This window comes from Aedes albopictus, chromosome 2, assembly GCF_035046485.1.
Source record: "Aedes albopictus strain Foshan chromosome 2, AalbF5, whole genome shotgun sequence".
Taxonomy (NCBI): Eukaryota; Metazoa; Arthropoda; class Insecta; order Diptera; family Culicidae; genus Aedes; species Aedes albopictus.
Window position 1 is genome coordinate 216,189,678 of NC_085137.1, and position 144,179 is coordinate 216,333,856.

The 144,179-nt window shown below is 39.7% G+C and overlaps 5 protein-coding genes across 9 annotated transcripts; 4 read left to right on the forward strand and 1 right to left on the reverse strand.

Annotated features, from left to right (window-relative positions):
- The first annotated feature begins 2,428 nt into the window (after window positions 1–2,428).
- Window positions 2,429–5,101, forward strand: LOC109420215 (uncharacterized). Its single transcript, XM_062848728.1, has one exon. The coding sequence runs from the start codon at window positions 2,553–2,555 to the stop codon at window positions 4,389–4,391; it is 1,839 nt and encodes a 612-aa protein (XP_062704712.1). The 5' UTR covers window positions 2,429–2,552; the 3' UTR covers window positions 4,392–5,101.
- Window positions 5,102–26,406: 21,305 nt separating this feature from the next.
- LOC109433126 (adventurous-gliding motility protein Z) lies at window positions 26,407–63,267 on the reverse strand. Of its 3 annotated transcripts, none has more exons than XM_029855143.2 (6): window positions 63,085–63,267; window positions 47,196–47,302; window positions 38,040–38,259; window positions 37,041–37,268; window positions 26,941–27,804; window positions 26,407–26,871 (listed from the first exon to the last, which is right to left on the reverse strand). In XM_029855143.2, the coding sequence occupies exons 2-6, from the start codon at window positions 47,279–47,281 to the stop codon at window positions 26,638–26,640; spliced, it is 1,632 nt and encodes a 543-aa protein (XP_029711003.2). In that variant the 5' UTR covers window positions 47,282–47,302; window positions 63,085–63,267; the 3' UTR covers window positions 26,407–26,637. The 3 variants fall into 3 exon arrangements, with proteins under 3 accessions (XP_029711003.2, XP_019565064.3, XP_019565066.3); XM_019709519.3 differs by lacking the exon at window positions 63,085–63,267 and adding an exon at window positions 62,625–62,777; XM_019709521.3 differs by lacking the exon at window positions 63,085–63,267 and adding an exon at window positions 62,326–62,579.
- Window positions 63,268–91,753: 28,486 nt separating this feature from the next.
- Window positions 91,754–95,732, forward strand: LOC115264963 (uncharacterized). 3 transcript variants are annotated; one of them, XM_062851119.1, is made up of 3 exons: window positions 91,754–91,866; window positions 92,161–92,248; window positions 92,306–95,732. In XM_062851119.1, exon 3 carries the CDS (start codon window positions 92,551–92,553, stop codon window positions 95,335–95,337), a length of 2,787 nt encoding a protein of 928 aa, XP_062707103.1. In that variant the 5' UTR covers window positions 91,754–91,866; window positions 92,161–92,248; window positions 92,306–92,550; the 3' UTR covers window positions 95,338–95,732. The 3 variants fall into 3 exon arrangements, with proteins under 3 accessions (XP_062707103.1, XP_062707102.1, XP_062707101.1); XM_062851118.1 differs by having other exon boundaries at window positions 91,763–92,095; XM_062851117.1 differs by having other exon boundaries at window positions 91,763–92,095; window positions 92,161–95,732.
- Window positions 95,733–98,430: 2,698 nt separating this feature from the next.
- On the forward strand, window positions 98,431–100,135 carry LOC109397317 (uncharacterized). Its single transcript, XM_062847963.1, has 3 exons — window positions 98,431–99,479; window positions 99,537–99,872; window positions 99,936–100,135. Exons 1-3 carry the CDS (start codon window positions 99,470–99,472, stop codon window positions 100,133–100,135), a joined length of 546 nt encoding a protein of 181 aa, XP_062703947.1. The 5' UTR covers window positions 98,431–99,469.
- Window positions 100,136–101,918: 1,783 nt separating this feature from the next.
- Window positions 101,919–139,648, forward strand: LOC109420179 (DNA-directed RNA polymerase, mitochondrial). Its single transcript, XM_062851120.1, has 6 exons — window positions 101,919–102,336; window positions 104,182–104,310; window positions 104,378–105,555; window positions 132,292–134,532; window positions 139,121–139,212; window positions 139,281–139,648. Exons 1-6 carry the CDS (start codon window positions 102,147–102,149, stop codon window positions 139,408–139,410), a joined length of 3,960 nt encoding a protein of 1,319 aa, XP_062707104.1. The 5' UTR covers window positions 101,919–102,146; the 3' UTR covers window positions 139,411–139,648.
- The last annotated feature ends 4,531 nt before the right edge of the window (window positions 139,649–144,179 follow it).

Sequence of the window (144,179 nt, forward strand, 5' to 3'; positions counted from 1 at the left end):
TCACATCGCTTCAAAGAGCGTGTTCCGTGGCAATTCCCGGTTCGGAGAGGTATTTCGCCCTTATTTGGTGCGAGTTGACAATGACCGATAAATTAGCGCGGTGTCCGACGGCTGCTGAAGGGGTGGAAGCAAGCGGTATGATATGGGAACGCATGGATGGGAGTTTGTACCCTATACCTGAACCTGGATGATTTCATCACAGGGCCGGGAAGTACTGAAGCTGAGAAACAGACTTCATCCCGACCGTCTAAAACTTAGAAGATGTTGAAACATAATACAATTTTGCGCCATGATTGATACTTTTGCTTATTTTCTGGATATATGGTCCTCTTGACAACTGTACAAATATCTGCATATCGTTTTGATCCATGCAGCCTGCATTCTGAGCATCACGTTCTAGCACAGTGGTGCTCATCCTGCGGCCCGCGGGCCGCATGCGGCCCTCCAAGCCTTAAGCTGCGGCCCGCGGAGTACTTTAAGACGAATTAAAATTTTTGAACGATTATTTGAAATAAATCGTTAAACTTATTAAGAAATCAAACAAAAAAAAAATACTGATCAATTTTTACAGTGTTGAACACAAATTAAATGATAAATAAACAAAAGAAGAATCCGTTCTGGTAAGATTCGAAATCGCAACTCTGAAATATTTCGGCATTTCAGATAAGTCACGAAGCCAGCTTATATTTATTTATAAGTGGTACGAATCAAATGAAGGTTTGTTAAAAATGTGATCTTGAATCATTTAAAAATTAGTTGCAGTTTTTAAGTGCAGTCAATGCAACGCTGAGCAAATATTTCACATTTTGCCTTTCCGAAGAGCATAAAAACACAAAGCACGAAGTTTTTGACAAAGTTCTCAACAAATCTCAACTCGGTTGCCAATATTGTTTAATTTTCACTGTTTGTTTAAATTTCTATTATAAGACTCACACATTTTTCGAAACAAAACTTACTAATCCAGTTTGAATTATCCAAGCGAAACTCCTGAGAAACTTTTGGTTACATTTTTTTGGAGAAACTCCAGGAAACATTATTGGAGAAAAATTTTAAGCAACTCTAAGCGAAATATATGGAGAAACTCAAATCATCCTGGAGAAAATCAACCTGAAGAATCTCAATGAGAAAGTTGTGGCGATACTGCATGGAAATTATAAGAGCATCTCTTAGAAAAATGTTCTGGTGCCATTTTAACAGAATTTTCTTAAACAACTTTAAAATAAATTCCTCTTGTTGCTCGAGTTGGTTACTCGAGAGAATTTTCAAGAGTAACTGCAAACAAGATTCCAGGACCAACTGCATCAAGACACAAAAGATGCCTAGAACGCCTGTGGAAAATTTGAACAATAGATTTGAAGCAACTTATGCAGCAACTTTAGAAGATAATGTCGAAGAAACTTCCGGAAACAATTGTTAAAAATGTAATTTATGAGAAAATTTAATGATGAAGTATTTCATCAACTTTAGAAGAGACTTATGAAAAGAATTTACTAAAATCTTCAAGAAACTCCTGGAAAATTTTCGGAAAAATCCGGAAGCTATTCTAGAAGAAATTCTTGGAAACGATTAATGAGAAATTCCTGAAGTAACTTCAGAGCAGTTCCAAAGGCAAATCTAAGAGGAGTTCTTGGAGGTGTTACAAGAGAATTCTAGAAAAACTAAAAGAAACTTCAAGAAATTTCTCGAAAACCTTCTGGAGCAACTCCACAAGAAATTTCAGGAGAAAATCCAGCAAACCTTTTTGGTGCGATTCAAAAGAAATTCTTGTAAAAGCTGCTTGACAAGTTCTTGAAGTTACTTCAAGGCAATTCTAAGGGCAACTTCTAAATTGTTTGTTGGAATTTCAATTTGAAGCTCAAACGTTTTTCTCAACCAAACTTATAAATATAAATTGAACAGTTCAGATTTTTAATAAATATGCTTTACAATTGTTCTTTTTGTGCATCGATGTTTTATGCAGCCCGCAGGTCGATCCCGAATTTCAAATTTGTCCCGCGGTATCCTCCAGCCTGAGCACCACTGTTCTAGCACTTCATAGTCAGTCAGGGTGCTAATCCAAAATGGAATGTGATTTGTACCGTTCAATAAAGTCAATGAAATCTTGATTGCGAAATTTACAATCCAAGTTTACTAAATTGGCTTAGTTGAACGGTACATATCAATTCTTGGACTATTATCATGGATTAGCACCTTGAAACTGTTGGTATTCTCAGTCCCTCAGAGGTCTTCTTTCCTGTTTTAATCATCCGGCGATACTCTACAGCTATAGAAGACAGGAAGATTGTGGTTTGTAGATGTTATTCTACACTCAAAACTCCTGTGCTCAACAGTGACGCTTTTCCTACATATAAGCTACATATATAATAAGAACATAAACTTATGCCATTCGTTCAACACTTCACCACATTGCGATACAAAACTAACTTCTCCCCATTTCTCTATCGTTCCAGGGCATCGACGAGAGCAACCCGCTGACGGTGACGACGATCAAGTCCGAACCGCTCGGTGACATTCCACTGAAGAAACCAAAGCTACTGAACGATGCCGGCGGCATGGCAGCGTACCACACCAGCAGCAGCCGGCAGCAGCAAATCAGTTCCGCATTTCGGCCGTGGACCCAGCGGGCACAGATGTACGCCGCGCAGCACCAGCTTCTGATGCAGCAGGTCGCCATGGTGGGGTTCAACGTGGGCGCCAACGGGATGATTAATGGAGGTGGCAATGGGGTGATCGGGGGAGGTGGGTCACCCGGAGGAATCCTGGCACTCAGCCAGGAACCCCCGGAACTGCAGAATCCGGAGAGCGTGGTTCGGTTATCGGAGAGCGACAAGTTTGACCGGAGTTTACAGCCGAACGTGGCGCTGGCACCCCGCAAAACGATACTCTGTAAGGAACGGGAAAGGGAACGAGAGCGGGAGCGGGATCGGGAGAAGGAACGATCGGTTATTAAGTGTGATGTACAAATTAAGCAGGAGAGTCCACCGACGCCACCAGCGGATGTGATTCCAAGGTCGGTGATAAAAATCAAACAGGAACGACCCTCGACGCCACCAACGGAGATGTCCCCTGGCCTCAGGGTACCTTCTTCGCCGAGGTCACCTCCGTTGCCTTTGGTAGGGACTCCCCTGATCGGAAGTGGTCCAATCAAGTCCGTTCCATTGCCATATAGTCCGGGAGCGGACATGCACCACTCCGGATCAAACGAAATCACTTCATCCACCTCACCTGTACCTCCCGCGGTCAATATGACCATCATGAACGGTTGCATCTCAGAGAAACCAAAGCTACTGGTCAAAGAGCAGATAAGACCTCCGTCGCCTAGGAGGACGCCCACTCTTAGCGAAGATATGCTACACCACCATCGATCTCATCCACCTCCCGCTGTTATACTGAAAAATGGTGGTGGAATCTCAGTTGGTGGCCCGCCGGGTGCACCCATTGTGGGCAATCCGGAGTTCGAACTGTCTACGGATACCGATGATGACAGCTTAGCTGGGGAACCCGATAGCAGCAATATCTCAATGGCCCCACTGGAAATCATCGCAGATGTAATGAAAGACATCGCGCCTGAAACCCGGGAACAGCTCATGAGCATTTTCAAGCTGCTTATCCAAGAAACGGCACAAATCCGAAATCGATTACTGCAGGACAACAAGCAAAAGGATGACTTGATAGCGAGGTTGCATGGGGAAAAGGAAAGCTTGCAACATCAAGTGCACCACCTGCAGCAACAGCTGAACCGATCTCTCATCAAAATTGCCACCTCGGAGTCCTTGCAGATCCAGCACCAGCAGGACCTGGCCAGTGTGAATGCGGTACCTAGCGGATCCGCCCCTTCGTCAACACCACCCTCACCTCTCTCGTTAGCTTCCAACGGCAGCAGCAGCCAAATCGTGATCGAGAAGATCGAACGGCGGAACAGTTTTCCGCAGAAGTCCGACGTCATCATGAAGCCGCTGAAGAAATGCCTGCGCCGAAGTCCCGACGACGATTCGGTGCTACAAATGTTACAATCACCCCCTCCTCCACCGCCACCACCTCCATCGACGGCCATTCCAGGCGCCGCCAGTCTGTCAATTAGTGCAAACCCCAGTCTGAAGCGGGATCCATCGCTACCGGAAGACGAGGAAGATGATGATGTTGATGACAAATCGCCGGAAGATTCTCCGTCACTGGTCAACGGTGGCGCAGGAAGCTGCGGAGTGATAGCGTCGCCCTCGCCACCACGACCCCCATCCCGGCCAGCGTCTGCAGCTTCGACGGCATCGAATGGCTCCTCCACCAGCTCACCACCCCCGCCCCCGGTCAGCTTAGTGCCGGTGCTGGAAAACGGTTCTACCAGACCCGCGTCCGGCGCGAGCCAGGAGATCATCAAAAGTGCTAATAACTGATAGTTCATCATCTACCTTTGATAAGAAAAGGGCCAATTCAACAAACGTACAGGAGATTCGGAGAGCACCGAACTCGCTCTCTTGCGTTTCGCGACCCCTCGTCAGACGGCAGACCCGCCGTCTTCCCGGACACGCAGGCGGATGTTCCAGGAGAGACGCACTGGCGGCGCACTTGACGACGACGACGGTCCGGGAAACGCATCCCCAAACCAGTTCGATCCGTACTCAAAACCCCCAATTTTTGTTTGTAAGGTTTGATCGCCCCCTCCAAGGGGCTCCGCGATCGCACTCGTGCATTGTGTAAAGTAGAAATTTTTAAGCTTCATTGTCGATATTTTTCCCACCAAATAATTTCTGTTTTGTTTATTTTTTTAGGGGCGAAACAACAAAAGAAACCTTTATAAGCTATACGTAGATTGTAAGGCCATACCCGCGTACCGTGTAGTAAGCCAAGAAGCAAAGAAGAAAACAACAAAAACAAACAAAGCAAAACAAGCAAACAAAACTGATACAAATTTGAAAAAGCAAACGCAAAAAAGGAGTAAGAAAAAGAACAAAAAGTTTACAACTTTCTTATTCGCATGAATAACAACAAAATCGATTTACATTCATTAATTTAATGTAGTTGTTCGTTGAAAAGAGGTAACCAACTCAAAACAAATGAGCGTAAGGCAAACAAAACAAAGCTGATAAGCGCTCGCTTAGACTGGTCCATTTTAGGGATATTCAAAATCATACATCTAGTGACTGTTTGAAAACCATTGGTCGAATAGGTAGAGAAATGGATTGTTTGGTTTCGGTGGATCTCTCGTTAGTTATATACCAAACTTCTAGCAGAATCTTTCTACTAACAGCTACAAACTTTTCTGCGACTATGTCTTGTGCACGGGGCTGGTCTAAGCCCAACCTACAATTCGGCCCTGGCAGCCGAAGGAATTCGTTTTTCGTAGTCTTTCGATAACAATGGTTAAATATTTAAAAAATTGCACAGCAAAAGGTGCTAGACATTCTAGGTTGAAATTCCAGGTGAATTGTGGGAGTCATCGGCGGAGAAGACGTCGGAATCCTGGGGATTCCCTAAAAGAATCCTTGGGGAAATTTCCAGAAGAACTACGGGAGAAACGCCTACAGAAATTCCTGAAAGAATCCCGAAAGGAACTTCTACAGAAACCTGTGGAGAAATTCCTGGATGATTCCTTGAAGTGAACCCTGGAGAAACCCATATCTTAAGAGCTGAAGATATCCCTAGAAGTAACCCCAAATAAGGTTCTAGAGGAATTCCTAGGTTATTTAGATTACTAGGAGTTATTCCTGGACAGTAATCAAAGGAAACCTTATTATTTTTACTGGAGGAATCCCTATTGGAATCGAAGGACGAATTCCAAATTATGGGCCAATATCTGGAGAATTCCCTTGGAGAATCCCTGCAGACATTGTTTAAGGAATTCCAGATAAAATTTCTGCAATTGTCGCAAAAAAATTTCCGGAATCTTAAAATAATAGATGTAGGAATACCAAGAGCTTTTGATATTGGGAATTCTAGACAAATCCCCCATAAGGGAATTCATGAAGAAATCCTGAAAACTTCCCAAAATTTATCCCTGGGTAAATCGGTGATATAGATAAATTCCTGAGAAATGCCTAGAATATTCCCCTGTAAAAACTCTGGAGGAATTCAGTAGGCATCCCTGAATGAATCGTTAAGGGAGTAGTCCGTCATGATTCCTAATTCCTAAGAAAATGTCTCGAACATTGAACAGCCAAAGACACGTAACAGGCTGACACCCGGTTGCCGAACCTCCCAGAGCTCGACAGGTGTCACATTTGAATCTAGGGCACGGAATTCGAATTACTGAGAAAGCTGTAGTCTGACCCGCCTGACTCCAAAACCGCTTATCTATCTGCGAATCCTCCAGCGTAGACCTTGCCTTCTTCACTGCAGTTCGGTTCATCCGCTTTCGGACCCCATCCCGGTTAGTGGTGTACGGACACACCCATTCCACTTGGATAGCCTGCATAGATCTGCTCAAACTCCCTGCTCCTGTATTCATTGCCACAGTCGCAGCGGAGGCGACTCACCTTTTTCCCGTATTTCGCTGTGACGTGAGACTTGTGTTTGCCAAAGATTTTGTCATTGCTCTCGATCCGGAACGTCATGGTGCAATGGCTCCAGTCATCTATAAAAGTGACGAAGTACTTGAACGGTATAATCCTAAAGATTTTTTAAAGACTTCGTTCTTCGAAGGAAGTCCTTCACAGAAACAGGAATACATCAATGTATTCTTTATAAAAAATCTTAAAAATGTTACTCCAATAGTCTCCTCATGTGTTTCTTTCAGGATTGTCCTAAGGATTCCTTTAGAAATTTCAACAGGTGTTTTTCCTGCAAAAATCCTTCAGGAATTCTTTCAATTTTTTTATTCCGAAATTCTTCCATTGGCTCCGGAAATTTCCTGCAATTCTACTAAAGATTTCTTCGGTAATTCTTGAAAGGATGCTTCATATTTTTAAACAATATTTCACCCAGAAAACCTTCCAAATTTTTTTCCAACATTTCTTCTAAGAAACACTCTGGGAATTCTTCCAAGAACTTCGTTAGAAATTCTTCAAAATTTTTCGACCAACAATTCTTATAATTAAATGTATGATAATTCTTCCAAGGGCTGTCCTGAAATTCATCCAAGAGCTCCTCTGGGAATTTACAGGAAATCCTCCAAGATATTTTGAAGCATTTCCGATGAAATTCTTCTAAAGGTTTCTCGAGAAACTCTTCCGATGAAATGTTTGACCATTTTTTTCAAAGATTTTTTCCAGAAAGTTTTCTTGTGGAAATTCTTGTAAGGATTCGTCTGGAAATTTTTGAAAGAAGTCATCCGGGAATTCGGCTAATTCTGTAAATTTCTGCTTCCAGAATTGCTCCTGATAATTCTTCTCAAGGAATTTTTCAAGGTTGTCTACAACTCTTACAATGATACTTTAATTATTCCTCTGAGAAATATTCCAAGAATTTCATTCAAAGACTTTTTTTTTCAAAATTTTTTCAAAGTATTCCTCTAGAAGTTCTTCTAAAGGTTTCTCGTAGATGTTTTCCATTGTCTTTTGTCGCCATTTTTTTTCAGAGTCTTGCAGGAAATATTTCTAGCACTACCCGAGGAATGCTACCAAGAACTGGCCAAAAACTATTGGAAGAGCTCATCCAATCATTCCAATGATTCATGTAATGATTATTCAAATAATTCCTTCAGGGATGATTCTAAGAACTCCTCCAGGAATAACTTTGAAAACCACTTCAGGAGTTCTATCTAGAATATCTACGGAAATACTTTCAAAAATTCATTACAAGGATACTGCCAGTATATCTTCCAAACATTTCTAAGGGAATTTTTCAAAAAAAATCTCCCTATGGCTGTTTTTTTTTTAATTTTGAGGTTTTCTCCAGGAACTCTTCCAAGTACTCCAAGGCGTTTTTTAAGATGTTTATCTCAAATTCATCATTCCAGGAATGTTTCCAATGATATCTCTAGGATTTCTTTTGATTTTTGTTCTATGTATTCTTTCGAGAATTCCTTTGAAAATAACTGGAGAAATTCTTGGAAAGAATTCTAGTGATTGTTGAAAAAAATTTTGAACGTATTTTTTTAAAGAATCGACAGAGGATCTTCAGGATGAATCCTTGATAGTATTCATTGAAGTATTTCTGGATAAATGCCCGGGAGAATCCAAGAAGAAACTCCTGAAAAAATCCCCGAAGAAATTCTTTGAGAAATTCTTGAGGGAAATTTTGGAAGAATTATTCGAAGAGTCCTTGGATCCATTCCTGGAGAAAGCTTGGAGGGATTTGATTTACTGAAAGAATTTAAAACAAATTATGGAGGAATCTTGGTAATTATTATTTTAATCAAGATATTTTAAATCTTTCTGGAAGATTTTGTGGGAGATTTTCGTGAAATACCCGGATGAACATTTTGAAGAATTCCCGGAGAAATCCTTGGAAGACCAGGAATATCGAAATCCTAAATCAATTACAAAAAAATCTAAAGGTGTCTTGGATGGAAGTTTTTCTAGAGAAAACCAGGAAGAACTCCCGGATGAATTTCCGAAAGGAATCTTTAAAAGAATTTCTGAAAATTCGCAAATAAATTGTTTTTCTGAAAAAAAAATAAATTTCTGAAAAAAAATAACCCTTGAAGGATTCCTTATGGCATGTTTTGAAAACTTTCTAGGGATTCTTGAGAAATTTCTTGAAAACTCCATGTAGGAATTCCGGCAGGAATTCCAGATATAATCTTTGGAGATATTACCGTAGGATTTATTTAGATTAATAGATTACAAGTAATTTAGAATTAATATACTCAAGAAAATATCCAATTTCTCTGGGCTTTCTTCAAAGAATTCCTCTAGCAATATTTCTAGGGATTTATTTAGGAAAGTCTTCCGAAATTTTCTCTGGTAATTTCTCTAAAAAATTCTCTGATAATTTCTCTGGGAGCTTCTCTGGGAATTCTCCCAAAAATTCCTCTAGGAATACTCCTAGGAATTCCTCTAGGGAAGTTCACCTCGGAATTTCTCTGGGAATTCCACTGGAAATTCCTCTGTGAATTCCACTAGAACTTCCACCAGGAAATCCACTAGGAATTGTATTGGAAATTCCTCTGGTAATGCCACTGAGAATTCCTCTGGTAATCCCACTGAGAATTCTTGTGGGCATTTCACAGGGAATTTCTCTGGGAATTCCACCGAAATTTGCTCCGGGAATGCCTCCGGGAATTCCTCCGGGAATTCTCCGGAAATTTCTCCGGCAATTCCTTAAGGAATATTTACGAGAATGTCTCCATGAATTCCTTTGCGAATTCCTTTCAGAATTCCTCCTGGAATTATTCCGGGGACTCCTCCTGGCATTCCTCCGAGAATTCTTCCTGAAATTCCTCTGGGATTTGCTCCTGGATTTCCTCATGGAATTCCTTCGGCAACATCTGTGGGAATTCCTTCGGGAATTCCTCCAAGAATACCTGCGAGAATTTCTGGCGGATTTTTTTCTGGGATTTCCTTCGAAAATTTTTTAGAGAATTTCTGGTGGAACTTTCCTGGGATTTCCTTCATAAATTTTCCCGGGATTTGCCTCGGAAATTATTTCGAGAATTCCTTCGGGAATTCCTCTGGATATTCCTTTGGAAATTCCTCTAGGAATTCGTCCGGGAATTCCTCTGGAAATTTCTCTGGGAATTTCTCCGGGAAGCCTTCGGAAATTTCTGCTGAAATTTCTCCGGGAATTCCTCAAGGAATATCTCCGAGAATGTTTCCATGAATTCCTTTAAGAATTCCTTCTAGATTTATTCCGGGAACTCCTCCTGGCATTCCTCCGGGAATCCCTCCTGGAATTCCTCCTGAAATTCCTCCGTGATTTACTCCTGGAATTCCTCCAGGAATTCCTCGTGGAATTCCTTCGGTATCACCTGTGAGAATTCCTTCGGGAATTCCCCGAGAATACCTGCGAGAATTTCTGGTGGATTTGTTTTTCTGGATTCCCTTCAGATTTTTTTTCGAGAATTTCTGGTGGAATTTTTCCGGGATTTCTTCCAGAAACTTTCCCGGGTTTTCCCTCGGAAATTATTTCGAGAATTCCTTCGAGAATTCCTCTGGGTATTTCTTTGGAAATTCTTCTGGGAATTCATCCGGGAATTCATCTGGAAATTTTTCCGAGAATTCTTCTTGGAATTTCTCCGGGATTTCATCTGGTAATTTTTCCGGGAATTTCTTTGGGCTTTCTCTGAGAATTCCTCCTGGAATTACTCCGGGAATCCCTCGTGGCATTCTTCCGGGAATTCCGCATGGAATTCCTTCGGTTACACCTGTGGGACGATACAAATTGGCATAATGGCCATTATTTATTGAGCTTCCCAAGACTCTCCTCAATTTCCTGAAATATTGTTGAATGTTAGAAGACGTGAATACTTAGAAGAAAAAAATAGAATTTTGCGAGGGTAAAAGGCTTCTAGTCAGAGTTTCTTTGATAGGCATACTCGAAGTATACTTTCAAGGTGTGTATAACTTACGAGAAGTCCACCAGTTTATGAAACCAAAATGTAGTTATACTTGTTTGATAGGATGTTTCAAACAATCATGGATGTATTGACTTAAGGAAATTTCCATCAGAATTTGGATTGACCTGAGCGAGAACTAATTAGCCGAAAGTGAAAGACTAATGTGTTACAAACAAGAAAAAAAAACAAAAACAAAAACTACTTTAGTCAAGTCGAAACAAGCAAAGCGAAAAACAAATTAACACAAAGAGTCGAAACGAAAAAAAAAACACTTGCAAGAAATTATATGGATAGAAGAACCGATTAAGAAGTACTCAGAAATATTATTCTCAACCACTAAGTGGTTTTCAAAGTCTTGCGTAGTGTCTTGTATAAAGATTAAGTTTATTTTAAAACAAAATCGAACGTTCTACTAGTAGCGCAACGCCCTTACTCTAGTGTAAATAGTCAGCTGTGTAAAAAGATAAAAACAAGTTTTGTGTTCTTTCAAACGACGTTTTTTTAAGTTCTTTACTCTTAGCGGTCAGTCAAACTCACCTCTCATCTACACTCATGTAATTTCTACGATACCAAGTACACACTATCGTTTTCTTTAAGTTTTTCTACATAACTTATCCATACGAACGCATCATTTCCGCCATTTTTTGGCGGGAGAACCATCACTGTACATTGTTTAAATAGTTTTTTTTGTTTCCTTAATAAATTTGCCACGACAAACCAGGCGTTCAAAATGCCTCTTACTATGTTTAGGAACGAAACTCATTTACACGCAAACGTTTAAGTAATAACATACAAGAAGAGAGAGAATAGAAAGCAAAAAAGTAACGTAATCGCTTTTCAAAAAAGTGTTCACCTTTTAAAAGATGTTTGGTTTAAAAAATCGAACTACGTACTCCTTATTTTGAATAAAGAAAAACTGTCCTTAAGTAACAACTACTACAATCTAAAAGAAAAAACACAGCAACACACTACAAGCGAAAATTAAAAAACAAAACGTAACATCTCTGTCGATCGGCTTCCTCGTAGAAGGAGGCAAATGTTAAACTGTAGGAACGTACCAAGAAAACCAGAGAGAGAAGAGATCTACACAAACTAGCCATCGGGTTCTCTTTTCAAAAAAGATCAACCAAAACCACAGTACAGAGCATCCTTATAGGCAATACTACCGCATAAACGAACACACACACAGATAAATACACAAAACGTTCAAGTCTGTATTTTCGCGTTTCAATCAGGCCACGGTTATGATATTAAAAAAAGAAAGCAAAAATTATTTATTTATTTATCCTCCTACTTTTTAGAAACAAAAAACCGCAAAAATTCATCTCCTTACATATTTTTTTTTTCTTTTCGGTGTACAACTCCTACGTTCTTTAAGTTCAAGCAGCGCATCGAAAACGAAAAAAAAAAACAAACAAAAGTCAAGCAAAATGCATCAATCAACACCACTGCTACTTGTTTTGTGATCTTTTTTTTTATTTCATGTTTTTCGATCTAATAAAAACGGAATGCAATTTTATCGTACTATTAAAAAAAAGTCGCTTTGTTTTCTTTTATTTTCCGTTCAATTCCTTCTCATCCAAGTTCTCATCCGCCTCAGTTTGACTCATCATCGTGTTTGGTCCCATCTCATTGTTCTTCTTCTTCTTGTGTTCTTTCCACCGCATCGAAGTCTGGCTTGAGAAAACACACACAAACACACTCAATGGAAGCTTTAACTGACTTTTCAAACTTGGATATCGGCTTGGAGTTCAACTATTGCCATCGACGAATCGAGTTCAATGTTTTCAACAAAGTCTTTATTCTGGAAATGCCGTGAAATCAATTCGTTACACTACTAGGGTACGAGCACCGGTTTTGACCAGTCTAAGGAAAATATATTTTTCTAAAAAAAAACAATAACCCTACGAAAACTACCAATGTGTCAAATAAAAGGTTACAATCTTCCATCTACCCCCGTTGGTTTGAACAACACCTCATGCAAATCAACGGAGTTCACTTTTAATTTGAGCTTTTTATAACCCCGTGAGCAAAGAAAAACAACTAATGGTAGCCCATTTTGCTGTTTTGTTTTGATTCTGCGTCCCGTTTCACCCCGTTCCATGAGCAGAGTGACGTTTGAACCATTTGTACATTGAACTAGTAATCCTACATTATAGAGATATGTGGAGGTGGCCATAGTGAGTCAATCGTGCAGAGAGAACTGTCAAAGAGCGAGCCTAATGAACATGTTTTTCGTTTGTAGGAATGTCGTTCGATCGGTATTGTAATAAAAACTAAATAAACTATACATATTTATTATTAATATCGAAAAGCTGATGGCATATGTGCATTTAGTAAAAAAGTAATATTTCATTAATTCTGCTTTCAAAAGCTTATGCCCATGAATAAACTTTTGTAGCTGCTCTTCTCGAAAAAAAACTTCAATTGCTGCTGCTTGATTCACTTTTCTAATATAATTAGCGCTATTTTTTTGCAATGCAATTCAGATTTCTTCGATTGCGCTGTTATTTTTTTTTTAATTTAGGAAAAAAGTTCGACCATAATTAGCAAACGTAAATAAAACAACTTGCACCACAACAAAGTCACGCACAAAGTTTGGACATCTAGCGTTGTGGCAAGTGTTGGAGTTGTACACAAAACAAACAGCGTTGCCGAATCGATATATGTAACTTCCGCTCATCTCTATTTAGAGGATTTCTAGTTTGAAAGATGGGTAGATTAGAGGGGGTCAAAATAAAAAGTGTTCAGATTAGATGCGGTCAAACCAACGGGGGTGGACGGTATTTTGTTGGAAAAAATGCAGAAATCAAGCTTAAACTTGATTTTCGTATTAAAAGTGGTGTTCAGGCTCCGGGTTGCCTCAGGGGTTTGGATGAATTTGAGGACGGTCTTTCATAATGAAAGAAGACGGTTATTGGCTACACATTTATTACTAGACCCATAGCCAGGTCGGAAAAAAACTGTATGCTGCTCCACCAGACGTCCTGGATAGTCCTGGAAGGTTGTTTGGAACCTTCGAGAACTAATTGTAGCTATGGTGATTGCATATATAACTAATAGTACATAATAGCAAAACAAGTACATTAAAAATATGGAGGTTGCTTCGATTTTTGGTTCCGAAGCGTGCAATTTAGATATTTGCAATTTGCAATAGAAGCATTGCCGCAGTTTTGGCCATATTCTCAACTTTGGTTTCTATTTTGGTCTATCACAGGTAATTCTTATGGGAGTGGCCAAATTAGAAGCACCCTGGCCAAAATAAACATATGGGAGCTGGTTTTTAAGGAAAATAGTGTGTTTTTTTTTATTCCAGTTTTTAATCAAAATGTATTGTTTTCACAGCTGTAATCATCATATTATTTTAGGATCTACTAGTAAAAAATAAATGTCTGCCTAATTAGATCGCAACAGGCTGAATACCGCACTATGACCAAAACTCGCCAAAACAGAAGCTTCTACCAGTGATGGAAAACAGTGAGGAATGCAGCTGAGCAGACACAAACGCAAAGCTATCTTACTCGTAAACAACAGAAGCCTGAATATATTCGCACTTCTTTCACTCGCGAGCTAACGAAGCTGGTCGCACTCGTGATTAATTCGCGAAGCAGCTCTGAACATTTTTTTCAATTTTGTGAAAAAACGAATTTACACGGCCGATAGCTCTACTTTTCAGGAACAATGAAGCACAAAACACTACTATCTGATGGATAATTACTTGTTTTGCTATTAAAATCGCCCCAAAATACAATTCCCGCATCTCCGCTTGTTCTTCGCGAATAAAAGTTCATGAGTGTTTTTGTTTTTGTTTTGCTTCATACTCATGAAGCAAGCGGGTGCGAATAAACTCACACTAGGCTTACTCTCGGCGCCGTGAGTAAACCGTTTGTTGGTTTTTCTCTCGCGAGTTGATTCACGATGAGAGTGTTTCCATCTCTGGCTTCTACGATACGAGCTTTTTACGCTGGCTATAAACCGACAGGGGGTGATTCGATTTTGACGTATGATGCTTCCAGATTTTATAGTTAGATCTTGGTAGGCGGAAAAATATGTTTGTTTATCCAATTGTCAAAAATTTTCACAGTAGTTAGTATGATTGGTAATTTCGCATATCACATTATCGTATTTTTACTGAACCTAATTAATTACATTCAATTTATGTGTTTTAGGCACTCAAATGATGCGTTCCTGATGTTACTAGCAGAAAGACTTGATCGGATTAAAACAAAATAATGCTTAAACACTTATGGCGACTTAAATTCCTGGTATATTCTTGTTACACCGAGTCAGAAATGGGCCGTGATGTTGTCGGATTATGGTCTACAATTTCTGTTTTACGTGTTTTCACTACGTCCGGCCAGGGCCAAGCCAGGGCTTGCCTGGTGCACGGTCTGGTGTAGTTAGTAGTACTTCTTACAACACATACATTGAGCTCAAACATACCTTAGACGGGCTCGCTTTGTGCCCGTCCCAGTTTAGTGAATATTACTCAAAAATATCTGAGACGTGCATCGTTGCGAAAAGTACAATAGATAAAACATAGTTATAGTAAAACCTGGCTAACCATACACAGTACGATCGAGTTCTTTCTTCGGCTCAAAAGGCACGGGTTGTAATTACCATATGATAAAGACAGAACATATTGACGTTAAGAATCATCGTTTGTAAGCGTAGAATTTGGTCAGACTATTCTCTCCAAAATCTAGGGCAAGGTCTACGCGGTTCATTACTGACCTCTGACGGGATTTACTTTATATCCAATGACATAAAATAGTACAGTGGATAGGGCGGAAGCTCGATAAAGGCTGCCGCGTTACTTCTAGGCCTCGTCAAGAGTTTTACCAAGGGTTTTCCTGGGATATTAGCACTGTTCAGTTAGATTAGAGTTCCATTACAAGCTTAATCGAAAAAGACTACAAAAATTTGGCAGGGCACCGAAGCTGGTACGTTGATTGTGGTTTTTCCTTCCGCCAACGGTTCCCTTTGGACATGTCTATCTCCTTTAGTATTAATTATAAAGCCTTTGATTAGTTGCTGGAATCACTGGGGGCATTCCTTCTGAATAATGCTCATGCTTCGTCTCATAAAGATATCTCAACACCTGAAATTATGATATCGAATTAGAAAATTTCTTGGAAAGAAAACATTTTTGATTTCCTCAAAACAAAGAGAAAACTTGACGTTTGATTTACATCAGCAAAATTATTCAGTAGCTTACTTCGATCAAACCATAAGAAAATTATAGTGTCGGCAAGACATGTCATAAGGGGGTGATTCACAATTTATGGCAAGCTAGCGTAAAAAGCTGGATAGTCTTTCTACAACAAACTTTCTGAAAGATTGTAGCAATAGCATTCATGCTCATACTGACACAAAGATTACAAAACAGTAATCAAATTCAGTTCATGTATTTTCATACATATTTTTATTATTGAGGACAACCAATTCTGTTTTTTTTTTTCAACGGAATGTTTGTTTTTGTAACTGGGTCAGTTTTGAACTAGATTACATGAAAATTTGTACGCAGGGAGTCATGACCAGTACATTCTGTCTACATCAAGAAAAAAAAAACGGCCAGTACAATCAAAGTTACTGCAAGAAAACGACCAGTGAAAAAAAGAAACAATTCTTCTACCTATGTACTAAATAATCAGAAATGCTACATCTACCAGAGCAACCAAAAATTACGCAAGCTATGTTTCATCGGCTTATTGCTCAACAAGTCCTCGCCGTGGAAGGCATGTGCATGCATAGGCACTTTAAACATCACATCTGGTCCACTACACATGGAAATCGGACTGTATACTTATCTGGTATAGTTTTTGGCTGAATCTCACCATATTTTAAGAAGAGTATTTTTCAAATTTAGAGTGTGTTTTCGCATTTTTTAAAAAAATCAGAGATTTATGAATAAAATATCGAAAAAGCTCCTGAAAAAAAAAGTTGGCCGAAAAAAAAATATTCTTTTGAAGATATGTAACAATAACTTTGAGCGATTTCCAAAAATGTTTTTAGTGTATTTACCCTAGTAGAAGTTTACCCTAGTATGACCCAGACAGGCTTTTTGATGCGCTACGTCATCGTTGTGCGCCTAGCGTAATATCTTAGGAGGATTAATATGCACGTTGTTGCAGCATTTTATCATCATTTTTGATAACAAATTCATTAAAACTTAGGAATGAAATTTGACTTAGTTTCTTCTAATCTTCAGAAATCGTGATTCATTTCCTACTGAGTTCCGCATACATTTCTTTGACATTCTGATAATTTGTATAGAGTAAGGTGGGGCAAAAGTTCGACCTTAGTTGAAAATTCATGTTTTTCCAAAAAAAATCGAAGAAGATAAAAATAAATGAATACCGTGTGGTGATTCTACCATCCATGAGCTAAAATTTTGCTGAGCAAAGCTGCGCCAAATGTCTTTTCAATTTTGAGTTACAACACTTTTTGTAAGTGTGCGTTTTATTCGAACTCTTGCCCCACCATTATTGGGGCAAAAGTTCGAATCTAGTGTTTGGGGAATTTCGCTAACCGTAGCACACTATTTTGACACTTTGGTAATAGGAATATCTGAAACCCATTAATATTTGATGTTGGAACTGGAATACACTTTAAAGTGCGATCTGGATTTTACCCAAATCAGGGTTAAATTTATTACACCAAAAATTAGTAGTTTTCCGCCAAATTCAGATAAAACAACTTTTTTTTCAAACTTTGATCGAATTTTCTCACTAATTTCATCATTTTTAGAGATAATATGCACATTTTGCAGAATTTTAGGTTTTTACCTAAAGTTGTCACATGACTCGAACTCTTGCCCCACAATTCGAACTTTTGCCCCAGTATGTGTAGAGTATGATTTCTAAATCTTTTTTGCAAAAAGTTATACATGCTAAAGCATCTTCAAAATGTACCTAGTTACGCCACAAAATAAAAAAAAACCGAATTCGATTTCATTACAATTCCAATCCATGCGTTGGATGGACCAATGCATATTACAATTTTTTAATCAAAAACCAATATTTTGTCATAACTTTTCGAAATATTGATCAATTTTCATATTTTTTGGAGTGAAAGTCTCTTATTTAAAAAGGCTTCGAACAACTTTGACACCCGAAAGAAATAATTTAAGTTGTGCTCAAAAACTTCAAAAGAAACTCTTGCCCCACTCGAACTTTTGCCCCACTTTACTCTACACAGTTTTTCGTTTATTTTTCATTTTCCGACATAAAACAATGTCAGGGGGTAAGGGTCTATGGAAAACACATCGCATGCCGTCATCGGCCAGAAATTTATATAATTAAAAAAAATATTTGAATAAAGTTAACTGTACAGACTGTGCATTACTAATGCTAGAAAACGGACGACACACAGAACATCCATTTTTTCGTTTAAAGTTGAGCGCCTCCGAACTTGCGAAGATTTCTAAACCATACTCCGAGGCTTACGAATTGCATTAATGACTGATACCGCAAGCTAACTTGGTCACGAAGCCTATAGAATCTCCGGTAGAATTGCTAATATAACAAAAGTCTGAGTACACTTTTCTTCGTGAATCCAATATTGCTTCTCTTGCCTAAGCAGTCAAGTTTTAGATCGGATCAATAAAGAATCTTGAAATCAATTATTGCAAGAAATAAAAATGTCAACACGCGAAGTACCCATATGCAAGAAAAAAAAACCCAGGTTAATCCACCTAGTGGTGATAGTGCCTTTCTCGTCGAATATGTACTCAACATTTTTTCCGGCCATAAGCCGAAGTGTTCCTAAATCCTGAGAATACTATAGAACGGAATAAATCTCATTTTCTTCTTTTGTCACAGTGCTCGTTGACTCGTCAGTGAGGGGTGGAGTTGATAAATAATAAATGTATTTGATGAAAAAAATCTTTAAAAAAAATTAAGCAAAACCGGTTAAGGCGAAACTGGAAGCATTTCCTAATTTTTTTGGTTTTTGATTTTTTTTATAAAATAACGAAGCAATATTTTCAAAATCGGTTTTCGTGCACATGTTGAGTATGGATCAGGGTACATTCTGATTTTGTTACGCGGCATAAAATGTTTTTCGTTTTTGCAGAAACCATTTTTTGTGAAATTTTGTTCAAACATGGTTTCTGCAAAAACGAAAAACATTTTATACCGCGAAAAAAAAACAGAAGATACCCTGATCCATACTCAACATGTGCACGAAAACCGATTTTGAAAATGTTGCTTCGTTATATAATAGTACATCAAAAACCAAAAAATGAGGAAAGGCTTCCAGTTTCGCCTTAACTCATCGGTTTTTATAAAGAAAAAACTTCTGGAAGACTCTAATTTCACTTTAAAATTGATGAATCTATTGGTTTATTTATTTGTGCACTTCTTCAAGATGTTGAATTCCGACCAAAATTTCCAAGGGGGACCCCTTTGGACTTAAGAGAAAATCAAAATTTGTGTCAGCCTTATTCAGAAAAGCAAGAATTTTATCAAAGCCATAATTGATTTTGGAAACTTATTGATGGCTCATATTCCGACGCTATGTTAAACGTATAGGCCGAGTTGAAAAATATCAAATCTCTCAGTTGACTGCTTGACCACCTTCACTAGCACTGGATGCCGATCATTATCAAGACATTTCGGCAATTTTTTTTCTGTGCACTTTAGCCTATATTTTATTATCATTAGTTATAAGATTCATGTAAAATTTGACAAAAAAGTGCAAGCAATCGAAATTTCCCCTATTAAAGCCCATTCAAATTTCTACCGTGTTACAGAGCGCGAAGACTCAACCAGTTGCATCAAAATTGTTCGCAGTAATTTTAGACGCAGAAGGGGATTGGTGCTATAAAATTTAAATTTTTCCATACAACGTTGATCCATCCTACTGTAAAATGACGCCTCAGGAATCTAAAATGATGTAATTTGACAAGATCGCTTAAATTTTTATCAAGATTTTGTTATTTTACACATATTAATCGCTTGCATCGATTTTGTTCACCTGCGTAATTTCAGCAATGGATCCAACCCTGATTCTGCAACACTGCCGGTAATCTTAAGTGTGGTCAGAGACTATTTTCTTGCTGCCCGTGTAACTGGTTAACCTACATTTTTGATGATTTGATGTTTCGCATGCATGGGTATGGTTTTGTTTTTTTAATTGGTCACTTCCGACGGGACACCTGGAACCGGTTCCGGAACACAACCGGTTCAGATTTAGTCTGAAACTATTTTCCTGCTTACCGTTCATCTGGTTATCGAAAAAGCCGCTCTTTGATGTGTCGCATGCCTGGGTTTGGTTCATTTTTTTAATTGGCCACTTCCGGCAGGACACCCAGAACCGGTTCCGGAATACTACTGGTTCAAACATGGTCTGAAACTATTTTCCTGCTTACCGTTCATTTGGTTATCGAAAAAGCCGCTCTTTGATGTGTCACATGCCTGGGTTTGGTTCACTTTTTTAATTGGCCAATCCCGGCAGGACATCCGGAACCGGTTCCGGAACACTACCGGTTTAAACGAGGTTTGAAACTATTTTCCTGCTTACCGTTCATCTGGTTATCGAAAAAGCCGCTCTTTGATGTGTCGCATGCCTGGGTTTGGTTCACTTTTTTAATTGGCCACTTCCGGCAGGACATCCGGAACCGGTTCCGGAATACTACTGGTGGATCAAACATGGTCTGAAACTATTTTCCTGCTTACCGTTCATCTGGTTATCGAAAAAGCCGCTCTTTGATGTGTTACATGCCTGGGTTTGGTTCACTTTTTTAATTGGCCAATTCCGGCAGGACATCCGGAACCGGTTCCGGAACACTACCGGTTCAAACGAGGTTTGAAACTATTTTCCTGCTTACCGTTCATCTGGTTATCGAAAAAGCCGCTCTTTGATGTGTCGCATGCCTGGGTTTGGTACACATTTTTAATTGGCCACTTCCGGCAGGACATCCGGAACCGGTTCCGGAACACTACCGGTTCAAACATGGTCTGAAACTATTTTCCTGCTTACCATTCAATGATTATCGACAAATCCGCTATTTGACGTGTCGCATGCATGGGTTATGTTCACTTTCTTATTTGACCACTTCCGGCGGGACACCCGGAACCGGTTCCGGAACACTACCGGTTCAGATATAGTCAGATACTATTTTCCTTCATCCCGTTCATCAGATAATCGAAAATGCCGTGGTTTGATGGGTCGCATGCATGGGTTTGTTGCATTTTCATATCTGGTCCCTTCCTGGGGTACCGGTCCGGAACACCTAAATGGCCATAACTCCGGAACGGCTGGACCGATCTGAACCATTTTCAATAGGAAACAATGGGACAATGTACCCCGTCGAATGAACCATCGGTCGTTGAAATCGGTTCATATTTACTATCTAAAAATGAGGTGACCTTTTTGTACACATACACACATACACACGCACACACAAACATACACACACACATACATACACACAGACATCATCTCAACTCGTCGAGCTGAGTCGATTGGTATATAACACTTGACCCCTCCGGGGGCTCTATCAAATTTTCGTTTTTGGTGTGAACATATAGCCTTTCGGTACACCTTGGTGTACGAGAAAGGCAAAACTGTATTCCACGAAACTTTTTTGAAAATTTCGTTTCGTTCCGAGAAGTACCGAGAGAATTCGGATTTCGTATCGATCTCACGAAACATTTTTGAATTCCGTTTCGTTTCGTATCGCTTTTGCAAAAATCCCATACCGCATACCCTTATTAAAAATGCTGATTTTTCGGTTGTTTTTTTTTTTGTAAATAGCTCAGAAAGGAGTTGAGATATTGCAATTCTAACCAGATTTTTGGTCCATTAGGGTCCTAAAATCAACGATTTTATTAGGCGCCGTGCACAAATTACGTAACGCTCTAGGAGGATGGGGGGAGTATGACCGAGCCTTACGGTCCATACAAAATTATAAGGATTTTCATACAAATCAGCGTTACGGTGGGGGGAGGGGGGGGGGTCATAAAATGTCGATTTTAGCGTTACGTAATAAATGGATGCTGCCTTAGAATAGCGTATTTCTTTTTTGTCGAAAAAAAACTCATGTTTTTTTAGTCCCATACAATTTTTGGCAACTTTACTGCCGTTCTACGCTAAATTGTCCCATGTTATATGAGAATTCCATGGGACAACTATGCGTAGAACGGTAGTTTAGGCCCATTGAGGGACAACTTAGCCTTGAGATATGGACTTCAAATGCTGACACGATCATTTCTTAGCTAAATCGAACATTTTCCAACAATGAACTTATAAAATTTCGATTTTTTGCAAAATAAGGGACTGCACCGCCATGAGCCTCTGGGTCTGTCTCTGCTGCGATGTCCTGCTAGGCTTCAATTTAACACTTGCTTGCATATTTCGTTTCTGTCCCTGCGTAGAAAGTGGAGGACCCACTTCCACCTTTGCTCCCGAATTTCTGTCGCTATCGGCCTTGGATGAGATCGACATCGAATTATATAACGCAGACATCTATTGATGAAGAACTGCAGCCGTTGCGTGTTTTCCACTGATGCACACCAAGTTTCACTGGTGTACAGCAGCACAGATTTCACGTTTGAGCTGAAAATTTGGATTTTGGTGCGTTGATTGTTTCTGACTGCTTTCCACACATTTCTTAAACTCACAAGGGCAACCCTCGCCTTCTTGATCCTTGCAACTATGTTAATCTTGGCGCCGCCCTCGGCCATTTGGCTACCAAGATATTGGAAGCTTTCAACATTTTCCACTGATTGCCCAGCTATCGTAAAGCTGGAATGGTTGACTGTGTTTACATCTAGCGATTTGGTCTTTTTGACGTTGATGGTAAGACCTGCCACCGAGGACTGATTGGCAAGGTCATCGAGCTTGCTCTGCATATCAGAGCACCGTTGAGCTAGGCGAGCAACGTCATCAGCCAATTCGAAGTCATTTAGGTGCTCCATGGTAATGGGCTGCCACAGCAACCCACGATTTGGTTCACGATCGATCGCACTCACCAGGATCTCGTCGATAACGATGAGGGACGGTAGCAGTGATAATATACATACACCCTAGCCCCAAGCAACGTCATATAAAAGCTACGACAGCTTTGATTTTATAAAAGTAAATTTGACGTTATTTTAACACAATGCTAGCATAACGTCAAATCAACTTCTATACAATCAAAACTTATGCGCTAATAACTATTATATGTGTGTTGCTTAGGGCCTCACTCCAGCAACGACCCGGATGGGATCGGGCAAAACACCGTAGTGCAGTACTCTATACGAAGATGCCCTGTGCTGTGCTTCAATGAGGCGGATGATTTTCTCAGGGACACCCTTGCGCGTGAGGGCTTCTCAAAAGTTTTCGTGAATGAGACGGTCGACAGCTTTTTCGTTAACAATGGACACCAGGTAGAACGTCTCTTGGAATTCATTGGTTTGCTTCAGGATGCAAACCAGCAGTCCAGCACAGAATCTTCTCCTGTATCCGGTTAAGGATCACTTTGCAGAGGACTTTGAGAACGATACATAGAAGCATGATGGCCCACCAATTATAATAATATAATAATTATCGCATACAGTCAGGTCACCCTTTTTTGGGTACTTTTACTAAGACGCCTTGCATCCAGTCGGTCTGAAATGTCGCGGTTTCCCATATGTTGCAGAATAATTGATGCAGCAATTTTGCGGCTACTATGGGATCAGCTTTGAGCATCTCAACTGATAAGCGATCGACCCCCGGGGCCCTGTTTGATTTCATGCTGCGGATGGCTGTTTCTATCTTCTGCATTGATGGAGTTCGGTGTTAAAACGGCTCCTGTCAATGGATCCTAGCAAAGCGCAATCGGATCTCGGACGCATTGTTGGCGCTACGTTTGTTCCTCGAGAAGGCTTCGTCTCCATTTTCGGCTGATGCAGATGTGGTCGAATTGATTTTCCATGACGTCATCACGGGAAACTCATGTCACTTTCTGTACTGGTCGATAAGAAAAGAGCGATCTTTTAATCACCATATCATTGTTCAAACAAAAGGTTTTTGGATCTCGGGAACATCATGTTGTTGGCCTAAGGTCCCCTATCCACTGTGGTAAGATTGCCACCTTAGGTATAGCTTCCGGTGAAGGAGCATTTCATCTGAATAGTAACTATTGAGCACTTTGTATTTATATGCATACATCACAAGACGATACACAATCTTAAAGACTCCTGATGAGAATAAAGAAGTACAAATTAGAATACGCGATCCGACATTTTTCCGAACACAATTTATAATGTGACGATGTCTCAAACACGCTTAAGAGAATAGCAAAATGTAAGAAGTAAAAGCAAACAGTATACACACATTACATTGTATAGGTTACATGAACGTACACATGAGTAATATTATTTATATTATAAATGGTTTGAACAGCATATTGAATAAAAATGCTGTATTGAGTAATAGATTTAAAGCTATCCACATAATATTCGTTGTTATTTTATCACATGACGTTATGGCTAATAGTTGCAGTGGCATTTCAAAAATAATAATAACCAACAATAAAATTATTCTAGCATAATCACTTAACCTTGGTTCTACCTTCAAACTTATAGGACTTCTTCAGTCAAAGATGAAAGTTGAGCACCTTTTCATCGGGTCTACCGTTCAATCTTTTTAATTTAAGATTGTCTAATAGCTTACAGCAAGCTTAGAATTCACTTGTCTTTGGCAATAGTTCAAAATTAAGCGATAACCAACTCAAAGTCTATTTTCGGGTAAATTAGTAGAATTGTAATATGTGTCGCAAAAAAAAGAACACAAAAATAACGAACTGATTGCCGTTCCGCAACATTTTTAAACCAATTGTATAGAACTGAATTTTGAAGGCAATCTCACCTGAAAATTTAAAATAAAACAAAAAAGTTACTAGTCAAGTTTGAAAATCCGTTCGCTGTGTAAATAGACATTATGAATCGAATTTAATAGCCTATAGCGATTCTTTATCATTTATTATTCGAAAAACAAAAATCATTCGACCGTTCAAGTCACCAACGATCATCAACCATACACCATGTAAAATGCCCTTCCTGTCCGAAAAGAAACGTTAAAGGAAAATATAAACAAAACAAAATCAATTTGATAACTGTTTATCTACAATAACAAAGTATAAGTAATAAACGCAATGTGGAAACAAAACTTTCAAAATAAAGCATGAACATAAAATCAAAAGTCAGACAAAATCTACCAACTTCACGAAAGTACCAGTATATTTCTACAAATTTTAAAAACACACTACACGAATATAATTAGACAAATGATAACGACAAAGTTTACCTAGTTCAATATGGCGACCGTTTCGGCGGAGAAACCGCGCGCAAGCAGTGAAGCACTGCTGTCGTGTAAAAGCAAAATATATAAATATAGCAACCTTGTACCATGTATATATAGAGAGAGAGTTCTTCGTAAAAGAAACAACAACAGCAACAACGGAAACAGAAGTGAAATGGGTGTTGAACTTGATGCTTTTCTTTGAATTAATTTACACTTAGACACAAAAATTTTAATAGACGATCGGTTAAATTTTTCATTTCCAATTATGCACAGGAGCTACGGTAGTTGCTGCGTGTTGGCGGTTTATTTATGGCATTTTCAAGCTATTTTTTGTGGAACAATTGACAGTTAATGTTTTACAATACAAAATTTGACCCATGGTTCGTTTAGTAACACCGGTTCACTGGCTTGTCAGAAGATTGTCCAATAACTGCAAACTGCTGTATGTAAATACCGAACTTGCAGTTAAACTGAGTTATTGCGCATTTCCCACCCCTCTGGACCCCTATTCCAACTGGAATAAATGGGGGCTCGTGAATAAAGCTGCAGTTTTGCAAACGGGCCGGAATCTTATACATTGCTGAAAAAGTGCACAGAAGACACCGAAATGATTCAATGCAAAACCGCAGTTTTTTTCACGATCCCGCATCTACACTGCGAAAGAAGTATGTTTATTTTGTTTTCGCTTTTGAACGTCTACTTTAGTTAAAACCTTCATTCAGTACAACAAATAAAAGTGCAGAAAAATGTATTTGAAACATTGTACCGCCAATGTATAAGTACTTCGCTTATTATATTATATTATATAAAATATATTATATTATATTTTTCCTGTGTTTTTATTTGTTTTATTTTTTCTGTAACAAAATTCACTGCAATATTTCCTATTGTACATGTTTGAATTTTTGACAAAAGAGTTAAGAACGAAAATACCATTTCTCTCAAATAAAGCCTTGGTCATAATAACGTTACACTTTTATTTATTTTTATATTTAAATTTTCCATTTAAATGTTATCTAGTAGTTATTATGGAAGAGATACTACAAGTAAGTATGTAAATCTGAATACAAAAAACGCAAACAACTGTTTCAACTTCACTTTAAAATACAACTAACTAAGGGTTTAAGGACAAATGAAAGCAACCATACAATTCATACAAGTAGAGAACCGTATATTAGAGGAAAATGAAGAAAACGAGCAAAATGAAAATGTTACAAACAAAAATACAAAACACCCCATTGAAACAAGTGACGATTAGCGTAAAATAGTCACACAAACACCCATAGATCAATGCAGAATACCGAATACCAAATAAAAAAAAATCTTCATTAATGGCTCTAGACGAAATAGTAACAATCTAAAAGAAGAGTACGAGGAAACAAAACGTTAATGAAACTGTAGCAAAATAAACATAAAATGGCAGCAAAAAATGCGAAGCAAAAACAAATACACAACCAAATGGAACGTGGGAGATAAGCGAGGAGTGAAGAGACAAAAAAATAAAACAGAAGAAACCAAACGTAAACTGGAGAACAATGCTAAAATCATTATGGGAGAAGGTAAATGCAAAACCAGAAAATAAATGAATTATAAAATGATTATTGAAGTGACCTGTGTCGTTTTTTTGTTAATATCCGAAGCATGTAATGTGTTTCCGGGCTCGTGGACAATCTATAATTAAACAGTAATACTACATCTAAGTGAAATTAAAATACTTTATTGATCATTTTCAATACACAGAAAATCCGAGTTTATTCTATTGTGATAAGAGCAAACGATTTCAAATAATGTCGATCCACTGATTTCCAACCACACTACTGGTATCTGCTTACAATCTTATGCACAAATTCATCCATTTCTACCAGCTACGAAAACACAGAATTCTACAATCTACTCTAACATGTAGGTTAAGCTAATCTAAGTTAAGTTCACTTCGCCGGAGGAGCTTGGTTGAAGTCTTCCACCTCTTCCGAGGAAATTTTGTGCGGACCGGGCCCTTTCACGCGTTCCTGTACCTCCATGAAGCTGCTCTTGATTTCGTCCAGTGCTTGACCGAGACCTCGCTTAATCAGGTTGAACTCTTGGGTCACCAGCGAAAGACGTCCCAGCAAGTAGTTCAGGTTCGAGTCCACCTCCGACATGCGACCGGTGATTAGCGAAACCTGAAATTTCGGGGGAAAATGGTCACCTAGATTCTAAACAATACTCGATTTACAAGAAAAATCAATCACCTTTCCTTCCATGCTGTCCATCGTCATCAGCGTTCCGTTCACGTAAGCTTCGGTTTGCTGCTGCAGCCGGTCCAAGGCCTGTTTGCTAGACGAAATTTCCTGATACATGATACCAATCTGTCTCCAAACTTGGCTGATCTCGGTTTCGATCTTCGAACTAAGGTTACTCAACGCCCCATTGTGGTTGTCCAAAATGGTGGCGCCAATCTCATCGAAACGCTTGGTAACTGTGGCGTTCAATTCTTTCGAGTTAGCCTTCACAACTTCCGTGACTTCCCGTAAAATCTGATGAATGCCGTAGTCAATGCCACGCTTGGCATCCAGAACGTTCTCACCCGTCTGCAGCAAGAACTTCTCCAGCCGGCTCAACGCGGCAATTTCATCCTTCAGCGATCCGATGTCCTTCTTCGTTCCGGAAAAGAAAGCTTCCGTATCAACGATTTCCTCCGACAAGGTCTTCAGGATTTCATTCACCGAAGACTGCAGCACTTCGTTGTTCTCCTTGATGCGGGTCGCCGTCTTCGAGAAGCTCTTATCGGAAGCTGTCAGCACTTCCAAGCGCATATCTTCGATCGCCTCCAGCGTTTCATTGATCAGACCGTGGACGAACTCCTTATCAAGCGTAGACGCAGGTGCACTAACCGGCGCAGACAGCGATGAACGGCTTTCCTTCACGTTGGCGTCGATGGCCTCCAGCTGCTTGATGACCTTCTCCTCGAAGGCATCGTTCGAATGGGAGATCACTACGGGGTTGTTGTAGTAGGATGAAAGGCGTTCCTCGATCTTGCCGAGGATGTCGTCCGATGAACCCAGTTTGGAGTTGGCTAGCTTCTCCGCTTGTTCCAGCAAGTTGCGATTGGATTGCTAAAAATGAATAGAGGTTGATTTTTTTACAATGACACATGGTCTGATAACAGCACTGAGTTCTTAACGATACAATTCTAAGAATCTTCACGAGAATTCAACCAATAACAATTACTTCTGGAATTCTTATGGAAAATTAGGCACGGTAAAGGCGTTGTAATTTGCGCATCACAGATCATCTAGCCACTGCCCAGCCACTCTAATCCCTACCTCAGCGTAGCTCCGGCCGGGCTGCGAGGAACCTTAAATAAATCCCGGGTAACCAATCCCGGTGAGAACTGTGGTCGTAGCCTGACAGAGTCAGGGGGGTGGTTCACAACAGCGTCTGATCCCCAAGCTAAGAGTAGTTGATCGACCTCCGAGTGCCAGGAAAGGACCATAAGCTCCTTCGAAAGGCAGAGGTTGGTGCAAGGCCTTACGTGCCGCCCGTAAAAAAAAAAAACATTGTAATGGAAAATCAGCAACAACAGAATAATACGAGCCGCGACCAACGACAACGACCTCAGCAAACAAAGAGTACATGTGATTAGAAACTCGGTACTGTGGTACTGCCGATCTCTCAACTTCATTGGGAGCACCCGCATACTCGCTGCTCTACTAAAGGACCGCGGGTTCGGCATCGTAGCGCTGCAGGAGGTGTGTTGGACAGGATCCATGGTGCCTGGTGGTGGTTGGTGGCCGATCGACGAAAGAATGTGCAGGTTGAGGATCAAGGGCCGATTCTTCAACTTCAGCATAATAAACGTGCACAGCCCACACTCCGGAAGTACTGATGATGACAAGGACGCATTTTACGCGCAGCTCGAACGCGAGTACGACCACTGCCCAAGCCACGACGTCAAGATCATCATAGGAGACCTAAACACTGAGGTAGGTTAGGGAATTCAGACCGAGTTTAGCGCCCACCAGCTGACGAACGAAAAAGTGCTACGGCTTCTTGATTTCATTGCCTCCAAAAATATGGACATACGTAGCACATTTTTCCAAAACAGCCCTTATCGTTACACCTGGAGATCACCACAGCAGACTGAATCGTAAATCGACCACGTTCTGATAGATGGACGGCACTTTTCCGACATTATCGACGTCAGGGCCTATTATGGCGCTAACATCGACTCCGATCACTACCTGGTAATGATCAAACTGCGCCCAAAACTTTCCGTCGTAAACAATGTACGGTACCGGCAACCACCACGGTACAACTAATTGAAGTAATCAGATGTCGCCTCAGCATACGCGCAGAATCTTGCGACAGCGTTTCCAGACGAGGGAGAGCTCGATGTGGCCCCTCTAGAGAACTGCTGGAGAACAGTAAATGCAGTCATCAACGACTCTGCCGAGAGAACCATCAGGTACGTGGAAAATAATCAACGAAACGAATATTTCAAGGAGAAGAACGCAGGAAGCGCGATAATACTGCAGCAAGGAACCCGGCAGAACGTGGAACTTTACAACCAGAAGGAGAAACAGCAGATTCGCCTTTTTCTGGGGAAAAGGCGCCGTCTGGAAGAAGCTGATTACGAAGAAATTGAACTTTTGTGCCGTTCCCATGAAAGACGGAAGTTGTACCAGAAGCTCAACGCATTCCGCACCGACCTCGTGCGGCGAGCAGTGGTGGAATTACTCTCATCATGAAGCAATTCGCGAGTGTAAAGCCAACACAAGGCTTACTCACGATTCCGAGAGTAAACAGTGTGTGAGTTTATTTGCACCCGTCTAGTGGTTTCTGCTTTTAGTAGTGTTTCGTGTACGTACACGCTGCATTACACGAACACCACTTGAGTTACTGGTTGAAAATAGTAAACAAAGATCAGCTGTTTCCAGCAAAATCAAATGGGCATATTTTCAACCAGTAGATTTGCATTAGTGTTCGTGACACCGCGCTGCGAAACCACTCTGCTTCGTGAGTAAGAAGCAAAACAAAAACAGAAACACTCATGAGTTTTTATTCGTGAAGAACTAGTGGAGGTGCAGGAAGTGCATGCTCATGCTCACCCGTCTGCTTCGTGAGTAAGAAGCAAAACAAAAACAGAAACACTCATGAGTTTTTATTCGTGAAGAACTAGTGGAGGTGCAGGAAGTGCATTTTATTGTGGTTATAATAGCAAATCCAGTGATTATAATTATCCAACAAAAACTAATGCTTTATGCTTCATTGTTCCTGAAAAGCAGCACTGCCAGTCGTTAAAACGCGTTTTCATCAAAATGCAAAAAAAACTCATTAGGCTTCGCGAATCACATGCGAGTGCTTGCCAGCTTCGTTTACTCACGAATAAAGAAGTGCGAGTATTCTCAGGCCCCTGTTGCTCACGAGTAAAGGTTGTTTTAGTTTGTGTCTGCTCAACTGCAGTCTTCATCATTTTTCATCTCTGGTTATAGCACAGCTTACTTGATTCAAGTTTTGCGTTTAGCTTGATGGAACGCATGGGTGATCTCGTACAACCACCTGGAAACATGATGATTCTGATGGAAATGATCACAATACAGTGATTATTTTTTCTCATTGCAAAAAATGTTGTATGCAACTCGTTGCAAAACTCGACTTTTATAGCAAAATCATCATTTTGCAACTCTTTACATAAATAACTATTTTTTCTCGCCAGCACTTCACGAACCATTGTCAAAACATTCTCCTACATATTCTTGGAATATCTCTTGGAAGATTTTTACGGCAGTTTACGTATGACATTCTTGGAGGATTTCTGTCGATATTCATGGTGACTTCTTTACAATTCGCTCGGCAGATTCCCGCTTAACCTCTAGCTAGCCTACTAATGCACAGTGAAAAAATATAAGTATGAAACGCGAATAGTTTCAATATCTCTGCTCGGAGTGGATGGATTCGTATGAATTTTTGACACTAACTGTAAAAATCTCTGTAGTTGAGGGTGTCATTCGCCGCACGATGCTGGAAAACAGTGTATTGAGCTCGTTTTACTTCGCTCTCTCTCACACACACCTTTTTGAGAAAATCCTCATCTATTCCCGACTAGCGTGCAAAATAAATGACTTATTTAACTCGTATTTGTGTAAAAACTTCTATAGGGTGCGTGTACCAATTATGGCACTACCTAAGGAAAGCTATTTATACAAAAATAACAAGAAGACCAACAAATGTCACCAATAAGTTAAAAGACAGCTTAGTTTCCATACTTTACAGGAAAAAAATAGAAGCAGAGCCAAAACTACGTTTAGTATTGATTACAACGTGTGCCAATGATAGGAACTCTGTACCAGTTATGGGGTACATTTTTTAACTACGGTTCCTTTTCACACTATTTGCATGCATTCCCTATGGGATTAGCCATAACTGGTACACTATGGCGAAAAAGGGTGCAAGGAAGCCGAAATTTTAAGGAAAATCATTTATTTCTACCATGATTTGAGGAAAATGTGGAGTTCAAATGAATACGACTATCTTTTGTGAACGTGATCTGTTGTTCGCAAATTTTGCTTGTTGATTTACATCGTTAATAGGTGAAAATCAACTATGGTAAATAATTGGTACTATAGCCATAATTGTAAAATTTACCCTAGTATCGGCATTTTAACATAGGGTTGGTCCTGCTCTCATCGATTGCGTTCCACTCCCGGCGGAGATGCATGTGAAATTTTAAAGAAAATGGGGAATGTCGAGATTATTTGAAGATATTTCAATATTTAGGGCCGTGCGGTGAGCTAAACCAGGTCCATTCGATACTACGGAAGTTTTGACACAAACACGAATTAAATAAATCATTAATTTTGTACTCCAGGCTCTTTCTAAAAGGGTAAAAAAGGGAGAGAGTGGGGTAAAATGGTCCCGATACACTGATTTTCAGCGATGTTTGCAGTTTGTGTCAAAAATTCATTCGAATCTTTGCACTCCGAGCAGAGATATTGAATTTGTTCTCGATTTATACCAATTTTTTCACATTGAGGCTGTGAATCGCTTATCCAATGACAGATGATTCAATTATTGATCCTACTAAATGCAGCATTTTTGATGGAATTATCCTAGAGATCCCAACAAAGATTGCTTTAAAAAAATCCATTATTTTTTAAAGAAATTCCGACTGCATTTTCTTTAGAAATTCCTCTAGAGGAACCTCCAGAAATTTCACCAAGAATTCTTCAACATACCCTTCCATGCTTGGAAAATTCCTACAAAATTCTAGAATAAAGCCTGTATCCGCAATAATCGGGACACAGAAATGCAGCTGTAACTCTGAAATAGATGCATTAAAATTCCTCAAATTTGGCCTTATAACATCTTAAGATGTGTTCATTTTGCCTACAAAATTTCATGTGAATCGGTGCAATACTAACCTCTCAATCATAAACCTCTCAACCTACATTTGTTGAATAGGCAGAATTTCATAAACATCGATGCACTATGAATAATTTTATAGTCGAAACATGTATTGGGACTGAACGTGATTTTAGCCCCTCAGACAGCAATTAGTCAGCACCCTCTATTGTTTCGATTGTACCATGGAAAGGACTACAGGGGATACTCAAAATAACTGGGGCAGGTAAAATTTTCACTTTTCAAAAAATGTTCAACTCGCTGTAACTTTTTGAAAAGGGCATCAAATATTCTCAAATTTTTACTGTAAGTTTATCAACTAGTTGTGTATCAGTGGTTCAAATTTGGAAAAGATCGGGCCATTCTTCACGAAGATATAAAGATTCTTGATAAGGGTATAATTATTCGATAGCCAACTTTGATTTTTTATATCTCCGGATTTAATGAACTGATTGCAATGAAATTTTGACCATTCATGACTTATATGATTAACTCTTAAAAACGTTTAACTTAACTTTAAATTTTTAATAAGAGAAAAAGTTATAACGATTTCATTCATTTCACGATTTTTTAGTAAATTCATCAATTTCTAATATGCATCCCATTACTTTCTCAATTTATTAGCGGCTATGTTGTAACTTTCCTTCTAAACACATTTATATATAAGTCGTTTAGAGGGAAATTAATTGAACTATAATGCATCTTGAATTTTGAAACGATGTTGAAGTTTCGGATATTTTGGTGTTTTATTAGAAAAATAATCTAATCGTTATAATTTTTTTCCGTGTTAAGAATTTTAAGTAAAGTCAAAGGTTTTTCATAGCTCATTATACAAGTCATGAATGGTCAAAATTTCATTGCATTCGGTTCATTGAATCCGGAGATATAACAGCTCAAAGTTGGCTATCGGATAATTTTACCTTTTTCTATAATCTTTATAACTCCGTGGACAATGGTCCGATCTTCTCCAAAATTGGACTACTGATACACAACTAGTTGATAAACTTACAGTAAAAAATTGAGAGTATTTCATGCACTTTTCGAAAAGTTACAGCGAGTTGAACATTTTTTGAAAAGTGAAAATTTTACCTGTCCCAGTTATTTTGAGTAACCCCTGTATATCAATAATCATCAAATTTTGCAGGCATAACGGCATAACATACACATAAACAACTATCTTCTGTGAAAATTTCATGAACATTGGAAGAGTAATTCAAAAGTTATGAATAGGCAAACATTGCACATCAAAATCACGAAAAATTTTCACTATCAGTCATCCCTATCATCACCAGTAGCTTTCAAACCAATTGATCAAAGTTGATGAAATTTTGCAAGAAAATATCTCTATAAGTATCATAACTTCCAACGAAATTTCATAATTATCATCACAGAACTTTGAACTGTGGCGTAAAAGAATCATCTATTATGAGAATGAAAATTGATAATGATTGTACAAAATGCTTAAAACAATGTCTATTTGTTTTTCATCCACAGTTAAAATATGTGGTTAAAAGTAATACATCGATTTTTATGAAATTTGGCACAAATAATTAACATACACTAAAGAGTTCTTAGTCAATTATTTGGCCAATTCAACCGATTCATTACAGAGCTTCAGCCGTACTTCAGTGTCCCGATTTTTGCGGATACAGGCTTTAATAGAAATTTCACGGGGGCTTCTTTCAGAAAACTATCTGATGATTCCAGACATTCTTACAGTGATTATTTTTCTCTGAAAATCAAAACTGTAAATATTTTTAATAAATTGCTTCAGGTATTTCTTCAAAAAATCTTCCGAATATTACATCAAAATATTTTTTATGGATGCCTTAAGTTCCTCCTTAAATTTCCTAAAAAATTTTTGAAGCGAACGGTCTATGGATTCCTTTCTAAATGGCTGAATTAATTACGTCATGCAAAAATTGTCCATGTTAAACCCCACTTCCCCAATGGTACATTTTGTATGGGACCTCTGAAATTTGGGGGTTGTAACACTTTGCTGAACCCCATCTCTTCTCGAACGGTAACGTACTTTATGGACGTTTTCTCTTCAGAAATAACTCCTCTATAAAGTAATCCAAGGATTCTTTCAGGAATTCCTCCTTCCTAAATGCTGTCAGCAATTCTTCAATAAATTTCTTCATGCAGCCATTCCATAGGAAAACGATATAGTGCATCTCCGATTGTCGGGAAACTTGGTGGGCTTGTAGTTCTTCGGAAATAATTAGACCCGTATTTTTTTATTTCGTTATTAGGGCGACCAATTTTCATATAGGGTGGTCCAAAAAATTAAGGTTTTTCAAAACTAAAAATTTTCAAAAAAACGTAACTTTTGAACCAGTTGACCGATTTTAAACTTTTTTTTGTTTGAAAGCTATTGAATTGTAGTTTTCAGGAAAAATACGTTAACGGGGCTAAAATGTAAAGAGTACTATAAAATATGCAAATATATTAGTTTTTTCACGTTTTCATGGTCTCGGTCCAAAGAGGTACTCTGGTTTTATATTTTTATCAGAAAATTCAGGAAATTTGGCGTAACATATCAAAAAATCAGAGATGTATGTTTTTTTAGTTTTTGATATATATATTTTTTTTAAATAAAAGGTCAAATTTTCCCATACAAGACAATTTTTTAAATTTGATTATGTTTTGATTCCTTATAATATTATGGATACCAAAAACACCAGGATTCACTTTAAAAAGCAATGCATAGTTTTATGAGAATTTGCAATTTCAAGCAATTTTAGAGTAGCTAGTACTAAAATATATGACTCTCTATATTCAAAAAATCATATCTCAAAAACAAAACAACATACATATCTGATTTTTTGATATGTTACGCCAAATTTCCTGAATTTTCTGATACAAATATAAAACCAGAGTACCTCTTTGGTCCCAAGACCATAAAAACGTGAAAAAACTAATATATTTGCATATTTTATAGTACTCTTTACATTTTAGCCTCTTTAACGTATTTTTCCTGAAAACTACAATTCAATAGCTATCAAACAAAAAAAAAGAAGTTTAAAATCGGTCAAATTGTTCAAAAGTTACGTTTTTAAAAAAAAATAGTTTTGAAAAATCTTGATTGTTTGGACCACCCTATATGAAAATTTGTCACCCTAACGACGAAATAAAAAAAATACAGGTCTAATTATTTCCGAAGAACTACAAGCCCACCAAGTTTCACGACAATCGGAGATGCACTATATCGTTTTTCTATGGAATGGCTGCATGACTACCTTCAAACATATCTTCAATAATTTCTTCAGATTTTTTCTATCAATCTATGGAATCTGGAATCTACCAAAAACTCGGCCACAAATTACTTAAAGGGTTTTTTTTCTAGAAAACTCCCCAGGGGTTCCTTCAAAAAATTTTCAAGGGATGTCTTTAGATATGGGAAGATTCGTTTATTACGTACGATTTTTTGGGATTTCTGGACCGCCTCCCCCTCTGTCAAGCTATTTTTCTATACCCAATACAAGCACTATCACACTTTTATAAAGCCCCGCCCCTCCTCCATCGGACGTAATTTGTGAATGTTCCCTATATCTCTAGTGGTTACTCCAGTATTTCTTCGAGAAATTGCTCCAGCAAAGAAACTTTCAAACAATCTGCCAATCAATCTTCAGTAATGCGTACAGATATATTTTTTCGCGAACACCTTTAGAGAATTACTCAGGTATTTCTCTAAGGATTCAATTGAAAATGCCCACAGGAATGTCTTCAGGAATACTTTCAGAAATCCATTCATGTTTTTCAGCGATTGCGGCAGGTATTTCCCCAGAAGTTCATTAAGAAATTCATACAGGGATTTCTTCAGAAGTTCCCAGATATTTCTTCATGATTTAAACCAAATATACTTTTAGAAATTTTTACTCGGATTTGCCAAGAAATTCTGAAATTTCTTCAGAAATAATGCCTAAAAACTTCTACAGAAATTCTTTTGAAAATTTCTCATGAGATTTTTCAAGGAAATTTAACAGGCGTTTAAGTGTTATTCCAGACATTCTTCCATCCTTGCAGGGATTCTTCTATAAATACGTTCACGAAATATCTCCTCACATTCCTGTGGAGATGGTTCTACAAATTCTTTCAGATTTTTGCAGAAGTACTTTCTGAAATTATATAAAGAAAACTGGAGAATTTTTTCCAGGTTTCCCTGGAAGAATTTATAAAGAATTCCATGGAGAGATTTTTGTTATGTTTTTATTTAGGGTCTTGTACCATTTGGGCAGGTGTACCTATTTTGGGCACTTGCCGCTATAACTGAGTCAATTTCAAACCGATTAATTTGAAATTTTGTCCAGAGTTAGGCACGTACAGTATCTAACTCTGTACAAAAATTCAAATCAATCGGTTTTAAATTGACTTAGTTATAGCGACATGCGCCCAAAATAGGTACACCTGCCCAAATGGTACAATACCCTATGTGTATTGTAACTTAAGCTAATTCTACACTCAGGAGAAAATTGAATTTCCCGAAGGAATTCTTGAAAAAAAATAAAGAAACTTGTGAAAAAATTGCAGTGCACAATTGTCCCTAATGGAGGATAACGTGCCTCTGAAGCCGGCCTTCTGATCCTCGTTGCAAAAACGCTCGTATTACAAGCCGGATATGAAAATGATCTTAATCCTCCTGACCAGCTTCTGTGAAACTTTTCATACCTAGGAATTTTCACAAACCATCCAAAATCCTATGGAACATTTTGAATATCTCCAGAGTATGGTTTCCATAATTAGGTGTTTTTAAATAACAGCAAGCTACCATGCGTCCCCATTATTGAGATATGTTGTCACGTTATAACGTGTAATCATTCAGAGAAAATTGTACCATATAAAAACCAACGTTTCTTCAACGCAAGCATTTGGTCAACACCACTCTCTAAAGCAAAGTGAGTACAAAGTAACTGCTACACAATTTCATTTGTTAGAACATACCAACCTCGATGGAATCTCTATCCGACTTGAGCTCGGCCATCTCCCGACGCAGCTCTCTAATACTTTCGGTAAGCTCTTCGATCTTGCCGCCGATGCCCTCCGTGTCCTCGTCCGGTCTCGATTCCACATGGGCCCTCGCCTCGAGCGCGTGCGCACTGTCACTTAGCCAGCGAAGCACGCCCTCCAGAGTTTCGCTCAGCTTCAACTGTTGCATCGTGTTCTTTTCATCTTGCTGTAGAGTAGAAGGGTTTACATTAGCAGCACTTCGTTCAAGGAAGATAAATCTGTAGCTTCAAGTGGCACGCATAAGGAGTGTATCGAAATATAGTTAGCAAGTGTTCGCACACAGCCTTCAATATAACTGCTTCGACATATAGGTATTTTTTTATGGGACAAGCTAAATATATTTTTGAAGAATGAAATGGCTGTACAGATTTTGAACAAGTGACCCTTTTGACATTAATTGAACAACAAGACCCTTTTAAACCGAATTGAAAACCTTAAAAAAGTTTTTTCTATTAACAAAATTTAAAGTTAAAAATTTGATTTTTAATATGAGATGTTTGTAAATATACTGAAAATGTGATATTCTTATTATCTTATTTATAGAAACTTTCAGACCTTGGCTCTGGGAGATATAGATTATGTAGCTTTAGTAGAGAATGGAATTTTACATCCTTTGAAGAAGTTTAAGGTGGAGAATTAAGGTCCTGAAAAAAAACTCTTGAAGTTGAGCATTTTTAAAATCGCTAGTAAGTGACATGTTATGTATGTGTACTTAACCGATTTTTTCTTGCAATTGATTTGATTTTATTGGCAAACGGTAATGGAAACGCTGGGAGATGATTACGATGCTACATTTCATGCAGAATGTTTAAACCCATTCAACTTCGAGATAGAACGTCTTGAACATTGCTAGCTACCATTCGATACACTCCTTATGTGTGTTCTCCTAGACTGGAGAGTAGCCGCACGCAGGCAGGCAGGCAGGCAGAACACTTACGTTGAGGAGGGCCGTCTCGATGCTACTGACTCGTTCCTCCAGTCTTGTGATAGTGCCCTTCAGTGGTTCGAATATCCGTTGATTCTTTTGCAGCGTAATCAAACCCTTTTTGACTTGTTCACCTAGTGACCGCTCTCGCTGCTCGTGTCGTTCCAGTTTGTTGTCCAGAAGATTGTACGAGTGTACCAGCGATAGAATGGCATCCCGGATTTCCTGATTACTGAAAAAATCATGCATGAGAAAATCTATGAAAAAAAAGTATTGGAAATTTGATGAACCCAATACAAAAAAAAAACATTGTGGGTTCTTTAAACGTTTTTGTCACTTCCAAGGGCTGTCTATAAGCCACGTAATCGTTTTTTTTTATTTTGAACTCAAGACCCCTCACCATTGTGGTTTTAGAAATTTCAAAGATTATTTCCACCTAAAGTTCCTTACGCACAAATACCAAAACAAAGTGCTGCTGGAACTCCTGAAGAAACCCCAGGAGAAACTCTTTGGCGAGTCGATGAATCTCAGAAGCAGCTCTTGAAAAACAAATTCAAGAAAATCTCTTGAAAGAAGCCTAGAATAAGTTCTTTAACACTTCTTATGCCAACAGGGTTTTGTAACGTGCAGTACCGATAGGATAAAAAAACATGGAGCTATTGACTTTGCATTACCATAATTCAGGACTTAGGAGTTATTGGTTCAATAATTGAATTTCAATCTTTTTGCATCATCGTAATTATTTGGGAGCTGGTCTTTTCATTTCCTTTCTGAATGGACAATCACAATCCATTGGAGTTGTCCATTACTTACTTTCAGTCCTGGGCATGGTGGTGCAGAGGGCCGAATTGAAAGATTTCCATACTGGGCGATTGCCAGCCATCGCCTTGACCTGTGGCCAGGTCCAATTTCTGTCGACTTGCTTGATTTCGTTGTTGAGGCTGCGCCGCCATGAACCTCTGGGTCTGCCTCTGCTGCGATGTCCTGATGGGTTCCAATCTAACGCTTGCTTGCAGATTTCGTTTCCGCCCCTGCGTAGAGTGTGGCCGACCCACCTCCACTTTCGCTCCCGAATTTCTGTCGCTATCTGCTTTTGATGACATCGACGATGGAGCTCCACGTTGGAGATCCAATTGTGAGGCCACCATGCACAAATTATATACCGCAGGCATCTATTGATGAAGACCTGCAGCCGTTGAGTGTTCTCCACTGATACACACCAGGTTTCACTGGCGTATAGCAGCACAGATTTCACGTTCGAGTTGAAAATTCAGATTTTGATGCGTCGACTAATCTGGTTGTTTTACATACATTTCTTAAACTCGCAAAAGCAGCCCTCGCCTTCTTGATCCGTGTACCTATGTCGATCTTGGTTCCGCCATCGGCCGCCGTTTGGCTACCAAGATATTGGAAGCTTTCAAAATTCTCCACTCATTGCCCAGCTGCCATAAAGCTGGAAGGGTTGACCGTGTTTACATCCAACGATTTGGGCTTGTTGACGCTGAGGAGCGATTGGCAAGATCATCGAGCTTGCTCAGCATATCAGAGCGCCGTTGAGCTAGGAGAGCAACGTCATCAGCCATTTCGAAGTCATTTGGGTGCTCCATGCTAATGGGTTGCAACAGCAATCCACGATTTGGCACCAACCAGGATCTCGTCGATTACGATGAGGAACAGTAGCGGTGACAGTATACATCCTTGCCTCACTCCAGCATCGACCCGAATGGGATCGGACAAACTACCGTTGTGCACTAGGTACTCTGCACGAAAATGCCCTGTACTGTGCTTCAATGAGGTTGCTGATTTTCTCAGGGAGACCCTTGCACCACATGTTTCCGTGATTGAGACGGTCGAAAGCATTTTCGTAATCAATGAACATCAGGTAGAGAGACTCTTGGAATTCATTGATTTGCTCCAGCATGATACGGAGCGTGACAATATGGTCCACACAGGATCGTCCGGCACGAAAGTTGCGTCAATCTTCTCCGGTTAAGGATCAGTTTGCAGAGGACTTTGAGAACGATACACAGTAACATGATGCCCCGCCAATTATCGCATACAGTCAAGTCACCCTGTTTGGGTACCTTTACTAAGACGCCTTGCATCCAGTCGGCCGGAAATGTCGCGCTTTCCCATATGTTGCAGAATAATTGATGCAGTAGTCGTACGGATACTACGGGGTCAGCTTTGAGCATCTCAGCTGATATGCGATCGACCCCTGGGACCCTGTTCCATTTCATGCTACAGATGGCTGTTTCTATCTCCTGCACTGATGGAGTTTCGGCGTTGACACGGGTAATGCGTCGAACCCTTGGCGGATTCTGCTGAGGTGTTGATGGCGTGGCCGACACTTGAAAAAGGTTCCCAAAGTGGTCGAACCAGCGTTCCAACTGGTCAGCCGGGTCGGTCAGTAACTGTCCAGACGTGTCTTTCACAGGCACCGTAGCACAGACAAACAGACGTAACACTCCGAACATTATTCGATTCAAAACGTAGTCACGGAAACATTCGCCCAATGCTAAAAAAGACTGAGTTTGGCCAACTATAAACTAGATGGCGGTAGTGAGCAAACGTCAAACTCGAACAAAACCGATGCGAGCGCCACGGGTGGGCAGTTGGCCAACTATCAAATTTTTAAATTGGTCGTTAAATCGGTGTACGATGAGAATGATAAGAGTGTTACTTCTGTTTGTCTGTGACCGTAGCTTTCATCTTGGTCTCACTAAGGCGACGTTAAACATCGTCGAGGGATTGATGTCGCCGGTGTTTGCGGCTTTCTCGCCTTCGTCGGCTAAAGAGTCCACCCACGCTCTTTTGTCCCATCTACATGAGCGTTTCACTTCCTTCTCGAGAGCCGAATAGCGCTAACGGACTACGGTTTTGGCCCCTCGTTTTTTCGCTCGCTCTGTCGTGGCTTTGGCGTTCCTTCGCTCCTCTATCTTCCTCCAGGATTCATCTGTGATCCACTGCTTTCTCCAGGTACGCAGCTCACCCAAATTGTTCTCGCCGGAGGCGATGAAGGCGTTCTTGATGGCGCTCCATTGATCTTCTACGCTTCCACCTTCTGGGATATTCGCAGCACGATTGTCTAGCTCCTCGGCGAAGGACATTTTTCACCGCAGCGTCTTCCAGTTGGCGTGTGTTGAACCGGCGCCCGATTTTCTCCTCCTGTCGCAGGATGCTGGCAATGCCCAGTCGGATCTCGCCGATTAGGAGATGATGATCGGACGCAATGTCGGCACTACGTTTGTTCCGCACATCAAGAAGGCTCCGTCTCCATTGTTGGCTGATGCAGATGTGGTCGATTTGATTTTCCGTGACGCCATCATGGGAAACCCATGTCACTTTGTGCACTGATCGATGAGGTAAGAGCGATCCCCCAATCACCATGTCATTGTTGCCACAAAACACTGCAAACAGCTCTACGTCTTCACTCATTTCTCCGAGACCATGGCGTCCCATGACGTGTTCATAGTCCGAGTTGTCGGAGCCAACCTTCGCGTTGAAGTCGCCCATGAGGATCTTGATATCACCTTTCGGAAGCTTGTCCATGACAGCATTCAGTTGACTGTAAAAGTTCTCTTTATCTTGCAATTCGGCAGCATCGGTTGGCGCGTAACATTGGACCATGGTAAGGTTTCGAACCCGTGTTCTGAATCTGGCTTCAATTAACCTCTCTTTAATAGGTTCCCACTTCATGAGCGCAGCGCCAGCGTGGGCGTGGGCGCTGAGCAAGAAACCAACTTCACGGTGGCGAGGAGCATGTTCACCTCGTAGACCAGAGTATAGCAGAATTTGACCAGACGCCAATCTGTGTTCTCCAAACTTCGGCCAACGGACTTCGCTCAGTTCTAGGATTTCAAGCTTCATACGGCATGCCTCATTGACTAATTGTGCCAGTTTACCCTGCTGGGCTAGGGTTAATACATTCCAAGTTCCAATTCTTGTCCATTGTTTCGCGCTAAAAGTCGTTCCCTTTGAATCAGTTCGTTATCTTTCATTTCCGGTTTCTGTAACGTTTTTTTGGGTTTCAGAAACAGTAGGTTGTTGGCCTAAGGTTCCCTATCCACCGTGGTGGGGCTGCCGCCTTAGGTATAGCTTCCGGTGGAGGAGTATTTCATACTCAGTCGCTGGATGCCAGAACAGACGCTGTTTGAGCCGCACCTCCTCGGTGAACAGACGCTACCTCCTCAATCTAGCTGAAGTCAGAAGGACTACTAGCTAAGCACACAACTCTTGATTAGCGGACTTTGTCATTGCTTGACCCGTGGAAGCATGAGGTAGGAACGCTAGCGCTGAAAATGCGATTTACTCATTTTTTAAGCTGCTCCATTTTGAATCAGATTTCTATGAATCTTGCTAATTTTAAAATAACTTTTTAGCATGTGTTATTTAGGAGTGGTCGCCGTGTACAGTCAAGTTTCCTATAGTACGGATTCGATCTTGACGGATTCTTATACTGAGACGATTTTCCGTATAATTTTTATGCGTGAAACTACTTATTTTTGCAATTTGTCGTTCCTTATAATTAATAAAGAAGACAAACATACTTATTAGCATTCAGCAATAATAAAATTCATGTTTGATAACTCAAGATTTCAAATTGTATAAAGAAGAGCTTTATATACTTAAAGTTTGCAATTTTATCAGTGTATAGTGTTAATGTCGGTGGATTCATACAGTACTGATGATCCACACTATCGGAATACACTTGACATATGAGATCTGAGCCAATCGAGAGACATTAAGGTGCATTATTTACCTCGTGTACGATATCAATTAACCATACTACAGGAGTATTGATCACCAGGTGGCATCATATAAATAGAATTAAATTAAGTGCGGCCATTAAACTCTTTGAAATGTGGTATTTTAAGTCACGGCAACAAGCAAAAAAACAAAAAAATTACAAATAATGTATTAATCAATAATAATTATTACACAAATACTTATTGATTTATTACCAACAGAACTAGAACAAGCTATTTTTTATTAAACATCATAAAAATCACTAGGGGGATTCACTTAACAGCGTAAACCGCTTATTGAAGTTTATTCTGATTAAACGTCGCGATCACCAAGGCAATCTATGATTATTTCATTCGCAATTTCATGAAACATTTCAAATAAACAGAAAATCATGGCTTACGCAGCAATTAAATCTGTTTAGTGAATCCCCTTACTATTTTGATTTCTATCTCAGCCACCAGTAAAAAATAGGCCAGTAAATAATCTGTTTTTGTTTTTTTTTTTCAACAAACGGTCATTCAGAATAACTATTTATACCAAGAACGACCATCACCGTCGAAGTTGCCTCCGCAAAATATGGAAAGCGAGAGCCATTATTTTCGAAAAACGTGCTTCCACTTGAGAGTTCCATTCCAAACATGTAAGCGCAGCAACTAGCGCATTGCCAAGCATAACACTTGACTACTACCGCTATAAAAGAAAAGTATCAACAATCGTGTAACTAGCGCTAAATTGTTACTATACCGACATGCACAAGACATACAGGGGATAGACAAAATGATCGGGACAGGCAAAATTTTCACTTTTCAAAAAATGTTCAATTAGCTGTAACTTTTCGAAAAGTGCACCAAATATTTTCAAATTTTTACTGTAAGTTCTTCAACTAGCTGTGTATCAGTGGACAAAATTTTGAAAAGATCGGACAATTCTTCACGAAGTTATAAAGATTTTTTAAAAAGGTAAAATTATCCGATAGCCAACTTTGAGCTGTTATATCTCGGGATTCAATGAACCGAATGTAATGAAATTTTGATCATTTATGACTTATATAATGAGCTATGAAAAACCATTGACTTAACTTAATATTCTTAACGCGGAAGAAAATTATTACGATTAGATTATTTTTCTAATAAAACACCAAATTATCCAAAACATCAACATCGTTTCAAAATTCAAGATGCAAATTATAGTTCATTTAGTTCCCCTCTAATTGACTTATATATAAATGCGTTTTGAAGGAAAGTAACAACATAACCGCCAATAAATTGAAAAAGTAATGGGATGCATATTAAAAATAGACCAATTTACTAAAAAATCGTGAAAAAAATAAAACCGCTATAACTTTTTCGCTTGTTAAAAATTTCAAGTCAAGTTAAATGTTTTCCAGAGTTTATTATATAAGTCATGAATGGTCAAAATTTCATTGCAATCGGTTCATTGAATCCGGAGATATAACAGCTCAAAGTTGGCTATCGGATAATTTTATCTTTTTCAAAAATCTTTATAACTTCGTGAAGAATTGTCCGATCTTTGCCAAATTTTGTCCACTGATACACAACTAGTTGAAGAACTTACAATAAAAATTTGAGAATATTTGATGCACTTTTCGAAAAGTTACAGCTAGTTGAACATTTTTTGGAAAGTGAAAATTTTGCCTGTCCCGATCATTTTGTCTATCCCCTGTAATTCTTATCTTATGCCATATGATTTCTCGAAGGGAAAACATGTTAATGATTTGCAATTAGATATTTCCTTTGAAGGATTCCAAAACTGTGATATTATTCCTCTTTAAAAATAATAATTCCTTAAAACTCCATGTGGAACAGTCAAGCTGTATGAGCTATGAGCATATGCTCAAAAAGTTGAGTACTTTAACCAGGAAAGCATCACAAACGGTGCCACAGCACTAATAAACTAATCCTAGGAACTGCTGAAACCATGAACAAACGTACAACTTGTTGGTAGACAATAAAAGGGTTCAACATGTGACATCATCGCTTAGCAGTTAAAGGGAAATGTGTGACTTTTCAACCGCCAACATACATATTCCAGTGGGATCGACTGCTGGGCTCAGTTGAACATCGCATCAATTATGACCAATTAGATCCTTGTCTCCACGGCCAGAAGCTGCCACTGCACATTTTTTTTTCCTTCTCAAACAACGTTTAATGAGTTCATTGCCATCACGATCTTCTGCGGGAAATGGGTCGGATCGACTCCATCATTCGAACAAACATAAACCACACGAGATGATCAGATGGAACGGCTCAGTAAATTTAATTATGGTGGCGAGGATTTTTGTATTTGTAATTAAAACATCTTTTCGGGAAATGTTTCACACTTAATTAAGAACGTTGCTGCTCCGGGATGTGTTTACGATGTTAAGGTCAACACGTGCATTGAAGAATAAAAAAAAACAAACAGAATATGAAAGATAATGCTGGCTTGGTTTGGATCCTTCAATACACTCATCAACTACCATCAGGGTCACCATATGCAGCATATATATGAAATCGTAGATATTAAACTTCTTCTTTTTCTTGGCGTAATGCACCAACTGAAACAAATTCTCCTTCTCAGTAAATTTACTTAAAACTACAAGTGTATGAAAATTGACCCATTCCGAAACCGAATTTATTCGACATTGTCAACAAAGCAAGTTAATAAAGTTCTGGTCACGGATACTGTATACCAATACAGTGGCGTTTCGGTTTTATCACTAGTCATTTTATTCACTACTCGCCAAATTCACTCTCGAATTTATCACGGTTTTCGTTTCGTTTTTATCACGCCTTTTCTATCACTTTGTGAAATCGACATTAAATAGCACAGAACATAAAAATGTAATTGCGCAACTGACTTTTAGGGCTATCCACAGTCTGGGGTAGTCTTGATTATGAGATTAAAGCACGAATAGCTTTCTTTGAATGTAAAGGTTGTAAGTGGATTCTTTATTTCATAGCAAATATAAAACAAAAAGCAAAATAATTCTATTCCAAGTCAATTGTACATTTTATTGAATACTAGCTGTGCCGGCAAACTTTGTCTTGCCAAGCTGTGGTGGTTGGTCAACTGTTGAGGTTATTGCAGCACCTCATGACCTCACTGTAGATTGATTTTATTTTGATCGTGCTGAATTTCTTCTCGGCTAATAAAAATCAGTAATTTTACATTTTTAATACTTTGTCAGGTGATTTTCATAACTTTTCCTACATTAAAACACAGCCACCCTGAAGACGGATCATAGTGTGCAGAAATTTTGCTAATCGGTTCATCCGTTCGTAAGTTTTAATGCCTCAAAGCGAATTTGAGGGTTTTTGTTTGTAGATATGTATATCTCGACCCCTCGACTAGCTGTTATGTATTGTATGTACCTATAAATAACTTTCATAAATGGTCGATATTTTATTTTAATTTGCACTTAAGTCTTCTGGAATTTTATAAAATAAAATTATAATGATGTCCAGAATATGTGCATATCCTATTTCAGAAAAAAAACATTTAGGTATCTGGCCAAAGCCTACGGTCCACACAAATTTTTAGAAATTTTGTATGGATGAACGACTACGAGGGGGAAGGGCGTCTAAGATTACCCAAAATGAGTCTACGTAGTTTACGGAGAGCGCCTGAGCAATACAATCATTGACAGATTACTAAAACTGTTGTAGCTTTTCGATTTTTAGTATAAAATTCACATTTATTTTTCATTTCGCCAAATTCACGGTTTCGCTAAATTCACGGCAAAATTTTTTTTGACCGTGATAAAATCGAAAAACCACTGTAATATATTATGTGATGGCTATGACACAGACAAACAGACGTATCACTTGCGATATTTCCATCGACCACGCATTAAACAGTCATGTTAAATTTTCATGGTTGTGGCTTTCACAACCAGAGGCGCACGCATTGTTTTTCTATGCGTTTGACGTTTCACACTAGCGCCTTCTGTTGACGATATTGCACAACACAGTGATTCGTGCAATTTTTCATCAGGTGATGGTAGTGTGAACTGGGCGATGGATTTCCATGAAAATCGTTTAAGGTGTTACATCTGTTTGTCTGTGGCTATGAGTTTGAGATTCTTAAAAGTATCAATCCACCTAAAAGTGGTATGCTTCATCGAGCCTTCAAAGTGGCATTAAAAATGACCTTATTTTCAAGCTTTTTTCGGTGATTTATCAAAAAATAACTAATTGCTCTGGAAACCTAATTTTTTGACAGAAACTGCTGGCAACTATGAGGATGACATCATAAAAATTTTGATTTGGTATTTGCAATATTTGATAAGATATTTCAGAAAATGTTTTGACCCATTCTCACCCCTCTGACCCATTTTGTCACTACCAACGACGGTATATAAGTAATAAATCATTATTGCCTTCTGTGAGTAAACGGTTTCTACCTAGTAATACTTACGTGACATCCACTTTTTGCTGTGCGAATACTTGTGCCGACATTACACAAAGCGCCAGTAATACGAACGAGTTCCTTAGGATTCCCATGATTATCGAACTAAGTCAATACTGAAAAAAAGAAGGTCCGCAGTTTTAGAGAATAATCCATTTTAAGAAAACAAAATCGATCATTTACAGAAAATAGACATCCAAGCCTAACTTTGTCGCTATCACAGTTTAATCGTTTAATCATAACTAGAGTTACAAAAGTTGAGAAAAAAGTTAAGGGAAATAGTTTTTTTTATATATTTATTAACGAGATTTTTAGCCCGAGTTTAGTTGATCTCAGGACTCACAACTTAACTTCCCCTCCGAAGGAAAGGTTTTCCTTAAAAATGTAAAAAAAAGCTATGCACAGACAAACGGACGTAATACTTTTCGAAACGACTTGGCACATGCATTTAACGATGAATTCGAATTTCATTTGATTTCCGCGATTGTTCCACCAGAGGCGCTAGTGTTCGATCGCTTTGACGTTTGCAAGTGTAAACGTTGCTGAATGATGCAAACGAAAATTACAGGTGATTCGCGTGGTTATACCAACAGGTGGCAGTGTGCTCATGAAAAAGACACCGGGTAAAAATTTTGATGAATTTCCTCTAAGAATTACGTCTGTTTGTCTGTGAACTAAGGGTAAGGTTTTTGGACTATTGAATTCATATGACATCTATCATAGATACAAGATGATTATTACTCAAAAATGCCTTCAGGAATTTCTACAGGAGTTTGTCCAGGGATTTCTTACTGAAGTAATACCCGGAGGAATTACTTGAAAATTCCGTGAAGGAATTCCTAGCAAATCTTAAGAACACCCCTGGAAGAATGCGTGGAGAGTTTTCTGGAGGAATTTTCGGAAGCGTCCTGGTGGAATTCCTGGAGGAATTTCTGGAGAAATACCTCGATATATCCCTGGAGTAGTTACTGGAGGAATCCCTCGAGGAATTTCTGGAGAAATTCCCGAAGGAATCCATGGTGGAAGAGTTTCCGAAAAAAAAATCCCTGGAGAAATTCCTGCAGGTTTCCTGCAGTAATCCTGGAGGAACTCCTGTAAGAATCCCCGGAGGAATACATGTAGGAAACTCTGGAAGAATCCCTGAAAAAAAGAAAATCCATTAGGAATTCCCAAAGGAATTCCTAAACGAATCTCCGGAGGAATTCCTGAGAAAATCCTCAGAGGACTTACTGGAGGAATTTATAAAGGAATTCATGAAGGAATTCCCGGAGAAATTCGTTGGGAACTCCGAGAGGAATCCCTGGAGGAATTCTGTATGAAATTCCGGAAGGAATCCCCGGAGAAATTCCGGGACAAACACCTGGAGGAATTCCGGGAGGAATCGCCGGACGAATTCCGGAAGGAGGGATTTCGAAAGGAGGGATTTCGGAAGGAGGGATTTCAGAAGGAGGGATTCCGGAAGAAATTTCGGATGGAATCCCCGGAGGAATTCCGGAAGGATTCCCCGAAGGAATTCCGGAAGGAATCGCCGGAGGATTTTCGGAAGGAATCCCCGGATAATTTTCCGGGACGAATACCTGAAGGAACTCTGGGAGGAAACCTCAGGACGAATTCCAAGAGTACACCCCAAACGAATTCCGGGAGGAATCCCCGGAGGGATTCCGGGAGAAATCCCCAAAAGAATTCCATAACGAATCTCCGTAGGAATTTCAGAAATAATCCCCGAATTCCCCGCAATTCCTGAAGGAATCCTCACTGGCATTCCTGGACGAACCCCTGGAGGAATCCCAAAAGGAATTGCAGTAGGAATCCCTGCAAGAATTCCTTTAGGAATCCCTGGACGAATCCCTGGTGGAATCCTTGGCCGAATTCGTGTAAGAACTCCTGGAGGAATCCCTGGTGGAATTCCTGAATAAATCTCTGGTGGAATTTCTGGAAGACTTCGCGGAAGAATGAATGCCTGGAAGATATTCCGGAACGAATCCCTGGGGAAATTCCGGGAAGAATCGTTGGGCGAATTTCGTGAGGAATCTCCGTAGGAATTCCGGGAAGAATCCCCACAAGAATTCTTGGAGGAATCTCCACTGGATTTCCTGGTGGAATCCCCGAAGGAGTTGTAGCAGGAATCCCTGTAGGATTCCCTGGTGGAAGACCTGGTGAAATCTCCAGAAACCCTGGAAAAATCCCTGGTGGAATCTCTGAATGATTCTCTAGAAGAATTAGTGGAGGAATTGCTAGCTAGAGGAATCCCTTAAGAATCCCTGTAGAAATTCCTAGAGGTATCCCTGTAGGGATTCCTGTAGGAAGACAATTTTCAGTTCTATTTAGGACTTTCCTGAGATGCTGCCATGATGATGTGTTCCTTCGGCATAATATAGTCAAAAGATATCGCTATATGTTGAGTTATTAGAATATTTTGAGTAGAGGAGAAAAAACTGATAGCATATGTTGATAGCTTTACTTCCATAAAATAACATTTCTATAATATGTTTTGCTGCAGGGCTAGTTTAGTTATTATGAGAGTCTATAAATATTTGATAATCAAGAGCACTACAACAATACAAGTTTTGGAATCAAAACTTCATCATTCGAGATTTACATTGCATTGTTAACAGCGTTCCGTACATTTTGTTAAACAGTACATTTTGATGCTCCTCTTGTATGAAAATATGGCAAAATGGGGCGAAATGGACCACTTCCCATGCCCTCGAGCGATCGCGCTGTATTGTATTTTATACAACACGTTGAAAAAATATCGCTATTTGAACTCAGCATTATCGTCAGAGTATATGTACGCACAAATCTCAATATGAGATTGAGAAAAGTTGGCTGGGAGTACATAAAAATCCCCTGAGCTTGAGACTCGTGATGTTGGTGCACATCACATTAGCATTGCGAGTCTCAATGAGACATCTCAATGAGACAAGCTCCAGGTACAACTTGGTATAGCCCCAATATCGCACCGGTTTGATGCACTCTCGAACCCTTCACAGGGATTACATTTCCAGATGATGTTCAGCTGGGATTAGGTTGACTTTCTGGGGTGGAATTCAGTCGGAGATTATTTTACATCTGGAATGCTGATAAGAGGAACAATCCTGGCCAAGGCGTCTTCCCCCACCACCGCCCCCAGCGGGGTCAAAAAATAAATGTTATAAAAAAAGATGTAAATGATTGCTGTGGTCAATACTATGATCCACATAGGCACGTTAAACGTGTAGTGTGAAGATGGAGAGCTTTGGTGGGGGCTGTAGGCTGTAGGCTTTGATGGGGGTTGTAGGTTTCTAATAAATCCAATATAATTTGATAACTTGGCCCCTTTATATCCACTTATTCGCGAGCCGTAATGGCAGCGCTTACGATTTTGACGTTTGATGCGGATAGCAGCTGGTTGGCTTCACCGAACAGTTGACGAAGGGGTCAGGAGGATAACCGAACCGCTACGATTTTCCCCTAAGAAACGTAAAAATCCGAATCGCTTGTACCCAACGCCGCCATTACCACACGCGAATAAACGGAATCAATCCCCAGATAATTATTGATCTCTGTATTTCTGCCTCAATTCTTGGAAGGGATCAGGTTCACAAGATCCAATCTGGGTCTTTGAAATAATATCGTTGTAATTCTTCTTAACTGGCGAACATCTCAATGAGACGAGTCTCACGAGACGTCTCATTGAGGCACATACACTAGAATTTTCATGAGCATGCTATGATCTCAAATCTCACAAATTTTTCTGAAACGCATTTCAAACCAGCGCATGGCACACTGTCTCATTCATGTATACATGAGCTTTCAGACACTCTGATTATCGTGGTGCTGAAGGTGGTGGCCAACCACGCGAGTTACGAAAAGTTAACGTACCGAAACCAGCGGCATTAAAAGATCCGTTTTTTGGGTCGATTTTTTCCACTATGCAGTGCATGATCCCTGACAGATAAAGATAGAAAAAGATTTTCGCGTGTCAGAAATTACAACAGAAAACAACCCTTCACCTCACATCTAATATACCGATCGTATTGATTTGTAATTGGGTCGTAATCATATAAACTAAAAAAAAACTTAGGAAACTCATAAGATTTTTACCATATAGTTCATTTAGTTCACCATTGGACTATCGCACGAGTTTTCAAGAGTGCAAAAACGTAAATAAAAGTGCCGGATTGCGCCAAATCAACTCGGTTGATTGATTTGTCTTTATTAAAGAGACTTTCAGCCCTTGGCTGGCCCAAATGAACTCGGTGTGTTCAGAGCACTTATTCAGCATAAATCAAAGAAATAGTGCGCCGAAGACATCAACTGGATTTGATACAATCGCGCACTTTTATTAACGTTTTCGTATTTATGAAGACTGAGTGCATTACAACTTACTTTGTTATGATTTAGATATTGTAAATAATTTTGTTTTTAAATTGTTATTAATAATTTTTATATTTCAAAATTTTATACTGAAATATATTTTACAAATTCGCTATTAATAAGTTGTTATTGAAACTAACAAAACGTGTTATTTAACTGGCCTTCCAGGAACTTTTTCTTGTTATGATTTTTGTTATTTTGCCTTTTATGATAGACAAGCTTATAACATGACATGTTATGTTAACCTTCACTTATCCGACCCCCAACATCTCATTTTCAAAACGCTGGCATTTCGTCAATTTTCATCCATTTTTTTTTTGAAGTCGCCCTCAATCGATCATAAATTGTTGCAAGTTTATTACACCCAAGTGGCCATGCAATATCTGGAACCATTTCGGAGATATTCCGGATTGTACTGGGGTCAGGCAGGGTGCCGAAAAGGCTAAAAATGATTATTTCGTGTGTTATTGTGTTTGAACCATCGATTTTCAGCTGAATTTTCATTGTGAACAATAAATCACAACTGCGATAATCAGATTTGAATTAGTTGACCCATTTGGATCACAGTGACAGGTTCTGCGGGGGCCTCATTGGGGACACTTCTGGTTTTCATCCAAAACATGTCGTGCGACATATCAATTTCATGATTTCGAATGACTGAGTCAGAAACAATAGCCTGAAGTCTGTATCAACTAATATGGCCACCCCGGAACAACTAGCATAGGTTCCACGGGGTGACATCGGGGACGTTTCTGGTGTGCAACCGAAACATGTCGTGCGACATAACAAACTTCATCATTTCAAGAGAATGGGGCAGAAACAATTGACTGAAGTATGTAGCAACTGATATGGCCGCTCCAGAACACCTGAAACATGTTCCGCGGGGGCCTTTCAAACACAATAGCACACGAAATAATCACTTTTAGCCGTATGGCAAAACAAACCCCTCCCCACCACCCCAGTATAATCCGGAATATCTCCGGAATGGTTCCGGATACTACATGTCCACTTGAGTGTAATAAACTTGCACCAATTTATGATCGATTGAGGGCGACTTCAAAAAAATCGGATGAAAATTGAGGAAGTGCCAGCATTTTTAAAACGAGTTGTCGTAGGGCGGGTATGTGAAGGCAGGGATGGGAACACTCACTTGCAAAGAGTTACACTCACTTGCTATTTTCTCAGCTCAGAAGCGTGCAATCAAGAAACGATGTATGGACGACTTTTGCCTTGTGGTTTTGTCTAAAACTTTGCCGAATAGAGTAAGGGTTGCCCACGCATACCAAAGTCGTGACAGAGCTGTGAAAGCGACTCTCCACGAGGTGAGTGTAATTTACATTCACCTCGTGGAGAGTTGCCTTCGCAGCTCCCTCACGACTTCGGTATGCGTGTTCAACCCCTACTCTATTCTACAAACTTTTAGACAAAACCAAAAGGCAAAAGTCGTTCATACATCGTTTCTTGATAGTACGCTTCTGAGCTGAGAAAATAGCAAGTGAGTGTAATTCTTTGCAACTGAGTGTTTCCATCCTTGTGTGAAGGTTAATAACATGAAAATAACTCTTTCCGTTACTCAGTTATTTTGCCAAAATAACATATTTTCTTATGCTGTCGCTATTCCCTTCTGCTCGGAGGATGTCCCAGAAACAAGTTTTTGATATTATGTTCAGTGCTTATACCTCTTATCACAATCAAGCCAATATCACATCAGAACGTGCCTCTGGAGCCGACCTACTGATACCTGAATATCACATTTTGATCGTCAGCGTTTTATCTCTACCCGGGTTTTCTTCGAATCGCCAAATAGCCGAAGCGGTAAACGAGGATCTCAGTTAGCACAGACAAACAGATGTATCACTTGAAAAAAAATGCTTAAAGTCGACATCACGAAAAAAATAATTGCCCAATACTAATCACGTTGTGTTTCGCAAACCTGCCAGTAGTTGGCGGTAGTGAGCAAACGTCAAAAAGGAGCAAAAGTGACGCGAGCGCCGTCAGCAAGCGATTTGCGAACTACAGAATATTTAAACTAAGCGTAAAAAAGCTGTGAATTTAGACGTCTGTGTGTCTGTGGAGTTATCATTTGGAGATGCTGAAAGGCAAAGTTAATTATTTTATGATATGATGGCCAGATCCGACATAATAATACTTACCCCGTAACGGCGAATACAGTGATAGACATTCGTTTAGCCGAGGCTAAAAAAATTTCAAAAAAGTGCCAGGAAACTCATACAATAGATTTTATGATAAAACTTTTTTATCGTAGTGATAGTACATCTAGTACTGTTTTATAAAAGTGTGATACATCACAGTAATATATACACTGACACAAAAACGAGGGTAAAAACCCTTCAAATGTCATTTTTTGCCTAGACATTCGTTTAGCCGTACAATTCGGCTGGAATTTTTAGAACTCCATAATAAAAAACTATCAAATTTCGAAAAATATCCAACAAAGTCATTTTGTATGGTGATCTGCATTATAGATGGACTTGTAAATCATGAATTAGATCGTTTTTGGAAGTGTTGCCATATTAATTTTGCATGCATCTCATATAAATATGTCATAATATTTTAAATGTTTCTCAATTGAGATTTGATGTAGTTATTTTTATCGGAAGTGTTTCAAAAGAATCTAATGAAAGTTTCATGACCAAAGCGGGTTGAAATTTGGCGAAAAAAGTAACACAAACCATCAAAAAATCACGTATTTAAGTATTGTTTTGTTGAAATATGATGGTTTCACTTGCAGAAATCGCAGCGTTTACTACTATTACGTCTTCTAATAGCTCCCAATATCTTCTAGACTGTATTCTGGCTGAAATAATATACATTGGACGGCTCATATTTCAAGAAATGGCACCGAAAGTATTCAAATTTCTAGCATGAACTACTTGTTTCATAATTTAGACATTCTTTTCGAATAAATCATGTTAAAAATGAATGTGGTTCAAAACTAAGACTCATTTATAATATATTTGTTCAGATTGAATGAAATAAGCCAATTATTTAACCAAATCTTGCATTTTTGTATGGGCATCTGCTTTTGAATAAACAGGGTACACAAAATCTAACACTTCTTGCAGTTCTTTCACTTTGCAGTCTTCTAACTCATTTAGTAATGGTAGTATCAAACAGGTATACTCCACAGGCATTAGGGCACGTACTTACTTTAATGCAGAACTATTTATTTTAGCTTTTATCAATCCCATTTTAAAGTTTAACCAACCAAAAACCAATCTACTTTTTTTTTCATGACATTTTATGCAATAATTTGAACATTTCTGACAATAATTCTGTGCCATATTTTCAAAACTGCCAATCTAGCTTACGTTTGAGTGTTTACAGAAATCAGTTTTCTTAAATGAATTTGTTTATCGTCGCTTCTCCTTATCGGGACATTTTTTTTATAATATTTCTCTGAATTCCACAAATAAATAAACTTTCAAGGTTAAATATCTTGCTAACACGTCATAAACTAAATGCCTTGGAGTATATTCTCGAAATATACTCACGAAATTGCAAAAAATCTATTGAAAACCATTTTTTTCATTTACCTCGGCTAAACGAATGTCTAGGCATGGCAAAAAATGAAATTTGAAGGGTTTTTACCCTCGGTTTTGTTTCAGTGTATATGTAAGTTTAATGTATCACATTTTTATAAAACTGTACTAGATATACTATTACTACGATAAAAAAGTTTTATCATAAAATCTTTTGTATGAGTTTCCTGACACTTTTTTTGTTCTCGGCTAAACGAATGTCTATCACTGTACGATGCTCTGTCCGATAACTTCTGATTTTTAGTAACTTCGCACCTTTTATAAGTAAACACCAGTGTACGCAAAATATGGCACCGCAAGCGAAAAATAGGCAACAAAGAAGGCACGGCAACAACGCTTTGTTTTTTCGTTAGCAGATAATGACAAAATCGCTCCCGAGTTTATTCACAACAAAAACGGTAGGAATATTTGTCTTGTTCTATTCGCATCGTGATTTTCGCATTGTTTTACAACTGAAACTCGACTCTGAGGATGGCAAGAGTCTTAATTCATCCAAATGCTCATGAATTCGATGATGTGGGTCGAAAATTTCAGCAGAAACGCCGAAATATCGGCACACGCACGGCAAGCGATGTTTGTTTTATTGCTCTCATCGCTTGACATGCGTTTGTTGCGGAGCGCCTTTGTTACCGACATGCACCGCTTAGGACAAAGCGTTTGTTTTTCGGCGTGATCCGTTTTTCGTACCCTGGTAAACACCAACTTTTAACACAAAAGAAACTGAATTGGGTTTTTGATCTACTTTGCTTTGACGTTTCGACACCAGGGCTAAACGCTTTACAGTACTTCGGTAATGATGTGAACGATTAACCGGTTGTTCGGTACTTTATTTTACTGAAGACGGTATTTGTTCAATTTTACAGTACGTACAGTATTTTTTGACAGATGATAACCATATTACAAAAAATTCGGTAAGAAAAGTAATGAAATCTTGTAAACAGTGCCATTTTTACCGAAATCCAGTTATTTTTTCACTTTACCGTATTTTTCCAGCAAAATAATTACCGAACAGCGAAATTGAATCTGAGTGTGTAATGACGATCAGAACGTAATATTGGTTTAAAAATACTGGAAAAAAAATTGAAAAATGTTTCTGGAACATCTGACCAATATCAAAATTCGTTATTTCAAGATCAATAGAAAGCTTGCTGCCATCATATCAATGATCTTACTAGAGCTAAAACTGGTATGATGGCGATGCTGTAGGAGTTAATTTTATATATTATTTCTAAATCTTTTACCTTCTGTCATTTATATCAAACCAATATCACTGTTTGATCTCCATATCAAAATATGCTATTCACTCCCGACAAACTCGCTAAATGTGAGTTCTTCCTTCGGAAGGGAGATAAAGCGTGGGTCCCGAGACGAACTAGCCTAGGGCTAAAAATCTCGTCAATACTGATAAAAATATATACCGTGATTTCGGGTGAAATTGATCACTTTTCACAGTTTTTGGCTTCTCATTTTTGAATAGCTATCGATAAGGTCAAACTCAATGCTTTAAAACAAGTACGACCACGGTTTTCATCAGCCAACGAGGTTAAAACTATTAATGCAAATCATTTTATTGCAATAAATATCATTTATATTAAAAAATCAGAAATTTTTGTTTCGGGGTGAAATTGATCAGTCAGTGAAATGTCTTTGTAAGTGCTGAAAATAAATTTTCCATCTGAATTAACCACCCCAGAATGCGAAAACCTTTGCAAAATTTATACTAGGGTAAATGCACTAGTCTTCGCCCCCTCCCTAATTTTCGCCCCCCTAATAAAACATTCGTAGTTTTTGTGATTAATTAGGTAGATTAATGTTTGCTTTTCAACGTATCTGAGAGAGCAAATAAAAATCAATCTTGTGCACTAATGGTATACCACAAAACCAGTAACTAATCTATCGAATTAGTGATTGTAAAATAGTCATGGTAATGATGTATGTTTTTTTCAACGCAATGCAAACAGTAGCGATAATCAGAAGCTGGGAAGGCATACAAAATCAACTCTTCCAACCCAAAATAATGAACATTGATAATCATACAAGTCTTAGGAATACACAGCAGGTTATTTATTCAGCTAAATTGATAAAACTTTTAAATTTTTAGCTATTTTTATAGGTGGCGAAAATTAGAGCACAAAATTTTAAGTTTCCAATTTTCGCCCCTGGCGAAATCCCTTGTCTCGTTCTATTTGTATTGCGTGTTTCAGTTTTCGTCCATCTATTTCTCGTACTGAAATCGGGTGTGGAAATAACGGATAAGGTGAAGTTGATCTTTGTGAGATAGAGGAAAGTGAGGCAAAATGTACCATTTATGCAAACGTGGTCATTCTAATCTATTTAATGAGTGTCTTCTGTGATTTTTGGCCACTGAATTCGGAGGTCGATTCGACACCCAATTTTAAACGCAATTTTCAACGATCCTCGTCACAAACTACTTCGTTTATGATGCGACGTCATGCTGTCATCGTTGCAAAAAAGGAAGAGAGCGAAAATGAAATGTGAGCAGCCAGAAAAGCACGTGCCAATCTGTCACTGTTGGCACGTTTGACTGTGAAGTCAGGTGTGAAGGCAAAAAGGGGGCGTCCATAAATGACGTAGCTTTTTTCGAGCGATTTTTAATACCCCCCTCCCCCCTCGTAGCATTTCGTCACAAATTCAGACACCCCCCTCTATAAATGACGTAGCTTGTTAAACACCCCCCCCCCCCCTCAACAAAATTTTCATGTAAAAAAAACTTGAACTTAGCTCTGATTTTAATTTTAACTTGTATGCTAATAGAATATTATGAAAAAACAACGATAGCAAGAAACATTGCCGACTGCCAGGTTCAGATCGCCGACATCAAGACCTGCGTCGCAATAATTGGAGATTATCACCAAAGCTAATGACTCAATAAACCACGCATCGTTCTGCTACCATATTTGCCTAGAAGCTCTTCCGAAGATATTAGTTTGTTCACTAATAAATCTATTAGGAATATCAAATTGATTTCATTTGAATAAAATTCACCACGACATTCAAAGGACCCTGCAGGAGTTTCTTCTAAAATTATTACAGCAGTTCATTTTGGAATTCCTAGAGAAGTTTATTTTTGGATTCCCATTTTTGAGAATGTCTCCCTTTTTAGTTCCTCCAGCACTACCTTCTGGGATTCCTCCAATGATTTTTTTTGGTATTCCATTAGAAAATTCCAACTTATTGTATTCCTTCAGAGGTTCCTTCAAAGATCCCTCCAATAATTCACTCCGGTGTTCCTTCTTAGATTCCTCCAAAAGCTCCTTCAGAGATTTCTCCAGGAGTTTTTTTTTTCTAAGGTTTTTCTAAAAGTTTATCCATGGTTTCCTTCAGGAGTTCTTTCAAGGTTTTTTCTCCTCTCTTCCACCAGTAGTTTCTTTAGACATCTCTACAGGGATTTTAACCGGAATTTCTTTTGAGATTCCATCAGAACTTCCTTCTGTGTCTCCTAAAAAAGTTCCTTTCGGGATTCCTCCAGGAGTTCCTTCTTGGCTTCCTTCAGGAATTCACTCAAATATACATTCCAAGATCTCGGTAGGTAATCCCTCCGGTATTCTTTCAAAACCCTCCCAGGAGTTACTTCTATGATTCTTCCAGGTGTTCCTTTTTGGATTCTTTCAGAAATTCCTTCCTGGATTCTTCTGGGATTCCTCGAGGACTTTCTTCTAGGATTTATCCAGGATTTTTTTTCCGGGACTCCTTCAGTAACTTTTTCCAGCAACCCTCCATTCACTCCATCCAGGATTCCTCCAGGGTATCTTAGAATTCTGCGAAGAATCCAATAGTTGCTTCTGAAATTCCTCCAGAATTTTCTTTCTTAGATTTCACCAAGAGTTATATCCAGATAATCTTTTCTGATTCCCCAAAAGTTATTTTCGGGATTGCTTCAGAAATTCCTTACGGGATTCTTTCAATTATTTCTTCCGTGCTTTCTTCAAAAATTAAACCAGGAGTTCCTTCTGACAATCTACAAATATCAAATCAAATATCAATCTAAGATTCTTCCAGAAGTTTATTCAAGGTTTCTCCGAAAGCTTCATCTAAATTGCTCCAGGTACTCCTCACGGAGTTTCTTTTGAAATTTCTCTATTTTCTTTTATGATTGTTCCAGAAGTTCCTTCTGAAATTCTTCTGGAAGTTCCTTCAAGGATTTCTTCTGAGATTCCTCCAGATCCTTTTGAAATGTTTTCAGAAGTTTTTTTTTTCTGGGATTCCCAGTAGGAATTCCTGTGGAAATGTTATCCTTCTCCTGTTTGGGAAACCTATGAAGAACACAATGAGAAATTACTTACAAAGTTGCTAGAGGAGTTTCTTAAGAAATTTTTGGATGAATTCTTCGAGGAAGTCCTGTAGAAACTATATAAGGAACTCTTGGAATCTTGCCGTCATGCCAAAAGCTTAGAAAAATTTTCCTTTGTTTTTCTTAGCGGCGTGCAGTGCACTCTATATCAAGCAGCAAACTATTGGTCTTGAGAAGCATTTCAGCGAAATTGATTTTTGTCTGCAAACACAATATATTATTCTTTACGCAGGATTTCAAAACCACTTTCTCAAATACAGTTGTTGCGTCCGATAGATGCATGTCTTATGATATGAAGCCGGCATTTATTTCCATTATTTGTTATTTACAATAATGTGAATGAAAAAAAAGTCATTCAATTTTTTTTATTTACTGGATAATAATACTTAATGCAAATGAAAAGTTTATTTATTATGATTTTTTTTGTCTATAGGCCAACTATAGAAAGCTACGTAGCATATCACAAACCCCTACCCCCCTATCGTCACACTTCGTCACAAAATCACAAACACCCCCCTCCCCCCCCAAAAGCTACGTCGACGACCCCAAACGGGTGATTTTTGGGACTGTTCGTGGCACGAATGTTCCAAACCGTCATGTTCTATAAGGGAATGCCCGCTCAATCTATTTTGGAAGATAGTTTACTATTTTGTACAAAAGATGTCAATTAGTTCACGTGACGCAAATTTACCGAATCAGATAAATAATTGAGGAGTCTAGATGTAAAGTGACCTTTCTGTCCAACATAAAAAAATCCAAAAGTCAAACTTTTCTAAACTTGTTTAAAACTATGTTCACGTTGATGAGAAGAAATACAAAAAATATGGGTGAGAAAATGAAATAAATTTTAAAAGACTTTGCATGGGGTGAGCAATTGGTGATAAATTTCACGCCTCTTTTACTCACGAGGGTTCACCCTCTAACACTCTATGCACGTTTAGAATATGACGGGAATGCATATTGTGTGCTAGACTACTAGAATACTTAATTCTAAGACACTTTGCATCCACCGTCAGATTCTCTGACTTATATTGATTCCGTGGGATTGGTGGACCAATGTTACCCTCTAGGCCCAATGTCACCCCGAACGACGGTACTTCAAATTAGAAAATCTTTTTGACGTAATTTTTTTAAAAGTATATTTCTGGCGTTTGATTTAAATAAGTCGTAAGTTTGCTGTGATTGAGAACAGCCGAATTCGCAAATTTTGTTATATCTAGTGTATGATTTCAAAATAAGTAGCCCTAAAATGAATTGTTTCATTCTGTTAATTTAAACTCAAGGAAACGAATAATATGCATACAGGAAAATAATTTTTTCTTGATTTTTCAGAGGGGCGCTTGCTTTGCATAGCTCAAAAACGCAGAAGACAGTACTAAGCTTGCTGGGATAACTCGTATTCAATAAAATTTTAAAGATAGCCATGATCGAATTGAGGAAAACTTATGGGCAACTGTAGGGGGCGAAAATTAGAGCGGAGGTGGGGCGAAGATTGAATTTTGGGGGGCGAAAAATAAATCATAAATCAATATTGAAAATTGTCATTTTAATGTATTAAATCTTCATTTAATGGTACTTTTGAGCTGGGTTATCACTGATTGAAGGATAATTAGCAAGAATCACCAAAGGAACATAGATATCATCGGAAATATATGATGAAACTAAATAATTTGGATAGTTCAATGCTTTAGGGGGGCGAAATCTAGTGCTTTTACCCTAGTTTAGTAAATTCTTAATTATTTAAGTTCAAAGTTTAGTATATCTAAAGAAAACGCCTAAAAGTATGCAATTTTCATACTTTACAAGTAATTACTTTAGCAAAAGTACAACTTTATGCATAAATATCAATATGTATAGAACTTTTGATGACGAAATCAGGTTTAGCGAACACTTGGCAGCTATAAACATTCATTCGAATATTTATTCCATGTGCGATACAGCTACGGTTACAAAAGTTTGAAAGCGTACTTGAAATTCGCCAAACACGCAGTTTCGGAAAATATTAAATTTAATACAGAAATTTGTGACTAATTAGTTGTAAAACATGTAAACTCATCATTCAATAACCCATGAACCACACACTTGGAAATTCTGAAATTTGCACGAAACGGAATCACCAAAGAACGTAAACGTATTCAAGACTGAATCACAAATTGAACTCAATTTTACGCGCATCTTGTAAGTGCTGGTTGGTTGCGTTAGATGTCAACAAATTCGTTTCACCAGAAACGTAGAACTACTATCACGTTCATCAGCCATCTACTAACTCGGTGAAATAGCCGAGAGGTAAGAGATGTGGCACAGGATCAGCAGATCCGGTGTTCGAATCCATGCATGGCATTATTTTACTTTTCTATGTTTTATCTGTCAAATCGGTTCTAGCGATTGCTAGACGCTAAGCAAAATAAGTTTTATTTTGGGGTGTCTTGAAAGACGTAAATTTACATGTTCCAACCTCGAAATTTGTGTTCATGAAGATGCTCGTATATGTCAGGTTCAGGACACTTAAAATTACATGATATTTTCTTGGTGTGCAGATGATGGTCATTTTCTATAAATTATTTTAAGTTCGAAGCTTTATTTTTGATAAATAAAAATTGTCCTCACGTCGTTCAATTTCACCCCACTGATCAATTTCACCCGAAATCACGGTACTATTATTGAGATCTTTTTCCCTACTCGGGATGTAAAAGTGTTCATAGATCGTGTAGCAGGGTGTGTCGTGTCATAGTTGAGATGTAATACCAGATAGAAGACGAAAAGTTATTTCTTTTTCATCAATTGATATCCTAGAGTCAAAATGAAAGAATGTATAAAAAATGTTCCTAATACTGATGGTAACACAAAGTACTACTTGATGGGACTATGCTATAAGTTATTGAACAGAGAATAGGAAATGTCTTACAGCTGACAGACTGATTGTAGGAACTGTTCAACAATACAATGGAACAACACTCGCTGAACGGACTTGACCTTTCGAACAGCGCGTATTACGCGAAAACTGATAATCCCTCTCCTTTTTGATACTGTGTGGCATTCGAAACTCGTAGATCACTAAAGAACATCAGAGCAGAGGAGTTCATGGTTCATCTTCGTTCCAAACTTATCAAGTTTTATATGCACAGTAGCACTTGGCAGACGCCATCCATTATAATTACTCCAATGGTAATTTTGATTTATGTCGAATATTTTCCATGTCAATACCTTCTTGGAGGAATCAGTGTGGCACTTTTCAAAAAAATTATCACTAAACTACAGCCCCAAAAGTCACTTATCACACTTCTTCTCAACACAAGCTGAACACGTGCGGTCCGGTCCCTGGACCAATGTAGACTGCTCGACCATCGTCGGATATCTCTGCGGTTCGTTAGAACAAACACACATCACTTTGCTGTGCACTGCTAAACACCCAAATCAGAACGCATGCGGTTCCACATGTAATGCGACACAACATTTCTGCTTCTTCATTCATTTTCCAACAACATATGCATGCAATGCACCGACTGCACCACTTGGTGCAATCCGGCAATGTTTCGGGATTTCAAACGACCAAATGTGGAAAACATCAAGAAAAAAAAAACTTCTCAAGTTACACGCTCTTAAGAGACACTTGACTTGAGCAATCTTTATCACTTAGACTTTTTCGGGAAAAACTTAAACAAACCTTCTTCGCTTGAAATGGGTCCTACTTCTGCTGGGGGTAATTTTCGGCTAACACAGCACACCGCAGTGGGCGCGACACTACTGACTAGTCTTGGCTGTAGCTTAGCACCTTCCGCCTAGTGTCCGTCTCTAGGGAGAACGATGTTAACCGATCAAGCACTGGGGATGGACTGAGAAAAGGATCGAGCGTCTCCGTGTTCTAGGTTCTCTTCAATGAGCAGCGTGATCGGTCGGCCGGCAGCCAACAACGCAGTGGTAATCATCATCAGGAAACGTGCATGAAGTGGCTATATCGTCGGTTTCCTGCAATAGGGGCACAACTCAAAATTTGTCATTTTTGAGATTTTGATGGCAAATTATGAAAAACTATGTAAAATTTCATCTCACAAAGACCCGTTTAAAAATTCGTTGTGAAACGCGAGATTTGGGCATTTGCAGCAATTTTCCGCAGTAAGGGCACAACTCAAAATCAGTCAACTTTTTCAATAGTCGTTGAAAAATAGTAGTCAAAAATTCATGAAACAGATAGTCCTTCAGCCCCTTTCAATGATACAACAATCAAAATTTGTTTACTTTTGTCAAATGATGAGAGAAATAAGTGAATTTGCAGGAGGTGCTTCATGATTGCCAATTTTCAAACGCTTATTCTGAAAATTCACATTTTTTGAGTTGTGCCCCTATTGCAGGAAACCGACGATATGTACGCTGCTGCCAGATGGGAGCAGCTTGCTGATACATTATACTCACGCTAAATGGGTGGCATTTCGATGACGATCAGAACAATATTAACTATTAGCTTTCTTCGAATGGGATTTTAAGTTCAGAGAAAAGAGCGAATGCTATGAATTAAATTTTTGTTACTACACCCTCGTTCAAATGTATGGGCCACTCCCAAAAAACATATGACTGCCAAAAATAATAATATTTCTGACAATTTTTGTTCCATTTTTTTTAATTTGAGGCCTGAATAATAAATCAGAAAAATTAACCTTACGGACATGGTTTACCCTTTTTTTCTGAGAAAACAATTGTAAACAATTGGAGCGGATCTGGTGTGATGGTTAAAGCCTGTGACTGTCACGCCGAGGACCTGGGATCGAATCCCTCTCCCGACATACTCACAAAATGTGAGTTCTTCCTTCGGAAGGGAAGTAAAGTGCGGGTCCCGAGATGAACTAGCCTAAGGCTAAAAATCTCGTTAATACAGTTAAAAAAAATAAAAATTTGTAAACATTTTGGAAAATACAACTTCTAACTTGGGATTTCTGGAAATTGGGTCGACAAAGCTTTGACATGCGAGTAGCTATATAAACTATTGACACTATAGATTCCATAGACTCGCGGAGGCGAAGACAACTGTAGCCAAACGAGCTGTCAATTCGTATAGCCAAACGAGCATGACGTCACTCTAAATTCACGGCGAAACACACTAAATCGTATTGCTCAACCATGTCTCCGCGAGTCTATGGAATCTATAGTGTCTATAATATAAACTATAGTTACCATAGGCTTTCAACCATTGATTGCATTATTGGCGCGTCAAGGCGTAGCCAACTTTTTCTTTTTTCTAACTCATTCTGAACATTCACTGCGATTTGTTTTGCTGGTAATCAGCCAATTTTACTGATTTTTGTGCTGGTTGCGTTCGGTAATACGAATTGCTGTACATGAAGTTGCACAGATAAACCCAAATTTAATAAACTAATTATAATCATTAATCATCCTAAAAATTCAATTATTCATAAATCATAATCATTAATCACAAAAATTGGAGTTTTAATTAACAATGATGAGATGATTCATGATTTTTTTTGTTAATCATGAACGCTCTGGGTCAAGGCGATGCACACTGCTTCCAAAGGCCCAATTATGTAATCCAAATTATTTTGGGCATGACAAATTGATTTCTTTTAGAAACTATCACTAATGCGATTAATCCACCTAGAAGTGAGATAGAAATTTGATTTTTTTTTTTCATAAGTGAAGATAGCGTGTTTATGTCTTCAGCAAAGTTGTAGAAAACCTGCCGTACAAACTTTTGTCATATCTGCTCAATTTCTAGAGATATAAGACATTATTTGTGATCAACCCCTCAAACCCATTTTATTTGTTGTAACTTTTCCAGATATTTTTAGAATTATCAAATGTTCTATAAAGTTATTCAATATAACAAAATGCGTGATTTCTCTCAAGTCGGCAACATTGTAGCTTTAACATTTTTCTATATATTTAATATAATTATTTTTTTTATTATACAGGTTCATTCGCCTCTTATATATTTAATATGTGTATTAACATGCAGAACATCGTTGTAGAACATTTGAAAATTCCCAAAAATATCTAGAAAAAGTTACAGCAAAACTCTGTTTTTAAGAGTTTGAACACCCCGAAAGGAATAAGTCGCGAATTATAATATTCAACTCTACGTGATCCGCTAAATAATAGTCAGATAAACATATACAGTCGAGTCTCCTATCAGATGCTGCCACCCAATTTACACCTACTGCAATATCCCAGCTGTCTTGAAATTGATTATGCTGATTTTTTGACTGTGGTTAGAGTTTTAGCCTGGTACACGGTTTATATGGGAAAATATAAAAAATGGAAAAACTTCAACTTCTGTATACTTTTTGAGTTCTACGAGGAATCATACCTCCGAAGACCGCAATGCGATGCGACATTCATGGAAATAGTAGTTTACGCAACAAGGTGCAGAATGACGATTTTTACAGCACGAGTCGTACATTTATCCAACGAGGCTTGCCTCCTCTCTCCTCTTCTTGGCGTAACGTCCTCACTGGGACAAAGCCTGCTTCTCAGCTTAGTGTTCTATGAGCACTTCCACAGTTTTTAACTGAGAACTTCCTCTGCCAATGACCATTTTTTTCAGTTGACAGTCTGCACTCGTAGCCTCCAGACGCTTTCACCAGATCCCCCGTGCTTTGAATCGGTAAAATGAGTAGTTTTCGCAAAAACACATTAATCGTTGATTTAAGTATAGTTCCCGGGCGACCCGATGTGCGAAAAGTTGAGCAGTTTCTTCAAAATGATCTCAAGTTAAATCTTTCGGATGTTAAAAGTATCCAGTTACACAACACGCGTAACTGTGTGTACATCGAAATGGTGGATCATGATACGGCGCTGCGCTATGAGAAAGCGCACAATATCAAACGAACTTTTGTTTGGAAGGACAAGCAGTTCAAAATCCCGGTGTATGTGGACAGCGAAGCGGTGTCGGTACGAGTACATGACCTGCCCCCTTCTGTCCCCCACACCACCGTCGCTAACTTCATGATGAAGTACGGGGATGTGTTTTCCATACAAACAGAACGTTGGAAGAATTACTTTGTCGGTATACCAAACGGGGTTCGAGTGCTATTGATGAGGATCAAACAACCGATCCCTTCATATCTCACAATAGCCGACGAGATTTGCTATGTGGAGCACTTGAACCAAATTCGAACTTGTAGGCGGTGCTCCAGGCCGGTTCATCCCAAGCAGAGGTGCTTGGAAGAGACCGTACCCGAAACAAGAACAACAGCAGCAGCAGCAACAGCGGCAGCTCCCCCTCAATCAAACGAACAAATTTTCTCCGATGCCGATTTCCCACCGATATGCAGCAGTCAATCGACCCCATCCTCCCCTGAAACATTCATCGAAATAGTGGCGAGAAGTAAGTGTGCGCTTATCGAACGCGAAAACAATAGCGTACACACCAAGAAAATATCATGTACTTTTAAGTGTCCTGAACCTGACATATACGAGCATCTTCAGAAACACAAATTTAGAGGTTATAACATGTAAATTTACGTCTTTCAAGACACCCCAAAATAAAACTTATTTTTCCTTAGCGTCTAGCAATCGCTAAAACCGATTTGACAGATAAAACATAGACAAGTAAAATATTGTCATGCATGGGATTCGAACACCGGATCTGCTGATCGTGAGCCACATCTCTTACCACTCGGCTATTTCACCGAGTTGGAAGGTGGCTGATAAACGTGATACTGATTCTACGTTTCTGGTGATACGAATTTGTTAACCAACCAGCACTTACATGATGCGCGTAAAATTGAGTCCAATTTGTGATTCAGTCTTGAAAACATTTACGTTTTTTGGTGATTCCGTTTCGTGGAAATTTCAGAATTTCTAAGTGTGTACCTACAAATCAAGCTGACCAAGTAGACCAACAGAGCACGAATGGAGGTGACGGCGACGACAACGACGACGGCGAGACCGATAGCTCATCTTCACCATATGAGATCAATTGTGAAACCAATAAACGGCGGCTGTCAACTAAGCGCGGAAAGGAGAAGAAAAAATTGTGTGGTATTCAAGAGTCACAGAGTGGTTGTGATTCTGTTAGTTTATCTAATTCAAAATGAAAAAAGATTCTATTGGCCTCGTAAAGCCTTCGGGCGTCTAGGCCTGTAAAATAAAGAAATAGTAAAAAAAAAAATGACCATTTTGCATGTGTATATCGTGTGGCAGGCACGAAGATACTCTATGCCCAAGGAAGTCAAGGAAATTTCCTTTACAAAAAGATCCTGGACCGACCGGGAATCGAACCCGTCACCCTCAGCATGGTCATGCTGAATACCCGTGCGTTTACCGCCTCGGCTATATGGGCCCTCAACGAGGCTTGCCGAGTTGGATAATTACAACGAGTGCTGTAAAAATCGAGTTCTGCACCGAATTGCGTACAACATTTTTTGCAAGTTCATAAATTACCGCTTGAGGATAGTTTTTACAAAACTTTTTCATCAAACTGTATACTAATGCTCATAACCATGTTCGAGAAAATCCGATCATAGCAGGTTATACTGTGCAGTTGTCACATTTTTTTCAAAACTGCGTCCAGAAAGCATCAAGAAGTTGATCAAAACGGAAAACAGTGCTGTAACGGTTCATTACGCAACGCAAATCAGTGCTGTAATGAACCATTACAGCACTGTTAATTTGGCGTGGGAAAGTAGGCCTTTTCCTGTCAGATTTGCGTGAGGTAAAACAGCCTATTACGATGAGAAATTGCAAAAAAGTTGTTAAGCCTTACCCGATCGATAAAATGACGAGATTTTATTATTTATTGTTATTCTTTACATGTTTAACAGCGTTGACCTGCCATTCGGTTTTCAGTCAATAACTTTTTGCACATGTCTTAAGCCTGGAACACATAGCGTCCGTTCCGTCGAGATTTGCGTTTTTTTGACAGTTTTCCCATGGGAAATCTATCAAAGTACTGTCACGCACACGCAAACGTATGCATTGTGTGCGGCACTTTAGATCGCTTTGCGGTCTCAGAGGGTTTGTTCCTCGTAAAATTGCCAACAGAAATCATTCATCGATATATTTTTAGGGATTAAGGGGCAACCTGTGGCGATTTTTCTTTGAAAAAGTTATTTTCCCCATAGTAAATCGGATAAAAACTTAAAAAGGCTGGCGCTAAAATATAGTTTTTCTGATCGAGCTGAAATTTCGCACAGTTGATATGGCACCAAAATAGAACTCAAAAAGTGTACAGAAGTTAATTTTTTGTGTCCCATGCTTTTAGAGTATACTACAAGCTTGTGTCATTTCAAAAATGAGCTGAATTGGTTGGGAGACAACCTGATCAAGATCACTTGGCAAGCACTTTTCGAGGTAAACTTGCCAGAAGGCATAGCTTGAGGCATAGCCCAACCAGCCGTTTTCAATTTGGTTGGCCATCCACGGTGTGTCTGGTGGGCAACATTAATTTTAAAAAATCGGTATCGCTAAGACACCCACCAAACGAAAGCCCTTTCATTTGAGACTTAAATGAGAAAGTTCTATCGGCGGCTCTTGAACATTTTTTTTTGAAGAGATATGATATTTTTTCATTTTTTTGAAGAACACATTTATGGCAAAACACTGTTTTTCCATTGCAAGCATCACTTTCCGACGATATATTTTTTATATTATGTTTTTTATTCTACCCATAAAAGCATAAGAGTCCCATGTGAATGGGAAATCCAGCAAACGACAGTTTTGTGTTTATGGACAGTGTGGTGAAAGTACTAGAACAGTGAGTATAAAATCGAGTTATATGCCGTTCCTTTGAATTCCAATAATGTGTTTGCATCCTATGACAGATGCGTATACGTCTTTAGGGTCTCGTATTTGACTGGTACCAGCAGGTCACCAATCGCCCAGCTTTACAGCACATACCGTTATTTGGTTCTTCAGATTTATGCTCTTGAAATTTCGGGGTGTGACTTCGTCATATATTCTCCTCAAACAGCTTCTTAACTACAATGCGCGTCTGGTACCCTAGACACATGTTTACTTACGTATTCATCTTCTTGGCGTAACGTCCCTACAGGGACAAAGCCTGCTTCTTAGCCTGTTCTATGAGCACTGTAGGATATATAATAAGAATAAATTAAAGTGTTCGATTTGTTTCACATTTTCTTATTTTATCTCCTACAAGCACTTTCACTAAAAACTTATTTTGCCAATTACTATTTTGCATGTGCATGCGTGTGACTTGCACGAAAATACTGCATGCTCATTAAATTTCCTTCACGAAAAGGTCCTGGACTGACCGGGAATCAAACCCGTCATCCTCAACATGGTTATGCTGGATACCCACGCCTTTGCAGCTGTGGCTTTATGGGCCCTTTTGGTTATCAAAAACATATCATCGGTGAACAAAATCGGTTTACTGTTCTGGTCACTCGTTGACGCCGGTTTCCATTTGGATGGCAGTTCATGAATATTTGAGAGCTTCATCTGATCAGCCTGATCTCTGGGTTTTGCCCACAAATATTCAGCAACCGCAGCAACTTTATGAGAAGTCTGAATGATGTTCAGCTAGTTTCAATATACTTCAGCTTTAGTGCAAACAAGTTGCTTGCCTTTGATCATCTCCCTGTAGCATCTAGAACACAACTGCAACGAGCAATTTCTTTCTGCGTCATCGGTAGTAGCCCTAGATCTGCCCCATTTGCCCTTTATGAGAAGTTGTAGTTCTTGCAGCAAGTACCGCTTTTCCATGTAGAAGGTTTCAAATAATATTTAAACTCATAGAGAGTAAATCTAATGGGTATATTCTCACCATTAAAAGAGATAAATTTAAATGAGCGAGCCCGAACTTTTTTTTTGTGGGGTAGTACTAACTGCTATCTCTATGTATGTGTTCAGACATATTATGTACTTTATTGTAAATCATGTGTATATGTCAATAAAGCTGTAGAATTAAATGAAAAGTTGCCAACTCGTCTATAATTCCATGATGCTAGCAGAAGATCAAACTATTGATAACCGACATCTTAGCACATTGTTCTTAGTACATATATATTGTGCAACCGTTAGACATGTAGCATAATTGTTCTATTTTTGTCAGTTGAATAAGGCTACCTGTTTACAAAGATATACGGTTACTAATAATTTTTATGTCTAATTACCTGTTAATTTTACTAAACAAATCTAAAGCTGTGAATATTAACTGCTTTGGATGATAGTTGTGGAGGAAAAAAACTTCTTCAAACACAATACGTTTGTTTGATTTTCCACGTCACTTATGGGGGTCTTTTTGTAGTTGTTTCTTTAAAAGTCAGGAGCTATACCGAACTGCAATAGCTTAAATTAACTAAAAATGTTTAAGTCTTAGGTACCATAAAGGTGCACAAATTGAACAAATACCGGCATGTGATAGTTCTATCCGAGTCACGCAATATAAGACAGACCTTCACGTTGATAAAATTGGTGTGAAGTTCTAGATCGTTTTATTCATGCTTTTGAACGATTTAAATTGCATCATTGATAAACTTTAAGTTTTCCGAAATAATTACCTTCCAAATGTTGTACCTCGTGATCCGAGCTACTTTGATGAATGTTCTATTTTTGTTGACATTACTCGGCCTACTTTGATTTAAAAATCATGAGACACTGCCAATAAAAACTAAGAAAATTGCAGCCGCAATAACTACTTCCACATGTGTAAAAGTGAAGTTTATTTGTACATATGCCCAAATGCTGCTCAAATTCTATTTCAACTGCCTTAAATATTTTTTTTTGCACTTTATGTCTAAGCAAAATTTTGAAGGGAAGTTTTTAATTTTTGATTTGACCCGTTTACTCTTTAAAAAGGACACGTTACTAATGGGCGACCTCATACAAGCCCATTTGGCTACACTCAAGGTTGAAAAGAGAAAAAAACACACAAGTCTCAAAGACAGTAGTCGTTTTAGTCTCAAATGAAAGAGGGGACCTTCAGCTTTCGTTTGGTGGGTGTTTTAGCGATACCGATTTTTTTAAGTTAATTTTGTTCTACCAGACACACCGTGCCATAATCAAAACGCGGAACAAAGAAAACGCGTGACAGACGGTTTTGAAAACGCAGCCACTCGCGCGCGCAGCCTGCTACGATCTCCCCTAGTCCAAAGACATTGCATTGGGTAGAAACATAAGATTTTTTTTGGGATTTTCAAAGATTTATGCAAAGAGCGGACTATTAAGCCACTATTATCCCAGCAATCTGCACAAAATATGATGAAAATGTTTATTTGAATGGAAAATAGAAAAAAGTTCCAGCTGGAATTCTTCTACCAACGATATTCAACGATATTCGGTCTAAATAGTTTAAATTCGATTATCAGTAATTAATTGACAAACTTTAATATTTTGGCTTAGATAAATAATTAATTATCCATGATTTAAGGCAGATTTTTTATGTGTGTTTGTCCATTTTTTTGTTTTCCCCTGACACTACTTACTTTTAAAAATCTAACTCAAGAACGAAGCATCGTAGAAACAAAATTATGTTTGAAACTGAAAGCAAATTTTCTCCAAATCAAAAAAATATATATATATGAAGTGCAAAAAGTGTTCCACAAAATTTTCCACAGTTGAGAAAATTCGTAAAGAAAGGCCTTAAAAACTATGCCCAAACTAGTGGAAAATTTTCAAAAAAAAAATTGAGAATATTTTTACATAAACCTTAATCGCTGAAATGCACTTTTTTCGTCTTTGAGTTTTGGCCAATTTTGTTGAAAAATGTCCAAACGTGCCATATTAGCCTTCTTTAGAAAAATCATAACTCAAGAACGAAGAATCGTAGAAACAAAGTTTTTTTTTTAATGAAAATGAAAGTAAATTTTCTCACGAATTAAAAAAAAATGGAATGGAAAAAGTTTTCCACAAAATTTTGACCGTTGAGAACAATGAAAAGCCGGAAAAACTATGGCTGAACTCACGGAAAATTTCCAAAAAAAAAATATTTTTGAGGAGGTGATTTTATAGGTTTGGATTGCTGAAATTTTTGGAATACACTTTTTTTTTCGTTCCTGAGTTATGGTCAATTTGGTGAAAAATTACCATATAATATAGGCTTACCTGGTCATTTTTCACAAAATTGGCCATAACTCAGGAAAGAATAAAAGGTGCATTACAAAAATTTCAGCGATCAAAGCTTATGAAATCACCTTCTCAAAAATTTGTTGTTTTTATTTCCCGCGTATTCGGGCATAGTTTTTCCGGCTTACATTATTAATATTCTCAACGGTGGAAATTTTTGTAGGAAACTTTTTCCACTTCATATTTTTTTTGGATTCCTGAGTAAAATTTGCTTTTACATATATTCATTAAAAAACTTTGTTTCAACGATGCTTCGTTCTTGAGTTATGATTTTAAAAAAAAAGGCATTCCAAAAATTTCAGCGATTAAAACTTATAAAATACCCTTCTCAAAAATATTTCTTTTGAAAATTTTCCACGAGTTCGGACATAGTTTTTCCGGCTTTTCTTTACAAATTTTCTCAACTGTGGAAAATTTTGTGGAAAACTTTTTCTACTTCATATTTTTTTTGGTGTTCCGAGAAAATTTGCCTTCATTTTCTAAAAACAAAAAAGTTTCTACGATGCTTCGTTCTTGAGTCATGATTTTTCAAAGTGAGTAGTGTCAGTACCCTAAAGTTTCGAACTCTGAAGTACCCTAAAGTTTCATGCACTTCATGCCAATCCGTAACTAAAACTAAGCGATGTAGATTTAATATTAAATATGAAATATTCAATATTAATCATTAATATATTTAGTATTTTGCTATCGGTTTTCACCTCAGTAGAATGGAAAAGATCGCGATATGTTGCTATCTACAATAGACGAATTTCGCGCCAACTCGACCAGTGGTTGGCAACACCCTCTCAGAATCGAATGAAACTTGATGGGCATAAAGACTAGGTTTTTATAAGCAACTTTGCATACTTAAATTTTCGAAAATTTTCAAGAGTAACATTTGAAGAGGGCCTAATTTTTTTTCGAAGATTTTTTTAAAATCGATGTAACTCAAAAATGACAAGACCTATACAAAAGTGTTGTATGGGGGACTTTTAGAGAATTGTCCAAGATTTCATGAAAAAATATTTTAAAAATTCTAAATACATTTTTACACGCTAAAAAATATATTTTTAAAATTTAAAGTCAATTTATAGAAAATGCCCACTTTTTTATGTTTTGAATTTTTTTTCCAAGAAAGTCAATATTGTTGCCTAACTTTCCTCCATATATCACAAGATGGGCACTTTTAAGGAAAAAAAGTTTTTCTAACAAAAACTTTTTCATGTTATTTTTTTTAGCGTGTTGCGCATTAACTCGTACAGGATGTATCAAGAATCCTTATACCCATTTAATAACACTCAATGGGCATTACAACTTTGTTTGATTGGGTGCCTTCTTTTTCTTGGCGTTACATCCCAACTGGAATAGAACCTGTTTCTCAGCTTGTTTTGATATCTGAATGCTTAAAACAGCATTCTGTTTGCTGAAATTGTATTATTGAGTGCCTAGAACCAGTGAACTAACATCATTATTAGAAGCGAATGATAAAGAATCGGTTTTATTTCAACAATGGCTTACCACTGATCGATGCAATTTGGAAACTTTTTCTAAGACTATAGACGAGTTTGTTCCGTATTTTGTAGAAAAAGTTGATAAGCTTATAACTCATGATTTCATTTATAAAGAACAATCCTCATTTTTGCGGGATAAAAAAGAATCTCTTAAACAGGGTGAAGTATTAACAATTTGTGACTTTTCAGAAAATTATTCATTTATCATTCAAAATTCAGCTCAAGGTTACCATTGGAATAATTCTCTAGCTACCATTCACCCCTTTGAAGTATACTACAGAAAAGAAAATAAGTTGGAAAACTTGAGCTTTATAATAATATCTGAAGTACTTACACACGATACAACAGCAGTTCAGTTATTTATATCAAAACTGCTGGATTTCATTAAACAATCGATTGATTTCTCAAAAATTACTTTCATGTCAGATGGAGCAGCAGCTCATTATAAGAACAAAAAAAAATTTGCCAGTTTGTGCAGTTTTCGGTCCAATTATGGATTGGAAGCAGAATGGCACTTCTTCGCAACTTCACATGGCAAAGGTCCATGTGACGCTGTTGGAGGTACTCTCAAGCGAATGGCAAAACGAGCAAGTCTTGCTCGAGATTATGGAAACACAATCACAACTCCTCGAGAACTGTATGACTGGGCAGTTAAACAGTCAGATATACATATAATAAAATTGAACTTCTGCTTTATTTCAAATGAACAATATGCAAAAATGACGGATGAACTTGAAGAACTATACACATACAGTCACGTAAAAACAATACCTGGTACACAAAAATTTCATTCATTTGTGCCAATTTCTGAAAATCAAATTGAAGCGAAGAAGTTTTCGAATTCAAAAGATAATCCAAAAAAGTTTACTTTGTTTCAGATAGACTAAAGATCTAATATTCAAAAAACGTTACAATAGAATGTATAAAAGAAGGATGTATATATTGTAGAAAAGAAAATAATTGAATACACATATACATATGTACATATTTCATCAATACACAAGCGTTTTCATTGATATAAAACCCTAAAAGCAAATTTGTCTTGAGCCCTTTCCAATATCAAGCACGTTTTCAATGTCAAGCACGTTAAGATATTAAAAAAGTAGTTGAGCCCATTAGGTTTTAATGGATTGTCATTAGGATTCTGGATACATTACTGTACGAGTTAATGCACAACACGCAAAAAAAAATAAAATGAAAAAGTTTTTTTTAGAAAATTTTTTTTCCTTAAAAGTGCCCATCTTGTGATGTATGGAGGAAAGTTAGGCAACTATATTGTCTTTCTTGGGGAAAAAAATTCAAAACATAAAAAAGTGGACTTTTTCTGTAAATTGACTTTTAATTTTGAAAAGATATTTTTTAGCGTGTAAAACATTTTTTTATATTTTTTAAATATGTTTTCTTGAAAGCTTGGACAATTCCCTAAAAGTCCCCCATACATCACTTTTTTGTACAACTTATCATATTCGAGTTATATTTTTTGTGAAAAAACGGTTAATGCGCAACACGCTAAAAAAACTAACATGAAAAAGTTTTTGTTAGAAAAACTTTTTTTCCTTAAAATTGCCCATCTTGTGATGTATGGAGGTAAGTTTGTTGCCTAACCTATTGACTTTCTTGGAAAAAAATTTCAAAACATAAAAAAGTGGGCATTTTCTGTAAATTGACTTTTAATTTTTAAAATATATTTTTTAGCGTGTACAAATGTATTTAGAATTTTTAAAATATTTTTTCATGAAAGCGTGGACAATTCTCTAAATGTCACCCATACATCACTTTTTTGTACATCTTATCATATTCGAGTTATTTTTTGTGAAAAAAAAAACGGTTAAAGAACTTTGACTCTTTTTAAATGTTAGTCTAGGTTAATTTTGAAAAAACAAAATACGCAAAGTTGCTTGAAAAGGTAAAGTCTTGAAACCTACAAAATTTCATAACATTCTGAGGGGGTGCTGCCAACCCCGAAGACGAGTTGGGGCGAAATTCGTCAATACATACATTGGTATAGGCCACTGCACTGGGAAGAAATGCACAGCTTGCACGCAGCAGCAAATGATTGTTTATGTTATCCCTTGTCGTGGCGATGCCGGTCAAATATATGGGTAGTAGGTACGTATACAAACACTCCAATTTCAAACGAAAGGCCAAACATGCCCCGAGAAGAAGTAAACCATACGAATGCACTGCCGGGTTCAGTTCAGACTATCCCTTGTTGTACTACTTAACTGGCAAGATCCTCTATACGATATGGGTTCCCAAGATTTTTCCGGTTTAAATATGACGTCCTGAAATTTTCAGAAATTATTATCCCTTTCCTCTCCCATCCCCACCCTCTAAAACGTTTTTTTTTGTATACCGAATTAGGGACATGTTGAGTCACACTTCCTTGGACCCCTCCACATCCACCTGGTGATCATTTTTGAACCATTCATGATACCGATCGAACCTCCGCGATCCACCAGTGGAGTTTGAGAAACTCTGCTGTACGATCCATCGGCATCGTGGTCCACTGGAAGAATGTGAAGAAATGGGTGCATGGTGCATGCTGATGACGATCAATTAATGCACATTTGACGCCAAGTCACTCACAGTGCCTACCACTGACTGCAGCGCGGGAGATGGTTTGGTTATAGTCAAGCTACCGCGCCGGTCATTCCATCATCATCGCGATAGGCTAGGCGCGTGTTAATCCAATTTGCTTACTCTTTCCTTTATTTATTACGCGCCACTTTCTTTCCTTTGTTTCCCATTACTTGCGGTGCGCTATGGGGAATGGAAATGGACACATCCGACAAGTCTGCTGGATCGTTTGAGAAAATTATATTTACTTCGCATTGGAAAAGCCGGTTCGATATTCGGAGTTGAACCAGCGCTATTTATAGCCAAATGTATAAATATTCCTTGACAGATTTGCGGCTCAAGTAAGGAAAATCCAGGGTGAAGGTCAGACGATGTTGAAGTTCTTAATACGTCTTCCGGTCTCATTCATTTTTACCTATCTGCAACGAGATTCCACAAAAGCGATGACAAGGCTCTCCTTGGGGGCATCCTAGGGTAATTCATGCATTTTGGACAGGCTGAGGACAACGTTGGAAAAAATCGTCCCCTAGCTTCCTTAGAAAGCAATTGATTATTTTGAAAAGTTTCTAATACGCTTATAATATGATTGTACTTTGCGTTTCTGGTGACAAAAACCTTAACGAAAGCATTTTAAGCTGAGATAATTATAATTTCAAATCGCCTGTTAGAATTGCATTTTGGTCACCAAATACATATATGTTTTGGACACCCTCAGGTATATATATAATTTGGACAGGGCAATTATCTCAATGTTTAGCCATGTGTACTGCTAAATCATGGAAGTAGCATAAATTAACAAATATTTTCCTGCAAATTATCGAATTTCTCCGCTTAACAGACATCCAGTTTGATAAATATGACAGTTTTTGTTAAAATTGAGAAAATATCGCCAGACCCACAGAATACGCCCCCAAGTATGCAATCGCACAGCATCCCCATGTAGTTCGTCAGATGACCAAAATATATTAACAGTAGAAAACATGAAATGTATTTTGGACACCACCTATTTTAAGCGTTCTAGATGAATGTTAAGAGATTGGCTGCCTAATGCTTCTTTATTGAACATTTTTCATTGAAATAAGGCATTTAAATTTCTTACAATTATTATTTTAACGATTTTAGGGTGAATATTGCATGATGTGACTGTGAAGTGTATGTCGTCTTGCATACCTGTGCATTTGAGGGGTTTTAGTGAAAAAAATTACATTTTCGATAATTTTGAAGTAAATTCGTAATTGTTAAGCTTATTTTCAACGGAATTCATCAGAATAGGGTCAGTTTGATTCAATAATTGATATTGAGAAGTATCTACTTTAATTAGCTCTCCGGAACAAGACATATATCGCCGTGCATGTCTAAATTATATACATGTCCAAATTATATTTTTTACCCTATCACAAGTTTTATTTTTGTGTTAAATGTGCTAGGGTGACAATGGGTATTATCGGCAGGTTTGTTCTCTTCGTCATGGGGGGTTTTTGTCAGCCAAATTGCCTGAAACTTGGCCATATAATTCAGCTTAGTTGGGAAGGATTTGAAACCAACTCTGAGTTCAATAGGTTTCAAAAAAACCCACAAAGACGAAGAGAACAAAACGGCCGAGAATAGTTAATTTCCTCTATTTTAACTTGTAAACGGTTTCCAAAATTTAATGCACAGTGCTCTGAAGTAAAAGAGCACCATAAGATTTCAGCAATCTCATTTTTGATGGCCTACTTTCAGGTCATATCGGGCAAAAATCAATTATCAGATAAATGAATCATGCCCTATCTGGGACATTAATATTTAAACGACTCATATAAAAACCTAAATCGAGATGGCCCCTTAGGATCAGAAATTCCTAGATTGAAGTGACCAGACGTCCCGGATTGTGCGGGACAGTCCCGAATTCTAACTAGTCGTCCCGCTTTGCAAAGCGTCCCGGAAATGTCCCGGATTTTAACATTCGTTAAAATATTGTTTGCTTGACAGTTGACAGATACATTGATGATCTCCTTCTGTGCTTCTAAAAATCAAACTTTTGACAAATCTAAGCAAAAACAGTGAGAAAACTGCTTTTGAATTTTCAATGATGACGATTGTAGAATAATATAAATATTCTCTCATAAAAACTATCTAATTTTAGGTTTATAAGGAGGAGTTCGCCTTATGACTGCTAATTTCCAAATGCTGTGCAGGAAAACTGCTAATATACCGCATTTAGTTCACCACTGGACTGCGCACTGAGTCTTCATAAGTGCGAAAAAGTAAATAAAACTGCGAGTTTGCATCAAATAGAATTTATGTCTTCGCCCGGATAAAAAATGACCATTCATTACATGGTAAATATTATAAATATATGACTGCTTTTATTGTTCACAATAAAACACACAGTAGATATATGGTTACTTTTTACAATAGAAATTAATCCGATATAGTTCGTACAATAAGTGAACATTAGCTTAATTAGTGACTAATTGATTCGATTGTTTTTTCAATCGTTCTTTAATAATTTAAAGTTACTATTAGTAAAAAAATTGAGTTGTTTTTATACATTTGGAAAAGTGCCTGCAAAGTTCTCATGGACTTTTTATTAAAAAAGAGTTTATTTCTCAATTACACTTAAAAACAATTCGTCACAAATGAATAACAATACATATTATTGTTGCTTGGATCATGTTATTCTACTCTGTATAATCAAATACAAAATCACTTGACATATTTTTTTTTTAGTTTTCGTTTTAAATTTGAGTACAGTAGATATTGGCAAGGGAAACTGTCTATTAAAACCTGAGGAAGTACTTATAGAACACTTGCTGAAAAGCAGGTTTATCCAAGTGAGGACGTTACGACAAGAAAAAGATGAACAATGATTTTTTCGTTGTTTTCCAATAAATTAAATGAATCTAGTAAATAGAAACTACCATTGATAACAATACAAAAACAACTAGTTTAATGGGTTCGATTGAACCGATGTCAAAATAAACATGCAATAATATTTGTTGTTATGTTAACCCGCAAACACCCGGGACGATCTACTTTTGGCAGAAATGCAATATCTTCTTTGTTTTAATACATTTTACCCCGGATTTTTTTTGTAGTCAAGGGGAATAGTTGTGCTAAGAAATGCATGGTACCTCCCCCCTTTGCACCCTCCCCCCTTTTGCGGGGAGGCGAAAATACGTGGCTTTTTTTTTAATTTTTTTTATAAGTTCTACATGTTTTTGCTCAAATTTCATCGTTTTGCTAATCATCAATAGTTTTTACTGATCCTAGACATGCAATGTATTACTACCCATCATATTCTGTTGAAGTTTTGATCCCAGAGCTATTCTAAGGCCTCCAAAGTACTCCGAAGTTTGTGACACAAACCTAACATTCTTAACCAAATTTTATACACGATGAATGATTACAGAACATTGTCTACGGTACTCAAAAAGCCTCAAAGCACCCCTAGAAAATTTATGGTACATGAATTGGGTAATCTAGGTTATCCAAACTACTCTGGAAATCATTTTCTTAAGATTTAAAACATCTACCATCGTTTGTGTTCACTCTGTTCAAGAAAATTTAGTCACGTTGATGTCCATTAGACCTCACAGCAATGCTATGAGCAACTCGATATTGTGGTAGTTGGACATTCCGTGAAAAGCAAAGGGCCTCCAATACACTTTGAAGTGTGGGTTACGATATCTACATACTGTATCATGCTTTAGTTTTGAAAAATTTGCATGTAATGTAGTCTATACTGCTGATGGAACCTCAGTGCACATCTATAATGCTTTTGGTACATTCATAGGATATTCCAGGCTTTCCAAACTATTCTGGAATTAGGAACTTCAAGGTCTACAGGCTCTACTCTTGTTTTTCTTTACTCTATCGGCATAATTCTTTCACGATCGTGTACAGTGGCATACCAATGGACCCAATGTATTTTGAAGTATGGGTCGCAATATCTGCAAATCTTAGGACATTTCTATTGTAGCGAATGCTTGCGGAATATAATCTACGCTACTCTTAGAACCTCAGAGTGCAATTCTGATAACTTAGCAACATTCACTTGGTGAACTAGGCCATCCAAACTATTCTGGAATAAAGACCTTCAAGCTCTACAAGCTCTACTCTTGTATATCTTTATTTTATCGATGTAATTCTTCCACGATTGCCTCTGTTGTATCTCATAATTTGTAGAGTATTTGTGTTACTTGTGCATCCACTGACATACAAATGTTCTCTATGGTATTTGGAAGTATCGGAAATTACCCAGGAATTCCTCTAGGTGTTCCTCGGAAATTTCTCCAGGAGTCCCTCAGGAATTCATCGTGATGTTCTCCGCGAATATCTCTACGAGTTCCTAGGGAATGTCTCAGGACTTCCCGTGGAATTCTTCAGGAGTTTCCCAGCAGTTTCTCGAAAACTTATTCAGGAGCTATGCTGGAATTCCTGCTGGAGTTCCTCAGGAATAACTTCAAGAACTTTTCGAAAAATCCTGCAGGAGTTCCTCGGGAATTCCAGCGGAAATTCTCCGTGAATTCCACGGGAGTCCTCTAAAGATTTCTCCAGGCATTCCCTTAAACTCCTCAAGGAAATTTTCTCAAGAATTCCTCCAGAAATTTCTCCTGGGATTTCTCCAAGAAGTTTTCCAGGGATTCCTCCAGGAATTTTCTTAGGAATTTCTCACGGGACTCCTCCAACGATTTCTCTAGAAATTCTTCAAAAGGATTCCTTCAGGAATACCCCTAGGGATTCCTTCGCGAATTCCTCCATGGACTCATCAAGGAGTTCAGAACTCCTCCAGAGCTCCTTCAGGAATTCATCTAAGATTTCATCCAACAACTAATCCAGGGATTTCTTCAGGATTCAAGAAATTCTTCCAGGAATTCTTCCAGGGATTCCTCTGGAGTTTCCTCCAGGAATTCTTCCAGGCAATACTCCAGAAATTCCTCCAGAGAATTTCTCCGGGTAATCTTCCCGGGTAATTTCTCCAGAAATTCCTCCAGGAATACCTCCAGGAATTCCTTCACAAAATTATCCCAGTATACCTCCAGCAATTCCAACAAGGGTTCTTCCCGGAATTCCTCACAGGGATTCCTCCTTAAATTATTTCAGGAATTGCATCAGTCATTCCTCCAGGGATTCCTCCAGGAATTCTTCCTGGATATTCTCCAGGATATATTCCAAAAATTCTACAAGCAAATACTCCAGGAGTTCTTTCAGGAATTACTCCAGGAATTACTACATGAATTTCTCCAGAAATTCCTTCAATTCCAGTTCTTTCGGGAAATGCCTCACATGAATTCGGAATTATTCGCTTGAATTACTCCATGAATTCTTACAGGAAATAATTCATGAAATCCTTCAGGAATTACCCCAGAAATTAAAAATTGAAAAAAAATAATTCTAAATTTCCTCGCAGTTCAAGGAAATCCTTATGGAATTCCTCTAAGAGTTTCCCTGGGAAATTCTTTAAAAGTTCCTTCACAAATTACTACATGAACTCTTGCAGAAAGTACTCCAGGAACACCTCCAGGGTATTCTCCAGAAATTTCGGTAGGAATTCTTTGAGGAATTCCTGAAGAAAATCTTCAAGGAATTCCTGGAGAAACTCCTAGAGAGATTCTTGGAGGATTTCCTGAAGGAATTCTTGGAGGAATTCCCGAGGATATTCCAGTAGGCATTTCTGGAGGAATTTCTGAAGGTATTTATTGAAAAACCCTGGGGGTTTTCCTCGAGAAATTTATGAAGGAATCCCTGGTCAAATTCCAGGACGGATTCTTGGAGGAATTTTGACATAAATATTGGGGCAGGTCTTGGAGAAATTCTTATTAGAGTTCATGTTGGACTTCTTGAAAAAAATTCTGAAAGAATTACTTGAAAGAATTCTCGGTGGAATCCCTGGAATTGTCCCGGGAGTATTTTCTTGAGGAATTTCTGGAGGTTTCCTGAAGGATCTAGGAGGTATTCATAAAGGAATTTCTGGAGGATTTTTTAAATGAATTTTTGAAGGAATTTCTTGAAAAATCCCTGGAGGAATTTCTCCAGCTCCTGAATAAATTTTCGAGAAACTGCTGGGAAACTCCTGAAGAATTTCACGGGAAGTCCTGAGACATTCCCTAGGAACTCGTAGAGATATTCTCGGAGAACATCTCGATGAATTCCTGAGGGACTCCTGGAGAAATTTCCGAGGAACGCCTAGGGGAATTCCTGGGTAATTTCCGACACTTCCAAATACCATAAAGAACATTTGTATGTCAGTGGATGCACAAGTAACACAAATACTCTACAAATTATGAGATACAACAGAGGTAATCGTGGAAGAAGTACACCCTGATAAAAAATATCATAAAAATACGATAAATTTTATTGTTACAACACCATTTTTTCGAAAAATATTCACCATTAAACGTATTGTAATTTACACGGCACACTCACCATCACCCCTATTGTTGTACACCATTCGGCGAATGGTAAATGGCACTTTTACAATAAAAAATGGTGGTCGTTATGTATCTTAACCATAAAATTTTGAGAAAATTTTCATACACTTTTTCACGAAAAACAATAGAATGTATTGTGTTTTTATGAGACATTTTTAGGGCAATTTTCAAAAGAAAACAATATATCCTAATGTTTTTTCATTGTTCTTACAATACAAATACAATTGAATGAATGGCGTCAAATGAATCGTTGTTACAATAAAAATACAATTATATTTGTTGTTATTTGTAAGCAGTTTTCGCTTTTGAAAATCCATAGAATTTATATTTCCCATTAACATTTATATCCAGCATTTACAAGCACTAATGGCCGCCAGAATGATATGCACATTTTATGATAAGAGTCAAACACTCTGATGTCTGTCTGGTATGTGTTGCTTGGCAGCTGTTGATAAGATCTATCATCAATCTTTTCAAATAACTGCCAAATATCACAAGTCAGACCTCAGGTCGTGGGAGCCTAGGATTCTTTCCTAAGCGAACCATATCCACACATCAGTGTGGACTTACCACCTTTGGCATCGGAAGGTGACCGAGCACCGGCACATACGAACTGCTCAAGCGGAGGAAGTCTAGGCGTGGCGGGGGACCAGCAGTGGGCTCTGCTGGTCCTCTTCAGAAATTCCACACATCCGGAAGCAACTCTGTTCAAGCGATATGGCACCGCTTCCAAAGTGTCCCAGCCCAGCTAGAAGTGCCTCGGGCACATCAGGAACGATGCCAGTAAGTTCCTGATTATGGTATACTGGTCATGCTTCGTAATTGGTAAAAGAGATGGTACACGCTAAGGTAACTATGCACAAGTGAGCTGATGGCGACGGCATTCTATCCTCTTAGTAAGGTCGGGTGACACTGACTTGAAACGGCGGATAGGCTAATGTCGACGCTGTCTTCCGCCCCATAAAACCGTGGCATGGCCTTAAAGTACGTTCCTGATCTGTGCCCAGCTTAGACAACTATCTGGGTGGAAGTAGGTTCAGATGAACACTCCTGATTAGCGCTGATCCGGCTCTGAGCTCAGTCCCCATAAGGGCCTGGGCCAACCCTCGGGTGGCCTCCCTGCTTGCATAGATAACCACCAGGATCCTTGGCGACTACTTCATTTACAGTGAGGGATAGCGGCTCTAAGGGGGGCCCAACAGACATGACTTCGAAATTCAACAACTGTAACAACGTGGTCGAGTGTGGAGTAACTGAGGGAGCGGCATTGAACCCGTTCGCGCGTGGAGGCTTGGCTAGATCGCCACTCCGAGGGGCTGGTGCACCCACCAGCGAACCAGCGGCAGGAAGTTCAAGTGGAGCAAGTGGTGCACGAAGCGGTACAGCGCCGACGGAGGAAGCACAGATGACCGGTGCGGACCTCACGCGGGCGCTGAACCGCAACAGGAGCGGGCTACCAAAGATGTTGGTAGTTGCCGAACAGCTGGATGAGCTGATCGGCTACACGAGCGGGCGGACAACCATCAGCAAGGATCTGAAACAGGGCCTGCTGAAGCTCCGCAAATCACTGGCTCTGGCCAAGAAGGAGTACGACCTCCTGGTGGAAGAGCGAAGTGCTGCTGATGCGAGCAGGGAAGCGCGGTCCACCCAAACGGACAACTTCCTCCTTGCTGAGCCTTCTGAACCTGCTGAGGAGACGCGGCCCAAGAAGCGTCCGGCAGAGTCGGGTGCAAAGCCGCAGAAAGAGAAGGTGAAGACTAGCGTAGGTAATCAGGCTGCTAAGCCGGTTGCGAAGCGCGCAAGGGGCAGGGAAACCAAGCCCCAGCAAGCCAACCAGAGGAAGAACGGAGGCCAACCGGACCAAGGGAAGGAGAACCCTTGGATTACGGTAGGAAAAAAGAAGAAGGTGAGAACTACGAAACCAGCCTGCAAACGAGCGAGAAGTGACGCGCTGGTCTTCAAAACCGAGGCGGACACATACGCCGAGGTGCTGAAGGCCATGCGAGGCGAGAATCGTCTCTCACCGTTGGGCGCGGATGTAAAAAGCATCCGGCGCACCAGGACGGGAGAGATGATGCTAGTGCTGAAGAAGGAAGCAGCCAATAAAGGTACTTCCTACAAAGCACTAGCCCAAGAGGTACTTGGCGAAAAGGTGCAGGTAAGAGCCCTAACGGCGGAGGCAACTCTCCAGTGTAAAAACCTGGACGAGATTACCGACGCAGAGGAGCTCGCAGCCGCACTCAAACAGCAGTGTGAGATAGATGTACCAAGTGCATCGATCCGCCTGCGTAAGGGTCCGGCTGGCACGCAGATTGCCGCGTTCAAACTTCCCGTAGGGGATGCGAATAAGGCGATTTCAGTCGGGAAGATCAAGGTAGCTTGGTCAGTGTGCCCGCTCAGCGTATACGAGCCGCCAGTGGCGTGCTTCAAGTGCTTTGAGCAAGGGCATAAGTCCTGGGCATGCAAAGGCCCAGACCGGAGTAAGCTCTGCCGGAAGTGTGGACTAGAAGGCCATATCGCCAGGGAGTGCAACTCTGCACCAAAATGCCTGATTTGCACGGCGAACAAGGGCCACCCGACGGGTGGGCCTAAATGTCCAGGCACGCGAGGAGGTCGAAGTTCCAAACGATAATGCAGGTTACACAACTAAACCTGAACCACTGTGAAGCTGCACAACAGTTGCTATGGCAGTCAGTCTCGGAGTCAAGTACAGACATCGCACTACTATCGGACCCATACCGCATCCCTCCCGATAACGGAAACTGGGTAGCGGATAAGGCCAAGCTAGCGGCGATCTGTACAACCGGTCGTTTTCCGGTCCAGGAAATAGTTTCCACGTCGCACGAGGGCTTCGCAATAGCGAAGATCAACGGGGTATACTACTGCAGTTGTTATGCCCCTCCCAGGTGGACGATAGACCAGTTCTCGTCTATGCTGGAATCGTTAACAAGCGCAATGGTGGGATTGAGTCCCGTGGTCATCGGTGGAGACTTCAACGCCTGGGCGATTGAGTGGGGTAGCCGCTTGACTAGCGCGAGAGGTTGGGCCTTACTCGAAGCTATGGCTAGACTAAACGTGGATGTCGCGAACGTAGGCGACAAAAAAACCTTCAGTAGGAATGGTGCAGAGTCCATCATTGATGTGACCTTCTGGAGCCCGGGTCTAAACCCTAGCTCGGACTGGAGGGTCGACGATGGATACACGCATAGTGACCATCTGGCGATTCGATACAGAGTGGAACACGGAGGAAGACGGCCACAGCCGAAGGTCATCGACCGTCATCGGGGATGGCTGACCTCGCGATTCGATAAGCCGGCATTTGTGGAGCGATTGTTTATGGAGAGTAACACCGACGATCTATCCAGCGATGATCTTGTCGGAACCCTAAGCCGTGCATGTGACGCCGCTATGCCAAGGCGATCCCTACCGAGAAATGGACGCAAACCGGTGTACTGGTGGTGTCCAGAAATCGCAGAACTCCGCGCATCCTGTTTAAGAGCTAGAAGGAGGATGCAAAGGGCTCGTACCGATGAGGATAGAATTGAACGAAGCGAGGCCTACAGGGCGGCTAAACTGGCACTGAATAAAGAGATTAAGACTCGTAAGCGGGCGTGCTTCGAAAATCTCTGCCAGGCAGCCAACACGACCCCATGGGGTGATGCCTACAGAGTAGTCATGGCCAAAACGAAGGGCGCGTCAGCACCCCCAGAACGCTCCCCAGAGATGCTGCAGAAGATCGTGAAAACTCTGTTCCCGCGCCACGATACAAGACCATGGGCCCCCGTTCCCTATAGCCAAACCGGCCATAGCGAGGTAGCCCCGGTGACGAACGACGAACTCATTGCAATAGCGAAGTCGCTTAAGTTGAACAAGGCTCCGGGTCCGGACGGTATCCCGACATTAGCCATCAAGACGGCCATCGAGGCTAAACCTGACATGTTCAGAATGGCTATGCAGATGTGCCTAGACAGAGGCGAATTTCCGGAGAGGTGGAAAAGGCAAAAATTGGTTCTACTGCCCAAACCCGGGAAGCCACCTGGCGACCCGTCGGCATACAGACCTATCTGCCTGCTGGACACCGCCGGAAAACTGTTGGAACGGATCATTCTGTTGAGGCTGATGGTCTATACCGAGAAACCCGATGACTCTGGTCTCTCGGATAACCAGTTCGGCTTCCGGAAGGGTCGATCGACGGTGGACGCTATTAGGGCTGTAACCAAAACGGCCGAGATAGCGCTCCAAAAGAAGCGAACAGGAATCCGCTATTGCGCGGTCGTCACGCTGGACGTTAAGAATGCGTTCAACAGCGTCAGCTGGACCGCCATTGAGTGCGCAATACACCACCTAGGAGTCCCGGTTAGCCTATGCCGGATATTGAAGAGCTACTTCCAGAATAGAGTGCTAATCTATGACACCGAGGAAGGCGAGAGGAGCTACAAAATCACCGCAGGGGTCCATCTTGGGCCCGGTACTATGGAACGTGGCGTATGATGGCGTATTGAGGCTCAAACTTCCACCGGGCGTAAAGCTGATCGGCTTCGCCGATGATATTACCCTCGTGGTATACGGCGAGTCGATAGAGGAAGTGGAACTGACAGCAACTCATGCAATTGGCATAGTGGAGGATTGGATGAAGACGAGACATTTGGCACTCGCGCACCACAAAACGGAGGTGGTGGTGGTAAACAACCGCAAGTCTGAACAGCAGGCAGTGGTCACCACAGGTGGATGCACGATCAACTCTAAGCGCTCACTGAAGCAATTGGGGGTCATGATCGACGATAAGCTGAAATTCGGAAGCCACGTAGAATATGCCTGCAAAAGGGCAAGCATGGCGATAATGGCATTGTCAAAGATAATGTCAAACAGCTCGGCAATAGTCTCGAGTAAGCGTAAGCTGCTCGCGGCAGTAGCGGTCTCCATACTACGGTATGGCGCCGCTGCATGGTCGAAGGCGCTAGTGGTTAACCGAAACGTGAAGCGACTTGAGAGTACCCACAGGCTGATGTGCCTTAGGGTGGTGAGCGCATACCGCACGGTCTCAAAGGACGCAGTATGTGTGCTAGCGGGCATGATGCCCATAGCTTTAGTGGTGGCAGAGGATGAAGAATGCTTCGAGCGACGCGGCATAAGAGGTGCGAGGCGTATCGCCAGAACCTCGTCTATGCTGAAGTGGCAGAGCGAATGGGATTCCTCCAGCAAGGGTAGATGGACACACAGGCTCATACCGAGCGTGTCCAAGTGGACGAGCAGGCCCCATGGCGAGGTGAATTTTCACTTGACTCAATTTCTGTCAGGCCATGGGTGCTTTAGGTGGTATCTGCACAGATTCGGACACGCAGGCTCCCCCGCATGTCCGGAGTGTGCAGACTGCGACGAGACCGCGGAGCATGTGCTCTTTGAATGTCCACGTTTCGTGGAGCAAAGGTCGAGTATGCAGGAGGTATGCGGTAGAGATATCACGCCTGACAACATTGTTGAAAGGATGTGTATGGGGGCGGACAAGTGGGACTCCGTTACTTACACGGTTTCTCGAATCGTACTTGAACTACAGACTAAATGGCGAGCCGAACAACAGCTTATTGAGTTGGCCCCCCTTCCCCATCCAGGAGCTTGAGTTCAATGGGTAGTCTAAGTACTAGCCTGGACCCGAGCCTCCAGGGGAGAGTGAACAACTTAAGGCGGTAGCTGGTGGAACGCTTACTATTAGAGTGTACTCATGTACGGTCCCCCCCTTCTCGAAGTCATCCCTAACGGGCGTACCGCGAAGGTAAGAAAGAGAGAGAATGAGTTTTTAGTGGGTCAATCCCCACATCACCCGAGGAACCACCTCTTGGGTATCTGTTGCAGATTTTCTCATTCTATAAAAAAAAAAAAAGACCTTAGGTCGTATGATCCATACCATAAATCGTTCACAATTCATGTGGCCATTAGTATCTGTAAATGCCGAAGAAAAATGTTACCGAGAAATATGAATGCTATGGTTTTTCAAAAGCAAAATCTCTTTACATAACAAGAAATATTATTGCATGTTTATTTTAACATCGGCTCAATTGGGTTGTTTAGTGAATAAAATATTGCTATTTTCTATAGCCTAATCGAAAGTACTCATTTTTCTGAGTATAACGTGATTTTATTGGATTCCAACACCTTTGTTTTGATGGTTAAATCAACAAATCAATTTTAATTTTCGTGGATAGAATGACAGTTCAATCGTTAAAGTGACAGTTCGACCCGAACAAAAAAAATCCCCAGACAAACTTTAAATGCATTTTAAAAATAGTTCCCGGACTCCAAAAATTATGAAATTTTGGATTTCGACTAATTTTTGGGCGGAAAATCCGATTATGAAATAATCCGGATACCCCTAAAGAACCCAATTGATAAATTGTATTTGTATTGTTATCAATGGTAGTTTACTATTTACTAGATTCCTTTAATTTATTGGAAAACATTAGAAAAATCATTGTTCATCTTTTTCTTGTCGTAACGTCCTCACTTGGCTAAAACCTGCTTTTCAGCTAGTTTTCTATAAGTACTTCCTCAGTTATTCATTGAGAGCTTCCTCTGCCAACACGGCTTGACGTCTGTCAGTCGTTAAAGTTTAGCGAATAACATTCGATAACCGAAATATCTACTGTCACGGTGTGTTGAAACAGGATTATTATCGCACTTTCATGAACCTAAAATATATTTTCGTTATAAGTTAGCATTAGCTGTATAGAAAAAGATTCTGGAGGTTAAAAAATCTTTCATCGGGGAAAATGAAAATAAATTCGATCTTAGTATTTTACCGTTTTTCTCATAGGGTATGTGTTCCATCAGTAATCTCACGCTCCCATATTCATCCTATTCGAAAACTAGCGATTACGGCATCGATTGATTGCGTTCTTTTTGTTTTCATGCGTGCTCACTCCTAACAAAAAATACAAAAATAAGAAACAAAACAAACAACGCTTCAATCCTTTGTTTTTCATAGGATGAAAATGGGAGCCACATGCTTAATAAGGGAACCAATACCCTATAATACATATGGTATTACGCAAATCTGATGAAACTAAACTCCGCTAGAAAAAGTTCCCTTTCTAATAATAAATCTTAATCCATTTAGAGAAAAGCGAATTTAAAAGTCTGTACAACGTGTATAAATTCGATCGGCGTGCGTTTCATGTGTCCAGCCCACTACAGTCTGCCGAAAGTCATGATTTATGACTGAAAGTCTACATTTCTTCCATATGTCTGGTACATATATATTTGTAATGGAGGCAAGCCCCTGTCCAAGGGGGGGGGGGTTCGATTTGGGGGTTAAACCCCCTCCATTATCGACGCTTCATATACTAGACGCCCCTCCACCTTTCGCCAAAAATAGGAAAAACTCCTCCCTTGCTGCCTTTTCTGTGAACGGGCTTGAATGGAGGTAAATAAATACTTCCTATTAGTGCGACTCATACATTTGAAGAACCTGTGACTCATACCATGTGCAGCACATACTCTTCATGTGCTAATTTGCGTGAAATGGCGGGTATTAGTTGCACACACTTTACATCAAACCACATCGTGCGTGACTTATTTGTAAAAGTTCTGCCTCTGATCTGTTAAAGACCTTTGTCCATACAAAATCTTAAAATTTTCAAAGACTGAGGATTTTGTTCAGTGAATAGTTTTACTGGAGTTATCGTCTTGTTACTTATAAAATTATACCTTTAGGGTTAAGTGAACAACACACAGTGGATGCTGGAGAACTTTTCATATGGCTAAAAATTTCTACAGATTAGAGTGGTGTGTAGAACGAGAATCTTAACCACAATTTGAGGCTTACGATACACCTAAACGACTTACACTGCTGATACCACGGCCGCGAAAGATGCTTCCATTGCGAAATCATCAAACAAATATGGTGATTTAGCCACGCTTATTTTCTAATATTCATGTAAACTGTCCAATTGAGCTTTTTGAACATAGTTTAGCAGAAATACTGATAGCTTTCCGAATATAATAAGATCTCCACTGTTTCATCTTACCCCTTCCGTTTCAACTTGCCCTGGTGTACCATATTTTGAAGCAAATGTTGAATAGTCGCCAATCTTATGTATTTTGTGTCAACTTTTTGTTATCAAGAGACTCAACAGCCCACTTAGTCCTAAAAGTATCATTTGTTACTTATCAAGGAGATAACTCCGGTGAGACTATTCACTGAACAAAATATACAGTCTTTGAAAATTTGAAGACTTCGTATGGACGAAAGTCTTCAACAGATCAGAGGTAGATTTTTTATAAATAAGTCGCAAACGTTCAGTAAAGTCGACTCATACACTTTGGCAAATATTAATGTGTTTTGAATAGTATCGTTTCAGAGAGCGATCAATGGCGCTCAAGCCTAGGCTTGTAAGCCAGGATACAGTATAAATGCTTGTGTCCCATCCCTGAAGCAAAAACGGCCCATGGAGTGACAAAATCTTCTAGCTACGTCACTCTCAACGTTGATGTTTAAACATAAATACTAAAACATTTACACTCACAACAACACATCTACATAATAGTATACTCAAAAACACTTACACAATCTAAATCTTGTCGCATCACTCGCTTATAGTGAATCCCTAATCAGCCTGTTCAAAATATTCAACTCCATGACACCTACGGGGGCGCCGGTGAGTCGCTGGCCTTTCATAAAGTAGGTGTCATATCATCATATCCTTTCCTATCCTTGTAACGGAGAAGATGGGCGTGGCAGGCAATGGAAGTTTTATTGTCATTTTTACTTCAACTTCTGATTGGATAGCTGTTCCGTCCCAAATAGCAATTAGAATAGGTGTTAACACCTATAAGTTCGCTCAGTGTAGCATACCACTACTAACGAGACGTGCCGTTATGCAGTTGGCACACCTCATTGTTGTTGCCGACTTTATCGTTTAGAGATAGGTATGTAGAGAGAGAGAAAGAAAGTTGTGAACTAGTAGATGATAACAAACAAGAAATAGAAGAAATAATAGTAAATAAAGTAGGACAAACGGCCATAGCTGAAAATTTTGTAGCTTGAGTTCGATCCTTGTTGCAAATAAAAAGTAAAGTTTATACAGTTTAAATTGTTTGAAGTGCAGGAAAGTTGGTGGTAAAGTGCCGATAATCTGGGATCTGTTTTCGGATCAAAGTATAAGAGCTCATTGAGAGGTAATTATAACGATTTATTAAATCGAGTTTACTTTGCTATTCAAGATTCCCATTGGTGCAACTGCCATCCTATCCGTGTCGACGGCGACCTGAAAGGAGAAGAAAAAGTAAAAATAGGAGAAGTTTGTAAGGCGTAAGTAAATGAATGAATTGCAAATTGTAAATAAACTAATGGAAATTATGTAAACAGGAAAAGGAGAAAGTGGAAGTGAATTGTAGATTGTAGATCGCTCTACGGAAACGCTATTTGGTGTTCAAAGAAGGAGTAAGAAACCAATTATTGTAAGTAAACTATAGAGTAAATTAAGTGTATAAGTCTAATAAAGAATTTTTGTAGTTTGAGCTGCCACGAAACAGTGCTGCTTCGAAAACTGGTTCAAGTCCGAACATACTCAAAAATAATTGAACCTGATTCGGATCAACCGTTGAAGCACCATGGCCAATCCAAATGCGACAAATCTAGATTTTACGGAGACTCCGTGCGCGGCGTGCGATGACGTTTCTACTGAAAACGAAAAGATGATAGGCTGCGACGGATGCCAGCTGTGGTTCCACCTCCGCTGTGTAGGGGTTTCTGTCGAGGAAGCAGAGAAGAAGAAAAAGTGGTACTGCGCGGATGACAAATGCCAGCAAGCGAAGAAGAAGAGGAAGAATCCCGTAAAGAAGAACGGTGATGAATCGGATCGGTCCAGCGTCAAATCCGACGCGACGCTCACTCTGGAGCAAAAGCTAAAAGCGATGGAGGAGAGCCAGGTGCGAATGGAGCAGGAGCTGGACGCGGAAATTGTTTTGAAGCGGAAAGAAAAGGAGATCCAGCGATCGATTGAAAGGAAGCGGAGGGCGCTGGAAGAGCAAATGCGTGAAGAAGAAGAAGAGGAGGAGAAGCGGTGGCAGGAGGAAATTCTGCAGGAGCGCAAGCTACAATTGGACCGTATGCGGGCCCGCCAGCAATCATTCGAAGCAAGCATGAAGAATCTGGACGAAGAGATGTCCAAATTGAAGACCGCGGAGAAGAACAGCACGCAGCAAAGAGACGCTGGTGAAGGTGTGTCCGGAGTGAATCGGACGCCTTTGCGTAATCCGGAGATTGGGAAGCTGACGGAACACAATGTGAAGAAGCTGAAGAAAGTCGAATCCGAAGAAGAATCCGAAAACGAAAGCAATAGCGAGGATAGCTCGGAGGAGACCGATAGTGATGTCAGTAGCGAACCTGATATTCCGACATCGGTGAAAGGCAGAAAGACGGCCGCCAGCAAGGACAAGGCCAAGCTCGACAATTTGAGCCAGCACGGGCTGGGGCAGGCACGGTGTGGACCTACGAAAGCTCAACTGTCTGCAAGAAGCGGTATTAGCAAAAAGTTACCAGTATTCTCCGGCCAACCGGAAGAATGGCCGCTGTTCTACGGGACGTATACAGCATCAAATGAAGCTTGCGGATACACCGATGTGGAAAACCTGGTGCGATTGCAGGAATGCCTGAAGGGTCCTGCGCTGGAAATGGTTCGTGGTCAGTTGCTTCTTCCGAAGTCAGTACCGAAAGTTATTGTAAAACTACGTCAGCTGTACGGTAGACCCGAACAATTGCTGCAGAGTCATCTGGAGAAAGTGCGTCGCTTAGAACCGCCAAAGGCAGGGAAGCTTGCTAGCTTCATTCCTTTCGGCACGGCGGTCGAGCAACTATGCGAGCATCTGGAAGCGGCAGAACTTCAACAACACTTGGTGAATCCATTGCTGATACAAGATCTGGTGGATAAACTGCCAGATAACGACAAGCGCGAGTGGGTACGCTTCAAACGAGGCAAAAGGAAAGTGACACTCCGCACTTTCACCAACTTCCTCTCCGAAATTGTGTCGGAGGCGTGTGAAGCGAATGTGAGCTTCGACTGCAAACCGGTAAACAGGTCCACTGGCGAAGGACGTTCAGGAGCGAGCACTGGAAGGTCAAAGGGTGCGTTGTTCTACCACAGTGAAGGCGAGAATACGTCGACAAATCCGCCGTCGAGCGGGGCTGATCGAAGAAGCTTAAAACCGTGCAGGGTATGCCAACGGACAGATCATCGTCTACGTTACTGCCAGGACTTCAGGAATCTCACATATGCGGATCGAATGAAGGTGGTAGAGCATTGGAAGCTGTGTCATGTGTGCTTGAACGAGCATGGAACTGCACAGTGCAAGTTCAAGCTGCGGTGCAACGTAGGAGAATGTCGGCAATTGCATAACTCGCTGCTGCATCCGGCGAACGAAACGGTTGGAACAAGCGCTCATATCCGAACAAACAGCGTGATGATGTTTCGAATGATTCCAGTTCGTCTGCACTGCGGAGAAAAGTCTATTACCGTCCTAGCTTTCTTGGACGAAGGCGCGTCAGTGTCGCTCGTGGAGCGGAAACTCGCGGATCGATTGGGAGTAGTTGGCGTACACGAAAAGCTCACCATCCAGTGGACGGCCGATATAGAGCGGGTAGAGCGAGATTCCATGCGAACCAACGTATGGGTGTCTGCAATTGGAGGGGACGAGAAGATGCTGCTGACCACGGTCCACACGGTTAGCAAACTGATGCTACCAAAACAGTCGCTGAACTTCGAGGAGTTGGGTTTCCACCACAGCCACTTGCGAGGTTTACCCGTTTCATCCTATAATGGACGGCCGGAAATGCTCATCGGCCTGAATAATCTACAGTGCTTTGCTCCACTGGAGGCCAAAATCGGCACAGTCATGGAACCAATTGCAGTGCGTTGCCGTCTCGGATGGACAGTTTACGGACCGAGGCATACGTCTGCTCCAGCAATGGCTGCTGGGTATGTGAACGTTCACAACGGTTTCACGAACGAAGACCTACACGATATTCTAAAAAACCACTACGCAGTTGAAGAGTCGGTGGTTGCCGTGCAGTTAGAAACCGCGGAAGACAAACGGGCCCGCGAAATCCTGGAGCGCACGACCAAAAGGATCGGTGACAGTTTCGAGACAGGCCTGTTGTGGAAGGTAGACAACCCGTCATTCCCCGATAGCTATCCTATGGCGCTGCGCCGTCTCAAGCAGTTGGAGAAGAAGTTAGAACGGAACCCGGATTTGCAGCGCAACGTCAGCAAGCAGATCGTTGAATATCAGGAGAAAGGATATGCACATCTCGCCACTCCTGAGGAACTCGCCGCAGCAGAACCGGATAAGGTATGGTATCTTCCGCTAAACGTTGTCATAAATCCCAAAAAAACCCGGTAAGGTACGTCTTGTGTGGGACGCGGCGGCAGCCGTCCAAGGTGTATCTTTGAACGCCAAATTGTTGAAGGGGCCCGATATGCTGATTCCGCTAGTCACTGTTATATCAGGGTTCAGGGAGCATAGAATCGCAATTGGGGGAGATTTGCGTGAAATGTATCATCAAATCAAAATCGTAGCCGAAGATAAACAGTTCCAACGTTTCCTATTTCGAGACGATCCTAAAGAAGCACCACGCGTCTATGTTATGGACGTAGCAACATTCGGGTCTACAAGCTCTCCGTGTTCAGCGCAGTATGTCAAGAACTGCAATGCCGAGGAATACGCAGGAGAGTTTCCGGAAGCAGCAACTGCAATAATCAAGCGCCATTATGTAGATGATTATTTCGACAGTGTCGACACTACCCGGATAAAAAAATACCAATCATTACATGGGTAATATTATTAACATATGACTGGTTTTATTGTTTACAATAAAACACATAGTAGATATATTGTTACTTTTTACAATAGAAATCAAGCCCATATAGTTCGTACAATAAGTGAACATTTGCTTTATTAGTGACTAATTGATTCGATTGTTTTTCAATAGTTCTATAATAATTTAAAGTTACTATCAGTAAAAATTAATTTAGGATGTTTTTAAATAGTTGCAAAAGTGCGTGCAAAGTTCGCATGGACTTTTTATTAAAAAAAGTGTTTATTTCTCAATTACACTTAAAAACAATTCGTAACAAATAAATAACAATAAATATTATTGTTGCTTGGATCATGTTTGTATAATCAAATACAAAGTCACTTCACATATTTTTTTATAGTTTTATTTTTAAATTTGAGTACAGTAGATGTTTCGGTTATCGAATGTATTTCGCTAAAACTTCAATGACTGACAGACGTCAAGCCGTGTTGGCAGAGGAAGCTCTCAATGAATAACTGAGGAAGTACTTATAGAAAACTAGCTGAAGCAGGTTTAGCCAAGTGAGGATGTTACGACAAGAAAAAGATAAACAATCATTTTTCTAATGTTTTCCAATAAATTAAAGGAACCTAGTAAATAGTAAACTACCATTGATAACAATACAATTAGTTTAATGGGGCCAATTGAACCGATGTTAAAATAAACATGCAATAATATTTGTTGTTATGTAAACAGATTTCGCCTTTGAAAAACCAAAGAATTCATATTTCTCGGTAACCATTTTCTCCAGCATTTACAGATACTAATGGCCACATGAATTGTGAACGATTTATGGTATGGATCATACGACCTGAGGTCTGACTTGTGATATTTGGCAGTTATTTGAAAAGATTGAAGATAGATCTTATCAACAGCTGCCAAGCAATACTTACCAGACAGACATCAGAGTGTTTGATTCTTATCATAAAATGTGCATATCATTCTGGCGGCCGTTAGTGCTCGTAAATGCTGGATATAAATGTTAGCGAGAAATATAAATTCTATGGATTTTCAAAAGCAAAAACTGCTTACAAATAACAACAAATATTATTGTATTTTTATTGTAACAACGATTCATTTGACGCCATTCAATTAATTGTATTTGTATTGTAAAAACAATGAAAAAACATTAAGATATATTGTTTTCTTTTGAAAATTGTCCCAAAAATGTCTCATAAAAATACAATACATTCTATTGTTTTTCGCGAAAAAGTGTATGAAAATTTTCTCAAAATTTTATGGTTAAGATACATAACGACCACCATTTTTTATTGTAAAAGTGCCATTTACCATTCGCCGAATGGTATAGAACATAAGGGGTGATGGTGAGTGTGCTGTGCAAATTACAATACGTTTAATGGTTAATATTTTTCGATATAATGGTGTTGTAACAATAAACTTTATCGTATTTTTATGATATTTTTTATCAGGGTATTGAAGAAGCAATCAGCCGCGCAACAGAAGTGAAGTTTGTACACCAAAGGGGAGGTTTCGAGATCAGAAACTGGGTTTCCAACTCAACAGAAGTGCTCAACGGCCTAGGTGAACAAAAACCGGTTTCGGCAGTTCATTTCACCGAAGATAAAGCAAATTTGAAAGAACGAGTACTCGGGATGATTTGGGATCCAGTTAGCGACGAATTTTCCTTTTCCACGAAGCATCGAGAACAGCATCAACTGTATTTCAACTGTGAAAAACGACCAACGAAGTGGGCAGTGTTGAGCTGCGTTATGGGATTCTTCGATCCTTTGGGTTTGTTGGCTCCGTTCACGATTCAAGGGAAAATCATCGTGCAGCATTTGTGGCGCAGTGGCTGCGAATGGGACCAGGATATCGACAACGATTGCTGGGAATTGTGGAGACGATGGACTGATCTGCTACCAGAGGTTGAAGAAATCCGCATACCACGGTGCTATCTTGGTAGCTACTCGGCGGCAGAAATTGAATCTGTCGAAGCGCACATCTTTACTGATGCTAGCGAAAACGCGTACGGTTGTGTTGCATTTTTAAGAGTCATCGTCGCAGGACTTGTCCGATGTACAGTTGCCATGTCTCGTTCAAAGGTAGCCCCCCTTAAGCGACAATCAATCCCGCGACTGGAACTCATGGCAGCTGTCCTTGGAGCCAGAATGAGCCGGACCATAATGCTTTCGCATTCGCTGAAAATCAACCGTTGCGTGCTGTGGACAGATTCACGGACAGTTTGTAGCTGGATTCGGTCGGACCAACACCAGTTTAAACAATTTGTGGCGTTTAGAATCGGAGAAATTCTTGAGCTGACACGATCGACGGATTGGCGATGGGTACCGACTAAGCAGAACGTCGCGGACGTCCTTACAAAATGGCATCGAGGCACACTGAGCAGTAACGGAGAATGGTTCAGAGGTCCATCGTTTCTCTATCAACCGGAAAACGAATGGCCAACTCTCGACGAATGGCCAGCTATTGAACCGACAAATGAGGAAGTTAGGAGATTCGTGTCCTTTCATCATGGAGTGGTCGATGTCGATCGGTGTTCTCGGTGGACAAAGCTTCAAAGAGTGACAGCGTACGTGATCAGGTTCATCAACAACTGCAGGCGAAAAGGAGCTGGGCAGTTAATACTGACGATAAAGGCGACCGCGACTCAACTAGAAAAGATCCCAAGTAACAATTATTGTTTGAATAAATGTTTCTTAGAGCTGTGTTATTAAACTGCATGTTTATTAAAATTTGATTTAACTGAGTAGAAAACATTGTTCAACTCTTGTTCGCCCAGAAATGGAGAATCTATTCAACTATAGTTGTACAAATAAAAGCGTGTAAACGTTTATACAATGTATTTGTTCAAATTGTCAAAGCTTTGACAGCATTAAGAGAAGCTTCTACAATTGTTATTAAGCATTTAAAACAACAATCAGTTATTGATAATTTAAGAAGTGTTTGTTCAACGTTTTATAAACAGAGGCTTGTAGCGCATCGTTGTTTAATTGTCGAAGAGAAGTGGTATGAGGAATTGAAATTAGATGTCGTTGACATGTACAATAGCAAGCATTATTCAACCATAGCTCCACTTCAGTTCCACCTTTGTAACCACATAAAGTGAGTAAACAATATGTTTCCAGTTGTACAAAAGCGGGAAGTAATGTTTCTTAAACATTTGTTCTATGTACTTTACATTATGATTTTTAAATATATTTTTAAAAAAAGGTAGTTTCCACTATCATATTATATTTTATCAAGTTTTTTATGCCTTTATTTATTTTTACCAAGCATATACATATTTTTAATAACTTATAATTAATTTTCAATTGTTTGTTATGAATGCGTCGCTAAGGCTTGATCCTAGAACCCTTTGATTTACAGCTGTCAGCATCTGCATTGTTGTCCGTCCCGTCCACACTGCTCCATCCTAGCTTGTAATTTCCACCTCGTCAAAAGTTGTATTTTAATGATTGCTATAAAATGGAACACTTTTCATAGCATGCATTATTTAAATGTTGCTTTAGCATTCTTATTCAACTAGTCCACGGTAAGCCTAATTAAAATTTAATAGCAGTTGAACAATCATTTCTCAGACAACTGGTAGCACTGCTCTTTGAAACTTGCTTCCAGTGTCAAACCAAAACAATAACAATCTTCGATCGGTGCCATCGGTGCAGCATTTGCAGTACGCTCTAGTGATTTATTTTTAACAAAATGGGAAAAGGTGAGTAGTTCGATATTCTAGACGCGATTACAAATTTGTAGAATGTTTCTCTTGCAGATTACTTCGTCGTAGTGCAAACAATCGAGGCCGGAAAACCTGTTGTTACAGTGGTGCCACACAAATGGGTGAGTGGAAATTCACTTTTCTGGCCTAGCAAGCAGGCAAACGAATTACGCCAAAATGCCGCATCATCACCAGCGTCGTCGTGGACAAAGATGCCGTGCTCAGTGAAGCGGAAGTATATTCCGACTTTTAAGGGCGCCGAGCAAGAAGCTGACGAACTATCGGGCCAATCTACCGACGCTTCTGACTTCGCACCCAAGCGAAAGAAAAAGTTGAAGAAGGGTTCAACTACCAAGGAACTGGATTTGAACCACCTACTAACGGATCAAGGTAAGTAAATTCGTTTTCAGACTCAATAGCTTTAAATCTAACTCTACTTTCTTTCATAACCAGCGGCGGAAGCAAATCCCACTGTCCTGCAGCCGCGCGACCGTGATGATGTTATGGAGATTACTCCAGCAGAAAAGCAAGCGCCCCCGGTGAACCAACCAGTGAGTGAGATTGAAAACATATGTTGCCAGCCGGAATCTTTGCTCCCGGAAGGCTACGTCGTAAACATACAACAGGTCGATATTTCTCACTATTCATTTTAAGTTTTCGATGATATGTGCCACTTTTCTTGTACTTTTTAAATGAAATATCCATGTTGATGTGAGGCTTCAACTCATTAATGTTGTTTGTTTGACGGTGGCTACTCAGTTTTATGTTTATAAGTTTTTATTTGCTGCTTGATGTAATCATAATTCAATATTGTTGAATAAATACATATAACGACGTTTGTTAGAATTATTTACTGAGATAAACAAGCTAGGCGAATATTTGCCGGTTTATTCTGCTATTGCAAATTTAATCAACGTTGTGGCTATAAAAGTTAATTAATGTTCTGCAAGTACATTTCTTAAGCTAGTTTGTTAAGCTATGATATTGCTGCCGTATAAAATACTTATACGAATTTTGTACAACTTTACTTCAACGGGCTTAGCAAAACATGGCACACATTGAATAATCGCTTCTAAATTGACAGTTCTCACTTTTCTTAGGCTATTTATTAAAAGAATAGTAAGCAATCAAACCTGTTTGGTTTAACAACTTTTTTTAAACTCTTCTTCGATATGTTATACAACTAGCAGTAAGTAGTGGAACTAAAGCGAGGGTCTGATTGTAAAGAACATTTAATCGCTCTGTTATACAGCTATCATTGTTGTTAGACTTCCAGCGCTTTTATTAAATGATTATTCAACAAATATGCTTATTTGCGGCTGCCAATTGTTTCTTGGGATCCTTGCTGAAGTGCGGTCAGTACAACGTCCGCTAGAAAAAGAGGATTTTCGCAGAGCTGAAATAATACTATGGAAGCAGGCACAGCAGGATGAATTCTAAGATGAAGTAAGCATTTTAACTAACAATCTTGAGAAGAAATCTGGAGAGCATCTTGAAGTAGTAAAAAAGACAAGCTGTCTCTACAAACTAACACCGTTGCTGGATGAAGATGGTGTGATTCGGATGGGCGGTAGAATGGAGATGTCGAACGAGCTGCCATTCGACAAGAAGTTTCCGGTAATTCTGCCGCGGAAACATGCAATCACAAAAAAGTTGATCCAGTTTTATCACGAAAAGTTCGGCCATGCTAATCGTGAAACTGCCACGAAACAGTGTTGCTTCGAAAACTGGTTCAAGTCCGAACAATAGGAATATCAAAGTTTTAACATAACAATCTTCAATATGTAATCTTCGAATCACTCTGTTACCATGCAACGCAACGCAATATTAATATGTATTTGGTTTTGTATGCAAAGTATGTGCAACTATTACCCGTAATTTCAGGCAAATTAGCATATGGAGAGTATAGAGCTTGCTGGCGTTTATTCACCTTTCTCTTTCAAACATGCGTGTGGAATAGGATTTGTTGTCATCAGGAAAAATTTCCCGATGAAAACAAATCCTATCCCGCCTGCATGCTTGAAAGAGAGAGGTGAATAAACGTCAGCAAGCTCTATGTGCTGCAAATTGTAGTATGAGTCACAGGAGTATGGTGCTTCTTCAAATGTATGAATCGCACTAATATTATGAATGAATTTTGACAGGAGATAGCGTCCAATAACCCGTAAAAACCAACAGGCCATTTGAATAAAGCTGAGTAAATACTCTTTACTCAGATCTCTGTGAAGATTCACAGAGATTTGTTCCACGGCTTCACAGAGATTTAGTAAAGAGTATTTACTCAACTTTATTCATATGCCCTAATATCATCATCAACACTGTTGTCACTTCGTAAAATGGCTCATACGTTGATTATGGTCTTGTAAATAAACCATTATTTATTTTGTCAAGAGCTAACTTGTTTTGAACCCTATTTATTTTTTCAGCCGCCCTAATCACGATTCGCTCCGGACCTGTGTTTTTGAACGCACTCATCGCCCGTATCAGCTCATCGCACGCACACATGCACATTTGAACTGTCATCGTTTGTTCTGTTTTGCACCCGCAGTTTCTCGTTCCTTTTTTCACAACACACAAAATGTGCTCGCGGTCGTGCTCGTCCAGTTAAAATTTACGCATTACGCCGGTTTTCGGACAGTGAAATTCGTCCAAAGTGCTCCCAAAATGTATCGAATGCTTAGCCTAAGAAGCCTTTCTAGAAATAAGAACAAACTGCTGGCCAACAAGACCAGTGTGGTACGACTCAATCCGGAACTGATCTGCTTCCAGAAGTTTTCCTCTTTATGTAACCAGCCGCATCTGCTGCTGGGTGGAGGAGGGTTGGCATCCGAGGAAATTACCCTGCTCAGGAATGGTAAGTTCGAGGTGGGATAGTGATTGCTGGAGATTCGGGGTCATTTCCCTTATTGGTTGGGAGGAGGCTTGATCATGGATAGGAATCCGAGGATATTGCGTATTAAATCCTGGGCGTCAGGGCCATTCTGTTAGGTTATGTTATGTTATGCAATCAAAACAAACCGATACGAATGTGAGACAAACTGTTTGTAAACAATTTTTGGTTTGGGTGCTGGTGCTAGTAGTGGAAGGTAGTGAATTCTTACTGCGAATCCTTTAGGAGTTCTGGGATTTCTCCAGGAATTCCTTCTGAGATTTCAATAGGAATTCTTTCTGGAATTTCTACAAAAAAAACATTCCTTTTTATTATCCTTCCGGAATTCACCTGGAATTCATTTTTATATCCTTCCGGAATTCACCTAGATTTTTTTTTCTACTGGGATGCCTCCACAAATTCTTTCCGGGATCCCTCCAGAAATTCCTTCGGAGATTCCTCCAAAAATATCGTCAGGATTCATTCTGGGATTCCTTCAGGTACTCCTGGGATTCCCTAGGAATTCCCTCTGAAACTCTAGCATGAATTATTATTACCAAATATCCTTCAGGAATACGTACTACGATTTTCAGAGTTCCCCAGAAATTTCTGCAGGAATTTCTTCCGGGATTTCACCTAAAATTTCTACTGGGATTTCTTCTCGGGATTCCTCCGGGGATTACTCCAAGAATTCCTTCGGGGATTCATTCAGGAATTTTAACGGGAATTCTACCATAATTTTCTTTGGAGATTCGTCATGGAATTCCTCCGGGGACGTCTCCAGGAATTCCTCCGGAGATTCCTTCAGAAATTCCTACGGGGATTCCTCCAGGAGTTTCTCCGGGAATTCCTCCAGGAGTTCCTCCGGAGATTCCTCCGGGAGTCCCTCCGGGGGTTCCTCCAGGAATTTCTCCGGATATTTCTCCAGGAATTTCTCCGGGGATGCCTCCAGGTATACCTCCCGATAATCCTCGAGAAATTCCTCCGGGGAATCCTACAGCATTTTCTCCTTGGAATCCTCAAGAAACGCTTTGCCTCCAGGAACTTTTCCGGGGATTCCTTCAGGAATCCCTCCGGAGATTGATCTAAAAATTGCTGCGGGTATTTCTCTTGGGATTCCTCCAGGAATTTATCCGGAGATTCCTGTAGCTATTCCTCCTGGGATTCCTCAAGGAACTCCTCTGGAAATTGCTTCAGAAATTCCTTCTAAAATATTTCTACAATTCTTTTGCGATTCTTCCGTTAATTTCTTCTGGCATTCCTGCAAGAGTTCGTACAGGAATTCCTCTGGAAATTTATCCAGCAATTCCTCCGGTTATTCTTTCGGACATTATTGCAGGAAATTCTCCGGGATTGCCCAAGAATTTATCCGGAGATTAATCCGGAAGTTCCTCCGGGAATTTCATTTAAAATTTCTGCGGATATTTCTCCTAGAATTCGTTCGAAGATTCCCTTAGAAATTCATTAGAGTGTAAATTCAGACAGTGTCTCTTTTGAAATTCATAGGTACATACATAGTAGAACTGCAATGAGGGAAGAATTCCTACAACAGGAAGTTCCTTGAAGGTTGTTTGAAAAAAAAATCTGAAAGAATGGATGGCGATTCGTGTAGGATTTTCTGGGAGTCGTCCAAGAAATTACGTAATAAAATTTATGAAAAAGTTTGCGGTGGATTTTCTACACCTATTCCTCTGATTAGGAAATTTCAGCTTGATGATCTGTCATTATGAAAGCAACATTTCTGAATGAATTCATGAAGAAACAAAATGTACGTAACAACACAAAATAATAAATATTAACAGAGTTTTCTACTTTGTTTTCTTTTTGTAGATGTTTCCTCAATCAAATTTGACATTATCAAACGTGTTCACTCGACAACACCGACGCCTGAAATGCTTGAACTCACAAGCAAAAAGAAACGAAAGAAAACTACCAAAACATTCACTGAACTTTTAAAAGGTAAAGTAAAACGGTAACAACACCCTATTAAACTATGTTTGTAAGCTATAATGACTCTTGATTCTAGTGACGGGCACTTCAACAAAGCAAACCAAAGCATCAATCCAACAGCTGAAAGCCCAAAAGCTTTCAGATTTCATCAACAATCAAATCGCTCAGGAAAATTTCAAATCCGTCGAAAACTCGAACAAATCCAGTACCCAAAATTCGCCAGACATATCCAAGTGGAACTTTGAGGAAACTCCAGTGATCTACATCGGCAAAGATATGAAAGAAATGGAGTTATCCAACGCAACGTTGGCGGAAATTTTGGAAAGCTATCGGACACTCAAAGAACAGCACGAAAGACGACAGACTGGTGAAGCGGCCATCGTGGAAGATGTCATTGAAGAGGAATTTCTGGATCATCATGAGGCCTCCGTGGAAGAAGAAATTCTGGATATTCCCCAGAAAAAGAAACGCAAATCAAAGAAAGGCAAAGAGCTTCAAGAGAAGGGTAAAAAGTTTTCATCAAAGTATTACAAAAGTTCCGAATTGGAGCTGTTGGCACGTAGCAAAAGCTTTCACGTAACTTTGCATGCATATTTGGACATTTGCCTCTCCAGCGGAATGATCAATCGTGCCTATGCAACGGTGCTGAATTACAGACACAAAAGCAAGCGAAAAGTAGCAGATGTCGAAATCTACAACATTCTGATGCATGGGTATGCTGAGAAGGCAAACATCCTCAAACTCAAGGACATTATGAAAATCCTGAAGGAGGACAATATCGAACCGAATGCCCAAACATATGCTGCCATATTTGAGTGCCTTGGTAGGATGGAAACCAATGAAGATGTCAAGGAAGAAGCGTTAGCCTACCTCAAAGAAGCTGAAGCCAAAGGATACACCATGGACGCGGTGTTGGATCGAAGCAAATTCGTTCGCGATCAGCGTGAAACCGTACAGAGTTTGTTCGATGAGTTAACCCCTGGCTTCAAACCAAACTACACAGTTCCACCCTTTCTGTACAACAATCACCTGCTGAACACGCTCAACGAAAACGTAAGACCCATCGGTACAAATCTTAATACCGAAGGGGACGGCAATGTAATCGGTTCGGAAATAATGAACCCTAAGGCGGGATTCACACGGGATCAACTAGAGGAGTTTAGCAAGGCTCAAGTGGAACTGGAGTTGAAAGGGCACCTGACGGTGAAGAGCATCCAGAAATTCCCGGAGGCCAATAGTACCGTCAAGCAATACGTAAGTAGGAATGTTTACAACAGTTGGGTTGACAGATTTTTGTTTTTATTTTAATTCTTGGATTGTGCCAAGTCTTCCCAAATATTCCATTACCTGAAATGTCTATTCGCGAAACCCAAAAAACTAAAAATTGCCTAGATCTTATAGGGTATTGGTTCCCTTATTAAGCATGTGGCTCCCATTTTCATCCTACGAAAAACAAAGGATTGAAGCGCTGTTTGTTTCGTTTCTTATTTTTGTATTTTTTAACAACAAAGACGGGATTAATCGGAGACGTAAGCGCTTGTTTTCGAATAGGATGAATTTGGGAGCGTGAGATTACTCATGGCACTCATACCCTATTCACAAACACCAAACGCACTCCAGTCGCCTTCCTTCAACGTCCATGTTTCGTGACATTTTCAAGACGCTTTTTCACTTCACTCACGGGTAGCATAATTATTGCACGTCATTTGAGTTCCAAGCTACACAAATTCTTCCAGTACCTACTTAGGCTACTTCAACCAGCTCTTGCGATTTCCGTTCCAAAAAGGCATGAATTTGCCTTCCACGACTCGACGATCAATTCCGATGATACAGATATCGTTCGCAAAATTTAGAAGCATGTGCTACCGTGTGATAATGATACCGCTTATTTCCAAGTCAGCTCTCCTGATGACACCTTCAAGACTCAAGAGCAATATTGAACAAAAGTTCGACAGTGCATCACCCTGCTATATTTTCCATATAAGGTAGAAAGTTCATCCGTAATCCGTAGGTACACTTGATTCCGATCCATGAAGCGTCACTCGAATCAGTCCAATCAGTTCCGTCAGAAAACCATGTGTTTGTGCAAAAATGGACTCTATGTTGTGTTGTTTTTTTAGGTAATAAATAAAGAACACCGAATTACTACCATCCTGTCATGACGAAGGTAAATCAACTTTTGTCTTTATTGATCTCATAGTACGGTATAAATACCACGAGTGAAACTACCGGGGGTGCCAGGCACCAGAGCCGTAGCGTGGTCCCATGGCGCCCTTGGCAAGCATTCAGATTAGCGCCCCACGACAATTGGCTTCTTTAGCGGTGTTGAGATGACTCCGGAATCTGCATGTCAAACTGAGCCGAAATCCAAATTTTCACGAATTTTGGTGCCCGGGAACCTATTTAAAAATCAGTTCGAAGTTTGTATGGGCTCGATTTGTCGAATCACCCCTCGTTGCATTTTGTAAGGGGCGGAGCTGTCAAGCAGTTCCCCAGCTGTCAAAAGGTGATTTCAAAAAATGTCTGAAATTGATAAAATTCTAAAAATCTAAAAAAAACATAGTGGCTCAGAAAAATGTGCTCTTTCTTTAAAAGTTTGATTTTGGTGTTTCGAAGAAACAGATTTTCCCCGATTTTTTCTTTTTTCTTAAAGTATTTTTCAGTTGTGTATTTTGTTAGGAGTTTGAAATGACCTTTTTAATTGTTATTCAAATTTAAATTTGCTTTACCAAATAAATTTACCAATGGCTTCCTCTGAAGTTCAATCAAAATATTTCCCAGAAAAAAGTGAATTTTCAGTAATCATTAGACGCACCATGGACATGGAAGAATGCCGGGAAAAATTCCTGTAGAACTCTCTTTATAAGCTTTTTGTTGGAATCTCCAGAAGAATTCCTGCTGGAATCACTGAATGAACTTCTGAAACTCTGGAGGAGTTCCTGCAGGAATATTTGAAGGAATACCTGATGAAAACCCGGGAAACATTTCAGCAAGAATATTCAATTCCTGGAAATCCTAAAACAGCCTGTGAAAAATTGCCTGTAAGAAGTTGTGGAGACCCACTGGAAATATTTTTGAAAGAATTTTTGAAGTAATTCCTGAAAAAAACTTAAGGATTCTCTGGAGGATATTCTAAAAATCTCCTGAAGGTTTTACGAAGAAATCCCTGGAGGAAGTTCTGAAGAAATTCATGTAAGGCTTTCAAAAAAAAAAACCTTTGGAGAAATTGTGGATGAAATCAATGGCGGATTTTTTAACGGAATACCTGGGGAAATTTATGAAAAAAAAATCCAAGTTCATGATTTTCTGGAAGAGTTTATGGGAAAACTCATGGTTTTATAGAGGGACTCCAGCAGAAATTTATGGAGAAATCTTTAGTGAACATGGAATAATTTTGGAAGAAATCAATGGTAAATTGTCTAAGCGATATGAGAGATTTCTTTTCAGAGGCATTTCTGTAAAAATCCTGGGTGAGATTTCTAAAGGAATCTCTAAAGGATTTTCTATAGGAAAAAATGTGAAATAGAAGTATGGAGAAATAGAAGCTTAAGCCCCCAGAAAATTTATAGAATCTGTGGAGAAATTTCTAAAGGTATCTTGAAAGAAATTTCCAAATTTATCCACGAAAGATTATTTGAAAGAATTTTTTAAAGGAAACTATGGAAGTTTATCAAAATCCTTAGAAAAATATTAGAAGAAACCTTTAACCAATTTCTGAATAAATTACTAGATTACTTCTGAATGTCTCCCTAGAGGAGTTTCTATAGGTATCTATCGAAAAATTTCGAGAGAAATCTTCAGAAGAATTTTTGATTTTTTGTTTTGAGTTATGTGAGAATTTCTGGAGGAATTGTTTGAGAATTTTTGAAAGAAATCCCTAGAAGAATTTCTGAAAGAATTTTTGAAAGATTTTCTGAAGGAAACCTAGCAAGAATATGCGAAGAAATACTCAAAATCTATAAAATAAAATATCGTCATTCTATTTTCTTGTAGTCTTAGGCCTTTTCGGCGCCCATCTGAGGCTGGCACCCTTAGCGGGGGCCAACCTGGCCAACCGCACGCTACGGCTCTGCCAGGCACCCCCTAGAATTTCAATGCATTGCTGTGAGATATGGGGGCGATGAATAATGAATGGATGAACTACTTGTTCGTAGTGCTGAAAAAATCCGCTGTTTCGCCAATGATAAATACATGTACAAATATGACAATAATGGCATCTATTTCGCTTTATTTCTATTATTTTTCGATAAGTTTGCCCAAACACCGTGTTCTACCTTTATCTTCCATAAATCGCTTTTTCTCAACCTGGAATCGAACCAGGGATGTCGAGATCGTAGAACGCATGCTTTACTTACGCACCCATTGACGCTACGAAAGTTGGGATGGTTGGAGTGCAACAATATGTTTGTTTTTTTCGGGATCAACGTTTCATAAGATATTTTATGATTTTCATAAAAGCCTTCTTATGAGATTTTTCATTAGACCGCTCTAAGGGGCTGTCCATAAACCACGTGGTCATGAGGGGGGGGGTGACCACGTGGTTTATTGACAGCCCCTAATTAATTTCCTAAGAAATGTTTGCCTCAGTGTACAGTTTTGCGCTTTAGTTATGACACTCTTTCCATACTGCTTCTGAGATTCATTATATTCTTGTTTCCTTGTACCGCTCTCTATTCCGCCGAGTACCAGACACTAACACCCGGTTTCTGGCAACATTCTTCTCATCCGTCACCTTCTGGCACTCCTCATCGAACCAATCGTATACGTATAGATATATGAGGGGGTTAGAGGCAGAGGGGTGTAAGTGACCAAAAATCCAAAATTGAGATATACATCCTACGTGACTCTACGAGATCAACTTTGTTTGTTGCCGAAGACCCGTAATTTTAAAAAATGTTTTAGCATGTTTGCACATTGAACGAAAAAATGACGCTTAACCATGGATGTGATTTGTTTGGAGACAAAGGGGTGTAAGTGCAATATTATATTAATATTATTTCTAAAAAATCAACCACGGCACGTGCCGAAGGTAGTTTGCAAAGTTGATTGATTGACTGATTTGTCTTTATTTAAGAGGCTTTCAGCCCAGTTTGCAAAGTAATAACTCTACTTAGTTTCAATTAATTATTTATACTTCCAAGTACTTGTTGGCAGTGATGGTTTAAATATTTTGGCTTGTAGTTCAATTTCCAGCACACAAGTTCTTCGAAGAAAACAAGATTTCTTCACGGGTGATTAACACTCAAACGCCGATGCCTCAAAAAAAGTTGGAACGCTAATTTCAACCTTCTATATCTCGGCCGTTACAAGTCCGATTTCAAAATTTTTTTTAGCAATGAATTTTTTAGGATCTCTGGTTGAGTATACATGTTTTGAAAATTTTCTCTGATCAAAATTCTAATTTCTAGTACTAAAAAACCCGGAGCAAGTCGTTATAAATTTCGTAAGATTTTTATGTTCGAGCAGAACTTTAAATTTATCGCGATGACCACATGATTTTTTTATGGTGAATAGCCCACACGAGTGTAATAAAGCTATCAATGTGATTATAGTGATTATTTATCACTCAAAGCACTGCAATATATTCACAAAACTACGTATAATACAGAGAAAACCATATTATCTTTTGTAACTTTAAATTTGTCGCGATGACCAATGTATTTTTTTATTTTAAAATGTGCGCATATACTTAAGGAAGAAATTCTCAGAACATTGTTGATATTTTTCTCTTCAAAGAACTACAAAAAATTCAGAAAACTAAGAATTTTTCAGGAAAAATATACAATTTCATTATAACTTCAAACTAATCTCGAATTCCCATACATTTTATGATTTTAAAATATTTGCGTATTCATCCAGAACAAGTTTGCAAAACATTATTGATGTAAATCTGGCAAAAGAACTACAAAAATTCAGAAATTTGCGATTTTTTCAGGAAAAATATACAATTTTGTTATAACTTCAAACTAATCTCGAATTTCCATACATTTTATGATTTTAAAATGTTTGCATATTTATCCAAAACAAGTTTGCAGAGTACTATTGATGTAAATCTAGCAGAAGAACTACAAAAATTCAGAAAACTACGAATTTTTCAGGAAAAATATACAATTTCGTTATAACTTCAAACTAATCTCGAATTCCCATACATTTTATGATTTTAAAATATTTGTGTATTTATCCAAAACAAGTTTGCAGAACATTATTGATATAAATTTGGCCAAAGAACTACAAAAAAAATCAGAAATTTACGATTTTTTCAGGAAAAATATACAATTTTGTTATAACTTCAAACTAATCTTGAATTCCCATACATTTTATGATTTTAAAATATTTGCGTATTTATCCAGAACAAGTTTGCAGAACACTATTGATGTAAATCTAGCAGAAGAACTACAAAAAATTCAGAAATTTACGATTTTTTCAGGAAAATTATACAATTTTGTTATAACTTCAAACTAATCCTGAATTCCCATACATTTTATGGTTTAAAATATTTGCTTATTTATCCAGAACAAGTTTGCAGAAAATTGATGAAAATCAGGCAGAAGAACTACAAAAATTCAGAAAACTACGAATTTTTCAGGAAAAATATACAATTTTGTTATAACTTCAAACTAATCTTGAATTCCCATACATTTTATGATTTTAAAATATTTGCGTATTTATCCAGAACAAGTTTTCAGAACATTATTGATGTAAATCTGGCAAAAAAAACTACAAAAAATCAGAAATTTGCGATTTTTTCAGGAAAAATATACAATTTTGTTAAACCTTCAAACTAATCCTGCATTCCCATACATTTTATGGTTTAAAATATTTGCTTATTAATCCAGAACAAGTTTGCAGAACATAATTGATGAAAATCAGGCAGAAGAACTACAAAAATTCAGAAAACTACGAATTGTTCAGGAAAAATATACAATTTTGTTATAATTTCAAACTAATCTCGAATTTCCATACATTTTATGATTTTAAAATATTTGCGTATTTATCCAGAAAAAGTTTTCAAGGCATTATTGATGTAAATCTAGCAAAAGAACTACAGAAATTCAGAAAACTACGAATTTTTCTGGAAAAATATACAATTTTGTTATAACTTCAAACTAATCTCGAATTTCCATACATTTTATGATTTTAAAATATTTGCGTATTCATCCAGAGTCTGGCCAAAAAACTACACAAAATTCAGAAAACTACGATTTTTTTTCACGAAAAATATACAATTTTGTTATAATTTCAAATTAATCTCGAAATCCCATAAATTTTATGATTTTACAATTTTTGCGTATTTATCCAGAACAAGTTTGCAGAACATTATTGATGTAAATCTGACCGAAAAATTTCAAAAATTCAGAATACTACGATTTTTTTCCAGGAAAAATATACAATCTTGTTATAACTTCAAACTAATCTCGAATTCCCATACATTTTATAATTTTAAAATTTTGTGTTTTTATCCAGAATAAGTTTGCAAAAAATTATTGATGTAAATCTGGCAGAAGAACTACAAACATTAAGAAAACTACGAATTTTTCAGGAAAAATATACAATTTCGTTATAAATTCAGAAAACTACTATTTTTATTAGCAGATATATACATTTTTTATATAACCTCAAATTGATTTCAATTTCTCATATATTTTATGATTTCGAAATATTTTCGTATTTATCCAAAACAAGTTTGAAGAACATTATTGATGTAAATCTGGCAGAAAAACTACAGAAAATTCAGAAAACTACGAATTTTTCAGGAAAAATATACATTTTTGTTATAACTTCAAACCAATCTCGAAATCGAATACATATTATGATTCTAAAATATTTGCGTATTTATCCATAACAAGTTTGCAGAACATTGTCGATAGTTTTCTCTTTAAAAAATAACAAAATATTCAGAAAATTACTATTATCCAGGAAAAATAAACAATTTTCATATAACTTCAAATTGATCTCCAAAACGCATACATTTTATGATTTTAAATATTAGCGTATTTATCCAAAACAAGTTGGCGTTACACTGTTGATAGTTTTCTCTTCAAAGAACTACAAAAAAAAAACAGAAAACTTCGAATTTTTAAAATACTTGTTCTGTATAAATATGCAACTTTTTTCAAATCATTATATGTATGGGATGTTGAAATCTTAAAATTGATTATAATTGGTTATAATTGAAATGTACGTCATCAGAAAAAAAATGTATTTTTCTGAATTTTTGTAGTGTTTTTGCCAGCATAATATCAACAGAGGTTTGCTTCGGAAAATGGGCATTTTTTTAATCATAAATTGTGGATGCATCAAATGAATTAAGAATTGAGATCAACTTGAAGTAATAATAAAATTGTTTTTTTTTTAAATTCATAGTTTCTGATTTTTTTGTAGCTCTTTGACCAGAATTATATCAATCTTATGTTATAAGTTTCCTGATTTTTTGTAGTGTTTTTGTCCGAATAATATCAACAATGTTCTGCATATATATTTTAGATAAATACGCAAATATATGAAATATTGAAAACAATTTGAAAGTATAACGAAACTGTATATTTTTCCTGAAAAAATCGTAGTGTTCTGTATTTTTGCAGTTTGTTGGGCAGAGTTATATCAGCAATGTTGTGCAACTTGTTTTGCCTAAATACGCAATTACTTAAAAATCATAAAACGTATGGGATTTTGACAACAATTTGAAGTAATAACAAAATTGAATATTTTTCCTGAAAAATTCCTAGTTTTCTTAGTAGTTCTTTTAGGAGAAAGCTATGCTCGATGTTCTACAAACTTGTTTTGGATGAATACGCAAATATTTTAAAATCATAAAATATACAGTAAATCGAGATCAATTTTAAGTTATAACGAAATTGTATATTTTTCCTGAAAAATTCGTAGATTTTTGAATTTTTCGTAGTTCTTAGCAGCTTAACTATCAACAATGTTCTGCAAACTTGTTTTGAATAAATATGCAAAAAATCTAAAATCATAAAATGTATAATTACTTGATACTTGATGGGTTACAACTCGAATGAAGTATCCGCCTCCACTGGCCTCGGTCCTGGGCCAATCGCTTCCAGTCGCCCTGAACGTTTAGAGTCCTTAGTTGAGGTCCTCCTCAACTGCAAAAAGCCAACGTGTGCGCGGCCTCCCATGAAGCCGACGACCCCTTCCTGGTTGTATAATAATTCGAGATCAATTTGAAGTCACAATAAAATTATATATTTTCCCCGAAAAACTCGACGTTTTCTAATTTTTGTTGAAGTTTTTTAGTCATATTTATATCAACAATGTTCTGCAAACTTGTTCTGGATACAAACGAAAATATTTAAAATCATTAAATGTCCAAGATTTTGTGATCAAGAAGATGTTATGAAATTCGTAGTTTTCTGATTTTTTGTAGTTCTTTGGCAAGATATATATCAATGATGATCTGCAAACTTGTTCTGGATAAATACGCAAATATTTTAAAATCATAAAATGTATGGGAATTCGAGATTACTTTGAAGTTACAACAAAATTGTATATTTTTCCTGAAAAAAATCGTAAATTTCTGAATTTTTTGTAGTTTATTTGCCAGATTTATATCAATAATGTTCTGCAAACTTGTTCTTGATAAATTCGCAAACATTTTAAAATAATAAAATGTATGAGAATTTGATATTGATTTGAAGTTACATCAAAATTGTATATTTTTTCTGAAAAAACATAGTTTTCTGAATTTTCTGTAGTTCTTTGGCCACATTCATATCAATAATATTCTGCAAACTTGTTCTGAATACAAACAAAAATATTTTAAAATCATAAAATGTCTAAGATTTTGAGACCAATAAGATGTTGTAACAAAATTGTATATATTTCCTGATAAAATCGTAAATTTCTGAATTTTTTTGTAGTTCCTTGGCCAAATTTATATCAATAATGTTCTGGAAATTTGTTCTGGATAAATACACAAATGTTTTAAAATCATAAAATCTATGGGAATTTGGGATTAGTTTGAAGTTATAACAAAATTGTATATTTTTCCTGAAAAAATCGTAGTTTTCTGATTTTTTGTAGCTCTTTTGCCAGATTTACATCAATAATATTCTGCAAACTTGTTCTGGATAAATACGCAAATATTTTAAAATCATAAAATGTATGGGAATTCGAGATTAGTTTAAAGTTATAACAAAATTGCATATTTTTCCTGATAAAATCGTAAATTTCTGAATTTTTGTAGTTCTTTGGCCAAATTCATATCAATAATGTTCTGCAAATTTGTTCTGGATAAATACACAAACATATTTTAAAATCATAAAATGTATGAGAATTCAAGATTAGATTGAAGTTATTACCAAATTAAATATTTTTCCTGAAAAAAATCGTAGTTTTCTGATTTTTTGTAGCTCTTCTGCAGATTTACAACAATAATGTTATGCAAACTTGTTCTGGGTAAATACGCAAATATTTTAAAATCATAAAATGTATGGGAATTCGAGATTAGTTTGAAGTTATAACAAAATTGTATATTTTTCCTGAAAAAATCGTAGTTTTCTGAATTTTTTGTAGTAGTTTGGTCAGATTTGTAGCAATAATATTCTGCAAACTTGTTCTGGATTAATACGCAAATATTTTAAAATCATAAAATGTATAAGAATTCGAGATTAGTTTGAAGTTATAACAAAATTGTATATTTTCCCTGAAAAAATCGTAGTTTTCTGAATTTTTTGTAGTTGTTTGGCCAGATTTGTATCAATAATGTTCTGCAAACTTGTTCTGGATTAATACGCAAATATTTTAAAATCATAAAATGTATGGGAATTCGAGATTAGTTTGAAGTTATAACGAAATTGTATATTTTTCCTGAAAAAATCGTAGTTTGCTGAATTTTTTGTAGTTCTTTGAAGAGAGAAATATCAACAATGTTCTGAGAATTTCTTCCTCAAGTATATTTTAAAATAAAAAAATACATTGATCATCGCGACAAATTTAAAGTTACAAAAGATAATATGGTTTTCTCTGTATTATATGTAGTTTTGTGAATATATTGTAGTGCTTTGAGTGATAAATAATCACTATAATCACATTGATAGCTTTATTACACTCGTGTGGGCTATTCACCATCAAAAAATCATGTGGTCATCGCGATAAATTTAAAGTTCTGCTCGAACATAAAAATCTTACGAAATTTATAACGACTTGCTCCGGGTTTTTTAGTACTAGAAATTAGAATTTTGATCAGAGAAAATTTTCAAAACATGTATACTCATCCAGAGATCCTAAAAAATTCATTGCTAAAAAAATTTTTGAAATCGGACTTGTAACGGCCGAGATATAGAAGGTTGAAATTAGCGTTCCAACTTTTTTCGAGGCATAGACGTTCGTGTAAGTGAAAAATAGCATCGACGCAGGAGTGTTAATGGAAAATTACAATACATCATAATTTTCTTCAGTATTTAGATTGATGCAATTCACACAAGTATTATATTATTTAATTTTTCTTCATATTTTTTTGTCAATAGTAATCAAACATCAAAGTACATAATACAAACAGGAGAAATGACTCCTGTTATTCTGAGAACATACGAATGCATACATACAAAAATATTACACAGGATGTGCACTATGGATTCATGTATGCAGTATACCTAAATGAAAGTGCGTGATTACGTCAGATCTGGTTCAAGTCTTGAACGTTCAGTTTAATTTTTGGTATGATGAATAGGTGCGCGTAAAATCGCAAAATGCGTTGAAGTTTTCAAAGAAGATTTCCTGGAAAAAAATGGTTGGCAGTCTAACAAATTACGTTGATTAATTACTTATTATCGCCCACATTTTGTTCCGGCTATTGTTGGACTCGATACACAAATCAACACAATTTTGTATAATTTAAAAACTATCGGGTTGAAAAGGGGTAACACTGTCTGGTACACTTTTGTGTCATTCGTTACATCTGACATGATTATTTCCAAATGAAATAACGAGCCTTCCAAATAAACGAATAAGTAAACACAGTTTTAAAAATTGACACATTTCTTGGCTTAAGGTGAAGATCACCAGCGGTCACTTTCCAAAAAAAGTATTTTCTCAAGCACAAGTTTATAGATACCAGTGTTAGCTTTAGTCTGAAAATGCTACTCAGTGTTCACTAAGTAATCAAGCAGCAAGAAACAATTTCTAATCAACTTGTTCGAAAGATTTCCTGATAACTGCTCAAGAAAATCGAGAAACATGAAATACGGCCATTGTGGCGGCCAGCTTGATACTCAGGCAGCCTTGTCCATAAAAAATAAAACATGTGTTAGTAGTACACATGTTCCTTAGTTTTATTTTTTTTATTAAATCAGTTTGAAATGTTTTTTTTTTTAGTTTACATTACAAACAAACAAAAAATAAACTTGGTCGAACTAGGTGGCCTTTTTGTCATATCAGGGTTACATCGAGACTTCATAAGCTTTTTTGATTTAACCATTTTTTTACCTGTATTTTCAGTAAGGAACAAATAATATTGCTTTGAAGTCATCTTGCTTACTTTACTACTTTACTTACAACAACATTATATTTTCAATTTTGGGACACTTTTTGCATAGTAATATTTGAGTCTACATATAGACACAGAGAACAGACATCCAAGTCCAGTTTCGAAACTGTGTAAGGAATTTAACGGCCATTTGAAATCGGCAACACAAGTGGCAATAGCGTGGCGCTGCAATCGGTTAATTTCCCATACTAATTTAATTCACCACTTGAAATGTTTCAATTCACCACTGACTGTGGCAATATGGTGTTTGGTGGCGTTTAAGGCCCGAACGCAATGCCGACCGAAACGGAACGGGAACGGAATGCGGTTGTCAAATTTATTTTTGACTACATGAAAACAGATCGGATTGCACGCAATGATGAAAACGCGGTAAAAACAGTGGTGTACTAATAGTACTAAACCGCGTTTTTTTTTTGAAAATTTTCAAAATCTGCGGTTGCGGAATGCGGTAGCCGATGAGTTTTGTTTTTGTTTACATTTTGCTTCGATGGAATTTTGATTCTGATGGAATTTTGATTCTGAGTAAGCAAATTTCGGGTGGAAGCTCATCGTTTCGAGAAATTTATCGAAATCAAAAGCAGAAACAAACTGATTTAGTAGCTAATGTTTGGATGGTAATTATGAGGGGAACGCTGGGAATTATGGGAAACTGGAGATTCCGTAGGCAACCGGAATTGCGGAAGCTAAAGTTCGAGAGAAACTTCCATTGCTCCCATTGCTGAAATGTTTGCAGGAGTTTCTTGAGGTATTACCGAGTATTCCTTTAGCAGTTTATATGAAAATGGGGGTCTCCAGTTAGCCTAGTGGATAAGGCTATGGATCGCCAATCCAGAGACGGCGGGTTCGATTCCTGTTCCGGTCGGGAAAATTTTCTCGACTCCCTGGACATAGTGTATCATTGTACTTGCCTCACAATATAAAAATTCATGCAATGGCAGGCAAAGAAAGCCCTTCAATTAATAACTGTGGAAGTGCTCAAGGAACACTAAGTTGATGCAAGACAGGCCAAGTCCCAGCGTGGACGTAGAGCCATAAAGAAGAAGAAGAAGTTGATATGGAAATCCCACTAGTTTCGAGTACAACGAAAACTCCTCAAGGAGTTTCCGAGAATTCCACCAGGAGTTCCTCTGGGCTTCCTCCAGAAATTCCTCAGGAATTCCTCGGGAATTCTCCCGGAGTTTCTCAAAAAGTTTCACGTGAATTTCTTCAGGAGTTCCTTGGAAATTTCTACAGTAGTTCGTCGGAAATTGCTCTAGGAGTTCCTCAAGAATTCCTCCAGGAGTTCCCCGGGAACTCATCCAGCAGTACCTCGGGAATTTCTCCAAAAGATCCTTGCGAATTCCTCCAGAAGTTCCTCGAGAATTTCTCCTCCAGCAGTACCTTGGAAATTTCTCCAAAAGTTCCTTGGAAATTTCTACAGGTGTTTCTCGGGAATTCCTCCAGGGAATCGGGATTTCCTCTAGAACTGCCTCGTAAATTCTTAACGAGTTCCTCAAAGAGTTCCACGTGATCCTTGGGAATTCCTCCAGGAGTTCCTTGGGAATTCCTCCAGGAGTTCCTCGGCAATTCCTCCAGAAGTTCTTCGGGAATTCCTACAGGAGTTCCTCGGGAATTCATCCAGTAGTACTTCGGGAATTTCTCCAAAAGTTCTTCGGAATTCCTCCAGGAGTTCTTCTTGGAATTCCTCCTCCAGAAGTTCATGAGAAATTCCTCAAGGAGTTTCTCGGAAATTCCTCCAGGAGTTCCTCGGAAGTTCAAGGAGCTTCTCGAGAATTCCTCCAGGAGTACCTCGAGATTCCCTCCACTAGGAGTTCCTCGGAAACTCATCCAGCAGTACTGCGGGAATTTCTCCAAAAGCTCCAGAAGCTCCACGGGAGTTCTACCAGGAGTTCCTCAGGAATTTCTGATCCTTGTCATTTTTCCAGGAGTAACCTGTCAATGCATCCAGGAGTTCCCAGGATATTCCTCCAGGAGTTTGTCAGGAATTCCTCAAAGAGTTCCTCGGGAATTTCTCCAAGAATTTCCTAGGCAATTCTTCCTGAATTTCCTTGGGAAATTTTCCAGGAGTTTTTTTTTACTTAATCATTTATTTAAGGCTCATGCGCCAACAGGCATAACGGAGCCGAATTCAGTTAAAACTATTTACAATTTCATGTTTTTGTCTTATAAACTATGTTAGTTTTGGGGAACCGTAAAACTCGCGGTCGATGTTAGGGGGAACAACAATATCTGAGGAAAGGATAGGGTGATAGGGCTTTTCGTTGACACGTAACAGCATGGTGTGGCGTATTGCTGCTGGTCAAACGTAGAGTGGACAAACAACCTGTAACGATACAAACAGACGATTTTCGAAGGGACACGAAGTGGACAAGTGGAGCAACAAGACTGGGTATATCAAACAAAGTCACGAGGTGGACAAGTGGAACAACAAGACGGGGATATCAAACGAAGACTTCAGCTTGCTTCAAGAAGTCGTACACAAGCTTCATCGAGACTTCCTCCAAAAGCTCTTGGAATTGTTCAAGGAGGCCCTCAGAAATTCATCCAGGAGTTTCTTGAGAATTCCTTCAGGAGTATTATTTGAGAATCCCTTGAGTAGATCCACGGGAATTCCTCCAGGAGTTATTTGGGAATTCCTTCAGAAGTTCCATGGGAATGTCTTCAGGAGTTCCTTGGGAATCCCACCAGGAGTTCCTTGGGAATAGCTCTGCCTGAAATTCCTCCAGGAGTTTCTCGGGAATTGCTCCAGGAGCTCGTCTTAAATTTCTGGAGGAATTCCTGGAGGAATTTCAGACGAACTCCTGGCGCAATTCCCGAGGATCTCTTGGAGTGAATTTCCGAGAAACTTCCTCCTCGATATCCAGGAATTCAGGAGTTTCTCCGGAAAATCCTTCAGGAATTCCTCCGGAAATTCGGATTCTTCCAGAAAATCCTCCGTGTATTCCTCAGATATTCCTCCGAGAATTACTCAAAAAATTTCTCCAGAAATTCCTCCGGGGATTTCTCCAGAGATTCCTCCATGGATTTCTCCGGGGATTTCTCCAGGAATTCCTCCGGAGATTCCTCCAGGAATTCCTCCGGAGATTCCTCCAGGAATTCCTCCGGAGATTCCTCCAGGAATTCCTCCGGAGATTCCTCCAGGAATTCCTCCGGAGATTCCTCCAGGAATTCCTCCGGAGATTCCTCCAGGAATTCCTCCGGAGATTCCTCCAGGAATTCCTCCGGAGATTCCTCCAGGAATTCCTCCGGAGATTCCTCCAGGAATTCCTCCGGAGATTCCTCCAGGAATTCCTCCGGAGATTCCTCCAGGAATTCCTCCGGAGATTCCTCCAGGAATTCCTCCGGAGATTCCTCCAGGAATTCCTCCGGAGATTCCTCCAGGAATTCCTCCGGAGATTCCTCCAGGAATTCCTCCGGAGATTCCTCCAGGAATTCCTCCGGAGATTCCTCCAGGAATTCCTCCGGAGATTCCTCCAGGAATTCCTCCGGAGATTCCTCCAGGAATTCCTCCGGAAATTCCTCCAGGAATTCCTCCGGAGATTCCTCCAGGAATTCCTCCAGGAATTCCTCCGGAGATTCCTCCAGGAATTCCTCCGGAGATTCCTCCAGGAATTCCTCCAGAGATTCCTTCAGGAATTCCTCCGGAGATTCCTTCAGGAATTCCTCCGGAGATTCCTTCAGGAATTCCTCCGGAGATTCCTCCAGGAATTCCTCCGGAGATTCTTTCAGGAATTCCTCCGGAGATTCCTTCAGGAATTCTTCCGGAGATTCCTCCAGGAATTCCTCCGGAGATTCCTCCAGGAATTCCTCCGGAGATTTCTCCAGAAATTCCTCCGGAGATTCCTCCAGGAATTCCTCCGGAGATTCCTCCAGGAATTCCTCCGGAGATTCCTCCAGGAATTCCTCCGGAGATTCCTCCAGGAATTCCTCCGGAGATTCCTCCAGGAATTCCTCCGGAGATTCCTCCAGGAATTCCTCCGGAGATTCCTCCAGGAATTCCTCCGGAGATTCCTCCAGGAATTCCTCCGGAGATTCCTCCAGGAATTCCTGCGGAGATTCCTCCAGGAATTCCTCCGGAGATTCCTTCATGAATTCCTCCGGAGATTCCTCCAGGAATTCCTCCGGAGATTCCTCCAGGAATTCCTCCGGAGATTCCTCCAGGAATTCCTCCGGAGATTCCTCCAGGAATTCCTCCGGAGATTCCTCCAGGAATTCCTCCGGAGATTCCTCCAGGAATTCCTCCAGGAATTCCTCCAGGAATTCCTCCAGGAATTCCTCCAGGAATTCCTCCAGGAATTCCTCCAGGAAGTCCTTCGGGGATTCCTCCAGGAAGTCCTTCGGGGATTCCTCCAGGAAGTCCTTCGGGGATTCCTCCAGGAAGTCCTTCGGGGATTCCTCCAGGAAGTCCTTCGGGGATTCCTCCAGGAAGTCCTTCGGGGATTCCTCCAGGAAGTCCTTCGGGGATTCCTCCAGGAAGTCCTTCGGGGATTCCTCCAGGAAGTCCTTCGGGGATTCCTCCAGGAAGTCCTTCGGGGATTCCTCCAGGAAGTCCTTCGGGGATTCCTCCAGGAAGTCCTTCGGGGATTCCTCCAGGAAGTCCTTCGGGGATTCCTCCAGGAAGTCCTTCGGGGATTCCTCCAGGAAGTCCTTCGGGGATCCCTCCAGGAAGTCCTTCGGGGATTCCTCCAGGAAGTCCTTCGGGGATTCCTCCAGGAAGTCCTTCGGGGATTCCTCCAGGAAGTCCTTCGGGGATTCCTCCAGGAAGTCCTTCGGGGATTCCTCCAGGAAGTCCTTCGGGGATTCCTCCAGGAAGTCCTTCGGGGATTCCTCCAGGAAGTCCTTCGGGGATTCCTCCAGGAAGTCCTTCGGGGATTCCTCCAGGAAGTCCTTCGGGGATTCCTCCAGGAAGTCCTTCGGGGATTCCTCCAGGAAGTCCTTCGGGGATTCCTCCAGGAAGTCCTTCGGGGATTCCTCCAGGAAGTCCTTCGGGGATTCCTCCAGGAAGTCCTTCGGGGATTCCTCCAGGAAGTCCTTCGGGGATTCCTCCAGGAAGTCCTTCGGGGATTCCTCCAGGAAGTCCTTCGGGGATTCCTCCAGGAAGTCCTTCGGGGATTCCTCCAGGAAGTCCTTCGGGGATTCCTCCAGGAAGTCCTTCGGGGATTCCTCCAGGAAGTCCTTCGGGGATTCCTCCAGGAAGTCCTTCGGGGATTCCTCCAGGAAGTCCTTCGGGGATTCCTCCAGGAAGTCCTTCGGGGATTCCTCCAGGAAGTCCTTCGGGGATTCCTCCAGGAAGTCCTTCGGGGATTCCTCCAGGAAGTCCTTCGGGGATTCCTCCAGGAAGTCCTTCGGGGATTCCTCCAGGAAGTCCTTCGGGGATTCCTCCAGGAAGTCCTTCGGGGATTCCTCCAGGAAGTCCTTCGGGGATTCCTCCAGGAAGTCCTTCGGGGATTCCTCCAGGAAGTCCTTCGGAGATTCCTCCAGGAAGTCCTTCGGGGATTCCTCCAGGAAGTCCTTCGGGGATTCCTCCAGGAAGTCCTTCGGAGATTCCTCCAGGAAGTTCTTGGGGGATTCCTCCAGGAAGTCCTTCGGGGATTCCTCCAGGAAGTCCTTCGGAGATTCCTCCAGGAAGTTCTTGGGGGATTCCTCGTGAAATTTCTCGGGGGATGCCCCAAAAATTTTTCCAGGATTTCCTCATGGAATTCTTCCAGAAATTCCTGCTTCAAAATTTTATTCAAGAATTCCTCCAGGATCTCTTTCAGGAATTTCTTCAGGGTTGTTTCCAGGAGTTTTTCCAGGAATTCCTCGAGGATTTTTTCCAGCAATTCCTTCAGATTTTTTTACAGCATTTCCTGTTGGATTTTTTTCTTGGATCTACTCCAGGATTTCTTCCCGGAATTCCCGGAAAAACATGTGGAAAAATTACTGGAAGTATTCCCGAATGAATCATCGGAGATATTCCTGGAGGAATCTTTGAAGTAATCTCTGGAGGAATCCTCGTAGGAGTTCCGGGAGGAATTCCTGAAAGTATTACTACAGGAATTCCTGGAGGAATTTCCGAAGGAATTCGTGTAGTAATCGCTTAAGATATTCCTGGAGCAATCCATGGAAACTTCTTGAAGAAATCCCCGGAGGAATTTCCAGAAGAATCTCCGGAGGAATCCCTTGAGGAATCCTCGAGGACTTCCTGAAGAATTCCTCGGAAAAATTCCTGGAATAATCACATGAGGAATTCCCGGAGAAAATTTAGTGAGAATCCCCGCAGGAATTCCTGGAGCAATCTCCGGAAGAACTTTTTGAAGTATCGCTGGAGGCATTCCTGAAGAAATTTCTGGAGGAGCTTTTGGAGGAGTTTGTGGAGAAAATCTTGGAGGGATTTCCGGTGGAAATCCTAAAATATTCCTTGAGGAATCCCCGGACTCATTTTCGAAGAACTTTAAGTAGTCCCTGGAGGCATTCCTGGAGGAATCCCCGGAGGAATTCCTGGAGGAATCTCCGGAGGAATTCCTGGAGGAAACTCCGGAGGAATTCCTGGAGGAATCTCCGGAGGAATTCCTGGAGGAATCTCCGGAGGAATTCCTGGAGGAATCTCCGCAGGAATTCCTGGAGGAATCTCCGGAGGAATTCCTGGAGGAATCTCCGGAGGAATTCCTGGAGTAATCTCCGGAGGAATTCCTGGATTAATCTCCGGAGGAATTCCTGGAGGAATCTCCGGAAGAATTCCTGGAGGAATCTCCGGAGGAATTCCTGGAGGAATCTCCGGAGGAATTCCTGGAGGAATCTCCGGAGGAATTCCTGGAGGAATCTCCGGAGGAATTCCTGGAGGAATCTCCGAAGGAATTCCTGGAGGAATCTCCGGAGGAATTCCTGGAGGAATCTCCGGAGGAATTCCTGGAGGAATCTCCGGAGGAATTCCTGGAGGAATCTCCGGAGGAATTCCTGGAGGAATCTCCGGAGGAATTCCTGGAGGAATCTCCGGAGGAATTCCTGGAGGAATCTCCGGAGGAATTCCTGGAGGAATCTCCGGAGAAATTCCTGGAGGAATCTCCGGAGGAATTCCTGGAGGAATCTCCGGAGGAATTCCTGGAGGAATCTCCGGAGGAATTCCTGGAGGAATCTCCGGAGGAATTCCTGGAGGAATCTCCGGAGGAATTCCTGGAGGAATTTCCGGAGGAATTCCTGGAGGAATCTCCGGAGGAATTCCTGGAGGAATCTCCGGAGGAATTCCTGGAGGAATCTCCGGAGGAATTCCTGGAGGAATCTCCGGAGGAATTCCTGGAGGAATCTCCGGAGGAATTCCTGGAGGAATCTCCGGAGGAATTCCTGGAGGAATCTCCGGAGGAATTCCTGGAGGAATCTCCGGAGGAATTCCTGGAGGAATCTCCGGAGGAATTCCTGGAGGAATCTCCGGAGGAATTCCTGGAGGAATCTCCGGAGGAATTCCTGGAGGAATCTCCGGAGGAATTCCTGGAGGAATCTCCGGAGGAATTCCTGGAGGAATCTCCGGAGGAATTCCTAGAGGAATCTCCGGAGGAATTCCTAGAGGAATCTCCGGAAGAATTCCTGGGGGAATCCCCGGAAGAATTGCTGGAATAATCCCTGGAGGTATTCCTGGAGGAATCCCTGGAGGAATTCCTCCGAGGATTCCTCCAAAAATTAAATAAATATATAAATAAATAAATAAATAAATAAATAAATAATACCTCTTGGAATTCCTTTAGAAAAAGTTCCAGATAATACCTGGAGTTACATGGAATACCTCTGGGGATTTCTCAGGAAAGAGTGACCCATCCAAGGGCTGAAAGTCTCTATAATATAGCGAAATAAATCAATCAATTCTGGAAGAAATCCTGGAGTAGTTCCTAGAAAAAAAATTCAAGAGGAATTGCTTTAAAAAAATCTGGAGGAATTGCTGGAAAAATCCTCGAGGAATTCCTGGATAAACTCCTGGAAACAATTCTGAAAGGATTCCAGGAAGAGTTCCTGGAGGGATTCTTGAATAAAATTCTGAAGGAGGAATTTCTGGAAAAGGTCCTGGGTTTTTGGGGGAATCCCTTGAGAAATTTCAGGAGGAATCCCCGAAAGCATTCCTGGGAGAATCTTCGAAGGAATTTCTGGAGGAATCCCCGGTGAAATTTCTAGATGAATACCCGTGGTGGAATTCACGAGGAACTCTCAAAAGACTTTCCTAGAAATTTATGGAGGTGTTTCCGAAGAATTTCTGGAGAAACTTCCATGGAACTCCTGGAAGAATTTCTAATACTGCTGGAGAAATTCCTAAGGAACTCCTGGAAGAATTCCCGAGAAACTCCTGAAAGTATTCTCAAGGAAACCCTGGAGGAATTCTCGAGGAACTGCTGGAGGCTTTCTCGATGAATCGGAGATATTCCTGGAGGAATCTTTGAAGTAATCTCTGGAGGAATCCTCGTAGGAGTTCCGGGAGGAATTCCTGAAAGTATTACTACAGGAATTCCTGGAGGAATTTCCGAAGGAATTCGTGTAGTAATCGCTTAAGATATTCCTGGAGCAATCCATGGAAACTTCTTGAAGAAATCCCCGGAGGAATTTCCAGAAGAATCTCCGGAGGAATCCCTTGAGGAATCCTCGAGGACTTCCTGAAGAATTCCTCGGAAAAATTCCTGGAATAATCACATGAGGAATTCCCGGAGAAAATTTAGTGAGAATCCCCGCAGGAATTCCTGGAGCAATCTCCGGAAGAACTTTTTGAAGTATCGCTGGAGGCATTCCTGAAGAAATTTCTGGAGGAGCTTTTGGAGGAGTTTGTGGAGAAAATCTTGGAGGGATTTCCGGTGGAAATCCTAAAATATTCCTTGAGGAATCCCCGGACTCATTTTCGAAGAACTTTAAGTAGTCCCTGGAGGCATTCCTGGAGGAATCCCCGGAGGAATTCCTGGAGGAATCTCCGGAGGAATTCCTGGAGGAAACTCCGGAGGAATTCCTGGAGGAATCTCCGGAGGAATTCCTGGAGGAATCTCCGGAGGAATTCCTGGAGGAATCTCCGCAGGAATTCCTGGAGGAATCTCCGGAGGAATTCCTGGAGGAATCTCCGGAGGAATTCCTGGAGTAATCTCCGGAGGAATTCCTGGATTAATCTCCGGAGGAATTCCTGGAGGAATCTCCGGAAGAATTCCTGGAGGAATCTCCGGAGGAATTCCTGGAGGAATCTCCGGAGGAATTCCTGGAGGAATCTCCGGAGGAATTCCTGGAGGAATCTCCGGAGGAATTCCTGGAGGAATCTCCGGAGGAATTCCTGGAGGAATCTCCGAAGGAATTCCTGGAGGAATCTCCGGAGGAATTCCTGGAGGAATCTCCGGAGGAATTCCTGGAGGAATCTCCGGAGGAATTCCTGGAGGAATCTCCGGAGGAATTCCTGGAGGAATCTCCGGAGGAATTCCTGGAGGAATCTCCGGAGGAATTCCTGGAGGAATCTCCGGAGGAATTCCTGGAGGAATCTCCGGAGGAATTCCTGGAGGAATCTCCGGAGGAATTCCTGGAGGAATCTCCGGAGAAATTCCTGGAGGAATCTCCGGAGGAATTCCTGGAGGAATCTCCGGAGGAATTCCTGGAGGAATCTCCGGAGGAATTCCTGGAGGAATCTCCGGAGGAATTCCTGGAGGAATCTCCGGAGGAATTCCTGGAGGAATTTCCGGAGGAATTCCTGGAGGAATCTCCGGAGGAATTCCTGGAGGAATCTCCGGAGGAATTCCTGGAGGAATCTCCGGAGGAATTCCTGGAGGAATCTCCGGAGGAATTCCTGGAGGAATCTCCGGAGGAATTCCTGGAGGAATCTCCGGAGGAATTCCTGGAGGAATCTCCGGAGGAATTCCTGGAGGAATCTCCGGAGGAATTCCTGGAGGAATCTCCGGAGGAATTCCTGGAGGAATCTCCGGAGGAATTCCTGGAGGAATCTCCGGAGGAATTCCTGGAGGAATCTCCGGAGGAATTCCTGGAGGAATCTCCGGAGGAATTCCTGGAGGAATCTCCGGAGGAATTCCTGGAGGAATCTCCGGAGGAATTCCTGGAGGAATCTCCGGAGGAATTCCTGGAGGAATCTCCGGAGGAATTCCTAGAGGAATCTCCGGAGGAATTCCTAGAGGAATCTCCGGAAGAATTCCTGGGGGAATCCCCGGAAGAATTGCTGGAATAATCCCTGGAGGTATTCCTGGAGGAATCCCTGGAGGAATTCCTCCGAGGATTCCTCCAAAAATTAAATAAATATATAAATAAATAAATAAATAAATAAATAAATAATACCTCTTGGAATTCCTTTAGAAAAAGTTCCAGATAATACCTGGAGTTACATGGAATACCTCTGGGGATTTCTCAGGAAAGAGTGACCCATCCAAGGGCTGAAAGTCTCTATAATATAGCGAAATAAATCAATCAATTCTGGAAGAAATCCTGGAGTAGTTCCTAGAAAAAAAATTCAAGAGGAATTGCTTTAAAAAAATCTGGAGGAATTGCTGGAAAAATCCTCGAGGAATTCCTGGATAAACTCCTGGAAACAATTCTGAAAGGATTCCAGGAAGAGTTCCTGGAGGGATTCTTGAATAAAATTCTGAAGGAGGAATTTCTGGAAAAGGTCCTGGGTTTTTGGGGGAATCCCTTGAGAAATTTCAGGAGGAATCCCCGAAAGCATTCCTGGCAGAATCATCGAAGGAATTTCTGGAGGAATCCCCGGTGAAATTTCTAGATGAATACCCGTGGTGGAATTCACGAGGAACTCTCAAAAGACTTTCCTAGAAATTTATGGAGGTGTTTCCGAAGAATTTCTGGAGAAACTTCCATGGAACTCCTGGAAGAATTTCTAATACTGCTGGAGAAATTCCTAAGGAACTCCTGGAAGAATTCCCGAGAAACTCCTGAAAGTATTCTCAAGGAAACCCTGGAGGAATTCTCGAGGAACTGCTGGAGGCTTTCTCGATGAACTCATGGAGAAATTCCCGAGGAATTTCTGAAGGATTTCCTGAGAAACTTTTGGAAGAACTCCCGAAGAACTCCTGGAGATATTTCCGAGGATCTCCTGCAGAAATATCTGGGGAAGTCCTGGAGGAATTTCCTGGGAAATCCTTCAGGAATCCTCAGAGGCATTTCTGGAAAAATACCCAGGAAAAATTGCTGTATGAATCTGGAGAAATTTCTGAAATTCCTGGAAGAATCTCCGTAGAAATTCCTTGGGGAATCTCCGAAGGAATTCCAAGAGGAATCTCCAAAGAAAGAATTCCTGGAAGAACCCCCTAAAGAATTCCTGGAGAAATCTCCGAAAGAATTCTTGGAGGAATCTCCGATGGAATTCCAGGAGGAATCACCGGAGGAATTCCTGGTGGAATCCCCGGAGGAATCCTCGGAGGAATTCCTGGAGGAATCCCTGAAAGAATTCCTGGAGGAATCCCTGAAAGAATTCCTGGAGGAATCCCTGAAAGAATTCTTGGAGGAATCCCCGATGGACTTCCTGAGAAATCCTGGTTGCATTGACAGGTAACTCTTGGAAAAATGGCAAGGAACATCTACAGGAATTTTCTAGGAACTCCTCGAGAAATTCCCGAGAAAATCCTGGTGGAGCTCCCGTGGAGCTTCTGGAGGAACTGTAAGAACTCCTGGAGGAATGCTCGATTATCTCCCGGGAAAATTCGTGCAGAAATTCCCAAAGAACTTCAAGTAGAATTCTTCAGAATCTCCTGGAGAAATTCCTGAGAAACTTTTGGAGGAATTCCCAAGGAACTGCTGGAGAAAGGTGGGGGCTGGCTCACCAACACTTCCGGCCCGCTTTAGTGCTTTATGCATCATTGTGGCCAGGTGTTGTTCTAGTTTTTCCAACTGTATTGTAAAGCATGAGCGGTGATCCTTGGCATTCTTGTGTAAATTGGGGTACTCGGAATGTTGATCGATCACCGATTATTGCTGGCAGATGCAGTGGAAAGTTTGTCTTAATACGTATCAATCGTCTCTGACAAACGAGAAAAACTGACCTCACTGATTACCTGTCTCTGAGCCAAATTTGGTATAGAGTCTTCAGTCTCCGATTAATCGCTTCATGTTTGATGGAGGCTTTTAATCCAATGGGTTACATAGCCGCTATCCGAATGAAGAGAGTAATGTTCCGCGTAATATATCACAAATCAAAAGAGGTGCGGTATATTAAGTGGAGCGGATATACTGAATTGGGTACCAGACCAAGTCCCTGCTGGGTGGCACGAAATAGGTGAGCCATAGACAATAGAATCGTCAATGTCGTAGGGCATAGTATGTGACTATTGTCGAAACCAAAAAAACTTTTAATGCCCAACCAAATCATTAGCAATATCAATTTGCTTCAAACGCGTTCCAGTGATAGGGTTAAGATTAGGATCAATTATTATAATACAATTTCACGTTTCAATATGTGTTTAGTAGTTTTAGAGGTAACAGCCTAATAAGAAATTTTCTGTAGGTTCATAACTTGCCCTCAACGAGTTGAATGTTATATTGCCTCACAACTGTGAGCAACATTATTACTCATTAATAAAAGGTTGTATCATCAATATGGACATAGACTTGCTGAACGAAACATTTGACCAATTAACATCTTTCAGGTATAAAATAGGTAGTAGGACAAAACTTTTATTTTTAAAAGTAGCTATCTATGTTCATGATAGAAGAGTAGCGTAAAGTGATACCACCCGTTCCAGATCCAGAAACGTTTCACACTGAAAGAAGGTTGGAATGACAGTGTGAACAGAAGATCCGAACTGCTAGGTGTAGGAAGAAGTATGTTTATTTCCCCTCCCCTTCCCCAACACTCTGTAGAATTTTGATACAACTTCACGTAACTGTTTTGGAGGCTTCACTTTTTAACAAATTTACAACAAACACGCTATAACAGTATCTAGAGAATCGTGGAGGGTGAGAAACCTGAACTAGTAGCAGTATTCAAATAGATTAACAATTATACTCTATTATTTTCAATCATTGCAACATTTTACTAATATGTGCGGGCCGCCCATTTGCGGAGTTGTGCGGCCAATTATTCTCTTTCCATTCCAGAAACGACCATTTTGAAGCAAGAAGTGTCCTAATGGCCAACACAAGCGGGACTTGTCCGAAACACACAAGATAAGTACAACAATTTTATAATCAGGCACCCAACTCTTTCTACTACTTTGCTAATAGATAAATACTTCAATATGCATACTTCAATATCAATTATTTGTTTGTTTGCGCCTTTATTTATGACACTATTGAAGCATTCGTGTCGCCGCGAAATAGTTTACAATTTATCTTATTCACATTTTTCAATTCACTTTAAAGTATCTGACACTGCTTTTACAATTGTGTATGTAAACTTGTATCTTAATTATGTTTATTATTAATAGTAGTCTGATAATCCAAGTCTAGTGATTTTTTTCCCAAGGAATAGAAAGAGTTGGTGTCATAATCAATACAATACTTGAAACTGGAAACTCCTTATTTCCCCCTATGGGTTATAGGGAGGGGCGGGACATTCGAGCCTACTCATCAGTGGAAAGGACTTGATATGCTAATCGGTTTAGCATAGGGCAGATACAAGTCTACTGGTAGACGTATCGCCCAGCGATTCAACGCAGATTGGCCACGGTCCGGGGGTGCGTTGATTATAACAGAATAACAGAATAACAGAATTCCCAAGGAACTGCTGGAGAAATTTTCAAGGAATTTCAAGAAAATCGTGGTGGAATTCACGAGGAACTCTCAAAAGACTTTCCTAGAAATTTGTGGAGGTGTTTCCGAAGAACTTCTGAAGAAACTTCCATGGAACTCCTGGAAGAATTTCTAATACTGCTAGAGAAATTCCTAAGGAACTCCTGGAAGAATTCCCGAGAAACTCCTGAAGGTATTCTCAAGGAAACCCTGAAGGAATTCTCGAGGAACTGCTGGAGGAATTCTTGATAAACTCATGGAGAAAATCCCGAGGAATTCCTGAAGGATTTCCTGAGAAACTTTTGGAAGAACTCCGGAAGAACTCCTGGAGATATTTCCGAATATCTCCTGCAGAAATATGTGGGGAAGTCCTGGAGGAATTTCCTGGGAACTCCTGGAGGAATGCTCGAGCAACTTCTGTAAAAATATGCTGAGAAAATGCTAGAGAAATTCTCGAGGAAGTCCTGGAGGAATTCCAAAGAAACTCATTGAAAAAATGCCGATGAATTCCTGGAGAAATTCTCAAGGAACACCTGGAGAAATTTTCGAGGAACTCCTCCTCCTCCTGCTGGAATTCCCGTGGAGCTACTAGAAGTACTTCTGGGGAATTCCTGGAGGATCAACTACCGGAAAAGTTCCCGAGGAACTACTGCAAGTATTTCTGAGGAACTCTTGAAAGATTTCCCTTGAAATTTCTGGAGGTACTTCCGATGGATGCATTCCCGCCTTCCGGAAATTTTCGATTTCTTCAAATAAAACCTGATCTATATTTTGGAGCTATGTTCCAGCTTTTTTTCTAGATTCACTAGCCTGCTTCCAGAATTACCTATTTCTTTCTTGTATTGGTCTCGGTATTGGTAAATACAAGAGATCCTCCCCGGAATCAAAAAACTACTCCGAAAATTTCCTTCGTCCCGGAATCATAAACATTCTCGGAAAACTGATGCTGTTTTGAAAAAATCCGCAAAAAAACGCACTCATTGCGTTTTGCCGCAGCGGAAAAGCTGCGGAATTTTTTTTTAGTACGAACCGCATTCCGTTGCCGCATTCCGCATTCCGTTCCCGTTCCGTTTCGGTCGGCATTGCGTTCGGGCCTTTAGTGTTGTCATCGTGTATTGGTTTGCAACCTTACTCAAGTAAAGATTCAAATCCTTACACAACTTTCCGAATGAAATTTGTTCTAGCCTGGATGTCTGTTCTCTGTGATATAGAGGTGCAACCTTATTGGGGATTTGTTTGGCGGCAAAGGAGTGTAAGTCAGTAGTTTAGTGGTAAAGGGGTGTAAGTGCCATTAATAAAAAAAAAATGTTCATATTCGAAGAAAAACAACGTAGATAATGTTTCTGTGCATCTCCAATGGTGGAGTTACTTGATAGTAGCATATTCCAAGCGATTCCGAACTTTTTCGATTGTTGTTGATTTTTTTATAAGATGTCAAAGTTTACGTCCATTATCTCAAAATCAGGTTTTGGTCACTTACACCCCTCTGCTTCTGACCCCCTCATATCTGAGTCGTCTTTGAGCACTACCTATCACTTCCAGCGCTATTGTGCTACTACTCCGTGGATAGATTTCCACATATTTTGGAAGTTGTCATATGTTAAATCCCCTTATCCACTCATCCGGCATCTGGTGGTACTCATCCACCACACTTTCTGCCGAGAAGCGCTGGATATTGAAACTCAAAAGTCGCTGGATTCTTGTGTTCGCCACGGCTGTTAATCGTGCTCGATAGATATATATACATATCGATAGATAAATCAAGGCTGTTCTAATAAATATCGTTTTATTTTCATTTTTTTTTTCAGCGCAAAGAGCTCGACGAGCTTCGAAAAGTATGGACCAAACAAATCTCCATGGCATTCCACCGGGACGTCAACACGCTGAAAGCCGTTACAGAATCTAAATCCAGTCGCGCCATCAATTTGTTCCCGTACCTCAAGGCCCTAAGCGTGCCGCAGTTTACCGAGATTCTTCTCGACGAAGCGCAGATGTTAATCGAAGGATCGGACACGTTCAGCATCGGTCTGTCGCATCTGCATAAGGAGCTGGGCCATAAGGTTGAATCCCGATATCACGTTGAGCAGAAGCGGCAGACTGGGGTGCTGGATAAGACGTGTGAGATCTACAGTTTGTACTGCGATGTGCTGTCCGAGGGAAATAGCAGCGACAATTCGAGACAACTTTGGCAAAGGTTAATCCACGAAAATAGAAACGAAGGTCCCAGTTTGGATGTTCAGAGTGTTACATGGCCAAAAGCTGCGGCCGTCGGAGTTGGTAAATTCCTGTACAATATTCTGAAGAATGATCTTAAGATAAACGTGAATGCTACCTCGCGAGGGAATCGCCACCCGAAGCTAGTGCCGGCATTCTATTCGCTTTTTCGATACGAGGCAAAGCTGGCCAAAGAACAAATCAAACCCCATCCAGTGTTGATCAAGCTTTACCGAAAGTCCCAACAAGAAAATCTTAAATTTGATATCAATCTGGTTCCAATGATGTGTCCTCCGCAGCCTTGGAGTACGCCTGTGAATGGAGGCTACATATTGGCCAGATCGGATCTTATACGATTGCCACAGCAAGCCCATCAACAGTCCGAACGAATTAACGAAGCTAACCCCCAGGACATGTATCCCACGCTAGATGCCCTCAACCAGCTGGCCAGTATTCCTTGGAAAGTTAACGAAGATGTTTTGGACATTGTTCTGGAGGTTTTCAATAACGGAGGCAATGCCAAGCTCGATGTCCCAGAACCACCCAGTGCGCTGCCATCCATCGTGGAAACAGTTCCCCGTAATGAGATGACAGGCTTTGACCGGTTCAACATGGTCCGTAAAAAGATGACCCACCGGCGGAAACAAGGCGACATGTACAGTCTTTGGTGCGACGCCTTATACCGGTTGTCACTGGCCAATCACTTCCGGGATAAGGTGTTCTGGCTTCCCCAGAATATCGACTTTCGTGGCAGAGTGTATCCCATCCCGCCGCATTTGAATCATTTGGGGCACGATCTAGCGCGCTGTCTGATGGTTTTTCATCAAAAGAAACCACTGGGCCCGGGTGGGTTTAACTGGCTCAAGCTACATTGCATCAACTTAACCGGATTGAAGAAGCGGGATTCGGTTGAGGAACGTCTGAAGTATGCCGATGAAATAATGGACGATATTCTGGATTCCGCCGATCGACCCTTAACCGGAAGAATGTGGTGGAGTTCATCCGACGAACCCTGGCAAACTCTGGCCTGTTGCATAGAAATTGCAAAAGTTCACCGCTGCCCTGATCCAACCAAGTTCATGAGTGGTTTCCCGATCCACCAGGATGGTTCCTGCAACGGTCTGCAGCACTACGCCGCGCTGGGTCGAGACACGGCTGGAGCCGTCAGTGTTAATCTCGCGCCTTCCCCGGTACCACAGGATGTGTACAGTGCGGTAGCCGCCTTGGTAGAAGACAATCGTATCAAAGATGCCGAGAACGGTGTTAAAGTTGCCAAAATCCTCGAGGGCTTCATCAAACGGAAGGTCATCAAACAAACGGTTATGACTACGGTTTACGGAGTAACCCGCTATGGAGCCCGCAAACAGATCGCCCGTCAACTGGAATACATCGACGAATTTCCCAAGGACTGGGTCTGGCCTGCTTCCAGCTACCTTACTGTAAAAACCTTCAACGCCCTCAGCGAAATGTTCACTTCGGCCAAGGAAATCCAGGACTGGTTCACCGATTGCGCCCGGCTCATCTCGGCCGTGTGTGCCCAGAACGTCGAATGGATCACCCCATTGGGCCTGCCCGTGGTGCAACCGTACAACCGTTCCGATCGACAAGGGTCCTCCTCCAAAACGGTACAAATCCCGGAACACTTCTCGATGGATTCGTACGAAAAGCCCAACATCATGAAGCAGAAGAATGCATTCCCGCCCAACTTTGTCCACTCGTTGGACTCGAGCCATATGATGCTGACGTCGCTGTTTTGCGAACGAGCGGGACTAACGTTCATTTCCGTACACGATTGCTACTGGACGCACGCATGTGCGGTGTCAACGATGAATAAGGTATGTAAGACACAAAAATATATGACATTTTACTATCCGCTTTTGGAGGAATTCAGTAATGGACGCAAACTTTTTAACTGTCGAACAGATTAAAGCAGTATAAATCAACATTACCATGTTTGGTTAGCCCCATTTATTCTTGTCAAATGTTCTTTCGGATTCTTATCAGCATTTTTCTAAGTTTCCAGCAATTTTTCCCGGAATATCTGAACTGTAAGATATCTTTTCAGGATTGCTTCCAGAGGTATGGTTACCCACCGCAACCCCCGCCCGCGCCCCAGAGATTTCTCCCAGTTTTCCCTACGTTTTCTCTAAGAAATTTATAGGGATTTTTTCTGGGCTTCTCCCGGTATTTCCACAGAAGTTTCTCCCACGATATATCTCAGATGTTGTTGTGGAATTCCTCTAAGAGATTATTTTTACGCGATTCCTTTTATTATTTTTCGCAATTTCTTCCCGCCTTCCTATATGGATTCCTCCAAAGGTTTTTTTTCGGATATTACGACCAGAGTCTGTTACGGGCTTTTCTCCCGGATTTCCTTCTTCGTAAGCTTTCGTCTTTAGAGTTTCTCCCGCGATATCTCTTGAAGGTTCTCGCGGTTTTTCTGATGAAGTTCCATCAAAGAATAAGAATATCAAGAATGCCCTCTCCGCTGATGCTCGGGGGGGACACTACCGCAGCGCTATCTGCGGATGAAAGTTCAACCTTCGTGCGGTAGTGTGCGTTATGGATTGATTGTATGCGGATATCAAAACATACGCACACCATCTTCTCTTATGACAAATCACGAACACTGTTACATAGAGCTTCCACCTTGAAACCAGGGTGGCCACAGACTCGGGAAATTCGGGAAATGCGGGAAAAAGTCGGGAATTGAAATCCATCGGGAAATATGCGGGAATAAGTCGGGAATTTTATTTATGATCGGGAATTTTTAAAATGATGTGTAACTCCTCCAGAATGTAAACTCAAACCTAGATTTAGCACTTGATTCACTTCAAATCCAGATTCGCACGAGTGATTTCTTGTTTGATAGGAATTATACGATAACAGGTTTTTATTGTCCGCATGCTCGAGTCAACAATTAGACCTTAAAATTAGGCAAAACATATTTCAAATCATAATTTTTGGAAATGAAGTTCAGAGCGACCAAAAAACCCAATCTAAAAAACGTGAAAAAAGTATCGCAAAAATAATTTTGGTAGTTAAATTTTGAACGTTTTTATCAAAAATGCCATAAAATACGTCTCCAACATCTTCTTAGAATTTTTTTTAGCCTTCTACCAAGCTTTCTACCAATGAAATTTTCTAAATGAAGAAGAACGTGCCTCTGAAGCAGATCTACACACTTAATTTAGAATGCCGAATCTCGGTTTACAAATTCCGAGATTTGTTACTCAAAACCGGCTGTTCTAGATTCATTTTAAATTCTACAGAAATTCGACTAAAATTGGATAAATTACTTTTTTTGAAAAGATGTACCTATACTCTACGCATAATTTATTTATTTATTTATTTATTTATTTCGTCAACCGACGTAGACTAGTACATTTACATATACATATTTTTTGTTTCTTAATGCTATAGTTTAGTCTAAGAAATACATAAAAAATATTAAAAAATTAAATTAGGATAGGTAGTGTATTTATAATGTTTTTAGGTGTTGGGACTTCGAAGACTGTAAAAGTATTTTCTAAGGTTATGCCGAGACATTGTAAAGTCAATGGTTTCGCAGTGTTGATTATAAATGTCCATCATTCGATTAAGAGGCCCAAATTTGGCGTAGTTTGTTCTACGGTGGTTTGTTATGAATATGTTTCGATTTCGTAGTTGCCGAGAAGGTATGTAAAAATTTAATGAGGATGAGATTTTTGTTGAATCAATACGTTGTGAAACGATATCGTTAACAAAAGAAACCATTGCAATTTCACGCCGCTCTTTCAATGTTTGTATGTCGATAAGTTTGCAGCGTGCTTCATATGATGGAAGTGGAAATGAAGTCCAACCTAATTTACGAAGAGCATATAATAGAAACAGCTTTTGTACTGATTCTAATCTTTTTTCGTGCGTGATTGAAAAAGGAGACCATACAATGCTGCAATATTCCAGTATTGATCTTACATATGCAATATACAGAGTTTTGATTGTGTATGGGTCATTAAAGTTGTAGCAGAAACGCTTAATAAACCCTATCATGTTATTAGCCCTGTGAATTATTGTGTTGTAGTGGTCTACGAAAGTAAGCTTAGAGTCTAAGATTACTCCTAAGTCTCTTACTCTTTCACATTTTTCCACATTTTGATTTCCTAATGCAACTGAAATGTTTGGTGGTAAGTTCCCATCGAAAATTATTCACGAGTTTTCAAATGAGTTCTTTAAAAATGGGATTAGAAATAAAGCCCAGAATATCAAATTTTTCCTGGAATATCTAAAAAGAGCCTAACAAATTTAGTCATATCAAAGTTTTGTTTTTTGTTTGAGAATTTCTGTATTCAGCTAAAAATTGTTTATGTGTAGAAAACCTTTTATGGCAATCCCCAGATATTTTCAAAATTTGAGAAAAAATCCGCTATCACGCTATGTCAATGTGATGCTTCTCTCTTGACAGTTGTACTGATAATGATAATTCCAAGAGCTCGGCCTACTCATCGAGCTGCTAAACTACCACAGGAAGTATTATGAAAAGTGAATATACCCCAAATGTTTTTCGGTAGGATCGAAGATTTGGACCTCTAGTATCAGAATTTGTGCGGCTTACAATATTTCACCTTGGGTTTTTTTAAATTTTGATTTTTTTTTCCTATTTTCCCATATAAATATCGAAAAAAGTCACTTCGACGTCAATTTCATCCCTTATACAAATGTATGGGAAAAAACCCAAGATGATATATTTGAAACCTCACATATTCTAAATCTAGAGTTCCAAAAATACGGTTCCAGCGAATAAAGTTTAAGGTACATTCAATTTTCATAATACTTTCCTTTGGACATAGCGTGCGCTTGTGCTCTCATAGCAAAACTAATATTTTTTTTCTTTTTTGAAAATTATCAATTCCCACTAAACAGGAATTTTGAGACGTTCAAACAGAAATTTATCTCAGTTTTGCATTTTTTTTTTTTAAATCTAAATGTATCTTAAGAAACCAGTTTCTTTAGAAATTTTTCAAGAATTTTGACATATAACGCCAGCGAGTCCTTGTAAAAACCTTTATATACCTATACGAAAGATTTAACTATGTAAAATCCAATGGTTTTCGGATAATTTTGAATCTGGTGGTTTGTATATTAACCTGTTCATATAACGGAATTTAATTTTCTTCATAATTATTTGTTAACTCAATTATATTTCTTACCAGCAGAGTATGTAAGAAAATATCACAAACATTTATTCAGTATTTTTGCAATAAACTTCTTCTTTGTTAGGAAATTCACCAGAAAACAGCGACAGCCCAATAATGCTGACTATAGGAATTATAACAGAATTATGTTGAGAATGCCGTCCTCCATACTTTCAGAACTCCTGGGATAGCGTAAAAACTCTTTTAAAGAATTCATCAAAGAATATTGCGGGAATTTCAATTTTGATTTTATGTAGCCACCCTGCTTGAAACGCTTAGAGAGCGTCACTTGTCTTGCCGCTTGACGTTTACAAAGAAAAGTGCAAGAGAGGGCATTCTTTATGTTTTATTCTTTGGTTTCATCTGAGATTTCTCTCGTAGTTTCTCTTCGGTATTGCTGCCCGGATTTCCGAATTTCTACAAGAGTTATTATTAAAAGCTCTTCATGTGACTTCTTACCGTGTTTTTGCAGATTTTTCCTCGTTTTAGTTTACGAGACTTCTTGATTTGATTCTCCTGGAATTTCTCTCAGAGATTTTCCCAGGATTATTCCCTGTGTTCTTCCCAGAATTCCTACCGAAAATTGTTTTTATTCTCCACTCTGGCTTTTCTGAAAATTTCATCAGCCAAATCCACGGTGTCGTTTTACGTACCTGATTAGCTACCTAGAGTTCTTTCTACCGTGCGGTACCCATATTCTGAACGGTTAAGGGAATCTCACAACAAACACTAAAATAAATGGAAGTTCTTGTTGCTAGAGATAATGTTTCACATTACCATCAAATGTGTTTGTTGTCTAGCTACATGTATAAAATACCTAAATTAAATCTCATAATAACTTCCAGTCTCTGATCTAGACATATTTTTGTTCGTGGACGACGTGTTCCTAATTCTGAACACATAGTGTTACTTACTATGTACAAACACATTCTCTACGTTCGCAACTCAGTCAAAAACTATATGTTTTATATCGTTTGGATATTAGAGGGGCTTAATAAAATTAACACCTCAACTCTCGATTCAATATACGCTTCATAAAAGGAAAATTTATTTTGCGTTAGCCGACTGTTCAGACTGTCTATAATATGGTGCACGCACCGTATGACATCCTCCACCATCCAAAGATTTAGTATCATTGGAGGTGTATTAGTTGTTTGGCATAATTGACCCATATTGAATGGTACTGCCATCAAAATAATGAAGAACTGCAAAAGATTAATTCTTGAATCCTCGCCCTATTATTCCACAGATATGCCGAGAGCAGTTTGTTGCTCTACACTCGGAACCGATTCTCGAAGATCTCTCCAAATTTTTGGTGCAAAAGTATAGTTACAATGAAAGGTAAGAGTGCAAATTGTACGTCCATGTTTTGACGAAATATTAACAATCATTGTCTTTTCTATCTCTAGTGAAATTACCAACGACGGTTCGGTGATAGATCTGACAAAGCGCAAGCTGAACCGCATCCTGCACCAGTATCCGGACAAAGGAGACTTCGACCTGCGGCAGGTGCTGAAATCGGTGTACTTTTTCAGTTAGGTCGGCAGAGCTGAAGCTTCGTGGCTTTGGTGGCGTCGTCTAGTCAGTTGTGATTCGTGAATCAGCTATCATGTTTTTCCCGCGGTGGAAAATCGGTAAGTTGAACCCATTGTGATTTCTATGCGATTGTGGATCGTTCGGTTTTTATTATTATGTCGTCGTGGCCCTAACGTTTTACATTAGGCTTGGTAAGGTAGCAAGCAGGACTGATACAGAATAAAGTGATGCGAATATCATATGGCACGCGTTGGTTGTGATAAGGAAAGAAACGTCCTTAAAGGCTTTGATTCATATGTTGGATTGGTTCCATTATTTCCGAGTTGATAACGCTGTGTACTACCAAAACGTCGGCGGAATGAACTCAAGCATCGAGGACTACCGTTTAGCCGTTTCGGATGCTTGCTACGACATTGTTGTCTTAACCGAGACATGGCTAGACTCCCGCACGCTCTCCAATCAGGTGTTTGGATCGGAATATGAGGTGTTCCGATGCGACCGGAATCCGAGCAACAGCCGTCAATTAACAGGAGAAGGCACTCTTGCAGCTGTTCGTTCTAGGTTCAAGGCGAAGATCATCGAAAACGAGTTGTGGAAACGCCTAGAACAGGTTTGGATATCCGTGAAACTGGGCGACCGCATATTGTTTTGTGCTCGTTGTACATTCCTCCTGATCGGAATCGTGACAACGAACTCATCGAAGCCCACTGTCAATCTGTTTTCGCTGTTATGGAGTCTGCCTCTCCGATTGACGACGTCTTCATCCTGGGCGCCTTCAATTTTAGCAGCATCTCAAGGATATTGTCTATCCGGTTGGAATCAAGACCGACATTCAATCAAAAATTGCCATTTTCTTGGTCCACAAGTGTCGCAACTGTTTCGCATCTAGTGCGCTGTGTTGCTGACAACAACGGGAAGGATGCGCACTACATTTGACATGATTAAAAAACGTCGCGAGTTGGGTCGCGTCGCGACTTGATTGTGCGAAGTCCGGTTTGGTGGCGGCCCGACAATACCATCGCACAGTGGCTTTCTCTATCCAGATCCAGAACATTTGTCCATCCAAGCTAGTGCTGTCATTCTGCTGGACAGCTATAGCGCTGCCACGCTCAGTCAATTCAACTCCACGACCAACGAAAATGGTCGTACTCTAGATCTGCCCGAATAGATTTTTACAATTCGTGGTATCGTGCATATTATAAGCTTTCTATTCACTGAATGATAATCATACAAGCGATGATTGCCCAATGATCAGATGATGTAAACTATAAAAATAGGATTTTTCAATACTGTTCATGTATCATAGAACAAATGATAATGACACACCCAATGATAAATATACAATTTTGAATGATTCGATTTGCCCAAATTTACTGGTTATGTGTTAACAGCTTGGTTTAAATGGATGCAGAGGAGTTGTATAATAACTAGTGTATGCTATGCGCATGGTAGTGATCATGGAAACCGCACAACGGGCAGCAATTCGATCACTCCGCAGCATGTTTTGCCGCCCCTGTGTATCGTCTGCGAACTGGTAACTAACTCTTTGTACTGCAATGACGCATCACCTAAGTATAAGAATAACTCACCTTTCATGAAACAACAAAGTAGTGCGGCGACCCGCATTGAGGCCCAAGACAAAAGTACCATCGTATCGTTCTCTGCATACTTCAACTTTTGAACTTTACAAAACTACCTTCTAAACACACGCGAGCACATTGTCGATGTGGTCCAACAAGTAAAACACCCCACGAGAAAATAAAACGGAGTCACCAGCCCAGCAGCAGCCAACAGTTCAATTCCCAACTGTGTAACAAAAAAATTCCAGCAGCACCAAAATAAACACAACAGATGACGTCACGAACTTTGACAGAAGATGGATCTGCAGCAGGGGTGTATCATTTTTTAAGTCGGTAAAGCAGAGCTGTGAAATATTTCAGTTTTTGTTTTCATTATTCAGTGTATCATAAAATCAATGATAAAGTGATTATAACGTGTATAATTTGATGAAATTTTTGTTCGTGAAAAATGCCGTTTTTGAATGGTAACGATACTTAACAACCCATTCGGTCTATCATTCAAACTCCGAATATGATTCCTGGTATCATTAATATCATTCACATAATCATCGGTTTATGATCCATTTTATGATTCCACGAATAATCAGAAAATGATTTACTGTATCAGAGCCGTATGATATCGTTTTATTCGGGATGTGCTTCGTAAGTGCCCGGGATAAAGCGCCGTTCGTTTCCACAGCTCCGTGTTCTCTGGTTAAAGACGTCCCTCATCATCCTCCGTTGATTTTGGCCTTTGAGGAATATCACCCCCTTAAGTTCTTCGATCGTCCCGCCACCGTATCCCACAACTTCCAGAAAGCCGATCATCGAAGTATTGGAGAAGTTCTATCCAGTATTGAGTGGGAAAATGTTCTTGATCCTTGTGACGTTGAAGCCGTCGCTCAAACTTTTTCCCATGTCTTGGCATACGTCATCGAGAGGCACGTACCCAAGAAAATTCATCATCAAGAGCCTCGGCATCCATGGCAAACCCGCCAACTGCGAAAGATGAAGTCTGCTAAGAAAGCAGCTCTGCGGAAATTCTCAACACACCGGACCCTTCCGCTTAGAAACCACTATGTGAGGCTCAATCATGAATATCAACGGGCTAGCCGGCTATCCTTCCAGCGGTACCAGCGAGGTATTGAGACTAAGCTGAAAAGTCATCCGAAGACTTTCTGGAAATACGTGAACGAACAGCGCAAAGAATCAAAACTGCTGGACAGCTGAATGGTCAAACCGCCTCTACCACTGACGAGATCTGTCGGCTTTTTGCCCAAAAATTCGCAAGCGTATTTAGCGACGAGTTGGTGAGCGATAGTCAGGCTACCATCGCAGCCAACAACGTTCCACTAAATGAGTGTAATCGATATCGACGATGGCATGATCCGCCGGGCCGCCACTCAGCTTAAATCGTCTGACAACCCTGGACCAGACAGTGTACCGTCTACATTTGTTAAGAAGCATATCGACTGTCTGTTAGTTCCGCTCCATATTGTGTTTCAGCTGTCACTGTCCAGCGGTTCATTCCCTTCGTGCTGGAAATTCGCACAAATGTTTCCAGTGCACAAAAAAGGAAGTAAACGTGACGTCGATAATTACCGCGGAATTACGTCTTTGTGTGCCGTGTCGAAGCTTTTTGAGTTGGTCATAATGAAACCACTGCTGTCGCATTGCAAGCAACTCCTGAGCGACGATCAACATGGGTTCACTTCCGGACGCTCTACTTTCACCAATCTTCTGTGCCTCACTTCGTATGTAACTAACAGCTTATCCGATAAAGCTCAGATAGACGTCATCTATACCGACCTCTCAGCCGCTTTCGACAAGCTGAATCACACTATCGCAGTTGCGAAGCTCGACCGACTTGGCGTCGGCGGCTATCTTCTGAACTGGTTTTTTGTCATATCTCACCGACCAGCATTTGTTGGTAGTTCCGGAATACCACAAGAAAGCCATCTAGGACCGTTGATCTTCTTGATCTACTTCAACGACGTGCATGTTGTCATCAAAGGGCCTCGACTTTCTTACGCTGATGACCTCAATATATTCCTGAAAATCCGCTCATTCTACGATTGCCTTGATTTGCAAAATCAGGTAAATCACTTCGCTAATTGGTGTTCTCTGAACAGAAAGGTAGTAAATCCTGCCAAGTGTTCTAGTTATAACGTTCTCCCGTAAGAAGCAGCCAATCGTCTTTGACTATAGTCTCCTTGGCACGACTCACGTGAATGACCTGGGTGTTATACTGGACTCGCAGCTAACTTTCAAGCAACACATTTCATTCATTATCGACAAAGCGTCTTGGAATCTAGGATTCATATTCAGGATCGCCAAGAATTTCTCCGACATCTATTGTTTAAAAGCACTGTATTGCTCGCTTGTGCGCTCCACCCTTGAATATTGCGCTGCTGTCTGGAGTCCTGCTTACAATAACGGCGCCGAAAGAATTGAATCCGTTCAGCGTCGCTTTCTTCGGTTCGCACTCCGCCGACTACCTTGGAGGGACCCGTTTCGCCTGCCGAGCTACGAGAACCGATGTCAGCTGATTGATCTACAACTACTCCGCTCGAGACGAGATGTAACCAGAGCACTGACCGTAGCTGATACGCTCCAGGGCCGAATCGATTGTGGGGCGATTCTGGAGCAAATCGATTTGAACGTTCAGCCAAGATCGCTTCGAAATAGTATCATGCTGAGACTGCCTCTACGTCGAACGAACTATGGGATACACGGTGCGATCAGCGGCTTGCAGCGGGTATTCAATAGAGTAGCTTCGTTGTTTGATTTCCACTTCTCACGTGAGACTCTTCGCCGGAGGTTTTCGGCGTTCCTCGCAGGGCGAAATGACGGACGCTGATAGTGCACTTTAGTTTTAACTCCTGATCAAGTTTTGTTTCGATGAATGTTGTCTCTGTATTATTTTTTATTAGTTTCTTGACCATGTTATTGTATCATACTTAACCATCATTGGGGCTACACCCAGCCTGTTGATGAAATAAATAAACAACAACAATAAACAATAGTGGAGCATTTGCTATTTTGGCGCCCTTGTTTTGAACCAGTTGTTCTCATCTTAACCGTTTAACTTTATTTACAGCTCTATTGTCCAAATAAGCAAACTATTACAGTCATTATTTCCTTTCACGTCCCCACATTGACCAACAACTTGACGTAGCAAATGACATGCTCGCCTTAAAATAGAGGATCACC

Coding starts and splice junctions, on each gene's coding strand:
- LOC109420179 (XM_062851120.1), top strand. CDS start 102,147: ATGTATCGAATGCTTAGCCTAAGAAGCCTTTCTAGAAATAAGAACAAA. Junction 134,533..139,120: donor CGGTGTCAACGATGAATAAG/GTATGTAAGACA, acceptor ATTATTCCACAG/ATATGCCGAGAGCAGTTTGT. Junction 139,213..139,280: donor AAGTATAGTTACAATGAAAG/GTAAGAGTGCAA, acceptor TTCTATCTCTAG/TGAAATTACCAACGACGGTT.
- LOC109433126 (XM_029855143.2), bottom strand. CDS start 47,281: ATGGGAATCCTAAGGAACTCGTTCGTATTACTGGCGCTTTGTGTAATG. Junction 37,269..38,039: donor TCGAGACGGCCCTCCTCAAC/GTAAGTGTTCTG, acceptor TCTACTCTACAG/CAAGATGAAAAGAACACGAT. Junction 26,872..26,940: donor TGGACAGCATGGAAGGAAAG/GTGATTGATTTT, acceptor CCGAAATTTCAG/GTTTCGCTAATCACCGGTCG.
- LOC109420215 (XM_062848728.1), top strand. CDS start 2,553: ATGGCAGCGTACCACACCAGCAGCAGCCGGCAGCAGCAAATCAGTTCC.
- LOC109397317 (XM_062847963.1), top strand. Junction 99,873..99,935: donor CCACCTACTAACGGATCAAG/GTAAGTAAATTC, acceptor TTTCATAACCAG/CGGCGGAAGCAAATCCCACT.
- LOC115264963 (XM_062851119.1), top strand. CDS start 92,551: ATGGCCAATCCAAATGCGACAAATCTAGATTTTACGGAGACTCCGTGC.